This window comes from Paramacrobiotus metropolitanus, unplaced genomic scaffold (assembly GCF_019649055.1).
Source record: "Paramacrobiotus metropolitanus isolate TYO unplaced genomic scaffold, Prichtersi_v1.0 Parri_scaffold0000191, whole genome shotgun sequence".
NCBI lineage: Eukaryota > Metazoa > Tardigrada > Eutardigrada > Parachela > Macrobiotidae > Paramacrobiotus > Paramacrobiotus metropolitanus.
The window spans coordinates 3,716-124,060 of record NW_026570411.1 but is presented as its reverse complement, the minus strand read 5'-3'; the positions used below and the strand labels follow the sequence as shown (position 1 = coordinate 124,060).

At 44.7% G+C, this 120,345-nt stretch overlaps 14 protein-coding genes and 1 long non-coding RNA gene across 15 annotated transcripts; 6 read left to right on the top strand and 9 right to left on the bottom strand.

Moving 5' to 3' along the window:
• Window positions 1-8,035: 8,035 nt before the first annotated feature.
• LOC129600724 (zinc metalloproteinase nas-6-like) lies at window positions 8,036-10,860 on the bottom strand. The gene is made up of 6 exons (XM_055499286.1): window positions 10,234-10,860; window positions 9,418-10,131; window positions 9,227-9,333; window positions 9,058-9,160; window positions 8,637-8,760; window positions 8,036-8,539 (listed from the first exon to the last, which is right to left on the bottom strand). Exons 2-6 carry the CDS (start codon window positions 9,497-9,499, stop codon window positions 8,317-8,319), a joined length of 639 nt encoding a protein of 212 aa, XP_055355261.1. The 5' UTR covers window positions 9,500-10,131; window positions 10,234-10,860; the 3' UTR covers window positions 8,036-8,316.
• Window positions 10,861-11,328: 468 nt separating this feature from the next.
• LOC129600725 (uncharacterized) lies at window positions 11,329-12,576 on the bottom strand. The gene is made up of 2 exons (XM_055499287.1): window positions 12,031-12,576; window positions 11,329-11,527 (listed from the first exon to the last, which is right to left on the bottom strand). The coding sequence occupies exons 1-2, from the start codon at window positions 12,358-12,360 to the stop codon at window positions 11,504-11,506; spliced, it is 354 nt and encodes a 117-aa protein (XP_055355262.1). The 5' UTR covers window positions 12,361-12,576; the 3' UTR covers window positions 11,329-11,503.
• Window positions 12,577-15,410: 2,834 nt separating this feature from the next.
• Window positions 15,411-16,909, top strand: LOC129600729 (uncharacterized). Its single transcript, XM_055499292.1, has 3 exons — window positions 15,411-15,527; window positions 15,919-16,170; window positions 16,362-16,909. Exons 1-3 carry the CDS (start codon window positions 15,488-15,490, stop codon window positions 16,409-16,411), a joined length of 342 nt encoding a protein of 113 aa, XP_055355267.1. The 5' UTR covers window positions 15,411-15,487; the 3' UTR covers window positions 16,412-16,909.
• A 1,197-nt stretch (window positions 16,910-18,106) lies between these two features.
• On the bottom strand, window positions 18,107-20,326 carry LOC129600714 (reticulon-3-A-like). The gene is given in 3 exon segments (XM_055499277.1): window positions 18,107-18,934; window positions 18,936-19,678; window positions 20,167-20,326. Coding segments are annotated over 2 exon segments (966 nt in total). The 5' UTR covers window positions 19,416-19,678; window positions 20,167-20,326; the 3' UTR covers window positions 18,107-18,448.
• A 315-nt stretch (window positions 20,327-20,641) lies between these two features.
• LOC129600715 (uncharacterized) lies at window positions 20,642-22,309 on the top strand. The gene is made up of 2 exons (XR_008692116.1): window positions 20,642-20,958; window positions 21,993-22,309. It is a non-coding gene; the product is annotated as an uncharacterized LOC129600715 (long non-coding RNA).
• Window positions 22,310-29,600: 7,291 nt separating this feature from the next.
• On the bottom strand, window positions 29,601-35,267 carry LOC129600731 (cilia- and flagella-associated protein 36-like). Its single transcript, XM_055499294.1, has 10 exons — window positions 35,126-35,267; window positions 34,608-34,703; window positions 33,136-34,520; window positions 32,873-32,937; window positions 32,356-32,466; window positions 32,215-32,265; window positions 31,709-31,998; window positions 30,376-30,862; window positions 29,917-30,025; window positions 29,601-29,845 (listed from the first exon to the last, which is right to left on the bottom strand). The coding sequence occupies exons 3-10, from the start codon at window positions 33,521-33,523 to the stop codon at window positions 29,829-29,831; spliced, it is 1,518 nt and encodes a 505-aa protein (XP_055355269.1). The 5' UTR covers window positions 33,524-34,520; window positions 34,608-34,703; window positions 35,126-35,267; the 3' UTR covers window positions 29,601-29,828.
• Window positions 35,089-44,486, bottom strand: LOC129600730 (trehalase-like). The gene is made up of 8 exons (XM_055499293.1): window positions 44,067-44,486; window positions 42,684-42,934; window positions 42,187-42,532; window positions 41,659-41,852; window positions 41,238-41,560; window positions 40,200-40,638; window positions 35,976-36,186; window positions 35,089-35,662 (listed from the first exon to the last, which is right to left on the bottom strand). The coding sequence occupies exons 2-8, from the start codon at window positions 42,866-42,868 to the stop codon at window positions 35,321-35,323; spliced, it is 2,040 nt and encodes a 679-aa protein (XP_055355268.1). The 5' UTR covers window positions 42,869-42,934; window positions 44,067-44,486; the 3' UTR covers window positions 35,089-35,320.
• A 2,089-nt stretch (window positions 44,487-46,575) lies between these two features.
• On the bottom strand, window positions 46,576-47,864 carry LOC129600734 (basic proline-rich protein-like). The gene is made up of 3 exons (XM_055499298.1): window positions 47,693-47,864; window positions 47,498-47,638; window positions 46,576-47,402 (listed from the first exon to the last, which is right to left on the bottom strand). The coding sequence occupies exons 1-3, from the start codon at window positions 47,862-47,864 to the stop codon at window positions 46,576-46,578; spliced, it is 1,140 nt and encodes a 379-aa protein (XP_055355273.1).
• A 1,312-nt stretch (window positions 47,865-49,176) lies between these two features.
• Window positions 49,177-51,081, bottom strand: LOC129600722 (shematrin-like protein 2). The gene is made up of 3 exons (XM_055499284.1): window positions 50,761-51,081; window positions 50,030-50,317; window positions 49,177-49,415 (listed from the first exon to the last, which is right to left on the bottom strand). Exons 1-3 carry the CDS (start codon window positions 50,907-50,909, stop codon window positions 49,412-49,414), a joined length of 441 nt encoding a protein of 146 aa, XP_055355259.1. The 5' UTR covers window positions 50,910-51,081; the 3' UTR covers window positions 49,177-49,411.
• On the top strand, window positions 50,151-61,014 carry LOC129600720 (ataxin-1-like). The gene is made up of 5 exons (XM_055499282.1): window positions 50,151-50,154; window positions 58,228-58,378; window positions 58,894-59,108; window positions 59,725-59,902; window positions 60,388-61,014. Exons 2-5 carry the CDS (start codon window positions 58,291-58,293, stop codon window positions 60,690-60,692), a joined length of 786 nt encoding a protein of 261 aa, XP_055355257.1. The 5' UTR covers window positions 50,151-50,154; window positions 58,228-58,290; the 3' UTR covers window positions 60,693-61,014.
• Window positions 51,807-55,269, top strand: LOC129600721 (calcium channel flower-like). The gene is made up of 7 exons (XM_055499283.1): window positions 51,807-51,968; window positions 52,367-52,460; window positions 52,679-52,764; window positions 53,617-53,662; window positions 53,730-53,814; window positions 53,890-54,126; window positions 54,705-55,269. Exons 3-7 carry the CDS (start codon window positions 52,714-52,716, stop codon window positions 54,832-54,834), a joined length of 549 nt encoding a protein of 182 aa, XP_055355258.1. The 5' UTR covers window positions 51,807-51,968; window positions 52,367-52,460; window positions 52,679-52,713; the 3' UTR covers window positions 54,835-55,269.
• On the bottom strand, window positions 55,428-56,977 carry LOC129600719 (uncharacterized). The gene is made up of 2 exons (XM_055499280.1): window positions 55,841-56,977; window positions 55,428-55,749 (listed from the first exon to the last, which is right to left on the bottom strand). The coding sequence occupies exons 1-2, from the start codon at window positions 56,720-56,722 to the stop codon at window positions 55,657-55,659; spliced, it is 975 nt and encodes a 324-aa protein (XP_055355255.1). The 5' UTR covers window positions 56,723-56,977; the 3' UTR covers window positions 55,428-55,656.
• Window positions 61,015-64,200: 3,186 nt separating the features above from the next.
• LOC129600718 (uncharacterized) lies at window positions 64,201-71,970 on the top strand. Its single transcript, XM_055499279.1, has 10 exons — window positions 64,201-64,362; window positions 64,954-65,723; window positions 66,873-67,190; window positions 67,269-67,709; window positions 67,967-68,650; window positions 68,745-68,810; window positions 68,928-68,984; window positions 69,149-69,209; window positions 69,296-70,238; window positions 71,836-71,970. Exons 1-5 carry the CDS (start codon window positions 64,289-64,291, stop codon window positions 68,641-68,643), a joined length of 2,280 nt encoding a protein of 759 aa, XP_055355254.1. The 5' UTR covers window positions 64,201-64,288; the 3' UTR covers window positions 68,644-68,650; window positions 68,745-68,810; window positions 68,928-68,984; window positions 69,149-69,209; window positions 69,296-70,238; window positions 71,836-71,970.
• Window positions 71,971-71,978: 8 nt separating this feature from the next.
• On the top strand, window positions 71,979-73,133 carry LOC129600733 (uncharacterized). The gene is made up of 3 exons (XM_055499297.1): window positions 71,979-71,983; window positions 72,060-72,773; window positions 72,843-73,133. The coding sequence occupies exons 1-3, from the start codon at window positions 71,979-71,981 to the stop codon at window positions 72,964-72,966; spliced, it is 843 nt and encodes a 280-aa protein (XP_055355272.1). The 3' UTR covers window positions 72,967-73,133.
• Window positions 73,134-75,269: 2,136 nt separating this feature from the next.
• LOC129600728 (uncharacterized) lies at window positions 75,270-79,352 on the bottom strand. Its single transcript, XM_055499291.1, has 5 exons — window positions 79,286-79,352; window positions 78,848-79,187; window positions 76,658-76,779; window positions 76,471-76,582; window positions 75,270-76,355 (listed from the first exon to the last, which is right to left on the bottom strand). The coding sequence occupies exons 2-5, from the start codon at window positions 78,976-78,978 to the stop codon at window positions 75,617-75,619; spliced, it is 1,104 nt and encodes a 367-aa protein (XP_055355266.1). The 5' UTR covers window positions 78,979-79,187; window positions 79,286-79,352; the 3' UTR covers window positions 75,270-75,616.
• Between the last annotated feature and the right edge of the window lie 40,993 nt (window positions 79,353-120,345).

The following is a 120,345-nucleotide window of genomic DNA, read 5'->3' as shown; positions in this document are numbered from 1 at the left end:
TCATCGGCATGGTCAACATTGAGGCGAAGGCGCTCTAGGAAGGTGTATGTGTTGCATAACACCTGGTTCTGTGCGATTTTAATGTCACGTTCATACGGATCTGCTGTGTCTTTGATGATGTCCGATCCATTCTCAATGGCTGTATTGATGTTTTCCATATGTGCGCGGTAGTCATGATGCGGAGTTTTAATTTTGAATCCAATGAAAGGATTTCTGCCTTGTCGTCGAACGTGGTGAGCTTCTTGGCGCGGTCCAGGGTTAACATACTGGATCTGGTCATCTGGGGGATCTTGTGGGCTTTGTTCGCGCTGTCGGCGTTGTCGAGGCATAGCGTTCTGATAATTTCCGCGACTTCCTCTTCGTGATCCACGGCCACGGTAGCCGGTATACTGAAGGCTCTGACCGGTGTACTGTAGTTCATCTGCATCTTCAGGTGTGTCCAGGAGCGGTGCACGCGGCGTCGCCAATTGAATGTCTGCCGGTTTACGTAGAGCGGCAGCATAGTCGGGCTGCACGATAATCTTGTCCGATGGTGCTGCGCTGTTTGTCGGGGCGGGTTGCTGCTGCGGACGGCTGCTGTCAGCTTGCGATGCGTTAATATCTTCCATGGGAATGTCCATTTCTGCAGTCGCATCTACAATGCGGTTAATATAGTAAATCTGCAGTGTACAGAGGCAAGCGCATCCAACGAGTATAATTTATTTGTACACTTTTGACGTAAGCAGATTACTTTGCGCTAGCATGCGCTAGATTACTAAGCGCTAGTTGCATCTAAAATGCGGTTAATGTTAAATCTGCAAGTGTACATAGGGCTAGCGCGTCCAACGAGCATAATGTATTTGTACACTTTTAACGTGAGCAGATTACTTAGCGCTAGCGTTATGAGTGTGCCGGGATCTTAATTTTTGGACGTAGTCGTTTCGACTATTCTGTACATCAGCGTCGTACTGTCTATAAGATTTTAATTTTGAAATGTGTACTGTATCCGTTGATCTTCGCTTTGACGTTGGGTGATCGTATTTAATCTGCACATTGCCGTTCTCTAATATTTGTGTGATAATGTACGGCCCTTTAAATTTATTCGTTAATTTCTCAGTACGACCAACTACTCGTACTTCATCTTTGATATACACCGAGCCAACTTTAAAGGTAATATCCACTTTCTTGTGGTCATAATTTTGGCTGTTCTTCTCATGAGTAATATCCGTTAATATTTTCGAGAATTCCAAAGCGTGTTGCCATTTTTGACGCATATCCTCTTTGTACTGTTTAATAGTAATTTCGGTAGAGGTTGCTGATGTAAAATTTTGATATACAGTATCAATTGGTAATCTCGATTCAACACCAAAGAGTAGATAATGTGGAGTTTGCTGCGTAGTTGAATGTTTAGTATTGTTGTACGCATAGGTAATATACGGTAGATAATGTGCCCAATTGTTCTGTTCGGCATTAATATACATAGTTAGTTTTTCTGCTAAGAATCTCATAAAACGCTCAGCTAAGGTATTGGACTGCGGGTGAAATGCAGTAGTGTACTGGTGGTCAATCTGCATAATTTCGTTAATTTTCCGGTTAATATTACTGGTGTATGCAACTCCTCGATCTGAAGTGATATGCAGCGGTGGCCCGTAAGGTAATATAATGTTGTTAACTAAAAATTGGGCGGTTTCGTCTTTACCGGTTGACTGTACGGTTTTTGTGACTACGAAACGTGATACGTTTTCCACTGCTACTATAATGTACTTGTAACCTTCGGGCGATGCGTGGAACGGACCTACGTGGTCGAACGACCAAGACTCTAAAAGTCCGAACTGCTTAATTTGTTGCAAATAACCACTGGGTGGAATGTTTATGCTGTGTCGCTGTTGGCACGCTGTGCACGCATCACAATAATTTTTCACGTAGTGCAACATACGGGGCCAGTAAAAACGGGATGACAGTGTATTCCATGTGCGGGCAAACCCTACATGTGCGGAAACCGGGGAGTCATGGCACTCATACAGTATCTCTGCACGCATACTGTTAGGGATACAAATCAAAAAATGCTGTCGCCCTTTGCGATATCTTAGCTTGTGCAACACACCGTGTACTATGCGGAAGTTGTCAGCTAATTTCTGCATACGCTTCGGAGCTTGACTGTACTCTGTAGTATCTGAAAGTAATGTTTTAATTTTTGAGATAAAATCGTCGGCTGATTGTTCTGACACTAATCGAGCGTGCGCCGGTTCTGACCATGTACTGTACAATGGAATGTCACAATCGTAGGTATCATCTGCTGGTTCGTGGGGATTGCGGCTAAGCAGGTCGGCGTCTTGGTGGAGACGTCCTTTACGATACTGTATCTTAAAATCATATTCTTGTAGAAGTAGTGACCATCTATTTAACCTTCCTTGAGGTTCTTTTAGGTTGAGCAAGTACTGTAGATCTGAATGGTCTGATATTACTACGAAGTGTTTGCCTGCTAAATAATGTTTGAATTTTTTAATGGCAAAAACAATGGCATATAATTCTTTTTCAGAAACTGGATAATTTGCTTGATGTTTATCTAGCATTTTAGACGCATAGGCGACGGTGTGCCAACCGTCTGGATGTTCCTGTTCTAATATAGCACCGACTCCGACGCCGGAGGCGTCCGTTTTGATTTGTGTATTTAATTTGTGGTCGAACGGCTTCAAAACTGGAGCACGGCTCAAACATTCTTTTAACTGGTCAAAAGCTTGTTGTTCTTTTGGTGTCCATATGAAAGAAACATTTTTCCGTGTAAGATGTAGAAGCGGTGCGGATAATGTAGAGAAATTGTCAATGAATTGACGATAGTAACTCAGTGCACCTATAAACGATTTAATCTCTTTCGGTGTTTTTGGTGTTTGAAATGCGGAAATAGCGCTGATTTTAGCTGGATCCGGTTGTATGCCGGTGCTACTGATAATATGCCCTAAGAACTTAATCTGTGGGAAACCGATCTCACATTTTGTAGGGGAGATTGTGAAACCTGCTGTGCTTACAGCGTCTAATACTTTTTCTAACAACTTGCAATGTTCGGTAAAAGTTGCTCCGCCTACTAAAACATCATCTATGTAACAGATGACTCCGTGCCATTTTAAATGGCTTAATATGGAGTCCATAGCTCTTTGGAATGTGGCGGGACCACCGCACAATCCAAAGGGCATTCTTAAAAACTCAAATTGACCGTCCATGGTCACAAAAGATGTTTTCGGTATGTCTTTCGGAGCCATTCTGATTTGCCAAAAACCCCATTAAAATCAAGACTTGAAAAATATTTAGAATTTCCAAAACATGATATTGCGTCATCAATTCTTGGAAGGGGCCATAAAGGTCTGCTAGTCACAGCATTTAAACCTCGCAAGTCACAACAGAATCTGGGCGGCTTCGTCGACCCTTTACGTTTTACAAGTAACACTGGGCATGCCCAAGGAGATGTGGATGGGCGAATGACGTTTTGATCTAACATTTCCTGTACTTGCGAATTGATTTGTATTCTTTGTGCATAGGACACGCGGTAAGGAAGTTTTTTCACTGGCTGATTTCTTCCTGTGTCGATCTCGTGCATAATGTTGCCACAATCACCGAGCGGCCTGTCCTTACAAGGAAACACTTTTTGATATTTCACAAATAATCTGACTAATATATTTCGCTCTTCCGTAGATAATCCTGAATGAAACTTCATTGTTTTAATGTGTTGCATCAACTCATCTTTATCTATGCCGGGAATATCTGACGATTCTAATTTTGTTATCGGCACTTCTGCTACTGCATCTACGGGTTCCATATGACCAATAAGTACACCTCGTTTGAGTTTAATATCTTTATCAGAAAAGTTAGTTATTAGTATGTTAATTTTTCCGTTCTCTGAGCGTACTACACTATTTGGAACTGCTACAAGATGACTATGTAATAGTAATTTGTTTCCCAATACGAGTACGTCTCCGTTGTAAATGTTAGGCGCTGAAAGTGTCAATATCATGCCGTGCTTTGCTGGCAACACTGTGGTAGATGCTAGTTTTATGCCGGCTCGATCCCATGTGATGTCATTCACTGGTTCTGGTGAGCAAAGCATTTCCGTGTCCAGCGGTGGCGGCCATGGTGGCACGCGAGGCAGTGCCGGTGAGTCTGACCTTTTGTGTGCGCCGGTGTGCGAGTCCGTCACAGTAGACTGCAGCGGAGCTGCATGCGACTGCGCGAACTGAGTGGTGCAAACCGCCTCCTCAGCCAACGAGCTTGAAGGAGGGTTAGGTTGCACTGGGGGCATGATGTGCGCCGGTGGCACGACAAGAGTGAGTGCCATGGGCAATGGGGAAGCGACGTGCGCCGGTGACGGCGTGGGAGAGTCTGTACTGTGTACTGTACTCGTATTATCGTCATGTTCCTCCGCAAATAACGATAATGGTGTATTGGTTGCGGTAGACATATTCGATACACATACTTCACAAGGTACTGTATGCACGACTGATTCGCTAATAATGTTTTCGGCATCGTTTTCTTTAATAGAATTAATGTGCAAGCGGTGACGGTGTGCTTTCTTGAGGTGCTGGTGATATTGTTGTACGAAGTTTGTACGCGGTATGAAAGTGTCAGCGAACATCATGTCCTGTACATCGGAAAGTACACGTTTTCGACTGAGTAATTTGTTGACCTTTTGTTTTGTATCTTCGGCTCCGAAGTATAATTTTCCGGTGTAACTGTTTATCCACAGATTGTGCTCTTTAAGGAAATCGTTACCGAGAATAATGTTCTCGTATGGCAAGTCACAAACTATGAATATATAATGTTGCAGTGTACGATGTTCGAATGTAATAGTAATTTCACTGAAGTACGTGTTCTTAGCTTGGAACTTTTCAGAAACGGTAGCAAATCGTAATTTAGGAGCATCGTTATGAAAAGGCCGAAAATCTAAATTGAGCTGCACTGCTAAAACTTCCGATATTATGCTGCAACCTGCACCTGTGTCTATTAGAACAGGTAATTTTTTATTATTAATGTTTAGTTCGACGTAGACGGGGCTTACTGTCTGTGGCATGCTGAAGTTCGCATAAGGGCTTGACTGACTAGGTAATATCTTTATTGAATCTTTATGCATTTGGACATTGTATGTATTAATTTCGGATTCCTTAAGTACAAACGGAGGATCATATTGGCGACCATACGGACCTCCTTTACCGTAAGGTCTCATTCTTTTCCCTCGTCAGTACGCCAGTACGCGTTACCTTTTTTCGCAAGATTGTACTTTATGTAATCGTCGTACTTCTCTTGTACTCGTGCTTTAATGTCTGCTGGGCACACTCGTGCGACTTTATACCGATCATCAGGATGCGAATCCTCACACTCCTTGTAAGAATGGGTAAAATCTACACACCGTGGACAAAATAATTTCCCATTCTGAAGCCGGTAGCTGTCGAAGTCTATGTACTTTCTATCTATCCGTTTGTAATCCTGACCTGAGCTGCGTTTACTATCATCTCGTGAACGGCTGCGGTCTGAGCGGTCTTTTGACCGGAAGCGGTCACTGCGATCAGTCGAGCTAAAGCGGCCGCTGCGTTCTTGCGCGCGCTGCGCCGGTGACCGGTAACGATCTGGCTTGGACTGTCTACGGAATTTGCTAGACTGCGACTGATTGCGGTAGTCTGCGCTGGTATACCGATTGCGGCTGCGAGATCGATCTTGATAATATCGGTCTTTACGGTACTCATCACGGCTGCGTGATCTATCTGTGCGCTGGTAGCTATTTGAGCGGTCACGCGACGGGCGAAATTTATTTTCGGTAATATAGTTAACCTCAATGGGGTTTGTCTCCGTACCTGCGGCCGGACGATCCGCAATTGTTAATCTGGTCAAAATCGAGCGGAACTCACTGACTGTATGTGTTTTTGATGTTGCCAAAAATCTTTTGTACTCTGGCAAGTCAGCTATTGCACGCTGAATTTCAGCTACTTTGTATGTTTCAGGCATTAGCGGATCTATCTGCTGAAATAACAGTTCCATTTCATCAAGAAACGCATTAATATCTGCACCTTTCTTATAAACCTTTTTTGACAATTCCATTCTCTTAGTCAACTCATAATCTTCAGGTAAAAATCGCTTAGTAAACTGTGCTTTCCATTCATCGTATGGTAAATGTGAGTTTTTCTGCCATAACGACTCAAACAAACGTCTAGGCATATCGCCTAAGTAGTTCGGTAGCATCTGTAATTTTCTACCTGCGTCCCAGTTAAGTGCTGCAGCGGCACGCTCAAACTGCTGGAAAAAGTCTGTGATAATATAATCGGGCTTGTTGTTAAAGATTTCAATTTTAAAGTCCTTAGCCTGTAGTCTAGCACTGTTGTTATTCATTGTTAATGTGCGTAACAAATCTGTCAGATCAGCTGGTGGTTGTGCCCTGTCAGGAATTATGTTATGTACAGGCGCATTCAATGTATAAGTACTCGTATTTCGGTGTGTACTGTTAATCTGCGTCCTATTCTCTGTGTGTGTTGCCGGTTCGTGTTTAATATCTGCCCTGTGGTCAATGCACGTGTCAGGAGATTGGGCTGTCTCTGCAGCCGGTTTGGTCTGCGCTGCACTCTGAATGCATTCAGCTGCTACGATCAGCGATAAGTTTAATAATTCGTCTGTATTGGCCCTGCCGGCCTGCCTCTGCTCAGACGTGTAGCACGTGTCGAGAGCGTGGCATATTTCTCTCATCCTCGCTGCGGCTGGGTGTGACTGGAACTTTTCCTGTATGCTCTCTGGAAGAGTATACGGAAGCGGAGACTGCAAGCGGGGAATTCTCTCTGTATTGTATCCCGGCTCAATCCATCTGAACGCTGACGGCGGGTTCTTCTCTTGCTCTGTGGCCTCTCTGGGCTGACCGACGGCCAGCTCAGGTTGCGCAGTTGAAGACAGCGCGTGAAACTGTGAATCTGAACGCGCTGTCGCGTATGAGCTGCGGGAGGGAGAATCTGTCTGTCTGACAAGGCGTGGTAGAGGTGAGGGATCTACTGTGGAGAAAGGAATTTTATGTGTTGTCATGTATTCGGCTAATGTTTTCACGAAATGGCCTTTCTTCTTAGACTGGGCAATGTTTTGGTCAAGACGCTTGCTGACTGCGAGCAGTTGAGCCTTTGTGAGAAAGCCCAACTGGTCTGTCAAAGATTCTGGATCGGATGCCATGGATCTACTGGAGCGATACTTTTAATGCTTGGGAGAGGAATCTACATTTCTCTCTTCCTTATGTTCGGTAATGTGGGAAAAGAACCATTTGACTGGCGCCAGGCTAATGTAAGCTGCTCATTCCCTAATATATACAGTACTTATACTGTGATACGCACAAAACGATATTGGGTGTGCCACGTGAGAAAGAAATAATATGTATGTATTTTACAAAAGAAATAATATTTATCATGCAAACTTATGTAATGTGTGTTTCGTTAATATCAGTGACATGAGAAAGTTAAAACAATAATGAAGTTAGTAAGTGCAAAACGACAAGATCATCGGCTTCGATAACTTTAGCCGGCTTAGGTGGAAATATAAGTAATCAAATCCGACAAAATTGTAATTATGTTTTCACCAACTGCCACATGGTAGTAACTTACCCATTGACACTCGCGGTATGCGGTAATCTTTAAGGAAAGCCGGTATTTCCGGTCCCCTATGAATGGCAAGGAAGACTTTCTGGTGGTGGGTGGAAGCGCGCGATGTGCAGGTGAGGCGCTTGACTTCCTTGGAAAGCCGTCCAGGTAATGTAGGGCGGGTAATGTTGACAGGAGAGTGAAGGAGAGTTAACTCCGGTTGGAGTTACACTGGTCCGAAACCCAGGAGCGCCATGCAACAGCAGCCGGTTAAACTGCTGTTCTAGTGGGATGGTTAATCCACCGTACCACGATGTAACGGCTGTTAAGGCTAACTGACAATCAAAAGGCTGGCACGGTCAGCAGCGATGCTGACCGGAAGCAAGGTGGCAATTACACAACTACTGTGTGGGAGATGAGACGATTCATCTCGAAGTGTTTACAAACAACAACGCAAGACATGGCAGTCACGGCAAGATTCTTATTAGCAAGTACACAGGGCAAGAAGGCAAAAAGCAAGGTTAGCTAGCTGGCAAGAAGCAAATCCAAGAATGATTCTAGTGCGCAAAAGTAAAAGTTAAGAGCATCGAGATTGTAGCGGTAAAGCGGTAAGACAATGAGATGCTGATTCACATGATCTTAATGAGGAAGACAAGGAACGAATGAACCAATAACTGATGTAGAAAAGCAATTAACAATCCAAACTGGCGGTACTAAGATTTTCTATCGTTACAATATACAGGGCCATTCATCTTACGCAGTGTGCCGCTACTTGGGACAATTTTTGCACACCTGCCGCGATGTTGTCCCAGTTGACGATGACATAATCATCACGATCGAGCCGCGACTGTTCATGGTAGAAACCCAGCGTGTGCAGCAGCTCGTGCTGGATACAGCCGTAATGACGCATGCAGTCCGACGTCAGTTCGATCATCTGCTTCTGACCCACGCGACCGATACTCGACAGGCACCTGCAATACACAGTAATTTTCAACCGACTTTCCGTTCCCTCGCAGAGAGACAAATCCGTTTCTTTTCACATTAATGGACTGCTACAGAAGCGCTTACTGGAAGCTTTTTTGAAATTTTACGTAGTCAGTTTCGTTGGTGCGTGGCACAAACTGTACACAGTTGCCGGTGTAGTGCATAATGATATCCATCGCTTCCTTAATCATTTTCTTTTCCGACAGTCCTACAACGATTCGACCACGATTTGGTGGGGGATAGGTGGATAAAAAACCGACAAAATGGAGCCATAGTTATCAATTTGATTACAATGGATGGCAAAGTTTACTTTACTGCGGACCGGTAGCCGCTGTCGGCTTACAGCGCATACGATGAATGAGCGCCGCATATCCGTCGCTATAGCCGCATATCTGAACAGTAAGCGCGGCAACCGTGTTCTCTCTGTTCTCTGTCTAAAGCCACAGCCGCAAAACCGGTTCCGAGGTTAAGTAAATTTTGTCGTCCATTGCAAATCACTACTTACTGAATGCCGCCGAACGTTGCGTGCTGAACTCATAGGGGACCGTATTGTTAGGCCACAGGAGACTGTCGTTATCGGCTGCATTGGCAGCCGTATTTCCTCGCATCTGTAGCATCAAATTCGTCGTCGGTGATTTTCGAGTGAACGGCAGAACGTCACACCATGACAGTACCTCGTCCAAGTCAATTCCAGCAATATCGCCCTCCCAGAAATCGCTGCTGTATCGCGACTGATCATCCTCGGCTGCCAACATATTATCATCAACATAGTCTCTCCAGTCTAGAAAAACATTAAAAGTCCAATGCAGCGTTGACATGGGAAAATCATTCCTTGATCAAAACTTGAAAATTTGACTTTTTCTACCGTTTGGCAGCGTTCGGGCTACAGAAGAACCATGGAGGAGCACGAGCCACGCGAATCCGCAGCGTAACAAAATCTGCAACATTTTCGCTACCCTGCTCCTGTTCAAAGGGCTACGATCGCCGTTGGAACGGTTAACACGTTAGACTGCTTAAATAGATTGCCCAGATTAATGTTTCGTCAAAGCCGTTAGGTCTTTATGTACATTCCGGCAATTTTGAAATTGATGCAGCATGAACGGGTTTACGCAGACACTAATGCATGAACGGTAACAGTTTTAAAATATTTAACTGCGTTTATATGCATTATAACCGGTTATTTCTGATTTATGCTCAAAATTATATATACAGATTATATATACAGGCGCGCATCGTTGGGCTTAAAATGTGTGCCTCAGAAGACCCCCAGGAGTCATGATTGATGGCATACATTAGATCGAAATTCAGGTTGAACCGTAGCGCTGATTCTCTTCAGAGTGTTGTTAAAATAATCCAAATTAATAACAAAACTAAGAAATCAATCCCGACTCACGAACTAACATGTTGCTGAACAAATCGCCGTTGAATGGAAAGTGTAACCGTGGATCTGGTGGAAACCACATGTGGCGCCGGCTGGAAATCACATGTGATCTAAGACGTCCGGCGGACGGTTTAATCGTTAAACTGAAGACACCGTCCGAGTGCCGAAACAAAAGTCCGCTGGAAATTGACTGAAATGCTAAGGAACACTACGTTTGTCGCTGTATTTCAATATGCTCAGATTTTCACTATATAAAGCGACGATATGTCAGAGCTATGTTAACAAAGGTACAAGAAAGACCTCATGAATGTCCGTCTTTTTCATGTGGGCATCCTCCAGGACTTTCTGCACCGGTTTCATGGTGAATCGGAAAAGATTTTCTGTCGTGCAACCAGGAGCAAATTAGGCCACTCTCCACAATGGATTACCCTCATTTTCATATGAAGAATTCGTCATCGTAGCAGATTCAGTTCTGCGAATTTAGCGCGGGACAGAGTTGCACTGAAATCAGTACCATCGAAGATAGAGAGTCAGTTTCAATGCGTCCGCCGGTTTCCAACAGAGAAGCGCTTGTGCACGCGACGTGCGTTAACACCAAGCACCTGCCAGTGCTGACATCAGCGCACCTTGGCGGTCAGACGCTTTTCGCGTTGTGGGCGTCAAAAAGGAGGATTTTGCTGGATGAGAGCTCCAAAACTCTGATTTGGTGTAAAAACCATCATTCTTTATACTGGTTTACATTCACTGATAACGCCCAACCGGATGCTGCGAGTAAGCAAAGTAATCAAAGTAAGTAAGGATGGATGGATCTGCAGCTGCTGACAGCTGAAGAGTGCTTCGTATATGTTACGTATTTAAAACTTTCTAAATGACTTCCATAAAGGAAGTCACATACATTGCGTACTCGTATATTTCTGCAGACTTCTTGGTGAACTGCGATTGCTGCATGATTGAATTACGAAGCACGTATTATTATTAAGTAGGCATTATTATGTACGAAGCACGTACTCGATTATCAAAACAATATCAATGCACATATTTGACAGATCTCATGGTTGACACGCGTATATTGGCATAATCCATTGAAATTGCCCTTCCGTCGAAATTTTGGTGGGCGAAGCTTGTACACGTGCGTACTGCAGATTAAACGGTAGCGCTACTTGTAGTCGGTGCAAGTACAGAGTACAAGATGCCGGTTTGCGACACACCGGTGTTTTTTGTCAGTAGCGATGCGCTACCGCTGCTTTTGTTATTCGCACGCGAGGACTCGAGTGAATCCTTAAACAAACGCGCGATTAATAGCCAATTAATGCAGCTGCTTTCTGCCGGAACCGTACTCCGAGTACTTCTATTGCATCCTGCCTAATTACTGGTAATAAATATTTGTCTTCCGAATTTGCCAACGGCGCATTTATTAGACATTTCTAAACAGTAAACGCACAGCCACAGTGCTGTTCATCCCCTGTACATTACTATGATAAAAGTCATAAAACGCAGTCTTTTGATTCGTAGTTGCCGTTCCCGGCGGTAGCGGTGACATCATACACATCGTCCACCAGGCCCTCTTGCATCAGACCGCTTCCTTGAGGATTTTCTGAAAGGTCACCATAAGCAGCACATCGCTCAGCCCAAAAGATACCGCAGTGTATTGTAACCGCGTGCTTTACGTATATATAATTAGGAGAGATATTAAAGCGGATGAATGTTGTCTAAGCGGTTCACCATGTGTGACTAAATTTTCTGCCCAGCTTACCATGAATGACTAGGCACATTTACCGGAAACCGCACATTCTGTTTCTAAACCTGATTTTAGCTTGCGTTCTGCCGTTCGTACGGGAAGTTCTAATAAATTAATCCTATAAACTGGCCGCACAGTGAACTGGGGTTTCTCGATTCTGGTAATCGTAATCATAGCTGATTCGTGACCTCGCATCCTTTTCCAACCTCAGCAGTCGTAAGCTTCCTCAAAGCGCTGATTAAGCAATTACAGTGGAGATGCTTTAAGAGCATCGTTTTGATACCAAAGAACGGTTATATAAGAATGAGTGAATAATGTAGTACGTATGCCCCGGTAAAATAGCGGACAACATTAATTACCTTGGCGAGCAGCAGTGCTGTGGGATCCTGCAGGGAGCCGGCGCGGCCATCCGCCTTGAGCAGCCACTGCACCGCGGCTTCCAGTTTGACCAGTCGGTTCTGCGCCTGCTGCAGGAGTTGGTGGTGTGTGTGGAGATGGCAGGCCATGTAGGCCAGCAGTCCCAGCAGCACCACGACGCAACCGGACACCATGCCCAGCATAAAGGCTAGAAATCCCTGCGTGTCCATACCTTTGACGAACTGCACAACATAAACCCAGGGACCGGCATATTCCGTGCCGTTGACGGCCGTCCAGCCGTCACCCGCCGACTGCACCGCACTGATATTCATTGAACCGAAGAAAAAGACAACAGTCTGAAGAATAAATTGAATCGGAACTGTTTATACGCGCGCGAAAGTAATTCAACAGCAGGTACAGTAAACGCTGTTTTTACGCAGTCTGCGTTAAAACTATTTTATGGGGTTTTTCACAGCAAAGCTCATGGCTTATAAACGGCAGCCGAGGGCCCGACACTGCTTGACAACATTGCCGGAAACATATTCGCTATTCTTTCCGTTTATTCTGCTTGCTCTATATGTATTCGTTGTATGCACTGCATGCATATTTCTGCACTTGATGCAGTCGGCAAAATTTTCTCCGCGAAAAACATATGATTTGTCAGCAGCATTACCTGTTTGCCGGCTGCTACGAGCCGGCGCGATTACTTGTGTGTAATTTATAATAGTCAATAACAGAACTAAAACAGCGAATTGCCAGCTTCCACGAAGTGCTATTACAAGCATTTGATTGATGTCAGGAGCTTTTAGTAATTTCCCTGCTGGCAAAGTGATATAAAACTGTATTTCCATCGAAATAAAATGTTTACGTATTTAATATGTACTACCATATGTATACTATATTATATTCCACGGATATACATCTTATGTAAGATTCCATAATTATGCCGGTTTACGGCATCCCTACCCAGTATTGTAACAATTTCATACAAATATCTTGCAGCATAATTAATAAAAATATGTTTAATATTATTATTAGCGGATTGTTGTACAAGCAATTGCTTTAAGTACAAAACCAAAAATAATAATTATTATACGTAGGTTCTGATTTACTTGAATTTGTTAGAAGAATATATTCGTGCATTTGGTACAGAAACGTAAATATTTTGTATGGGCTGTTTGTGAATCCCCAGATTGTTACTATGTGTTATTATATCGAATTGTCATTGAAATTAGCGAACTGCGCATTAGCAAAAATAACAGGTTCTGCTCACGCCTGTTTATTTTGTTCGTGCCTCCTTAATGTAATAAACATCGTGCCATTATTTAATACATATGCACTTAACCCTTTTACATGCTCGAAATCCTAAGACATTATTCATCCGTGCTGGGCTTGTATATATATATATAACTACTGCATTAGTTTTTAATGTAAAGCTGTTCAGTATTGAAAATAAATTGAAAATGTACCGGAGGCCGCTGCTTGCTTGAAACTAGCAGGAAGAGAAGGCAGCTTGCGCCAAGTTGAATGAACTCTACAATATTCCGTTCATGGATGAAGTATCACGTGGAATGGATAAAACATTATACCGTTCCTGGATTTTGTCGGTCTTCAGCTGGAAGATGACGCACTACCGGCAGCCGCGGCGCTGGTAGTGCAGTGCGTTAGCGAGGCTGCCTTCTTTTAGGCGATGTTTAATAGTCGTCCGAATGCCGTATCGGCACGTGACCCGGAGCATTCAAGATGGCGTGGATCCCAGGATTTTCCTCGCTTTTGCGATGGACTCGTATGTGGCGCTTAACTTTCGAATGGTGAAGCGCTAACCCGTTATTGCACAGTCTACAATACAGACACTGTTCGACCGATTTTGAGATTTTCAAGCACTCTGACAAGAGCATGTTGTGCTTAACATCGTAAGACGAAGAACTGGACGATTTTATACAGTTTTTTATTTAGTATTTTATTAAGCGTCTTTTATTAACTACTGCTAGCTTGATTGTTGTCTTTTTTCCCTTAGAGTAATTATTGGATGCTGGCAAAATACTATTCTGTGTATGTCATGAAACGTTGTGTTTATCAGGTAGAACATACCATGCTGTAGTTACACACGCTTGTACCGCGGACGATGCGAGTAAATGCTTACACACGCTTGTACTCGAATAATCAGGGCTGTGACTTCTGCACCCTGTACCTGCATGTTGCATTTTCACAGTCGAACAACTCGGTTCCAGAATACATAGTCAGTTCTTGCAATGGCTAAAGGCCATAGTCATGAATACAATGGTTATAAATTGCACTTGCAGCACGATCGTAATAGTCGTATATGTGACGCGGGCTCTGATCGGTAGTTTTACGTATTTTTCACTTGTGCTGACCGCTGGTCATCTTGCCGGCCGTTCGAGCTTAATATTGCAGGTGATCAAAGTCTTTCGTTTAGGCTGTGCCACAAGTTGAAGCACCATAAATAAATTTCCTTGATGCAATTTTCGGACGAGGGAATTTTTTTCCGATTTTAAAATGAATTTCAAAAATTTTAAAATTACGGGAAAGTGCTATGGATCTGAAATTGGTTCACTTTCGACTTGATGGCCATGTGTCTTTTACAGCAAAGTTTCAAGAAGATCGGGTAATAACTAATAACCAGACTTTTGGTACACAACACTGCGTCTAAACTTTTCGCCCATTTTAGTTCGCCGTATCTCGGCAAGCGGATGTTGCGCGCGCAAACGGTTTTCCGAACAATGTACACAAATCATTCAGCTTCAGAATGACGTAAAGTATTACAAAATAGTAATTCGGAGTGCGCGCAAGCGAAAGTTTTAGTGCATGTATACAATTATTGACACTATGTACCGGGCCATTTTCCTTAATCAAGGACGTATGTAACGATATGGACAATAGTTGCTAAATGCATTTCTGGCGGGAAACACAAATTAGGAAAAGTTATTTTTGGAATGTCCTTTGTATCCGCAAAGCAAAGCGCAGCTCTGATTGCACTATGCGCATTAAACGATACCTGAAACTGCGAATATTTAGCATCACATGGGAGCGTTAACATTTCCGGTATGCAAGAGCGCAGTGCAGCGCAGGAGTAGCGCCTACTTAGTAGTCTGTATGGTTACTGTGGTACGGAGAAAACGACGATTTAATCAGCGAACCAAACTGGCTGGCAAACAGCATATCAGATTATAATGTTATGCCGTACGTCCACAGTCCGCCGCGCCATGGTTATGTTAATGCGCTACAACGTACCCGCATACTCGCGCCGCACAGGTGCACTTTGCCGTTTCCCGATAAGAATGCCGAATAATCACATAGCGGACGGAAATAAGTGCCACAGGCGGCCGACTACGTCCTCGATCCGCCAGTCGCGCTGCTTTCATAAAAAGCGATCGGTTTTGGCTTTCCACGTTAATTTTGCAACCTGAAAATATATCTAGTGTAGTAAATTAAACAGCCATGTGTGTCTTATGTGCTATTCCGTCTCGCGCTAACTGGGGTAATCAATTCTTTGTAGAATTATATTTTACAAGAGCGATGCTGTTATATGTATAATACAGTATAAGCTAGCATCGCTCTTGTAAAATATGTATAAAGAGTTATTTAATATATACACATATTATAAATGCATTATACTATAATATTATAAATGTATTATACACATATTATATATAGACTATATAATATAAACATATACAGTCTGTATATGTTCATGTATATATATTATGTATGTACAAGAACATACATAATATATATCATGAACATACACGTATGTATATTATGTGCATAAATGTATATATTTGTACGTATTATGCATAACGGAAATGGAATTACTATACAGACGATCATGGTCCACGTACATTTCCCGTAACAGTTGCTGTTATTTGCAGCACTGGGTAAGGCGCTATCCAGCCGGGCCATGAACTTCAGTTTGCCGTTTCCGGGAGACGGCAGCGTTCCCGACGGCGTCGAAGATATTGTCGACGGGACATGTATGTCCTGGGAAGACATTACCCGGGTGTCGCTCGTCATCCTGCTGCTGATGGTAATGGTGGGACTGCGCGTCTACCAGCTGCAGATGGAGCTCCAGGATGCGCTTAACGGACGATCAACCGTCTCGGGCAACGCCACGCCCTTCAAAGGTATGACGCTGTTGTCGAACTACCCGGTATAGCTGGTAGCCTTGTAATGCATAGATCCCTTTTAAGAAATTTATGACCTCCTACATCCCCAGTGCCTTTGCGCAAAAACTAGACATTGAACTGTTAATGGAAGCTGTATGTAGTGTGTATCGAAGGATAAATTGTGCAATACCGATCCTGTGACCTTGCAGACGCCCCTGGACACCGAATGACGGAAGGCCGAAAGGGATTACGTGGCTGATTAAAAACGCCTATCCAGTCTGGTGTCAGCACTGTGTGCCGGCGTTACAGCGGCCGGAATCTCTAGGGTAGCCGGTGGAGGCGTTCTGTACATACTTCGTCGGCTTTCTATACACTTGGTTGTACTGCGCATGCTGCCGCCAACATTGACAGTTAACTACAGCCAGTAATTAATTATACGCATCATTTTCTTATATCTATATTATTACAACTCTATATGACCTTTAATAAGTATCACGTGAAAGTACAAACTAAGTACTAGAAACAGAAGTTTGATGATGTTTGATCAACTTTGATGATTACAACTTAATAGGTTTCTATTTTATCTTGTTATTTTGTGTTATTATTGAATATTTTTACAACCGCACCTTCACCATGGGCATTTTCATCTATTAATAGCGTTTCGACATTGATTAAGTGTACTGAAAAAGGCACCATAGAATTATTGCATACGTTGGAATTACGCACGTGTATTGTCTATATACGCTCTTATATAGATGTAGATACGGTAAGAATTTAGTGTTTGTAAGTGTTTTGCGTAAACGACTGCCAGCAGAACTACTGTATGTAGTACTGTATAATAATAAAATCGCGCGCGATTAATATGCATATTAAAATAATTCAGGAAGCAAGTCTTGCTGGACAACACTGTATCTGTAGTACAATTTCGTGCACTTAGTCCACTGTACATTAGCATAATTGGATATTATTTCTCAATATGTACAAAGCGAGCTTCGCTCAACAATTTAGAATAATTATTTGCATACATCTACTGCAACGCGCATAAGTACCGACTGTACGTGCCGTGGATGCGCACAGCATGGAGCCCACATACTCAACATACGACACCGTCGACACATATGTAACTATTCTAGAACGTATAATGTACAGTATTAATTTTTGACGTATTCGTCATGGTGACAGTGGTGTGTAATTGCATATGCCTTCCGGATCGGAAGTGTATACCAATCGCGGTGTTTTTTGTCAGCAGCGATGCTCTGCTGTTTAACGGTCCGGCTGGATATAATACCCGTGAAAATACGCAGAGAAGTTGCTGTTTCGGGGCTATGCAGACAGTACATGTATTGAATCGTTTCTTTATCTACTCGTACAGGTTTTAATGTTCGCCATTAATCTGTGTCCTGTGACGCGGCAGAAAAATTCCTGATGGTGCATTTAATAAAGATTTCGCAGAATACATAGCCACCGTGCGCATTTCACTGTATTACAGGCAGTTCACAGTACTCTTCGAATCTACGATTTATTCTGTACTATCATTGGTCGTATTTTTTATAACTGCGAAAAAAGACAGCGTCGACAATGCAATAAATGCAAAACATATTAATTTGCACATCCATTATGTTCAAGACGCCGCTGCAGTCCGCCATCGGCGTCTTCGTCTTCATGATGCTCTGCTAATGAATTATGGAAGGAATGACCAACTAACTGTGTTATCTCCTGAAAACGCGCCGCTTATAAAGCGACACCCGAGACGTCCAAAATTGCCGGCAAATATGTAGTTGTTTCGCCTGTTGTCTGTCTGCTGTATATATGCATGTACCGATCTGTACATTCCGCTAAAAAACATCACCAGCTGACTGTACATTTCCGGTTTCCCGGCAGTGAAGAGTGCGGCGCGAGCACAAAAAATGTATGTTGCAAAAACCGCTTCCTAGACTTCCGAATGACATCATAATTCATGATCGGGTAAATTTATTGCAGTTTCTCGTCAGTACATCATTTATTACAGTTCACGTCGGTTTTATAATAGCGGTTAACGTACAACGTGTTAAACCACACAAATTATAATCAAATACTTCCGTGTTTCATATTAGGTATGAATTCCAGTCTGCATACATAGTATGCCGAAAATATTAAGCATAATTATTTATAAGTAAACCAGAAGCTGCAGCTGCTATAAAACTAGCAGAAAAAATTTCCCGCTTCCGGCGGATAAATTGATCCCCACACTAATAAGATCATCGAAGAAGTATCATGCGCACATAATAAAAAATTAAAACAACTATATATAGTCCGTCTACTGGATCTTCTCGGTCTTCTCGAAGGTGACCTTTTTCTCCACGGACTGCCGGCGATCGCGTCGCTGCTGCACACGCTGTTTCTGCTGCTGGAACTTGTCGCGGATGTCCATCTGCAGACGGCGCACATTCCCGCGGACACTGCTCCACATCCGGTCCAACTGCGGGCGGAACATCATGTACAGTTTGGGCAGGGAGAACGCCAGCACCCATCCCACCATCAACAGGCTCATCAGGTTGAAGTAGCGGCCGACGTACGTCAACAAATACATGTAGAACATCATCTTCAACGTTTCGGCGAGACTGTCCGCCAAGTACAAGTTGCGCATGGCCACCAGCTTCCGGTTCAACGGCTGCAACACGGCGTCCAGCTGTTCGTGGAGGTACGCCGGGTCCAGGACGATGTCGCGCTGGAGGATGCGCTGGAAGGGATGCGCGACGCCGGGACGCTGCTGCAGCGCGTAGAAGAGCTGGCGTCCGAAGACGCTGATCCCCGGCGACGATGAGGACGCCCAGGGAGAGGTAGGCGAAGATGCTGATCAGGCTGAAGTAGGACAACGCCCCCATCAGTCCCAACCCGGCGCTGAACACCACCGCCGAGTCGCGGACGTTGCGCCACAGGCAAAGGTCACGGGCGACGTGCAGCAGCGGGCGCAGACGGAGCGGCTGGATCGCCTGGACCGGCGCTTCCGGAGAGAGGTCCAGGAGCGGCGCCACCGCGGGCGGGAGCTCCTGCGGCACCCCGCGGCTGTCCACCCACCCGGCGGGATGCTCCGCCTCCGGCGCGCGGCGACTGTCCATGGCGAACTCGGCCATCTGCGGCGGCAGTTCCGTGTTGTAGGTGCGCTGCTCCTGGACTTCCGGTTGCAGGAGCGGCGTGACCTCGGTGGGGCGCGGCTGCTGCCAGAGGCGCTCCTGTTCCTGCAGTTCCTGGTAGTCGCGCTGGTCCAGCAGGGAGTCGGCCATGGAGTCCAGGCGGTCGCGCGGCAGCAGGTCGTCGTACTGGCTGTTGACGAACTGGGGTGCCTTGGCGCCAGTCGGCCGGCGGCGCCTCCTCGCGGACGTACGTCTCTGTCGGGCTGTCGCGGCGGTTCATGTCGGAGCGCTCATCGCGCTGGAAACGCGCGTTCTCCAGACGCCGCACCGGCTCGATGGAGGTCGTCTCCTTCTTGTAGTGGAATTCCGGGGCGTTGACGTTCAGATCGCTCTGGATATTCATTGCGTCCATTCTAAAAATTAATACATCAATGAATTATACGAAAGCAAAAAGAAAAGAAATAGAATAATTAAGAAAATACGAGAAAGAATTACACGAAATAAAATTAACAGTAATGAAATTATTTTAAAAAACTCCTACGAAAATTACAAGCAGGAAAAAGGAAACCAATAGTACACATAAAAAACGAATATATACCTAATTTTTAAAACTGAACATATAGAAGGAAGATTTAATTATACGCAATAGAGAACTGGAAATAATAAATGAACATGAGAAAAAATGCGATAATAATTTAAACGAAATGGAAAATAGAATGGTACTACACAAACGAAAGAAAATAATTATAACCAATAAAAAAAATAATTTCCGATTAAAAAGTAAATGCAAACAAAATTAGATAGAATTACTTGGAAAACGGAATTTTAACACTCGCAATAAAAATCACTAGACCGTCATGAAGATTGCCGGTAAATATATTTCAAGGCAGCGAGGACTTACTTGGCAGATGAATGATAATTATTCAAGATTCCAATATAACTTCAAAAGCGTTTTCAATAAAAGTGCGAATTTCAGATTTGTATTTGCTTGACAGTGAAATGTTTGGGTTTTTCCTGGTGGCAGCGTGCGCGGCGGCTTATATAGCTTGCGTCGCGCGTGGACGGGCCTGGTCTATCGAGTGGCGACTGGAATTTCCCACCGACCGTTACAGCAAGAGGGGATGGGCTGTGTTCACTATTGACTGTTTTACCGCGTATGACTCGCTCAGTGGTTGTTCATTCAAATTTCAATAGTCATCGCTGTCTACTTGAGTGCCGGTACAAATTCCACGGGGTTGAGAAGATATACAGCCAACCGGCTTGATAACCCGTACAGCTTGTCTACGCACGCTGCCGCGGCATGGCAGCTTGTCAAGTGTCAACACATGATTCGCCGTAGTGGATTTTACCATCCGGCAACTTGATGCCGGTGAGTATGTGGTTGTGGGTAAAAGACCAGTTCGGATTGTGCTGGCGTGGCGCTGCGGATTATGCAGCTGCTGCATGGATGGTTGTGAGATGCGGTTTGGGGGAAATCTGTCTGGGAGCGGGTGGTTAGCGGAACTGAGGATGTAGCGGCAATTACCCGGCGGCCCGGTCAGTTACGGAGGCCGGTTCATGATGTCATCGGGCCCGGACATCGCTCACACCGGCAGCTCGGGCTGACCACTCAAAGGTTACCGCTAAAGTAACCGCCACGTGCTGCTTTACGAGTACTATTCGCCACTCATCCCTTTTTACTCTAAGTGCCGTGGTTAGTCGCTAGCTAGTGCTACTCAGTGTTTTTACCAACGTCGACTTCTAATACTTTATAGTATTATACGTATGTAGAAAACTTGAATACCATATTATGTATGCACGTTTTGCCCGGTACATCCTTATAAAATTATGTACATGCTTACGTTTTTTAAATGCTCATGTGATGTACATTGATTGTGAATATAGGGGGAAAAATGTGTCTAGCCGAACCAGTCCCTTGTACTTCTGATGTAAGCCAGCTGGTGGTTTACGTTGTGGCTGCACAGCGTTTTATGTAAAGCGCTGCCATTAAGATTGCAGGTACTGATAACAGTAAGCAACACTCGTACAACTGCAGGTAAACAGGCTAAAACTGTGTTATAGCCCGGACCTGCCTGGTGCAGCTAATACCACATGTACCGTCAATGCCGCACAGCCTTAATAGCAGCGCTTTACATTAAACGCTGTGCAGCCACAACGTAAACCACCAGCTGGCTTACATCAGAAGTACAAGGGACTGGTTCGGCTAGACACATTTTCCCCCCTATATACAGTCATTATGTACACGTAGGAAGTCTTGATATTATATTGTATTTCGTATGTGTTAATGTACTGTATATTCCTTTATGTACATTCGCATTTGATACAGTTCCTGAACATGCTGAATTTAACAGCGTTTTCAGTTTTTCTTATTTATTTTATGGTTTTTCCGGTGTTCGTTGTCCCGCATTTTTATGTAGTTATATTATCAATTGTGTTCCTGGATACGTTTATGTACATTCGCATAAATTTACATAAATTTGGATGTATAAACGAACTTCTATTGTATTTCATAATACAAGGTATGCCTCGCGCTCCGCGCTCGGCAAAACCCTCTTGGACGGAAACTAATATTTGACCTCCCCACGATTTTTTTTGAACCTGTGACCACAGGCTTTTTTTCACTTTTTTCATAAAATGGTCCGTGCGATTCCGATTTTTCTTTACATTATTGCAGTAATTGCTGCCTCCGTGGCAACAATTTGTTTTAATCGTGAGAATGTATTACAGTACCACACTACCACTATACCAGTATCTCTCGTTTGGTCACCGAAGTCGGGAAGATGATACAACAGGAAACAGGCGAGGTACGGGCGACGGAGTTCCTGCGCCAACGGATCAGCATCGACATCCAACGCGGGAACGCGGCCTCGGTCATGGGAACAGCACCAGCATCGGCTAACTTAGACGAAATGTTCTGCGTGATTAGGCCGCCCATTTCTGTAATCGGCTGAGCTGTGTATTCAGTACAAATCTTTCACTTTTATAAAAAATCTGCGACAAATACTCGTGTACCTTGAGTTCTGAAATAAATCACGCTGCAAGTATCTAAAGAACGTCGTTATATTAAGTACTCTATTTTCTATACTTAAGAACCAATCAAAATTTTTCTGACCAGCGCTATCAAAACAAAATCAAAATTCAGAAGGCACACCTATGGAAAATTAAAAATTTTTCGAGACTAAGCTTGACTTAAACTGACCACGTGTTGATTTATCCATAAAAACCCAGGAAAAATACGTTTTGAACGGTAAGATTGTATGAATATAGAGATATAGTAAAACGTAAATGTACAATATGCATGCACATACTGTATGTATTGTATAATATAATGAAATTATTGTATCATATGCAAAATGCAATAATGTGTTTACAAAATTAATATTGTTATCTGTACGTATGTACTGTACATAGCTTACGATTACATAGTACGTAATCGTATTGGATTAACAGCATAACAACTTCCGGAAATTGTAGGAAAATGATGCGATATACAGTACGTACATGGTACCTGAGCTTCGAAACTCGCAAAAGAAAAAATTAAAAGTCTTCAAAACAAAGCAACAAACGCCAAGCAGTAGACTCTTGACCCGAAACATTCCCCGCTAAATCGTAAGTTCAAAAAATTTGGTATGCGTGTTTTTAGGTAGTGTACTGTGTAAACAAGATAGTATAACGTATAGATAAGCACTGAACGGTTAAATCGCTCTGATAATGATTTGTGTATCCGTTGCTGTTGTGCTCGTACCAAATGTATTATGTACTTAAATAAACTCTGGAAACAAAAATCGTAACTAGGCGAAGAGAAAGAGCAGACAGTAGTAGCTAGGAAGAAACGGAACAAAGAAACAGGAGAAACTGATTGCAGCAGAACAGTGCAGAACAAGACAATACTAGTTCGGTATCGCACCGTGCGTCAAGGCGCGAAATGCGTAGACGATAGCGCAGTACTGGTAATGAACAGGAATTAAAGCCAATAAAAATTTGTCACCGCGGAAGCTGCATCGTTATAAAAATTCAGCCGGATGCAGGATAATCGTTATTACTAGTCAGTATAAAAACAGCCGGCATACCCAGCTATCAGTGCATTAATAAGTCGCGACGCGCGTGACAATAATGTAAGTAATTATATACACGAGTATCCGTGGTAGTAACGCGCATGACTGGCTGGCACATTGAGGGCGCAACTAAGCTGCCGCCGTCCGGTTAGGGCTCAGGCCCGGACAGCCGGGGCCGGCGTAGCCCTCGCGTCTGTCCCAGAAAAACAGCAGCGCCATCACGACCAATCCCACAACCAGCTGCAATGTGTATTACGACTTTTGTGATGCCGGCTGTGACAACAACCGTAAATGTCGATCCAGACTGCCCGAGTACCTTCAGAAGCATGGCTCGTCGGACGGGCAGTAGACCGAACGCGGAGAAATCGCGGCGGTGGAAGAGCTGGGAAGCCAACACCATCCGCTGAATGATGCCGGCCATATTGCGCTGCTTCCGCGAATTCACCGGAGATCCGTTGGCGATACTGCCGGCCGTTGTGCTGACCTACGATAGCGACACCGGTATTATGACTTGCAAGAAACAGGCGCTGCGACTAGGCCCCCGGGTTTCTGGCGATCTACAGGCGGTGTGAACGAGCTATTTCCTTGCGTCCATCGGCTACTGGTAAGGCGTTAATGGCATTAGCAGTTACGGTACAATTTCCTCAATCAGCGCTCCAGTACTACAAACCGACGCCCGCGCTATCAAGGCCACCATGCACACTGGGTGGAATTGTTGGCGGTATCGTGCCGGCGCGAAGATGCTCGGGTGTATTTAAAAACCAGCCATGTTTAGCGCAGTCTTTCACGCCGTCCATCTGGCTGTGGTGGCAGGTTGTCGTCAGCGGTTTCGGTTAGACAGCCGTGCGGATTGTGGGTAGGCCGCATGTATTAGTGACCTGCTTCTTAATAATTATCTTTCCAGGATTGTGCAGATATGGCTGCTTACCGTTGTCGGCGTTGAGTCCGTTGACGCACGCTCATCCACGTCACACGGATCAGTATAGTCTAACTCGATGCAGTCTTCCCACAGCTCACGGCAAGCGTCCACGATGTGTTGGTTCTGCGCAAGAGGAACGAAAAGCAGAACAATTAGACACTCGGACCGTCACGTCGGATGGTCGTACCGATTGAATTAATCTTATGTACTGTATTATTATCCAAGCTAATGTGCGGTTTATAAATAACTGTAAGTACTCTGTACAGTACATAATAATAATAATTATGTACATACATATGTACCAGTATGCTCATTGAACACGTGCAATGACTACTGCAAAAGACAATTTGGACAATTGTCTAGTCTGCTGAGACGCTTTCTGTAAGCACTCACATATCATTTTATATTAAGTATTCTCTGAAAATTCAAAAAAATTATTAAAAAAATTAAAACCAAAAATAAAAAATTTAATTATATTAAAACAAAAATTATATATTAAAATATATATAAAAATATATTAAAATTATTTTATATTAAGTATTCTCTAAACTACTCAATGAAAAATGCACGTTGGCGTGTATTTGGCAGCCCGGAGCGTAGGATCGAGGGAGCGTTTAGCTCGTGCGAGTGATATTTACTAATGTTTAACGTCCTACCAGTCGCACTACCAATTTCCTAACATAATTAACATTTAACTTGGCAGCATAACAGCCAACAACATTTTCCTAAGGACCTTCCGTAGCGGACAGAAATCTACGAAAGCACTGGTCTTGAATATGACCTTCGCTACGCTGCGGTCGATAAAATCGAATACGTTTAGTCAGTGGTAGTTTTGTTATAAATGGCATAAATCGCTTTATAATGAAAGGTTTATTTGCTTACTTATAGTGAGACCTTATATTCACTGTAGAATAATATAATCAACTGTAGCGAGCAATAATCAACTGAACGCCAAATAAAAATCGGTTTACTCAGTGTACTGCCACATGGAAAAAATTGTGACTATTTTATTTGGCTGTTGGCAACAGCCAGATAAAATGATCACATTTTAACCTGGCAACAGCCTGTTGCCAGGTTAAAAGCTAATGTTGATTTTACAGAATCTATACTGTACAAATAAACTCACCGTAAATGGCAAAGTACGAAGTGTTTGTTATGCCATGCAGGTAGTACTTATTCTACTGGTTAGTATGTTTCTGCGGACCAGCGTTGTAGCGGCTCTGGTGGCGCTGCTTTGCGTCGGCAGTGGTGTGGCGTATGGGGACCGCTACAGCACGGCGGACTCGGAGTGGCCGTACGACCAGCCACGCCCCGCCCAGATGTACGCCCCCCATACGGACTACGCCCGCCAAATGGCCTACGACTACTACGCACCGTCCTATGGCTACCAGCGGGGCAAGCGAATGGGGGCCCACCACGGATGAAGAAATGTGGCCTGATGCGATTAGTATGAATTTCGGTAGATTATTATTATAGATTACCTATTATGCAGTGTACATGTATGCATTATTTATATTCAGGAATAAATAATAATTATGCATTAATGCTCACTGACGCTTCGATGTGCTGCGTGAACTGCACGAGAGAGAATCTACTCTTATGTACATGTAAACAGGAAGCAAAATGATCAATAAAATGCGAGAAGTAGATCATCGGAGCGGACTGCTGCCAGACGTGCCTGTTCATTGCTCTAGTCAAGTCATATCAAACAATTAATCAAAGTTACGTAATGGTCACGGCCGTGCTAACCAAGCAGGCTGCTACGGTATTCCCAGTCCCGGCTGGAAATGTAAAAAAATCCCACCTTTTGCAAACAGGTACAATACTATCCTGGTATGCTTGGACGGTTGGACACTGGACAGTACCGTATTAAAATTTCATTTGCCAGCATCCCGTCAGTACGGTGTGGCTCAACAAAAAGGATACGATAAATTTTAAATACTGTAGCCGCGCGATGAGTTTGCACCACTATCAGATCCGGCCGCAGTCTACCCCCTGCCAATGCTATGCAGAGTGTGCTGCAGCGTGTGCGATGATTCCCGTATACCAGACTCTGTGGTGCAAACTCATCGCGCGGCTACAGTACGCATCACTATTGTATATTATTACTTAATGTGCGTAAGTGCTGTACGTAAATAATACTGTCTAGAGTTCGTGTGTACAGAGTATGCAGCAAGTACAAGGCTACGGGTGTTTATACAGCGCAGCACGGCCTACTAGGGTAGGTTTATTATTGTAAAGGCTTTTGCAGGCATTGCATGGTGCATACGATACAAATTATCCGTATCAGTCGTATGATCAGTCGTGCCAAAAATGGAATACATGCACTAAAACTTTCACTTTCGTGCACTCCAAATTAGCCATTCCAAAGCTATAATTATGATTTGTATACGTTGTTCCATAATACTACTAAATACTAGGGTATGTTTAGTAATAGTATGGTTATTCTGAAAACCGTTTGCGCGCGCAACATCCGGTTGCCGAGATATGGTGTATTAAAATGGGCGAAAAGTTTAAATGCATTATTGTGTACCAAAAGTCTGGTTATTACCCGATCTTCTTGAAACTTTGCTATAAAAGACACATGGCCGTAAAGTCGAAAGTGAACCAATATCAGATCCATAGCATTTTTTTCCGATTTTAAAAGAAGATTTAAAAATGTTAAAATTCATTTTAAAGGTAAAAGTGCTATGAACCTGAAATTGGTTCACTTCCCAGTTTATGGCCACGTGTCTTTATAGCAAAAGTTTCAAGAAGATCGGGTAATAACCAGACTTTTGGTACACAACAATGCTTTTAAACTTTTCGCCCATTTTAATACGCCATATCTCGGCAACCGGATGTTGTGCGCGCAAAACGGTTTTCAGGACGATGTATACAAATTATTTAGCTTAAGAATGACATCAAGTATTACAAAAACGTGATCTGGAGTGCGCGAAAGCGAAAGTTTTCTTGTATGAACCCCATATTTGACGCTATGTACCGGGCCATTTTCCTTACAAGCACAACTGCATAGGAAACAGTTTAGCGAATACTTCAGTACGAGATCTAAACAAACACACAAGCTTTCTCAATGTTAAAAAACCAGCACAGTGTACACACATACCTAATGATTTGGGTAAACTGCTTGTCGGTTCGGTCCCAAGCAGCAACAACACGGCAATATTTCGATCAGAATTAATATTAGAAGCGATAAAACTATAACGCGGGCTAGCCCCAGTACAAGACGTAACGGTATAGCACACTGCACCCAACAGGAAACTTGAGGCTAACCGTAAAAACATAAAATGCAAAATTATTCTTCGTATCGGCAGCCAAATAAAACGACGGAATGAGCAGCATAAATTTTCAATAAGTATTACTGGTTGTGCTGCTACCGAAAGCAAGGTCATTCACGCATACCTTTTTGCCGGATGTTTCCGCGAGGTGAATCGTAGCCAGCGATATCCAGACGTGCATGACATTATGCGCACCCAGGACAACCGGCAACTGGGGATTCTTGAAAGCGTCGGCGTCCAGCAGAATTTGAGCGATCGTCTGCGCAAACGAGCCGAAACTGGCCACGGTGATCAGCAGCAGCGGGACGCCCAGACACGATTCCATTTTCTGGTATATCCGGGTGAGTTTTTTAAAGGCCGGGGAATAGCGACGTACGACCAGGAGGAGCTGCTGGCCGGACATGCCGTTCAGCCGTTGCGTCAACATGGTCAGTCCGTCTAATACGCGGCTGACGGCCTGATTGTAGCCGTGAAAGACCAGACAGATGCCGGCAAACGTCCCGTAGACAACGAGGCCGTTGACGGTGGCCATGACGGCCGCCCAGGACTCCAGGACGACGGTGGGCAGTGGGAAGACGGCGTAATGAACGGTGGTGGTGTTGGTGATGTTGTCCAGAATCGGCTTCGTGGCCGCCAGACACACTGTGGCCAGCAGGACGGCCGTCGGCCCCAGCGCCGCAATTAGAACGCGCTTGCGTGGGCGACGGGTCTTGGGCGCGGGAGGAGGGGAGGCGGGATCGTCCACCGCGAAATCACGTAGGATTCGGTAGGTTTTACGCTGTTGGTGATGGAACCATAGCGATGCGGTTAGGATGCCGAACGCCGTGACGGCCGACAGCTGCGAGTAGGCATTGGTTACGAAGGATAACACCGGGTTGTACTTGAGCTGCGAGCAACCGCGCTGGTAATCCACTGTTCCATTGACAGCCAGGTCCAACCAGTCCACCGTGACTAGCGCAGCGTGGGCCGTTAGCAGGAATAAGCTCACCACCAAACGGCGTAGAAAGGCAAAGAGACCAGACATCGTACTGTATTCGCCGCAACGGCAAACGCCAATACCAGCGGCTGACCAAATAAATAAAGGTCACGGTCAACAGCAAATATGGTATTACGCAATTAAAGCCGACCGGCAACAATGCTGAATCAACGGAGTGCGGAACCTTATTGTCCGGTTGTCGTCCTTTTTATGTATTCTCGCTTTCATTCAGTCCACAGGAAGGGAGGCGCACCTGCTGGATGCAGGGAATTTATCGTCCAAGTCGCCAGTGAGACTGCATTACACTTGCAAATGCCGGCATTAAACGCTAGCCTGCGCAGTTTGTGCACTACGTGTTTGTGATTTTAAGAAGCCTAGCGTGTCGGTCGTATAATCATGTTGCGCGTTAACAAGAATACTCTGTACAGTCAGATTCAGGTTGGTTCTATAACTTCTATTTGCATCCAGGTATTATTATTATCGGTCGTATTGTTGTGATGCAACATTATGTGATCCACTTTCTAAATCAAGTCATGCCGCTTCCTGAAGGTAGGGCTACGGTAAAGTTCCGTTACTAGTGCCCGAAGAGAAGCATACTGTAAGCGGAAATGTGGATATATAAAAGGTATTAATAATATTGTAGTCACGTTTGGAAAATATATAGCAAGATATACGGCAATGGAGAAACAGGCAGCAGAAAATTGAGGAGGATACATGGAAGATGCAGGGTAGCTAAATCACACGATATGTCGCGATATGACGGGATGAAGACCCGCCGTGAAAAAAAAACTTCATAGAAGACGTCGTGACCTTAGTCAGGTAAAAATCGTATATCAAGGAGCAAGATCTGTATGTTAGTTGGCCACTGCCTGAATAAACCGGTGAGTTCCTATGTTTACTTAGGAATGCGCTGCACAAACATGTCCGTCGAAGATTAATAATTTTAATAACACAATAGTTAGTAGTATATATACAGGCGCGTAGCGTAGTAGTCAAGTCTGCGCTTGTGGCTTTCCGATTTGTCACAGTCCCTACTGTGCCCCACTCTGTCAGAATTTGTAATATAGCGGTAAGAAAAATAACGATTAACCTGGAAATTAAACCAGCTTAATTCGTTGTTTATTGGAAATGATTACAGAGTGTTAACCGCTTCGCTTCCATCATTGCGAACTACCGACTACAGATACGTCATGCTTTCTGCAAGAAAGACGCCACTGCCAGGACGGACGGTCAAGCTAACAATTTAAGCAGCCAATGAGCGTGATGCCCGGCAAATCGGCTTCCGCGCTCTGTATAACCGTGGAGCGTAATCTTCTGCGACGCTATGCCAACCGCCTACGTCGAGGGATGCTCTGTAACAGCATACAACCGGTTATTACTAGCATTACACGCAACTGCCAGGGGCGGCTAGATAAGCTCCTACCTGCTACTTCCGCCTTCAGCTTTTCGGCCAGAACTTTGCGGCTGCTCTTCTGCGCCGTGGCTTCGCCTCCAGCCTGACCTTGCAGCATCCGCTTCCGCTCGGCATCCGCCTGCAAATGTTCTTAAGTAACTCATGCGAATAAAAAAATTGTCATCGCCTAGGGTAGTCAGTCTGTCGTTCGCATTTTCAAACATTGACTGATTGCATTTCTTAGGTTTTCTTAGGTTTTTTCTGATTATATTATTCAATTTTCTTACTTCGAAAATTTATGAATAAAATCAAATAACATTGTGCAACAGGGAACACAGCCAATATTACTGCGGATAAGTCGCCAGCACTGGGTGCGAAGTGCGAACAGAGGAGCGCCGGTTTGCGCATGATGCTTTAAAACGAAGCGTCTACATTGTAGTTCTATCTGGTCAGCTGGCGGCAAAATTTGAGGCTAGAATGACGATTTACCTGCATTTCGCTGGCCGCGCGCAGCTGGTCCTTCTTGGTCTGCAGGCGCTGGCGTTGCGCGCGCAGGAACTCCTGGCGGCGGTGCAGCTCCTCGGCGCTGATGAACTGCTTGGCGCTGACGAAGCTGTCGGCGTCTTGCTCGGCCAGCGCCGCCTTGGCGATGGACGTCACGCTCCCGCTGGCGCTCTTCACCGGCACCGCCTCCGCGCGCCGGACCCCGGGCGGGGAGGGGACCCGGGCGGTCCCGGCATCCCCTTCCGACGGCGGAGGCGCCCCGACCGCCACCAACTCGGCCTCCGACTCCTCGTGGACCACCTCCAGCGCCTCCACCTGCTCCAGCATCCCGCGCAGGTCGTGGACGGACACCCGGGCCTGGCTGTCGGCCAGCAGCGCCGCCAGCCGCTCCGACTCGCGGAGGGCCCGCTCGATGGCCGCTTCCTCGTCGCGGATGCGCCGCTGGATCTCCTCGTACTCCTCCGCCGACTCCCTGTACAACAGCACAACACTGGAATCACTTACGCGTGACCTTTATACGGCCGCGCAAACATCGTGTCGCCTTTCGTTGGCGCACGTCAGCCGCCAACGTTGTACACGGAAATTAATCAGGATGAGTGTGTGCCGGGGTAACAAAGACAGCACCGGCAGGCACGTTCTGCCAGACGCCGATGTGATGCAATTAATTAAGGGATTATAAATAGCTCGCGGTTGGTAAGCGGATATACGTGTTTGCCGGTTTGTCTGTCTAACGGCGTTGTCGCTTACCATTTACGACGAAGAGGCAGCCAGAAAGGTCACCCACAAGATGAGGAATATTTATTAAATAATTAATAATTATATATTTAATAAAAGTCATCTTTAATCAACAGTAGAAAATAATAAACATTTATTTGTCATAAAATAATATTAAACCAGTTTTAAATTCTAATGTTATTCGAAACGGATTCGAAACTTTCGGAAGCCGGGGTTCATCAGCCAAAAAGCTGGTCAAACAAGTCGGAAAGAGGGTTGAGCTACAGACAGGCGAGATTCGCTCCATGACTTTTTAAGGCAGAATATTTCTTTAGCAATTCAAAGAGGTAACGCAGCTTCTGTTATTGGTACTGTGTAAAGTGGAACTGACTCTTGATAATGTTATCGCTTTATGGGACATAAATTCCATCACATTTTAAATAATAACTCTTGACTACGCATTCATATTAATTAAATTCTTACTTATTCAAATAATAAATATATTTATTTATTATCTGTAGCTTAATATAAATTAATTCATTTTATAAAACTGAATATAAATTAATTAAATCGTGTAAAAGAAGTTGAGAAAATTACGATTTACCGGAGGACTTGCTGCAGTAGCGCGTCATCGTCGTCCTGCTGCTGCCACTGGCGCAGGAGCGCGTACAGCTGCTGTTTCAGCTGCGCCGCGCCGTCCTCGTGCGGTGTTGACGGCGGCAGTGCCGCGCCGGAAGGGGGGTCACCCGGGTTGGGAGGCTGTCCCGCGACAGGCGTCCCGCTGGCGCCGGCCGACCGCGATGGCAGGGTGCCCTGGAAGGGCGACAGACCGGTCTGGCGCTGGATGGACTCCAGCGCGTACAGCTGCATCTGGATGTTCTGGCTCACCATCGCCTGTGCACGTAAGAAAACATAAGAAAGCATAAGAAAACCTAAGAAAGCATAAGAAAATCCGTGCACGTCAACACTTGAGCCTAAAGGTACGCGCATTGTTAGTCACGTAGCAAGCTAGCCGGAAGAGTTTGTATAACCGGTATTGGTACTTCAAGGACTTGATTACGCTCATACAGCCGGCTTTCAGGCTGCTTAATTACACGGCACATGACGTACCTGCTTGAAGATTTGGTAGTTTTCATAGAAAACCAACGGCTGCAGCAATTCCTGAAATAATTAACATTATTATACAATTAATATGTAACTGGAAATATTGGATTGGTTTTTATTATTATTATAAGTGCCGACGATACATGCCTTAGTAACGGCGTTAGTGTGCGTGTCGGTCATGGCCAGGTGCACGGCGTCCCATAGCACTTCCGGCGGCGTCTTCATCGACATACGGTACTCCAGCAGCAGCTTGTCAATCTGTATTAATGCGGCGCTATACAGTATATTATATGAAATATTATACTATATATATATATATATAATATACTATATTTTAAAATTAATTTAAAATTATTCATGATCAATTTAATTTTATTTTACGGTGTTACCTGCTTGTATTATATGTACATGTGTACTGATAGAATTACATGTACAGTATTGTTATCGATAGACTATAATATTGTTACTCCATAGTCCATACTTGGTATTATTTATTATTCTGGCATAATTGTTTTTATTATTGTTGTATTTGTTTTGTTTACTAAGTTTGTTGGTGCATACGAGCAGTGGTGCATATTTAATATATGTATGTTTGCCGCTGATACGTTTGCTTTTTTTGTTGGTGGAAAAATACTTATAAACTGCGTATAATTTAATAGTTTACCATTGATTTGTAGTTGTGGAACACTTGCCGGTACAGCTCGTGCTCCGCCACGTCCGCCTCAAAAACTGCAACAACACAGTTAATAATTTAGCCTACAGAAACATCTATTTATTCCATATGTTCTTATTTCTATTTATTTATTTATTCCATATGTATTTATTTAATCCATATTATTTATCTATTTATTTATTCCACATGTTCTTATTTCTGTTTATTTTTTTACACAGCCGTTTTAATAAAACAGCTTCCGCTGTAGTTCGTACCGATGCACTCGTTCTCCATGAACTCGTCGATACAGCTGATCCAGTGCGGCGACTGCAGGAGATGCATCAGTCGCGGCATAAACTCGGCGACAGCGCCCGAATGGCTGACCGCCTCCCGCAGCGCCGCGGCGGTCCCGCTGCTGCCGGCACCGCCGGCCGGGAGACTGCTGGCCGGCGCCGTGACGACAGTGGGCATCGCTCCGGGGTCCTGATCGCGGGAGCGGCGCCGTCCCGGGCCTGGGCGGGACGCCGGCAGGAGGTTCTCCCGGCTGCCACTGCCGCTGCCGGCCACCTGCTCGCTGCTGCCGTCGGACGAGGACGGCGCACTGGCCTGGACGGTCGCCGGCGGCGCGGCGGGCTTCTTCCCGAAACCGAGGTGGAAGGGCATAATTAAATCGCGTCGAATGCTGTGCGTGAAGAACTGGAACTGATCGGCAGTGAATGGTTTACACGAAGCAAAATTCAGTCCTTGTATAAGCGTCCGGGACAGAATTAATTTAGGATGACAACGAGGGGAATAAAACACTAACGATGTACAACGAATACTGGACGTGAAGAACTGGAATTGATCGGCAGTGAAACGGTTTGAAGCGAATTTCAGCCGTTGTTAGGTTCGAGACAGAATTATTTAGGATGACGATGAAGAAAATACAACACTAAGGATGTACGGTAGAGTGAGAGATAATTATATTGTAACGTGTCGCGTTGAATGCGCAGTACAGTTATTAACAGGTGCCTGTGCGTGATGGCGGTGATTAGGAGGAATAACGAGCGACACAACAGCGATCCTGTCGCGCAGACAATCAATACCATCAGCAGCTCTTTACCGAACGACGCGCACGGGTTAATGGGTGTTTATACTGGCTGGACGACCAGGTAACCGGGATGATAGAAGACGAGTGTTTATGCTGCAGGTGCCGCGCTTTATATAACAGGACTATAGCTTCGTTTGAGGCAGTTGTAAGCAGGGATTTGTACTAGGTACGCGGTGGGGACGTATTTGTATACACACCAGGTAAGACGCATGCCGATCGATGTACTTGCTCCCATCCGGATCATCCCATCGACCATCCTGTTGCTGCCTGTTTGGGCCTTAATTTGCCAAACAGATCGCGCGCAACCGCGTGCTCACAATTTCTCAAAGCAGTTTGCACAGTGCACTGTGCATGTATGTACTGTACGTGTAGTATATGTATTGTACAGATTAATGGGTTACGCGAAACTCCATACCACGACCCGCTACGCCCCACTCTTTACGCGTTACGTGCATTTGGCATAGTTGCTGCTTTGCAAGCGCCAAAAGCGACTACCTGTACTACCTGTACCTGTACCTTTACACTACCTGTACCGTTGCGCAAGAAATCAATCACCCGGCTTGAACACGTCTGCAATACGTAATTGTTATACAGTACATACCGGCAATAAATGTACTGTTCATGTATGATTACACTTTATAAATTATTTGCACTCACCGTTAATATATGTAATCGTCAAGAAATTGGTAGATTTTACGGTTACTCTTCTTTGGAGTTAAAACAAGGTGAGTACTGTGCAGTGCGCAGTCGTATCTGTACACGAAAAATGCGTTAAGAAACTTTGATCTTTTATTATCGTGTAGATTATCCTTATGGTTTTTATTTAGTTGCTTTTCATGTATTGTGCTAATAATTCGATCAATTTATTATATTATACGAAAGTCTGTATGTGGAGATGCTCGGATAATGTACAGATGGTGCGCACACTAGTGACATGATCACATTATGTATACGAGTACTCGTACTTCTACTGGGAGCTGATTACAGTACAGTAATTGTGAAACTTTGTAGAATTTATTGATTCGATGGTCTTAGTAATGGTCAGTTATTTTTTGATCAGTAATTAACTGTATTTTTTAAGGTCACTTTAAACTTGCGGTTCTACCATGCAGTACGACTGTACCGGCTATACTTGTGGCAGGTTAGGTATTTTCTTTTTTCAGACTTTCACTTACACAACATAACAGGTGACGCACTTTTTTCTGAAACGAGACATGTATCCAAAAAGATTATACGGTAACTGAATTGCGGGTCACCGGTAATTCTACACCGTCCTTCTTCAAAAGAGACTGCGAGTGCCAACAACAGGGGAAGACAACCAAGGGAAGATCCAGGTAGAAAGGTCAACGACGGGTGTATCGCGTCGAGCATTAGAAGCAGCGCAGTAGCCGCCACCCGGAGGGCGAATAGACGCCGCTCAGGAGCTCCGCAGCCAGGCCGTAGACCACCAGTGCCGGGAGCACGCACTGCACACCCATCCGCCGCATCCACGTCCAGATGCACGGGGAAGCGCGGCTGTCCAGCGACGCCCGCGAAGTTTGAGCGGCCGCCTCGCCGGAGAGTGCGCGGAGGCTGGCGTTGGCGGGACGGACGCGCAGCTCGGTGGGGAACATCTCCAGGAGGCGCAGCAGGCCGCCGTTGGTCCAGCCGAAGCCCTCCTGCACCACGTACTCCCCGCCGAACCCGAACTCCCCCGGTTCCCGCACGTCGTACTGTACATGAAGAAAATCGCTCGTTATTTTTACCGTTAATTAAATACAACGTTTAACGAATTTTATCCTACTGGGAAATTTAAATACAACGTTTTATGATCAACGACATTTAGTTTTTTTTATATATAGTTAGACATGCCGGTGGTCTTTCCGTATTTTACTCTGCACACACAATCGCGTGCTATTTAAATTCTTTGGGATAAGTTAATAAAATTGATAAATTTTAATAGTGTATCGCAAATAACGCAATTATAAGAAAAATTAATTTAGTAAAAATTTAATTTAGCTATGTTACAGTTTTAGTGGTGGTGACCTTTTCGTAGAAGTGTCCGTGGCCGGCGTGGCCGTCGTAGAGCGCCTTCACCCAGATCTGCGCCCAGGCCAGCGCTTGCGAGCGCATCTCGGGGTTGTGCGCGAAGCCCTCGATGAGCATGAGCTGCAGCGGCGCCCAGGCGTTGGGGAAGTCCCACTGGCAACAGTTGGTCGCCGAGAAGTAGCTCGACGTGGGAAAACCGCCGGGATACCTGTACAATATCGCATGATTTTAGTTATTTCAACAAGGGTCTTTAGTTTATGGCAAAATGAAATTAACGTACAGTACTTACGCATGTAGCGTAGTTGGATAAAGGAGTCCCTATTTCCTTACATTCTATTAGAACTAGGAGACAGAAACACCAGAAATCCCGACTACGGGTCAGATTCTCTTTAATTCAAGACCGAAATCTCAGAAAGCCAGAGAATGACATCATCACATTAGTCGTCGCTGCGCTTAAATAGCCTAAACTGGGCAATCTGTACTACCCGTACGTCTCATACAACTGCACTCGTACATACGTAAGCGGCACCGCCGCTACACTACCCCTTTCTCCGGGATAGGAAAACAGGAATGCCGTTAACACAGAGAGACAACAACCATGGGCGGAAGACCCCTTTCTCCGTAAATTAATAATAAAAGATCTTAACTGTATATTCCACACAAACATCGTAATTCTTCAGAAAAACATCGTCACAAATAAACTCTCACAATATAGAATAACAACCATTAAATCATCACATACATCATCATTATAACACCATCTGCTCCCTTAATAATCATAATTAAACTCATCTGCTTCCTCCTCGGTAACACCCGGGATTCCAGAAGGTACTTCACATCACATCGCCATCATCACCGCCTCACCAGTGAACTCAGGCTTCATTCCTTCCCAAGCAAACAGCGCATGATCCATAGCATGTGGAAAATCATCAGGTCATCATCCGTACGGCAATCCATCCGGTGACGTCATCTTTCCATTCGAACACGAGCGCTTCACGTGGCATCCAATGACGGCTTCCGTCCAGGCTCGTGTTAAGCAAGGCATGGACAATGCGGCATGACACGAGGCAGATAAGATCGCATCCGGGTTGGAAATCCCCATACAGCCAGACAGGCCGACGCACTCGCTCAGACATTAAGCAGCGATTACTTCCTTGTCAGGAAATTATGAATGAATTATTTCTGAACGCAGAATATTCATTTCTTTATAAAATCGAATTCTTATTTTCATTATCTCCTAATCAGGATATTTCCACAATTAAACCAGATAATAACAGTAGAATTTCAAGATTAAAAGAGCAGTATCACCTTTTAATTCCTCTTGAAGGAAACGCTTTATGACAAAATCTCAATCTTCAGAAAATCCAACATTTAAAGGGCAACATAACCCTCTAATTCCCACTGTAGGAAAACCAATTTTTTATCAGCACAAAACATTTTCAAAACAATCCTGAATGAAGGAACCAATAGTCGCAGCAAATTTCAGACTATCAGTAAATTGAATTTCCTTTCAATAAACAACATTAAAATAAAATCTTTGAAAATTCTCGCATTCCTGTCCCATAACTGGATTCACTAATAACTAGAAATTCTAAACAGAAGTAAATCAATTACAATTAAATTTAAAATTAAAATCTACGGTGAATTCACAAATGTCAGGAAACAGCCGGAATTAACTGCGAGACTTATTCATTAATATTTCTGTTAAGAAAATTTTCAGCGATTTTAGACACACTCCTGATTAAAAGGAAATCATTAATTTTCAAGAAGATTTATCTCACTGTATCTCCTGAGAATAGGAAAATCAGCAGCACAGAAACTTCTCTCCATCCATCCATCCTTCATGCTCTTGCTTCGGCTGAAAATTCACGGTCACGGAAGGATATCCACTGCGGATTCGCCTCCTCCACGGCGAGGTTGCGCGGTCCTTGCCAGGCAGATACAGGATCCACGATGGAAAACGTCCATGCCGTCGAAAAGTCGGCTACCGCCGTAGCACCCAGGAGCGCCAATTGTAGCGTAGTTGGATAAAGGAGTCCCTATTTCCTTACATTCTATTAGAACTAGGAGACAGAAACACCAGAAATCCCGACTACGGGTCAGATTCTCTTTAATTCAAGACCGAAATCTCAGAAAGCCAGAGAATGACATCATCACATTAGTCGTCGCTGCGCTTAAATAGCCTAAACTGGGCAATCTGTACTACCCGTACGTCTCATACAACTGCACTCGTACATACGTAAGCGGCACCGCCGCTACACTACCCCTTTCTCCGGGATAGGAAAACAGGAATGCCGTTAACACAGAGAGACAACAACCATGGGCGGAAGACCCCTTTCTCCGTAAATTAATAATAAAAGATCTTAACTGTATATTCCACACAAACATCGTAATTCTTCAGAAAAACATCGTCACAAATAAACTCTCACAATATAGAATAACAACCATTAAATCATCACATACATCATCATTATAACACCATCTGCTCCCTTAATAATCATAATTAAACTCATCTGCTTCCTCCTCGGTAACACCCGGGATTCCAGAAGGTACTTCACATCACATCGCCATCATCACCGCCTCACCAGTGAACTCAGGCTTCATTCCCTTCCCAAGCAAACAGCGCATGATCCATAGCATGTGGAAAATCATCAGGTCATCATCCGTACGGCAATCCATCCGGTGACGTCATCTTTCCATTCGAACACGAGCGCTTCACGTGGCATCCAATGACGGCTTCCGTCCAGGCTCGTGTTAAGCAAGGCATGGACAATGCGGCATGACACGAGGCAGATAAGATCGCATCCGGGTTGGAAATCCCCATACAGCCAGACAGGCCGACGCACTCGCTCAGACATTAAGCAGCGATTACTTCCTTGTCAGGAAATTATGAATGAATTATTTCTGAACGCAGAATATTCATTTCTTTATAAAATCGAATTCTTATTTTCATTATCTCCTAATCAGGATATTTCCACAATTAAACCAGATAATAACAGTAGAATTTCAAGATTAAAAGAGCAGTATCACCTTTTAATTCCTCTTGAAGGAAACGCTTTATGACAAAATCTCAATCTTCAGAAAATCCAACATTTAAAGGGCAACATAACCCTCTAATTCCCACTGTAGGAAAACCAATTTTTTATCAGCACAAAACATTTTCAAAACAATCCTGAATGAAGGAACCAATAGTCGCAGCAAATTTCAGACTATCAGTAAATTGAATTTCCTTTCAATAAACAACATTAAAATAAAATCTTTGAAAATTCTCGCATTCCTGTCCCATAACTGGATTCACTAATAACTAGAAATTCTAAACAGAAGTAAATCAATTACAATTAAATTTAAAATTAAAATCTACGGTGAATTCACAAATGTCAGGAAACAGCCGGAATTAACTGCGAGACTTATTCATTAATATTTCTGTTAAGAAAATTTTCAGCGATTTTAGACACACTCCTGATTAAAAGGAAATCATTAATTTTCAAGAAGATTTATCTCACTGTATCTCCTGAGAATAGGAAAATCAGCAGCACAGAAACTTCTCTCCATCCATCCATCCTTCATGCTCTTGCTTCGGCTGAAAATTCACGGTCACGGAAGGATATCCACTGCGGATTCGCCTCCTCCACGGCGAGGTTGCGCGGTCCTTGCCAGGCAGATACAGGATCCACGATGGAAAACGTCCATGCCGTCGAAAAGTCGGCTACCGCCGTAGCACCCAGGAGCGCCAATTGTAGCGTAGTTGGATAAAGGAGTCCCTATTTCCTTACATTCTATTAGAACTAGGGGACAGAAACACCAGAAATCCCGACTACGGGTCAGATTCTCTTTAATTCAAGACCGAAATCTCAGAAAGCCAGAGAATGACATCATCACATTAGTCGTCGCTGCGCTTAAATAGCCTAAACTGGGCAATCTGTACTACCCGTACGTCTCATACAACTGCACTCGTACATACGTAAGCGGCACCGCCGCTACACGCATTTTCTCTTGCATACGATTTAAGTTCATTAAAAATTGTACCATTTATTACAGTAATCAAATTTAATTCATTGCAAAACTGGTAGTCGATTCATTTTAAATTGAAGTTTATTTTGGTATACAGTAAATTATGTACGTAATAATAAAAACTGCATATAAAAGAAAGATTTGTAATAAAAATATTTTTTTGCAGCGCGTGACCTTTTGCTGTTTCATTTCTAATTGCGTTGTACGCACCGTGTGATGTTGCGCAGATCGAACGAGTTGAGAACCTGCCGCATACGGGCGGTGGACGTGACGTCGACGGTGCGGCCGCTGCATTTGTGGAAAATGGGTTGGACGCCGCTCAAGTAGAACTCCTCGCGTTGGCGCCCCAGACGACTGTCGTAATCCAGCCAGACGCCGCGCGTCTCGTTCCAGAAGAGGGCCTCCAGGGCGTCGCCGCGGTCCAGCGCCCGCTGCCGGAACTGCTCGGCGGTGTCGGGGTCGCCGGTTAATTCGTAGAAAATGGCCAGCCGCTGCTCCACGGCACACAGGACGGCGTTGAGGTCCACCGGCACGATGGTCTCCGTGCGGATGGTGTGGAAGGGGGCCTCACGGCGCTCCAGCCAGCGCGTGCTGAAATCCCAGCCGCTCTCGGCCGCCGCGGCGATGTTCGTGAAGAGGAAGGCTGCGTCTGCACACAGCAATATTCATCCGTTTTTATGCTTTATTTATCGTTTCTATTTCTAGCACTTAATTTTTAATTAAATTATTTACTGTTTTTAATTTTTCCATCTATCAACATTCAATTTTGATTGCTTATTTATATTTCTAATTTATACTTTTTTCATCTTTCATTTCCAGTTTTCGTTTTTCGTTTTTGACTATTCATGCGTGTGTGCATTTTATTCAAAATGTAAGCGTGGATTTTTAATCAAAAATGTACGCGTGAATTTTGGTCCAAAGTTAACGCGTAAATTTTATTCAAAAATGTATGCGTGAAATTTTTTCAAAAATATACGCGTGAATTTTGGTCCAACGTTAACGCGTAAATTTTATTCAAAAATGTATGCGTGAATGTTATTCAAAAATTTAGGCGTGAAAATTTATTCAAAAATATAAGCGTGAATTTCTATTTAAAAATTTAAGGTTTCATTCGGTTTAAAAGGCGCAGACATAAATTCAGTTTTCATTTCTGATTTTTCTTTTTTTTATTTTTTTGCTTTCGTATTTACTTTTCATTACAGTGTTTGCCGGCTGTTACCTTGTTAGAAATAATGCGGCCGCCCATACCTGTCTGATTATAGGCTTCCTTGTAGCGTTCGCCCGTCTCCCGGTCCTCCAGATAAGACTCCGGACGCGGATGTTTAATGTCGCCGCGATAAACGTTGAGGAGATATGTCTTGCCGTTGTGCGACACTTCAATACGCCGTTTATTCATCCAGAAATCGTGCTCTTTCTGCAATGCCGGCAGCATCTCCTTGATGAGCAGCAGCGTGTCGGTCTGGTTGGGCACATTGTAGTGCAGGCGGTACAGGTCCAGCATCAGCGCCAGGAAGGGCGGCTGTGACCTTTTCAGGTAGTAGATGCGATTACCGTTCGGGCAGTGCCCGAACCTAAAAAAATAATTTTCTTATACAATAATAATAATCAAATTTTTTGTTTAATACAAGCGTTGTATTTCCTTGCCCGGAAGAGTGACCTTTTGGCTTACTTGTGGATGAGGTAGGCAAAGTTGCGGAGCATGCCCTGCACGGTGTGGGGCATGTTGGAGGCCAGGAGGCCCTGCATGAGCCAGTAGGAGTCCCAGTAGTAGATCTCGTCGAACCGGCCGCCCGGCACGATGAAGGCGTGCGGCACCCAGATCAGCGTGTGCTGCTCGGGGAAATCACGGGCGTGCAGCGAGATCTGCGTAATAAAAGGTCATCATTAGCGCGCGCATTCACGCCAACAGATTTTTAACTGATTATCTCAACTAAAACATCATATTAACATTACTAATTAATTCCGCATACCTATTATGGAAATTAGTATTAAATTAATTTGTTGATAAATTACGTTGAATATTAGCTATTTATTTTGATATTAATTTTAATTTACCATCGACGCAAAAACTAATTTGTAAATCAATAAATTAATTTTTCTCATTTATTTTTATTATAAAACTAGCTGGATAATGGCTGTCATCGGAACCGGAAAATAAAGGTCACCCGCTGTTTGCTGTAATTACAGGTAGACGTACATTGCGCCCGAGGTCGCGCCACTTGTTATGGATGCGGAGGGCCATCTCGAAGAGCTTGCGGTCGGCGATCTTCTCGGCGAAGGGCACGCCGCCCTGGCCGAAGCGGCGGTAGTCCAGCGGGGGGTGGACGGCGATGTCGTTGTCCAGCGGGTCGTAGTTGGCCGCCAGATAGCTGAAGACCATGCCGGGCGTCACGGCGCTGAGGTTGCCCTGCGTCAGGTTCTGCCAGGCCGCCAGCGTGACGTTGACCGGGTGGCGCAGCGGCAGGTCCACGTAGGTCTTGGAGTCGCTGTGCAGGCGCATGCCCTGCACCGTGTCCAGGATTTCTCCATAACAGTACACCGGGCTGTCAAAGAATTTGCAACAAAATTCAGACGGAACTGTATTCTGAACAACGAGCCGAAGAAAGTATAAGAAAGCATACGAAAACATGAGAAAACATAAGAAAACATAAGAAAACAGCAAAGTTTGACCGGCTTTTTTTCCTGATGCCTTACTTGGAACACGGCAGTCCCGCGTCGTCGGGCTGTGAATCGGCTTCGGTGAGCTGTTCAACGGCGGCAGTTAGTCGTAGCAGGAGTGGCATTAGCAAAATAATAATCCTCCGTTGACCGGCGTTGAAGAGTGCCGTATTAAACGGTAGGAACGCCCACCGACGCAACGACGATCCCGGCGCCGGCATAGTGCCGTGCCGCCGCCGCGGAGGGGGCAGTTGGGATTGTAGGTAGTGGGGCGAGGCAGGGCCGGTCTAATCGATGAATTACAGCAACATTAGTATAAAATTTACCGTGTTTCCCACGATAGACTGCACCGTGGGAACACGTTCTCGCTGCTTTGAATTTTCGTGGCGCAAACGCGGTACCGCTCTTAAAATACTTTGGAAAAATTTCAAAGACGTACAAAAAGATAAAAAATTTAATTTCTGAGCGGATGATGTAGTGCACAAAGGGACGAAGAAATGCCGGTGTCGAGCGGAAGACAGGATGCCTTGTCCGGCCTATTTTGGTATGCTTTTATACAAGGGCAGACGTTTGTGCAGCGTTTTTGTTTGCCGCCGGTTAGGCTACGGTTGGGATTGATCCTGGCAGGCGGGAATCTTCCCGGCGCGCCGATCTCTTGAAAGGCACTCAAGACCCTCAAGTCGCCGTCTATCTGATTTATGCGGGAAATGACAGCGCAGAGGAGAGTGCCGCCCCAGGCTACATGTTATGCTGTTCAGCGCCAATGCGTTATCATTCGACAGCCAACACTAAACGGCGATAGTGTTGTCTCGCGACTGCCTGTGTGGTCGGCCCGGCGTTTCCGGCGCGCCGGAAGTGATCATTCTATGCGTCTCGTCATCCAGCGATGGAAGAAGCAGACTAGCCGGTTTGTAATATTTGTTCAGTGAGTGAAGGGATGCACTAAGCGCGGCCGCGGTCGCTGCACGTGTGCGTTGAGCCGGCGCAGTGCGAGCGCCGCCGGCCGAACTTACAATCCATTTCCTAGTTTTTGGTTTAGAGGGGAAAACAAGGGGTATGGCTTATACACAGCCTTACAGAGAATGAGAATGCAGCGGCTCTGTGGGTTACGTAAATCCGTGCAGATTAAAAATCAGTGTGCAGCGGGATTACAGCAAGCACAGTGCGAATACAACCACATTCACTACAGTAAGTCTGAACCAAAAATTAGAAATGCACTGCAGTCTGTTACAGGCAGGATCAGTACGTACATCGGTCGAGGTTTATGCAGGGTCGGAAGCCCGCCGCGTCCGCCGTGTATGCAAATAATCGAAAGGTCACGCTAACCCATGTCATAATTAATCGTCTGCCGTCGTTTACAAATAAAAGCCAGAACATCTCATTAATCGTCTATGCGCCCGCCCTGCGGAAGGGGCTTACCTGTAGCGGTCAGGGGAGAGGACGCAGGGCACACTAGTGTCCATCAGCGGCAGACGCAGTCGGGGGGCGGCCGCATAGGCGGGGGCGTGGCCAGCGGCCGGCCGACTGCCGCCTCAGTGCGTCGACGGATGGAGCAATACGTTAGCGCTTGTGGCGTTGGCGCAATCCGCAGTATTGTATATAAAGAACTACAGTATAAGATGGCTTAGAACATCCTCAACGCAGCAGGAAAGCGCGGGAGTAACATACGATTACTGCATCTTCATCCGGAATTCGCCCTTCTATAAACTACCTCGCTATAGTCGTCGAGCGCCTGGCCCGGAAAAACACGGAAAAACACGGAAAAACGCGGAAAAACCCGAAACACTGACCTGACAAGCACCCAAATTAAAAAGCGTAGTTACTGCGTTGATACCATTAATATAAAAATTAATAATTTTTATTTCACTGAGCGCATAATCTGTGTGCCAAAAACCAGGCAGACAGGCACATGCGACATGCGTGTATGTCTAGTTTCACGTGCCAGCTGTCGTTCGATCAATGACGTAGTAAATGCGCAACACCAACGTCGCCGACGAGCGACGCATTGGTGAACAATCGATTTCGCCATTCATAAAAATACTGTGGTATTGGTGAGTGTTTTGTACAGGTCTGCGTACGCTAAAGCAGGAGTATCTGTCTATTTATTCACTTTATTAAGTATAGCTGTAATTTTTAGTCGTTTGTTGACTATTTTTATTTATGTACGTTATTAAGTAGTACAGCATTTATTTTGTATACGAGAGTAGGTATTTTACGTGTTTGCTAGATTTTAGAATTACATCAGCTGTGAAAATAATTAAGGTACTGTAACGCATGTAGAGTAGTTATTTAATAATCATAACGTTGTTTGATTATCCCGTTGGACTCGGCATCGCGGAATGCGTGGACGAAAGAAATCTAAGTGAACAGTAAAAAATCGCTCCAGTCACCCATTTACTGTAATAACAATTAAGGGATTTGGCCCGGTACATAGCGCTAAAATCGTGTACATTGACGGGAATATTGGCTTTCGCGCACCTTCAAACACTTTTTTGGGTTGCTTTTTGACATTGTGTAGCCAAATGATTGGCGTAAATAGACGTGAAATCCGTTTTCGCCCGCAACATCCGGTTGCGGAGTTATGAGGGTAACAAAATTCCAAAAAGTTTAAATGCATTCAGGTGTACCAAAAGTCTCATTATGGACCGATCCCTTTCAAACTTTGCACGTAAATGCACATATCCATGAAGATCGTTTTGACACGGATCCACTGTTCTAGCATGTTTTTCAAATTTTAAAATGAATTTCAAAAATTTTAAAATCCATTTTAAAATTTGAAAAAAATCGTAGAAGTCTGGATCCGTGTCAAAACGATCTTCATGGTTATGAGCATTTACGCGCAAAATTTGAAAGGGGTCGGTCCAAAATGAGACTTTTGGTACACCTGAATGCATTTAAACTTTTTGGAATTTCGATACCCTCATAACTTTGCAACCGGATGTTGCGCGCGCAAACGGTTTTTTTCACCTAGGTATACAATTCTTCTGGCTACAAAATACCATAAAGCAATGCAAAAAAGTGTTTTGGAGCGCGCACCAGCGAAAGTTCCAATGGATGTACACGAACTTGGTGCTATGTACCGGGCCAAATCCCTTAACTCAATAATATTGCAGGATATTATGCGTAACATATTATGCGTTGTGTGCGTAACGCTTTGCTATGCTGTATATACGAGAACTGTTAGAACACTACAATTAATTATACATAGGTATGCTACAGAATTTACAGTATCTAAGGTACAGTAGACGTAAAGAAGTCAGTTAATGAAGACTTCTTTTCGAGCCAGTTAAGACTTAATCGAATAAGTCAGTAAATGCTGATGTGTTGTTAGTTAAAATGATGAATCATGTTGTTTGTAAACTCCACGTAATGCAGCGCTGTTGTGTGATTTTGTTTGTATTACGTAGACCGGATGTTGCTATGGTAATCGTATGTCTGGCTGGAACGATCCGGTAACTGCGGGTGGGCGCCGTGAATAATACTGTCGGCATTCGCATCGACGGTTAGGTATATACCTCATAAACATAAACATAAACATAAAAAACATAAACATAAAGCTTACCCACATAAACATAAAGCTTAAACTCTCTTAAAAACTTTATGTTTATGCGAAAAAGCCTTATGTTTATGTTTATGAGGTATATACCTAACCCGCATCGACTGCGTTTCTCCTGCGTTAAAGTACTCAATCGTATTACTTCGGATGTCTGCGTAATTTTATGCGCGGCTGCACATTCGTGTATCTGCAGAGGGTGAGTGACCTTAATCGCTGGCCTATAGCATTCTGCCGAACAGCTTCTAAATAAATTATGCCGGCTTTTTAACCAAGGCAAAAAAAAGCGAATAACCAATTTTTAGTAACACGCCGGCAGAGTTCAACGTGAAATATTTGAGTTAACAACAATAAAAACAATTTATTTGCCGGTGGCTATCGACCGTTGCGGTAGTAATTATACGGCGCGTTGCTGACCTTTCCCGTGGCAACGGCCGAGGCGCTGGACGGCGCCGGCGCCCACTGGTCGTCGTCCCCGGGCGGCAGGTAGCTGCCGCCCAGGGCGTCAAACTGATCACTCCCCGCCGAGCCGTCATTGTAGCCCCCCGCGGGCGGCCGACCGCGGTAGCCGGGCGCACCCGGATACTGCGGGTAGCGGCCGCTGTCGTAGTACCCGTAGTACGGGGGATGCGGCGCCGGGGCCGGCGCCGGCACCACCACCGGGGCGGCGGGCGGCGCGGCCTGCACCGTGATCTGGATGGGCTGCGATTTGGAGGAGAGTTTGCGGCGGTAGGGCCGGCGTTGGGGCGGCGGGAGGGGCACGTAGTTGGTGGGGCGCGGCGGCGGCGGCGGCTGGTAGGCGGCCGGGTAGGTGCCGTAGGGGAAGACGCCGCGGGTGGCCGTGACGATGTCGGCGGGGTTGGCGGCCGTGACGTTGATGATGTAGCCGATGAGGACCTTGGGCCCGTCGACGACGTTGTTTGTGGTTGTGTAATTGTAGTACGGGACGGAGTAGGTGGCGTAGTCAACGGGCTGCGGGTAGTAGGCCGCCGCTGAGGACAGGTAGTTGTAGGCGGGGTCCACCGGGGTGGGCGGCGGTCCCGGCGGGTAGGGGCCGACGGGGTTGGCGGGGTAAGGCGGGGCGGGTTCCGGCGGGTACGGCCCGGCGGCGGGGTAGGGCGGGGCGTAGGAGGACGCCGCCGCCACGGGTTCCGGGGGTAGGCACCACCCGGAGGGGGCGGGCCGGCGGCAACGGGCTCCGGCTCGTACGGAGCGTCCACCGCGTCGCCGGTGTAGTCCCCGGGCGGGACCGGTGGAACGGGAGGTCCGTAGCCCAGTTGCCGAGGTCCGGGATCACCGCCAGGAGCGGCTAATGGAGGTCGAGCGCCGGCCGCCGCTTCCGGACGGGGAAAAGGTAGGAGGCCGGCGCGGTTGTCCGGGATGGCAGGGATGGTGCCTTGTGGCGGTTCCATGGGTGGCCCGGCCGCTCCCATCATTCCTGTCCGGTAAAACTTACAGTTGCGGGGAAAAAATTTTATATTCGTGGACTTACCACCGAGCTGCTGAACAAAACTGGTGCTGGGAGACGCGCCGCCCGGCCCCGGCATTCCCGGGATGGCCTGCGCCTCGATCCGCGCCGGCGTATGCAGAACGGCCAGGATGAGGCAAACATTGGTTAAAAAAACGAAGAATCTCCTTGGTCCGTGTGCTCCTAGGGTTTGCATTTTGTGTGGAATTATAGTGGCCAATTTTGCTGCAGCACTGTTAAGCAGCTAATTGCCAGGTCAATGCCGCATTTTCATGGGCAATAAACACGCGTAAGATGTTCAGCCGGAGATGTAGCACGGTCGTAAAATTATGCAACCGACCCGGCCATTACCGCTGCAATGTGGACGACCGGGGCGTGGCCGGCTTAACACGCCGCGCCGACCAGTAACCGGTATTTTGCACGTATTATCCGATGCTGTTGCCACACATTCGACCTCCATCGCTACGTCTAATCCTGCCAGGGAAATTTCCAATCAGCCAGATGTAGTGCAACATAGAAAATAGTGTGCCCGTGACCTTTACATATTGCACCTGTTTGCCGGCTGGGTGCGGCCGCGTAACATAATGACTGTCCATCCAAACAGCAACTCAACGTGGACCATGTTTACGGCTGTGGTGTGCTGGATACAAAACGGCAGCGAGCTGCTCAAATTAAAGCAGCGTTTAATATAGTCAGCAGCACTGTAATTAGGCGTGTTGCCGTTAAACTACGCTGACGCACGCCCATTGGCGAAAATATATATTTTTCGGTGCAGGATGCAGAACAATGTTGGGCCGGCAGCGCTTGCTGACTATCCTTATTAACAAACGCCGATTTTCGCAATTATTCCGATATACAGCTTTTACTTCCTCTAAATGAGCCAGTTTGGTCGTCTTTCCAACCAGCGGCAGCCGTCTTAAGCTTGCGACTGCCTCGTTGGCCAGTCGATTATTAACCTACTTCACGCAGTACTCGGATATAATAATATTATATGTTGCGAACTTGAGACAATAATAAAAAAAATATTTTGCACGGAAACGTCGCTTCGTCATGCTTCGGGCCTGTCTCGGCATATAACTGCGTACAGCGGAGCTGCATCGTACCGCGTACACTTACGTACAGACACTGCAGATACCGTGGATCAAAATCAAATTAATAGTCACAATGATTTTGATATCGTGGACAACCGCCATCGCTTGGTGCAGCAATGCCCACTGGCCAGTGTGTCGTACAACCACGACAACGGTAACTATGCAAAGAACATGTTAGCGCGCGGTGTATGCTGATTGGTTGAATCCGGTCGGTCGGCTTTACGCAGTTTTATTGCAGTACCCCAATTATTAAGTATTGTTTATACGGTGTTTTCCTCTAATTGTAAGCTGAAATGAAGGCGCGTCGGCATAGTTTTGACGGCGGTGCATGCATGATGCAGCCAACAGAACAGCCGACAACCACAATTGCCAATAATTATCATCAGAGCAACAATTTTATTGTTTCTAACGGTCAGCACTGGCTGGGTACTTATACAAATGTACTAATATTATCATCACAAAATTTCTTGGTTGTGTGCCGGTCCGGCGGCGAACGATGGAGGGCGCTGTAGCCAGCTACAGCCATGGTTTAATTTGCTATTATTCTGTGCAGATAATGCAGGGTACTTGAGCCATTTCAATCCAGCATCACTACGTGCCTAACGGGTATCCAGGTTAAGCGGCGGAAGACGGGCATTCTTTTCCGGCATTATCACCTGCAACGTGCAAAGTCATTAGGCTTTAATTTGGTGCCAGCGTTTTGCGCGTATCGTCGCTCTTGAAGACTGTGCAGTGATTCCATCGTTGTACTCTGTTTATGCCATACTTGACGATGTATAACAAATAAAAATTAACAATTTTATGTCAAGCGTTCCTTACTATCTCGTACAATGTCAATCAATCAGTAAACGCTGCACCAATACGCATCACTAGAAAATTAGTTGACAGATGTGCTGTACAATAATTTAATTTTTTATTATGGCTGTTAGAGAAAATGCAGCAGCCGTACTGTGAAAATTTAATATGCGTCCCAAGGTCACGAAAACGATTTTGGATGTTTTTTCAGTGTTTAAATGTGGATCATTTTATTTAATTAGTGTCCATTAGTCTATAATTAACCCTCTATATGTATCTCTGTCGGCTGTTGCTTAATGAAACGAGTGTATTTTATCAGTATGTGTGCCGGGGCGGCCAGTAATAGGACGGGTAGCCGGCATACTCGCCGAACCCGTCATACGGCGCCCCAGCCCCGCCCAGCCCCACACCGGGCGCGTAGGGAGCAGGCGGTGCTTCTGCCGCAGTATATGCCGGTTCTGCTTCGCTAGCGTACCCAGGAAACCCGCCCGGAAAGCCGCCTCCGTAGCCCCCGTAACCGCCGGGGAAGCCGCCGGGATAGCCGCCGCCGTATCCCGGCGGGCCGTTGGGGTAGCCGTAGTTGGGGGGCAGCGCGCCCGGGTAGTAGCCCTGGTAGAAGGTGGGCAGGTAGCCGTAGCCGTAGGTGGCGTTGTTGACGTAGGTCGGCAGGGACTGCACCTGCAGCACGTAGCCGAGCAGGTACGACGGGTTGGTCGACACGTTGTACCCGTACGGCGCCACGAAGTAGTACGGCGAGGCGTAACTGCAACATGCGCAAATTAAATCACCGTCATACCATATCGTAGCGGTAAGAGGCTGGATGAAGGGTATTATGTGTTGAAATGATGTACTGCGGGGTTTAGCGCTTCAACCAGTGTTCATTTGTACAACCCAGTAAAGTGACCTTTTCAATTACAGTAATTACAATTAAAATTAAAATTACATTAAAGAAAATTATGTGACATTAAATAAGCACATTAATTTAGTTAATATATACGAATTAAATATGTAATAATATATGTTTTATTATTTTCACAGAACGCATTTTTGAATGTTCTAAATTTTTATTAATTTAATTAGTGTAATTCTGCACCGGCGCATTCATAAACGTCTGTACAGATATATAGTATACTGGTGCCGGTTTAAATTAAATTTATTTTTTAATATTAAGCGCGCAATTATCTGTACATAACATGCTGTACGTACCCGTAGCCGCCTCCGTAGCCACCGGCATAGCCACCGTACTGACCACTGACGGTGTGCCGCGACACCAGCGCCACCAACAACACCGCTACGCCGCTCAGCACAGCGTATGCGAAACTACGGGATCCGCATCCCGTCCAGCGTGTATGCATGGTCCACGCTCACTTCTCCCAGTCCGCCCCGCAAATCCACTAACGGCCGGTCACGTGTTCACACTATTCGCAATAATCCCGCTTGATACAAATATATTCACAAAATAGTCCGAAATCGAATAATTAATGCCGGTAAATAAGGAGAATCACCCATTAAGCGATGTACGGTGCGCTTTTCGACTAACCGTCTAATTGTAGCGAGGATGTTTTTCAGTGCAGTTCAAACTTAAGAAACGGTGCCATTAATTTTTTTAATTAGCGCACTCCCCGGCCACGCTGTACGCGGTGTCGTTCGTCAGCCGTATTAAACTTCAACGGACTTTATGCGTTTTGTAGGTAGTTATTGTCCGGGCCATCGCTGGACTGGATCGTTTGACTTTCTAGTGCACTTGTGCGCTGCGGTACATGTATGACATTTTATTAATAACAGGAGTCCAATTAACTTATATCTTACGCAACAATTCCACAATAATTTATGAACATCCAACAATTCTCGGAAGAATTTCTTAATTTCATGTTCCTGACAGGCGCATTTAATTCTTCAGATATTCATGCAGCATCACACTGACAGTCAACGTCTCACTGCTTAGCTTGACTTCCTTCGAAAATTTGTTTACTTTTAACTTGTGCAAAGATAGAGCAGGAACAAATCAAACGACAATTTTAAATCCACGAATTCCAATCGTTTCCGGTGGGTGAAGCAATGGCAGCCTCCCGGTGTGGCAGCGCGATGTGGCTTTACTGCAGGTATTGCATTGGCAGCCGCCCGAAGCGTGTGGCACCATGGTAAGGCTTTTTACAATGCAGGCAGGTGTAACACGGGCAGCCACACACGGACGGCGGTCTGAAACTAAACACGTAGATTCCAACACGTGCAGAGAGATTTAATTTTAATAACCTGAGATTTTTGTATGATGTGTGGTTTCCATCAAAATGGAATTTATGTTGTTTTGAACGATTGATAATTATTCTCTCTGTCAAGAAGCTGGTGATTTTTAATTTGGCTTGCCAGAATCCTGCCTGTAAAGCATTGCCAGCCGTTTTTGCCTGGTGAAGGAGGTTAGTCTATCCAATGAGTATACAGTGTACTGGTATAGCCTATAACGCCAGTTCAGTCAAATCCCAAGGAGACGACTGTGCGCTCTTCCCCTCTCTTCCCGCTTGTCAGCTGGTACGGCTTTGATCGATTTTCGGTTGGACGGGTGGCTGATCGTGCTTAAGGACTCGATGAGTATGTCAGTAGCCCGGCCGATTATCGATCCACTGAGCTAGCGTTGCTTTGTGGGGCTGACGGGAGCAGTGATTAGAAATCTACACTGTGCAGTTGACAGTGGAATTTCTTCCCCAACTGCTTTCTGTACCCTACCTGCACCTTCCGTCTCGTTATCTACCAGTTTAATTTGTACGGTAATCCAGCATGTCAGTATCGCGCTAACCGTTGTCTGCGTTCCACAGAGGAGTGCTGCGTTTGGACGATTGCGGATTGCAAGGGTAGTTACTACCTGAAGACCTTACGGCTTAGTCCTGTGCTTCGGGAGCACAATCAAATAGGTATCGCTATTTCATGCGTTTTGTTTCGTAGCAGTAGTTGAGCAATGTTATACATTTAATTACTGTAGTATAACCGTAGTTCGGCGAGGTATCAGGGCTCCGGTAGGAAAATAATTTCAGCTGCGTAGCTACTTGAGCCGTTGTGGTGCTGATGTTGTGTAGAAATTATTGCGATGTGAACAGCGAGCTGGCATTGATAGTTGTTCTCCTCTTGCCAGACGCTCGGCAGGTGTATTGCGCGAAGTGGTGAGCCATGGATCAGGGAAGCGTGGGAGCTGTGCCTGCCGCTGCTCAAGGACCTTGGGTAAGTCGCAAATTCATTTCCACTTTTTCTCAACAACCGATCATTCTCGCTATGTATTTCAACCGTGCATCTGCTGTTGCCTGAAGATATCCAATTTCAGAAATAATTCTTGTACATAGTGCTCGCTTTTTTTAGATTATTTTACCAGTTGTTTCTGAAATTATCTGAACAGGTGATTTGTGAAATTGTTTAAACAGTTAATTTTTAATATGATTTATACAGTTATTTGTGAATTACAGTATTTAAACAGTTAATTTTTAATTATTTAAACAGTTATTTGGGAAATTATTTGAACACTTCATAATTTTGTGAATTATTTAAACAGGTAATTTTTAGTATTGTTTAAACAGTTAATTTCTAAAAGTATTGAAACCGTTATTAATTTTGTGGAAATTATTTGAGCATTAATTTGTTAAATGATTTAAACAGTTATTTGTGAAATCATTCAGAGAGTAAAGTTTTACAATTATTTAAACGATGATTTTCAAAATTACGTAGCCAGTTAATTTTTGAAATTATTTAAAAACAGTTACTGAAATTATTATTTAACCAGTTGTTTTTGCAATATCTGTGGCTTCCTGTTAATGGCAAGTTGGCAACCAGTTGTTGAAAATACACAGCGACAGTGAATCCGTTAATGTTAACGAGATAAATCCCCGTCGTGACTCGTGAGTGAAGACGTTCGTCCGGCTGAATAGAGCTATAATCGGTTCTCTACATAAGTATACATTGGTGAAACAGAAAATCACGCAGTAAATCACTTCAGTACGTAATACACTTCGTCCAACCTCTTACCGATGATAGTATCTAGCAATTTACTGAATTTAGGTAACCAATGATTGCATTTTGCAGTATTTAACAACGGGACAACGAATTTGCGGCACCGTCGCCGGCATCGGTAAGGCCTTCGTGATTATCCTGTGTTCCTAACCGTTAGCCGCATAGTTGTGCCGGATATGTTGCAGCGGCCGTGGTGTTTGGCGCACTGCTGATCATCTTCTCCGTCATCACCTTGAGCGTCGGCTGCGTCATCGGCGGCGTCCTGCAGATGTACGTGGTACTGCTGTTATCCGCACGTGCCGACGTTTCTAGAAACGTGCTAGTTAATTTCCCCGTATTTTACAGCGTGTTCGGCCTGACGATGCTGGCGTTCGAGGCGCCGTTCCTGGTGCGCGGCCTGACGGCCTTCGGGCGCATCGCCGCCTTCTGGGAGCACAAACCGCAGTGGTACAAGGTCATCCTGTACGCCGCCATGGGCATCCTGCCCCTCATCATCTGCGGCTTCGCCACCAACAACATCCTGGCCTCCCTCGGCATCATCATCACCGCCGTCCTCTACGGCATGGCCGCCGTCGGACGCAAGTGAGTGGCATATCTCTGGCTCGTGCTTATTGGGAATTCTTCGTTCATGAACGATAATTACAAAACTCAATCCCGATCGCGAAATGTCATCAAATACAGTACTTGCAACATTTTGATGGCCTGAAAGGCGTATAGATGCTTTAAGACGCGAAGCTTCTAACGCGCCTAAAGAGGCATTCGTAACGCACATTCGGTGAAAATCATTTTCCTGTCGAACATAATTTACGCTTCATCAGAATCTCCAAGCTGAAAATTTTTATTGAAGGAAATTTAGTGACTTCCGGCGCTTAAAACACTTGCAGCCGCTCGAGCGCCAATTTTATCTAGGATTTTTTAATAACTCCCGTTCATTTCCTTTTTTCATTTTCGTCACGAAAAAATTGTATTCTCTGCACTACTGTTGCTTTAAAAAACTTAGAATAAATTACTTAAATTTTAAATGCAACGTCAAGGAGCAGACTGCTACGTAAGATTCACAGACCAATGCGGCGTAAATCGAGCGTGAATTATTTAAGTGTTAATCGGATTCTCCAGACCTTCCGGCCAAGGTGATTAAGCACTGTTGTGTCGTCTTGCAGGGGCTCCGGCGCGCAGATGGTGCCACCCGGGCCGGCCTTCCAGGGCGAGCCCTACGCCGACAAGTCCGGGCTGGTGGAGAGCCAGTACAACACCGGGGGATACGCCGCCGGCCCCGGCGGCTTCCGTTGAGCTCAGACAAGCCCCTGCTCTGGCTTCCGACGGGGCGCTGTACTGCCCCGGGATATTCCTACACCGAACGATTGCCCGTGACTTTTATAAGTTCCTAACTGCGTCGCTGTCTCTGCTTATGATGTATTCCATGGATTCCGGTTTAATTTCTCCTATCCACAGTTTTATAACGTTTCCGTCTTGATGTTGGCCGTTGACTGTTTATGTTACTCTGATCTCCGAATGTTGTCTCGCAGTTGCATGTGCATCCGTATAATTGTTTTACACTGTTTCCATTGGACATTGATTCGTCATTCCGTAGCGCCGGTAGCGGTTTAATCATTCAAAAATTCGTGAAAGGTTACATTGGCCGTTGATTTCGTACTACTTAACGTGAATTCCTCCGCAAATTCGTTGGCTTTTAACTAAATTTAACATGTAGTAGAAAGAAATAAACTGGCAGATGTAAAACAGCGAAGTTTATCTACTTCCGGTGGGTGGAGCAATAGCAGCCTCCCGCTGTGGCAGTGTGATTTGACTTTGCTGCGAAAAATTGTGTAAAGTTTCTATTTATTTCAAATTCAATCAGCAAATCAGAAGCGACCTCTGTCTGTTTGCGCTCCTGTTAAAAAGGAAGAACAAAGACATTTGCAGAAAATATTTTACATGGATAACAAACCGGTCCACACAAACAAACAAACCGGTACCGAACCCATTGAATTAGCACAGGACATACTCCATCACTCCATGTAAGTAAACCGCAGCGCGTGCTGCATATATATCGTTGGTGCCGGTTTTGCTCCTGTTCGTACACTGTCCCGAGTGGCAGTGAAAGACAAAACACTATGCAATATTACTGTCATCCGAAAACGTTGCATTCTGCAGCATAAACAGTCGGGATGGCGAGCACGGCGTCCGGCACACTGCACAGCAACCCTGTCAAACGAACACAGGCACATTAGGCAACAGACTAAGCACCTTCGCCGGAACCCTTTATTTTCGCATGTTTTCTTAGCAAATTGCGCACCTTGGCTGCCACATAACGACACACGCAGCTCCAGCAGAAGACGTGTCCGCAGGGCGTGGCCGCTACCCCCGTGGCGGAGGCGCCCAGGACTTTGCCGCAGACGGGACACTCGACGTTGTCGCTGCTCTTGTTCATCGCTCGAAGGTTATTATTATTATTATTATTATTACTATTATTATTGCCGTTTTTCATCGCTCGCGCGGGTCCTTCGTCAACACGCTGCAGCAGCTCATCCAGTGCCACAAGCGCCACACACCCGGCATCCAGCACCGTCCGGAATCGGCCACTTCCGGTCGCCGGTACAGTGCGGCGGCGCCACGGTCGCAGCGCGTCCAGGACGGCTCGCAGCCAGCGCAACCGGTGCTGGGCCGCTGCGGACGTCGAGGGCGGGGCGTCGACGTCCCGGTGCATCTCCGCGATGGCCAAAAAGAGGCGGAAGATCCTCCACTGCGTAACACCAGCTGAAACAGAGGATTTGTCGCCAGCATTGCGTTGTTCCAGCTGTGAACGGATCCAGCGGAGAATAGCCGATAGCATCGCCATTTGTGCCGCTTTGACCAACCGCCCTAGGGCGCCGGTACCCTGGCTGTTGTGGCAATCACAGTAATCACACTGGTGGCATGTGCCTTCGGAAGGGACCACGGCTTCGAGGCCAATACTGAGAGAAGTGCTGCCGCATTGGCAACCGCACGGGCGTTGGTAGCAGCAGTTGGCGATGTGGTACAGCGCTTTCCAACAGCCGCGGGCGGGCGCTGCTGCTCCAGGAAAATCTCGCCAACTGGTCGCGAAACGCTCCACGACATCGCAGTAGTCACGCCAGTAACGAGCGTTCACGCGCTGAATTTCCAAGGATGTCGTCAGATCCTGGATGAGCGCGTCCATCGTCGCAACGTGGAAGCTTGCAACAATATTACTGGCAACTTGGCACTGGCTTCTCCATCCGATCGTCACACGTAAAATTCGTCAATCACAGAAAACACTTTCCCTCAGTCGTCGTCTTTCCCAGTCAAAGACCGATGGATTACGGAATGGCCTACTGCAAAATAACATTTACTATCCAATAAAATTAGAACAATTTGATTCTTCGGGTGGTGTTTTCGTCAAAATCGATTTTAAAAGTAAAAAAAAAAAGAAAATGAAAGCAGAAACTGAGAAACTGACTGCACAGCGTTTGATGCGTGCGCCCAGGGCGGCAGTTACGTCTGCTGATTTTTAGCCACTGATTCCGACGCACAGCTACGTAGTGGCAATTAATTTGGAATATTCAATCATTTCTCATGATTTCTGGAAGAAATAGAATTGTATGTTTTGAGGATGCCTTATTGTTTACTCTCATCTTAATCCTGAATGCGCAGTTTGCATTATTTAACATAAAGTAGTCTATCGCTTCATGGATAATCTGTGGAATCTGTAGAGTGTGTTGGCCTTGTTGTCATCAGGCTGGGAGAGTGCAGGACCTGTGTGTTGTCAGTCGGCTGCGTTTGTTCGGGGAGCCTTCGCCTTGGCGAATACTTTCTGCTGTTGCTGTTGAATCTGCAGCTAGCTGATCTACGCGGCTAGCTGCTACATTTCTTCACTGACCACCAGTGTGCTTATTGTGCCCGCTGTCGGCCAGAAAAAGGCAGATTCGGGACGGAGAAGATCGCTGCTTCAGTGACACGCTGCAGCGTTCTGTGCAACGTGACAATCTGACAGCGTACTGTAGCCCGTTGATTATCATTTGCGATTTTATAAGTGCTTATTCCTCTCCAACTGCTGGCTATCATGAACTCCAGCACCACGTACGTGTAAATACTTTATTATTAATTTTAATTAATATTTATACAACACGCACAAGTATAATTAAATGGATTCTGCGATACAGACTGTGAAACAAAATTTATAAGAATTGATTATTGAATGAAATATTAGAAAATATTTAGCCAAAAACCGTGCATAAATTGTATAATATTAGTATAACAGTATTTAAAACACTAGCAAATATTTAAAATAGCCTATTTTAAAGACCGCCTGGAATCCGTAATATTTAAATTTGAAATAATATTCCTTGTTTATTAGAATTTGAATTGTTAAAATAATTATTTCATTATCAGTGTTTGAAATTTAATTTGACTGATTAATGTAGCTGGCGGGGATAGTGGTATTATGCCCAGTCGGAAAAAGCTGCTGGCCTCCGGCATCCACTGGTCCTCCCACCCGGAGCCCCTCCACGCGGCCCCCGCCGACGCCGCCCCCCTGCTGCCCTTCCCCGGCGCCCCGGCCGGCCACCTGGGCCTGAGCGCCGCCGAGGTGGACGCCCTGACCCTGTCGACGCTGTCCGCCGATGCGCAGCCGGCCCTGGCCTTCCCCGTCGAAGCGGAAGCCGCGCCCGCGCCCACCGGGATGAGCCAAGCTCTCTCCTGCCGACCCCGTCGCCCACGCTGCAGCTGCCGGTGCCGTCCGACTGCAGCATGTCGGGAGGGTCCGGTTCGGAGATGAGCACGCCCTGCGTCAGTCCCAAGGGACCGGCTTCACCGTCGCCCAATAAATTCTGCCCAGGTATTTTTATTTTAATTTCTTATTTGAATTTATGTTTTTCCTTCTTTATTCATCAATTTTATCAATTTTCGGTTGTTATTTTCAGTTGACTTCATGTATTAATTTTTATCGATATCTTTAATAATTTTACTATTTATATTTTTTTTTTATTTATGTGCTTTACCATAGCAGGAATGAAGGCGCATATTAAGATTGCGCTTTAGGTACGCACACAGTCATAAAACAATTATCTATGTATCTTCGCGACAGGCGGCGTCGAACGCGTTGAAAGCGCAGACCGACAGACCTTCATTCCTGCTATGGTTTTAATTTTGCTTATTTTATTTTTACAAGTCTTAATTTATTCACGCACGCAGTTGTTGGCGTTCGCCTTAATAACAGCCGAACTGAAACGTTGCTTAAGAAAAGCCGGTTTTTTTTATTAGCACGTCCATCAGTATTACAGTATAATCGGCTCGTTCATGATTGTTTTCTTACTGTCGATGGGACGTTGGGAATACGTATGTTGTCGGTAGGTTCGTTGATCCAGCTGGCCAACGGGCAGCTGAAGGCCGTGGAGAACATGACGGTGGAGGATTTCGAGCTGAGCGCCGCCCTGTCCAGCAGTCTGCGCGTGGAGTACAGCATCGTGTCGCGCATCGAGAAGAGTCCCCTGGGGCATCTGCGCGCGGAGAAGAAAGAGGACGCCGACGTGGTCATCTACTTCCGTGTGGGCCATCTCAGCGCCGAGGTACGTGGAAAGCATAAGAACATTAATCGAATATGTTCAATGGTAATTGCCCTCATCCTGGTGTACGGTTGTACGTCTGATAAAGCTAAAGGATTCGTGTATGGCTATTTGATTTGTATAAAGCTAACAGTAAATGATTTGTGTACATTGTTCTGAAAACCGTTGGCGCGCGCAACACCCGGTTGCCGAGATATGGCGAACTAAAATGGGCGAAATGTTTAGACGCAGTGTTGTGTACCAAAAGTCTGGTTATGACCCGATCTTCTTGAAACTTTGCTGTAAAAGACGCACGGCCATAACATAACGTCGAAAATGAACCAATATCAGATTCGTGGCATTTTTTTCCGACTTTCTAAGGAATTTTAGAAACTTTAAAATTCATTTTAAAATTATGGGATAGTCCTATGAACTTGAAACTGGTCTACTTTATGACCGTGTGTCTTTTACCAAGTACAAAAAAGTGATTCGGAGTGCGCGAAAGCGAACGTTTTAGTGTAAGTATACAGTTTTTTGACATCATGTACCGGGCCATTTCCCTTTAGAATGTCCTATAAAGAATAACCTGAGAATTTGACGCCGGAAAGGGTAGTTATTGATGCTGGTTCGTATTGTTAAGGTGGCCGTGGAAGCGACCACCGCGCACCCCTTCTTCGTCGTCGGCAAGGGCTGGTCGTCGGCCGCGCCGGCCAGCACGCTGACGCGCTTCGGCCTGAAGGTGGCCTTGTTGGTCGCCGGGGACACCTGCATTTCGCTGGCGTGCCGCGACGCCAGCCAGTCTTCCAGAAACGTCACAGGTGAGCAAATGCAGTTTATGTACGATGTCGGACTGCGAAAGTGGACTCCGCGGGTCAAAAATTGCATAAGAAAATCAACAAACAGTGTGCAACAGGAGCACATCACCGGCAACTGCGAAGCGCGTTATTTCATCTCGATTTGACGATTTACTTCGCATTTGTATGCGTCACAGCTCGCTTGGTTTCTTATAATTAATTGTTCTAAATTCTAATAAAAACTTAATGTTTATTTTGTAGTTGTGCTTTTCTAATAAAAATAGTGCAGAAAAATTGATTTTTTGAGAAATATCGAACAGATAATAAATAAGAATTGTCTACAACTGTCGAGATCAACTGGCATTAAGCCGCCGCAGCGAGCGGTTGTTTCACGCGCCGGAAGTTTGAATTTCCTTCATTTCAAATGTTCATGTAAACCTACTGTGTCAACTGATATGCTGCTGTTTCTTGGGTTTCTTAGGTTTTCTTATGTTTGGATTGTTGTGTAGATGAAAATACTCTGGCCGCCGCTTCCGCGTCCAGCGCCGTCCGCGGCCCGGCGGGCGTGGCCAGTGCGCCGTCGCGGCCGGAAGCCACGAAGGTGGACGCGCGCACTACCTTCCCCTTCCAGTACGGGCCCGCGCCCGGCACGGGCGAGCCGCCGCCGGCGCCGGCCAGCAGCCACTCCGGCGTCCCTCCGCTGCTCTTCACCGCCACCGAGTCGGAGCTGGCCTCCTTCCGGCGCTGGTCGGCCCCGGAAGATGATCGCTTACTAGAGACGTTTCTCGCGCATCACTCCCACATCCCGAAATGACCGGATGTGTTTCTCTATTACGCACGCGGGCAGAAATGATCTCGGCGTGCGTCAGTGGTGCTGTGATGTCGACAACGGCTGTGGATAAAAAGCTGCACTAATTGCCGATATTGCGAGGATGATTGATTGCTATTTTTCTAAAAAGGACATTTACGCGATTGCTGGGAATGGTGGAGTTGCCTTGCGTAGAATAGAAAACGTGTTGATTGGAAATTGTTGTGTCTTCGCATCGTTCACAGCCGATTCACTCGTTAAGCTAAGAATATTCTTCCAGATAAATGCCTCATCTGTTTTCATTCCGACTTGTTGTTCGGGCAAAATCTAGTAGATCTGATTAGGGCGTGATAATTTGCATCGAAGCACAGCAAGATGCTACTATTTTGCACCGAGCGCGAAGCGCGAGGTGCTGCAATAAGCCTGCGTCAAGAGCATAAAATTTGCCTGACGCCACGAAGAGCGTACGTCACGCTTTTCCAATTCCACAAATCCAGTACCATTTGTCCAGTGGTACTGGCGCTCGCTCGGTGCACGGATGTGGTATAACCACCACCGCTAGTAGTTAGTACGAGTATCCCGGATAACTAGGAGGCAAACGTGACGGTGATAACTGATAAACATGCCAGTCCGGACAGCATTCCAGCGTCCCTGATTCGATCGATCGCTGGCATAGGAATGCCATGCGCTTATTACTATGCAGTGTTTTACACAAGTAGATGTAGTGCATGCGAACCCGCGTCCTAGTCACTCGCACATGCCTTGTATGAACGAGTATACGATAATAATATTAACATCACCATGTAATGATATTGATAGTGCCTGAGTGCGGACGTTGCATTCGGGTGAAAACCGGAGAAATTAGAACTAGTGGATCACCGCTTGTCTGCAGCCGCGTACCAGTCTAGCGGTGATCAAGTGAAATCACTGAAATGGCCGATTCGCAGATGATGTGCTTGTAAATAAATCCCTTGTACGAGTAAATCCATTTGATTTACGCGCGCCAGGAGAGTCTGATTACCGATTCAAGGTGAGTTCCTGCAGCTTGCTGCATAACCTGTTATGGAAGGTAGTAGCTGCGATGCAGCCATGGTCTCTGTCCCACGGATAATCGGCAAAATTTGTAGATTATCCGTGGGGCAGAGACCATGGCATATGCAACGGACACCTAAACAGATCGTTTTCGCTACATAAGTGTAGAACATTCCCTCGATCTTATTGACGGGTACTTGCCCGGTGATTCCTTTCCTGCGTAACGGTAACACGCAAAAATTAGTAGTTAACTAAGTCAGCTACTAATTTTTGGGAGTGTTTTTTATGGAGCTTAGCTTAACTGCTTAACTTAACTGCTTAACTTAACTCCTGCTGCTAAGCTCCATAAAAAACACTCGCTTTTACGGGCACTAGTACTACGTAACCGAAGCGCAGCCAATAATACTACGTCTACTACCTTAACGTAGTACCCTTCGTGCTTAAGAGCAGGCCGAAAATGATGACCGGCAATCTTAATGAGTAAGCAAAGTGCAAACAAAGCGAACAAGAGCAATAACGTGGACACATTTGCTTTTGCAGAAAACGGAGTGTGACATTAATTGTAATGTAACGTTTTGTCATGTAATGTTGTACAGTAATGTAATGTTTTGTCAGTGGCGGGTAATGTATTGAAGATACTACAGGGAAACCTGTGACTTTGAACAGTTTGAATGAACAATCGCTTAAATTGAGCACGCTCGTACACTGAACGGTTTTACTGGAACCGGTGAGTCCCATAGACTGTAAAACTTGTTCCGTACATTGAACAGGCGTCTACATTGAACGATTTTTTAGGAACCGTAGGTGTTCAGTGTACGCAGGTTTTAAGTTTTACTGTACCGCCACCTTAAGTCGTGACAACCTGCTTAAGGAAAATGGCCCGGCGCATGGGGACAAAATTGGCATACATACATGGAACCTTTCGCTTTCATTTTGAATCACTTTTTTTGTAATACTTTATGTCATTCTAAAGTGAAAATAATGATTTGCGTACGTTGTTCTGATAACCGATTCGGCGCGCAACATCCGGTTGCCGAGATATGGCGAACCAAAATGGGCGAAAAGTTTAAATGCATTTTCCCATAGTTTTAAAATTTTAGGAATTCATTTTAAAATGGGAAAAAAACTGCTATGAATCTGTTATTGGTTCATTTTCGACTTTATGGCTATGTGTCTTTTGCAGCAAAGTTTCAAGAAGATCGGGGTAGTAACCAGACTTTTTGTACGCAACCATGCATTTAACCTTTTCGCCCTTTTCAGTTCGCCATATCTCGGCAAGCGTATGTTGCGCGCGGAAACTTTTTTTAGAACAATGTATACAAATTATGTAGCTCTAAAATGAGATAAAAATTAATAATACAAAAAAGTGATCCGGAGTGCGCGAAAGCGAAAGGTTTCGTGTATGGTTCCCACTTTTGGCACCCTGTACTGGGCCAATTTTTCTTAAGGATGCATGTGCAGATACGTCTCGATCTATCCACCGCAACGTATCTCCTAGCTAGTTAAAGGTTTGCTATTTATAATGTATGCTGCTGTAACACAAAAGGGAATTTTAGATTTCACATGGTTTAGACTCCGTTCACTAGAAACTACCGCGTCAGATAAACAGTACGTTAGCAGACTAAACAGCGTTTAAAATGCTTGTACGGATGCACACTTGCAGTGACGTACAGCTGAAAAATAAATCGAATCGAGAGTGCCGAGAGCGTGACCAACCTGCTCTCGGGGAGGCGGTTAGAACACACAAAAAAGATCCACAGGCAGCATACGCTGGCTTGTCGCTCTAACATATGGCTGAGCCGTTGTACAGATCCACGTAAGGCAGACAGTTTTTACGCGTCAGCCAACGACGTTGGCTTACGGCGCCTTACGTCGCGAACGGACGTAAATCAACCCGTAACGCCAACTTCTACCCGAACGTCGAAATGGACGTAACTTGTTTTGTGAAATCTAAAATTCGCTAAAGATAAACAGCCTGGTCCGTTTGCCAACTTCGGGTGATCCTGCTACGGACGATACCAGACACCGTTCGATTTCAACTAAGTCTGCGTGACCTTTGCAATATGAGCGCAGAAATAAGTTCGCAAGACTTGCTTCTTTGTTTAGGCCAATGTCAAAACGACGGCGGAATTTTGTCAGGTCAAAAAGACGGCGGAATTTTCTGCCGGCGGAAATTTTGTGAGGTCAAAAAGACGGCGGAATTTCTCGTGGTCAAAATGCCGGCGGAATTTTTGTAACTTTTTAATTTCATTTACTGTGCATATTTAAAAACAATTTGGAAGAAAAATGTATCTTACATAGATTCGGGCGGCTCACCGGTATGTACAGCTCTCAGACGAAGAATCTCTACGCGCAGACACACAGAAACCGCGGCTAACTCAGACGCATTCTTGCGGCAGAAGCGGCTGCACCACAAATTATTCTTTCACGCGCAGCGCGGCAGCCGCTGCGGTTTGTTTTAAAAAAATTGGCATCTGAAGAATTTTGCGAAAACAGATTAATACATTATCTGGTTATTACATTATCTGGTATCTTAATACTGACATGGAGACGTGACACTTCTGTTCTAAATGGCATTAAAATCTGGCATGGAGGAAGGTTACGAAACGGACGATGCCAGCGGCAATGAAAGCGAACATCCGGCGTAAGTAACACACTTCAGTTTTATCTAACCCAGTTTTTTATTAGACAATTTTACGGTTAATATTATACTTATAATACATGTGTTAATGCGGCTGTGTCGTGCTCATTGAATATTTAGGTATTTATCGGAGACAGCTACTGTCATTTATATCTGTCTAACGTAAAAGATATCGCTATTAAACGTTAAAAGAAAGTAGGCGTTACGCACTTACTTTACGATACGCATTACCGTAAGAATACTTATTTTTTTCTGTTGGAACAAAACTGGATGCAATAACTGCAGATAAAAACGTGTAAAAAGACGAAAATTGCAGACGTTTGTTTTGTAACAAATTTTATGACTTCAGCGGCGAACTAGCAAGAAGTTGCATGGCAAACTGACTACGCGCAAAAAATGCTCGGGTGCATAAAAATGACCTTTGTGCTATTAAATCAATATTCATTCAAATTTAAATAACATTAGCGCTTGTATTGCCCATGTCAACTAGTTTAATAATAATAGTATTATTAGTATTTAGGTGATTTCTTAAGTGACTTAGAAAACGCATTTAGTGTTTAGTGATCATACATGCTAAATATAATAATTTTTTAGCTTCGGCACACTATGGTACTTCAAGCCCCACCCTACGATGAGCCAAAAGAAGCGTCGAGAGTTTTGCTTGGACCTCCTGGACCGTGACTACGAAGAGCCCAACCAGGAGTCCTTTGAACCCATAACTACGATGCCGATGGCCTTTCAAAACGCCAAAGGTGATGGAATATTTTTGGTACAAATGGGGCCGGAGGACACCCGAACCACTCTGCGGCCCGACGGCTGCGGCAGATGGAAAAATAATGGTAACACGGCGACTGAGGATGTATACACCACCTACTATCGCAATATTACTTGCCGGACATTTCATAAATACGCACATGTCAACGACACCAAACGCTTGGCAGTACTCGACTACTGGTGGGACCCCGACGCAACGCCAAAGGCATTCCCAGTACCGCCTCACGGTAATTCCAAATCTTCGGCACCATTTAATGGCACCAATAAAATCGCGCGTCGAGTGATTTCTAATACACTATCCGAAAATAAGTTTTCCCGTAATGACGAAATCATGGACATTGCCAAAAAGGTTGCGGCAAGCGGCAGCTGCAATCCTATGTTTATTCCACGGGATAAATCACAAGTAAAGCGGGTGAAGATTGCATCGAAAAAATCCGAAATGGCGGACCTGATGGGCAAACTGTGTCAGGAAGAAGACGTATACTTTCACTGCACGACAATTAATACTTCGGAGGACGAGAAAAAGAATATGATACCAGTTGTCTGCAGGCTGTCACAATCACTGCTGGTGAAGTCATTCGTCCTTCCAGGTAAATCCTGAACCTGTTACCAATACTGTCCACTGCTTAGGTAGAATATTATCGCATTATCGTAGTTTTTTATTTGTGGTCTGGTAAGGTACCGTTAATCTGTTGTCTGGTAAGGTACCGACGCACGCCCGGCACTGGGCGGAAGTCAGTGACGGCCGCGGCACCCGGCCGGCACTGGGCGGAAGTTAGTGACGGCCGCGGCACCCGGCCGGCACTGGGCGGAAGTCAGTGACGTCCGCGGCACCCGGCCGGCACTGGGCGGAAGTCAGTGACCTCCGCGGCACCCGGCACTGGGCGGAAGTCAGTGACGTCCGCGGCACCCGGCCGGCACTGGGCGGAAGTCAGTGACGTCCGCGGCACCCGGCCGGCACTGGGCGGAAGTCAGTGACGTCCGCGGCACCCGGCCGGCACTGCGCGGAAGTCAGTGACGTCCGCGGCACCCGGCCGGCACTGGGCGGAAGTCAGTGACGTCCGCGGCACCCGGCACTGGGCGGAAGTCAGTGACGTCCGCGGCACCCGGCCGGCACTGGGCGGAAGTCAGTGACGTCCGCGGCACCCGGCCGGCACTGGGCGGAAGTCAGTGACGTCCGCGGCACCCGGCCGGCACTGGGCGGAAGTCAGTGACGTCCGCGGCACCCGGCCGGCACTGGGCGGAAGTCAGTGACGTCCGCGGCACCCGGCCGGCACTGGGCGGAAGTTAGTGACGGCCGCGGCACCCGGCCGGCACTGGGCGGAAGTCAGTGACGGCCGCGGCACCCGGCCGGCACTGGGCGGAAGTCAGTGACGGCCGCGGCACCCGGCCGGCACTGGGCGGAAGTTAGTGACGTCCGCGGCACCCGGCCGGCACTGGGCGGAAGTCAGTGACGGCCGCGGCACCCGGCCGGCACTGGGCGGAAGTCAGTGACGGCCGCGGCACCCGGCCGGCACTGGGCGGAAGTCAGTGACGGCCGCGGCACCCGGCCGGCACTGGGCGGAAGTCAGTGACGGCCGCGCACTACCAGTTATACTCTAATACTCCCGTTATATGCTGTACATCTGTATAATGTAGATGGTGCTGACTGCAGACTACATCTTACTTTCTTATAATAACAGTATTACATATTGGGAAAATTATCGTTTCTGCCGATAACAAACTTGATTTCATTTTAGGATTTACGGGGCACAACGTTTTCAGTCCTCTGTACATTGATATCGTGCATAATATCGGAGAATATTATGTGATGACCTTGGCCATCCAGCACCCTTACCTGCGCAGAAAGGAAACCGCCGCTGTTTCCGCAAATATTTCAGAAACAGCAAAACTGCGTGGTTTTGGAAATGCAGTTCTTATCGTCGGAACGGCAATGCTAACTGGCCTATTCGCGGCCGAAATGCAAGCCGCATTGTATACGATCCTTGAAAGGTATCAACGTGACTGTGGTGACAGTGAAATATTTACGAAATGGACTCCGACAATTGTGGCTGATGGTGAAGCGGCGCTGCGCAAAGCAATTTTAACGCTACTTCCGAAAGCAAAGCTTCTGACCTGTTTTTTACATCTTAAAGACAATTTCAAACGTCATATGAAGCTGAAGCTGAATATGGACGAATCATCCATCAACATGGTCCTTGCGATCTTTTTCGGTGGCAAATTTACTGACGATGACGAAGAAGAAAAGGGCATCATCGACAGCGCATCCGAAAAGGAACTCGATGCTAAAGTTGCAGACCTATCTTCCGAGTTATCCAGCATCCACCCGGGAATTTTGGCATATTATCAGAAACGTAAAAGGCAAATATTTCTGGACCACGCATTGTTAGATGTACGCCAATCTGCGGCTTTCGGATCTGACCATGTGACTAATAATGTGGCCGAATCTGCCAATTATGAATTGAAAGACACGCTCAGAAATTTGCCCCAAAAGCAAATTGGCCTTATGGAAATTATCTCTCAAACGAAATCTCTCATTCGCCGTCAGGAAACTCACATCGCGGAGGCTATTATCGGTACAATACAAGTAGTTATCAAAGATTATTTGCTAAAAATATCTCACACATTTCATTGCCCGATAATCGGCGAGACATTTTAAAAATTTAAAAAAGTTATTGAAAAATTGAATTATATATAATAAAGGTCTACAATAGTAGTGAGCAACACAACCTTCGGAACTATATTAGCACAATCAGCGCTAATATGCATTCCCGCTGCATGTACAGTTTCAATTCATGCAACGCCATATAATCACGATTTTATGAATTCGCAGGTTGCGGCGAGTTCATTTTTACGGAGGCTTCCCCTTGCGTGGCACACACCGCGGATGTGCTAGACAACGAATCTGTGTACAAGAATTGTCTGCGAAAATTATTCGGCGGGACTTTAAGCCATGACCCTTTATCCGACCGCCGCTCAAAGCTCGCGTCCCATGAGACCGACTGCACCATCAAGTTTCAGGTTTCGTTTGAGAAATCCGAATTATCAATTGACTACCAACCATGCTGGAAAGCTGCGTTTCAGTTGATTAAAACGAAAAAGATTCACAGCGCTCCACCTCTGATGGGTAGCAACGTTTTCCTGGTAGACGATCCTAATGGTCATTTGAAAAAGGTCACATGGTCGGCGGAAGCAGCCGCTGAGTGTTCTTGCGCTGATTTTAAGAAAAAAGCCTTTTGTTGTGACGTTCTGGCCGTGTCTCACATGATGCAAAGAATGCCTGAGTTTCTCGAAAATTTCCGCTGTGCAGTTCCTCCTTATTCAATGCTCATAGGACCGACATCCACAGGAAAAGGCAACACAAAACGAAAAGCCGACAGGAACGAAAAACACAAACACAGTGGGCACAAAACGAAAAGCCGACAGAAAATTGTCGAAAGGAGCCACGCTCCGCTCAGTATCGTCGCAAGCCAGCAGTTTCAACAGACAACTAAAACGGTCGCATATTGAGATCACGGTACTTATTTTTAGTTTTATCCCGCTAAAAAACGTAAAATAACAGTGGTTTACTGCGTAGCGGCTTGTTTAAATAAATTGTTTCTGACGAGTAGGAGGACAATTCGGACAACGAAGTATCCATTATCGGCTGCAAAACTGCCGAACCGGAAACCCTGAAGGTCAGTCGTAGTTTTATTTACTACACTAGCTGCAGTTGTTGTAACATGTCTATTTAATGTGTGCCACTACTCCATAGATTACACAGTAGTTTATTGCTTGGGCAATTGTTTAAATAGGGCGCAATCGCTTCACGTAGGAAGAAATTCAAGGTCGAGCCGAAAGAGGAAGTCGTGGTAATTATGAAACTTTCCATTTAGTAATTAAAATGTATAAGAAATAATTCAATTGCAAATACCTATGTAAAGAGCACAAGAACATGCCTGAAACATACTAATTTTTAGTGGCTTCAATAAGGAAGCATCAATTAAATAAAGAAATTTTAAATTTATTTTTATAGCATCCACAGGTGAACGAACTGTATCAACTGGAACAAGAACTTGAGCGAGAAAAATCTCCAGGTATTATACCCTGAAACTGTTCTTCGCAAAGCCGTAACAATTAAAATTAGCCATATATATTTATTTTGTACGGTTGTTTTGCCTAGAACCGTGTCCCTGTTGCAAGGGGATTAAGCACCTTAATCCGTGGCAGAAAGGAAGCAGCCGTTTCCGCATCACAAAAGATGCCGCTGTCCATCCTAATTCGAAGTGTCCTGGCTGTGGAAAAAGATTTGTGGACAATCCGCCGGCACTGGACATCATTGTGGTCCGCGAAGAGTTTGAGTATATCAGTGGCAGCAATCGGCAAGCAGTAACTGACCGGGCTAAGCCCAGAAAGTATTGTCTGCGTGCGGCATGCATTAAGCGCCGTCACCCGCAGTTCACATCACAGTTTGCAAATCATCTGGATGACGCCGTTAAATTCAAAAAAGATGAGCTGGTTGCAATCGCAAAGTTTCGCGCTGAAATTTAGTCGAAGTAGTGTTGAGTTCAGGGCATGCATGTTCTTTTGTCATTGTGCTTTTTTTGATATTTTGATACCTTGTTTAGCGTCCCAATTAGGATTAGCTGATTGGTATACGAGTACGTACGTATGTTCTTTTGTGATTGTTTTTTGTTTGCTTGCGTTTTTTTAAATTTTTCGACCTTTTGAGTTGTAGTTTTCGTTTGTTGTTGTTAACTGTCTGTCTGCCGAACGATGAAGCATGTTTTGGAATTAGCAAAAGCAGAATGCAATACACCGATACATAATACATAGAATGTCCAGGTTGTACTTAGTACTTACTGCATGACTTAGTTTACCAATAAGTTGGTTTTGCATCAGTTCGTGATTGCCTTAAAAAAATGAATGTTCAGGAAATTCCGCCGGCATTTTGACCACGAGAAATTCCGCCGTCTTTTTGACCTGACAAAATTTCCGCCGGCCGAAAATTCCGCCGTCGTTTTGACATTGGCCTTTCAACAATGAGCCGAGCTGTTGTATTGTAAATGCCGAATGGATGTATGAACTTCAAGGAGGAAGTCATTTTTTGAATGTGGAACTGCCCGGTGAGACATCAGAGGCAACCGCCACTGATGGTTATTCTTTGACCAAAAGGCTGATTCAGGCTCTGCATAATTTAACACTTCAAAGCGCATTACCTAGCTCGCACTGTACTCCGTATTTATGTTGATTAAATAGAATTGTTTTTCCTTTTAATATGTTAGCTGTACCGCTTACTGCATTACGTACTTCATTTACTTGTGTTTTAAAACGTACAGACCATCACGTTTAGGTCCAAAACTTTTGAAAAATTTTCTTAGCGCATTATTCCTCTTGTTTTGGACCATCGGAATCTCCTGCCTTTTTGACCGCAAAAATTTCCTTCCTTTTTTTACCATCAAAATTTCTTTCCTCTTTTTGACCAAAAAACATTCCTTCATTTATTTATTCCTTCCTCTTTTTGACCAAAAAACATTCCTTCCTTTAATTATTCCTTCCTCTTTTTGACCTTGGCCTCTATGGGCCACACTGAAAATGACGGCACACCGACAACTTGCTGACGACTTTTTGCTGAACGACAAAATGATGACACGACATTTTGCTGTAACGACAAATCGCCGAACAACTTTTTGTGAACACCGACAACTTGGTGACGACATTTTGCTGACGTGAGAAACCTAAGAAACCTAAGAAAAAACAACAAAAAGTTAGAAAAGCTTAAACATTAGCGCATCGAGCCGAAAAGCAAGTTGTCGGTCAGCCAAACTGTTTGAATAAAACGTCGGCGAACGATTTAGCAGAAAAGCACATTGTCGGTCACGACGGTCAGCAAATTGTCGGGCAGCGAGTTGTAGGTCGGCAAGCTGACGTGCTACCTGATGGACATTAAGCAGATTACGTCTTGCGTGGTGTAACGAATAGCGGCCAAATTAACGACAATTTTGAAGTTATTAACCCATGAATCCGTAGACACGAAAACAAGGTTGCGTTACAGGGCACCGCGGCATTTCGCCGAGGACAGCTTACCGCAAGACATTTCGCCGCCAGGTCATTTCGACGCCGTGACATTCCGTCAAGACATAAGGACATAAGGAACCATAAGAAAATATGACGAAACGTCGGCGGCCAGATGTCTTGCGGCAAAATGTCGCCAAGCTGAAATGTCTCCGTGCAATATGTCCACGCAAAAGTGCCCCGACGTCCGTATGTCCCGCGCCAAAAAGTCGCTCGTCCAATTTGAGTGCGGCGAGATGTCAGACTCCCAAAGGTCCAGGTGCGGCGTCGCAGACTGAACCGTTCGTTATAGACCGTTCATTAATCGTACCCCGTCATTAACTCTGTTGTCATCGGGTATCTTCGTTCAAACCGGACCCTGCTTACTGTTTCAAACCGCGCATGGCAACGTTTTCGGAGTAATTTTCAGGGTTATTATCAGCCTGCAGGCTCTCGCCGCTGTCGCAAGGTCCTTTCAAAGGTTTACAATTTATTTTACGATAACCAGGAGAAAGTGAGCCGTTGCACGAAAGAAGCTAATTATGCGAATCAAATCATGCGAAGCCGACAACTGACAAGCAGCGCTTGCCAGTTGTCGAAAGTGACTTGTAAATGTCGCAAGATTTCTTCAGATTGTTGAATGGACCGGTTGTCCGCTGCATTTTTCAGGCTTGGAATGCTACATAGGAAGTACTGGAGCAAGGCTCACGGATGCCGGTACAAGTTGCCCGACTGCCTGTTTATGTCACCTGCCACTGATCCTGCTGACGGAGATCTTGCGACAGCTGGATCTGCACACACAAGCTGCCGCCATGCGGTAAATTGAATTTTGTACTTGCATTAAGTAATACGCAACAGACATTAGATTTTTACTTGGGTAATTGGTTGTACAGAGTGTGTGGCTTATGGCAAGCGATACTGAGTGATGCCCGCACAACGCAGCACCTTCTTGTCCTGACACACCATTTCACCGGAACCCAGTGCGACGACCACAACTGTCGGCGCATCGCGACGGCATTGTGCCGTAGCATCACTCCCGCTACGAAGAGCCTCACCATCACCGCCCGCGCCCACGACTGGGAGAGGAAGCAGTCAAACTGGCACAGCGCGTGCATCGTGCCGGAGTTGTTGCGGGTTATGCAGGTCAAGCTGTCTTGGATCGCCATCCAGTCCTTCTGTCTGGACATGCTTCCCGACTGCCTGCTGGCCTTCCAGTCCCGCTGTGACGCACTAGTCGTCGAGGGGCTGGAGATGAGCTGGGGAACGCTGTGCGACGAGATGCGGTGGAATGTGCAGCGCCCCCGTTTCGGCATGATTGGCTTGCCGGAGCGGGAATACCGCTTCACCAAACGACACAATTCCGCCGGCGCCCGGCGTTGGCTGCGGGATGGGATGCTGCTCGGCATCCCGCGGATAATCTATCCGTGGCGGGACGGCTGGCACTGCCAGGAGTGGGACATTGATCGGCCGTTCATGTGGTCCACCAACCGATTGCTGACCCCGGTCACGGCCGACGTGTACGCCCAGGTGGCGGCGGTGCGTGCTCGCTGGTGCGACACTCTGGCTTATCCCGATGAGTGGCGGGTCATCCGCTGCTTCTTAGACAGGCAAGTCACTGCACAGGCGTTACCGGTACCGTTGCGGCGGATGCCGGTGAAGGGTGTTATTGGCTGCAGGTTCAGCGGATTCCACGCGAATGGCAGTGCCCACACGTGGCACAATGTCGACCTGCGAACGCTGGATCTCGCGCAGCTCAGCGCACTGGCGCTGAGGGAAATCGCCGAGATTTTCGCCCTTTAAACCGATCGGCAGGCCTTAACTACCCAAGGCCTGCAAGGCTCCAACGGCTCGCAAGCTCACCTGTGGAACGTTTCGTACCAAAGAAAAAAAGTGAATCGTTTTTTCGCTCCTTGTAATCACAGTAGACATCTGTACACATGCTGTAGACACCTGTAGACCTATCGGTAGTCACCTGGTTTCTTAGGATGTATACAACGGTGTCTGCAGGATGTCTACGGATGTCTACCGCTGTATACAGGCAGCCCTTCTTAGGGTCAGCTTGATACTCTGCCTGTATACACCGGTAGTCATCTGTAGACAGCCCGTAGACACCACTGTAGACATACTGCAGTCAGCTGGTTTCTTAGCTTTTTTGGATGTTTACAGGGTTTCTACAAGTTGTCTACAGGGCGTCTACCGGTTGTCTTCAGATGTCTACCAGTGTATACAGGCAGGCCTTCTTAGGTTCAGCTGGATGTTCTGCTGTATACATCTGTAGACGCACTGTAGACAGCCCGTAAACACCCCTGTAGACATACTGTAGTCACCTGGTTTCTTAGGCTTCTTAGGAATTCTTAGGATGTATACAGGTTGTCTACAGGCTGTCTACAGGTTGTCTACAGATGTCTACCGCTGTATACAGGTAGCCCTTCTTAGGCTGAGCTCGATACTCTGCCTGTATACATCGGTAGTCACTTGTAGACATCCCGTAGACACCACTGTAGACATACTGTAGTCACCTGGTTTCTTAGGTTTCTTAGGATGTATACAGGTTGTCTACAGATGACTACAGTGACTACAAGAAGGAAAAAACGTTCCAGTTTTTTTCTTTGGTACGAAACGTTCCATATATAGCAAGTTACACAAGTAAACGATAGTACTGTACTATTGTATTAACGTTATTAAGAACCTTCATTAACAGACACATGCCAGACACGCAATTTAATGTGCAAAGGCACAGAAAAAGACAAATCGTGGGCAACGCAGTACGCTGTACCGCGGAACTCCACCCCGCACTGCGTTTACGCGCTACATGCAGCGGGATCGTGGCCTTTTCTCAGCGCGATTGTTATGTACTATGCAAGCAGGATATCATTGAAGAAGTGCTTTTGCATTAAATCTCGTTTTCTTAGTACTCAGTTTCATAGGCGAATTTAACTCGCTTGGGCGGGAGGGGCACTGAGAACCCAAGAACCCCAAAGACAGCAAGATAATTTACTACAAAACGTATAAAAAATTTTGTATAAAGTAGGAATTGAACGAAAATTGTTGGTAAAGCCAGATGTCAACAGTACATGATAAATGGAGCCAGGAGCATTTTCGCGCGAAGCGCGAAGCCGACGAACGTTTTCACTACAGAAATTATTAGAAATTCAGTAAAAAATACCAGAAATAATTTGAACAATTGTTCAATGGGTGTAAAAAGGCGATATTTTATGTACAGAGTTCAGAAAACCAGTGAACTTTCGCGCGAAGCCGGCGCACGATTTCATCGTAGAAATTGCTAGAAATTGTATAAAAATTAGTAAAAATAAGTTAACTACGGATACGTGACTGAAATTTTTCTGCGAAGCCGATGCACGCTTTTACACCTGGAACTGCTAGAAATTCGATAAAAAATAGTAGAATATTACGAGTTTGTGATAAAACTCCTTTAGGAACATGGTCTATTAACAAAAGATTAGGATGTATCCTCTGATAATGTGTGCTTCGTGGAAGACCGTGAACTGTACAGGCACTTTCGCGCGGAGCGCGAAGCTAGCAAACGGTTTGACTGAAAAAATCGCTAGAAATTCAATAAAAAATAGCAGTTTCTGCAGTTTTTTGCAAATCCGGTAAATTTTTTCAAGCAGTACTCCCCCCTTTACTTTTTTGAAGTACCCATTTTTCCAAAACTTCCGGAGGGGGCACGTGCCCCCGTGCCCCCTCCCTAAATTCGCCCCTGCTCAGTTTGTACTTACATGTGATACTCATTGAAGGCCATGCAGCCTTTGTCCAACGTAAAAAAGCATATACAAATATGTAATATGTACTTATATGTATATAAGAAACCATACACACATATGAAATATACTGTACAGTATGCGATAAAATAAGCAGGGGCTCCAAAAAGCGGTAGGCAAAGCCTTTACTAACGATCTGCTCTACGTTATTGTCAAAGCCTTTTCATTGTTATGTCAACTAAACATACATCTTTTCTAGCTAGTACTAGTCAAGCACATAGCCACTCACACGATAATTAGTAATAACTACCATCGTAGACTTCACAAAAACGAAATTAGTTTGTAAAAGCCCGGGAAATGCTGCAGAATTTAGACGACACTGCATCATTTTGTGCCGTCGTTTTGCTTTCAAAATGAAATCAGTTGAATGAAGGAACGGAAAGAGTACACCGGATTCTTATTAGACCATCCTGCACACATGGGTGACCGCCGTAACCCGCGCAACGGGATACTGCGGAAGCGGCCATTAGGCTCTCAGACGCGGAAGATTTCATTGAGGCCGTAGATGGCCATGCGGCTGAGTGTGCGTACATCCAGCCGGCGCAAGTCCACCTTGTCAAACATGTACACATTCCCGTCTGCGTCAAACCCACTAAATTTGCAACGCAAATAGATGCAGATCTAATTTTAAGCGCTACCAACGAGTAACTGCACCGTCTACAGGGCACTCACAGGATGATGTAGGTGTGGATAGACTGCCACTCCTCGGGGTACTTCAGAGTGCGCACCCAGCGCGCGTGCACTGCCGTGACCTTTGCCAGCATCTCCTCCGTGACCGGCGGGAAGTTGGCGTTCACGGCGTGCATGAAGCGCGCCGACATCTTTTCGCGGCCTTCGCTGCATTTCAGAAGCAGCCGCGGAATGGTGATTTGCAGTTTGTCAATGTCCAGCGCGTGGGACTCCTTCGTCAGGGGCTGCATGAGGTCCTTCTCGCGGGCACGCAGGAGATTGGTGGATCTCGTATGCGTAAGGACCGGATCGCACTCGAAGGCGTGAAACATCGCCCCGCCGAACAGGTCGCCGACTGCCCAGTTGATCAGCAGAATGGCGTTACACAATTGTTCATACTGCATTGCATCATGTGCTGCCGGATGCAGCGAGAACCCTGTTGAGGAACGGTGGGAAATGGTGGCAGGTCTGTTGTTAGTGCGGTCTTTGAAGACGATAAATCGCAGATGGGTTTCGGTGTCGTTCAGCCAGGGCAACACCAAAATGAAATGTTGTCGAAGGAGCATTGGAAGGAAGGTGAGAGTGAGGGTGGCGGAAGTGATGGAGCGGCTCAAGAGGACTGCCGCTTTGAAGCAGTTGTCGCTGTCCGATTGCAGGTCGCAACAGCTTTCGAAGGAGATGCGGACGTGCACCGCCATGCGGGCGTCACTCAGCAGCAGCTGCCACAACGCGCAGACCCTGTCGCAACAGTAACTACCATTAGGCGACAGTTACATGTGAGATGCCCGATTATCTCTTAGCACGTAAAATGTCCATGAAGAACGAACATTATTAGGTATATGATTAGTTTTACCGTTTGGCCCTCATTTGGGAGTGCACATCGAGATGAGTTAAGATGTCGCTCTGCAGACACGGCGGCAAAAGTGCAATTGCCGCAGATGTCCGCTCAGCATCGCTGCTCAGACCTGCAGAGACGACAGGCAACGCATACCAACTGTCACAAATAACTAAAGAAGAGCAGTTGCCGCCAGGTTACTAACCGGCATCCGGTGGGCGGGCGTCTCGCAGTCTAATCGGCGGCAGACTATCCCGGCTCTTTAAATGCGTCTGAAGCATTCCGCCCAACGTCGTCTCCGTCTGCCAGGTTTCGTGCATGTCCTGCCTGTCCGTGAAACTGACAACGATAAAAATGCAACCTTTGCATTTTTATCGTTGTCAGTTTCAAGGACGCAGATGGAACCGACAGATGGAAGCAGATTATGGAGATGCAGATGGAACTAATTACTTATTACGCAGATGGAACCGACAGCGGTCGAATGAACACAAACAACCCCCCGCGTTGTCGTCTTGCGGCCTCACGGAGATGCTTGATAATTCGGAATTTGTCGGAGGCGTCGCTGAGGACGCTCTGCGGTTCTTCAAAGGGAAATAAAGTGCTTGGTGTAGACTCTACAGTCTATACCAAGCACTTTATTTCCTTTGAACAACCTCTACACCAGACCTGGGCAGTTATGGAAATTTGACCCATAGTTAGAGTTGCGAGTTAACTGCAGCGCGCGAGTTACGCTACGAGTTACGCTATTCAAATTAACTGGAGTTATGAGTTATAACGCGAGTTTCGCTACAATAAAAAATCTTTACTTTGTCAATAATTTTCAAGTAATCTCTTACCGGTATTACTATTATCAGATTTGCAACACAGATCGTAATTAATTCTGCAAAATAGCTGATTCTTAAAATTCCCATCCGTACAGCATATGCCCCTCTACATGCCAGGAAAGCTCTTCAGTATTTTTTAAAGTGAGTGTGCGAACTGAGAAGCAAATGCACGCTCAGGTGATATGAAGAAGTTCTCGTTAGTGCATTTCACCCACGGGTGCTGCGTCAGATTTGAAAATCTTGCTTTTCGCTTCACTGTTTGCATATTTAACCGAAAGTTGTTTACTGTATTACATTATTTAAATAGCACTGAAACGTATGTGATACGTCCCTCTAGAAAGTCTTCAGTCACATTCAGTCTGTTCACACTATAGCTAAAAAGTGCAGAAAAGTTTTTCATTGTGGAAAATAGAAAGTTTGTAAATAAAAGTTTAAGGAGAAACGTGATATCAACGCTCTTACGCTTTTTCCGTTTAGCATACTCCTCTATGGGGCAGTTTGCCATAAGCTTGTATGCTAAGCGCAATCAGTTTATGAAAAGCAATTAATATCTGAGATCTCGTTTCTTCGAAATCTTTTTACTTGGAAACTTTCTGCTCTCTTCAAGATTTTGTTTTGTTTTTTTTTATGCTATAGCCTGCACAGGTTGAACGAAAGTTACAAAACGTTTTTACAAAACGAAAGTTACAAAACGGTTTTACAAAACGAAAGTTTTACAAAACGAAAGTTACAAAACGAAAGTTACAAGTTACAAAGTTACAAAACGGTTGAACGAAAGTTACAAAACAAAACGGCTTTCGAAAAATACCGAACCTGCAGGGGCTACCTAGTCCGCAGCACAGTTGATTACACATATTTTCGTAGCCGAAAGACCCGACTGGAATGCAGTGTACTGGCGGACGCCGCTAATATTCGATTAATGCACATCGCACAGACGTCAGTATAAAACCGATAAAAAACCATGGTGGCCAGTGCCTGTGGCGGTCGTCGTGTACTACAACAGCTGGAACTGTTTTATTTGTGCCTGCTAGTAGAAGTACCGAAAGTCAGTGCAACCCAAGTCGAAAATAATTTCCATTTTAATACTCGTATTTTCTATACTTTTGAGCTAATGATTTTATTAGTAACTTGAAACGACAGAGTTACGCTACAGTTACGTTGCGTTAAATTGTTTTCGAGTTACGTTAGAGTTAAGTTTTCTTTCTAGCGAGTTACGCTTCAGAGTTACGTTATAACTCGATAACTCGAAAATAACTCGCGTTAAGTTATGAGTTAAGTTATAACTGCCCAGGTCTGCTCTACACTGTAGAGCAGGCCGCTGTGCCGCTCCAGCAACGACTTTCCCGACGGCGGCCAAATCCCTGCAACCTGGCAAGAATTCGAGTTGAAAGAATTCGTTCGTTCGTACCTACGAGTTGAAAGAATTCGTTCGTATGGTGTTCGAGACAGATGTGGTGTGCCTAACAGGCGGCGCAGTTGGGAACTGCGCCGCCTGTCGAACTTTCCACATCACCACTGGGATGTGGAACATTGGACAGGCGGCGCTGCAACCACCAAGCCAACTCCTCGACCTCAAGGTGGCCAGTTGAAAGCAGAACGGTTCGCCAGCTTTGGCACGTAGCGCCACATAGCATTTGTGGTTTTCATTGACGACATTTGCGAGACTCTCCCAATAAAAGAGCAGCGTCCAGATGGAGCCCATGTGGAACCAATCGGGCAGGACCGTTGTCGAGTTGAAATCGATGTAGGCGAGGCCGTGGTTAACTTCAATTTCCTTGATATATTCTAAATTCCTAATAACCAAGTGCGTTCGTCCCTCTTCACCGCCACCGTATTCTGGTAGCTCATCGAGTTACCCTCCGCTAGCAGCAGCCGATACATTCCACGTCGCAGGTGTTTCCATTCATCGATCTGCAACAGCCAAGCGTTTTACTTGATGTTTTCTGCTTCACGGAATTATGCAAATCACGGCTTTGTACGAAATATTCTGCTAAACAGCTTCCCATTACCTCGCAGCTTCAGGATTATTTAACAATTCTGGGCGATTGCGGCCAGACTTCTCCACTGTTTTAAGGTTAACAGACAATCAAAACCGAAAACCACTTGCGCAGCAGAAGTTCCCTTCTACAAGCTAAATAAAATCAATACGGGCCTGCAACAGCAGCCTGTACAGTCATGCACATGTAATACAATCATCGCGGCGGAAGTAGGCGTGTCGCTCTGACGCTCCATTTATAAGTGTGGTAAATCTACAGCATACAGCATACGCTGTATCTACCCACATGTACACACAGGCTGTATACCGCATGTGTTGTATACGGCATGTGCATGACGGGATACCTACCTCAACCTGTCACAAGCACAATATAGGATACAATTTAGCGTAAAAAGGCGGGACATTTAGTGCGTGATAACCTTGGTGAAGCCATAGCTTCGACCAGTACCGAGTCTGAGGAAATTATTTTTCTCTGGTACCTGTATAGAGGAGGTGTCAGTTTTACGGTATCGAAACCTGTCATAAGCACAAAGCCAGATACAATTTAAAGTAAAAAAGCGGGATATTTAGTGCGTGATACCCCTAGCGAAGCAATGGTTTCAACCAGTAACTACCCAGAGAAAATTATTTTTCGCTGGTACCTGTATGGAGGAGGTGTCACTTTTGCGGTACCACAACCTGTCACCAAGCACAAGGCCGGATACAATTTCACGTAACAAGGCGGGACGTTTAGTGCGTGATACCCATAGCGAAGCCATGGCTTCGACCAGTAGCGAGTCATAGGAAATTATTTTTTGCTGGTACCTGTACAGATGAGGTGTCACTTTCACGGTATCTCAACCTGTCGCAAGTACAATGTGGGATACAATTCAGCGTAAAAACGCGGGATATTTAGTGCGTGATACCCTTAGCAAAGCCATGGTTTCAACCAGTAACGACTCAGAGAAAATTATTTTTCGGTGGTACCTGTATATAGGAGGTGTAACTTTGACGGTACCTCAACCTGTCACAAGCACAATTAGGGATACAATTAAGCGTAAAAACGCGGTATATTTAGTGCGTAATAAAATTAGCGAAGCCATAGCTTCGACCAGAACCAAGTCTGAGGAAATTATTTTTTGGTGGTACCTGTATAGAGGAGGTGTCACTTTTACGGTACCTCACCCTGTCACAAGCACAATGAAGGACACAATTGAGCGTAAAATAGCGGGACATTTAGTGCGTGATCGCCCTAACGAAGCCATTGTTTCAACCGGTAACGACTCGAAGAAAATTATTTTTTGGTGGTACCAGTATAGAGGAGGTGTCACTTTTACGGTACCTCAACCTGTCACAAGCACAATGAGGGATACTTTTAAGCGTAAAAACGCGGTATATTTAGTGCGTAATAAAATTAGCGAAGCCATAGCTTCAACCAGAACCGAGTCTGAGGAAATTATTTTTTGGTGGTAGCTGTACAGAGGAGGTGTCACTTTTACTTTATCTCAACCTGTCACAAGCACATTGTGGGACACAATTTTGCGTAAAAAGGCGGAATATTAAGTGCGTGATAACATTAGCGAAGCCATAGCTTCGACCAGTACCGAGTCTGAGGAAATTATTTTTTGGTGGTACCTGTATAGAGGAGGTGTCACTTTTACGGTACCTCACCCTTTTACAAGCACAATGAAGGACACAATTGAGCGTAAAATAGCGGGACATTTAGTGCGTGATCGCCCTAACGAAGCCATTGTTTCAACCGGTAACGACTCGAAGAAAATTATTTTTTGGTGGTACCTGTATAGAGGAGGTGTCACTTTTACGGTACCTCAACCTGTCACAAGCACAATGAAGGATACAATTTAGCGTAAAAAGGCGGGACATTTAGTGCGTGATCCCCATAGCGAAGGAATGGTTTCAACCAGTAACTGGTCAGAGAAAATAATTTTTCTCTGGTAGCTGTATAGAGGAGGTGTCACTTTTACGGTAGCTCAACCTGTCACCAGCACAAGGCCGGATACAATTTTACGTAACAAGGTGGGATATTCAGTGCGTGATAACTTCAGCGAAGCCATAGCTTCGACCAGTACCGAGTCTGAGGAAATTACTTTTTTCTGGTACCTGTATAGAGGAGGTGACACTTTTACGGTAAATCAACCTGTCAAAAGCACAATGAGGGAAACAATTTAGCGTAAAAAGGCTGGACGTTTAGTGCGTGATACCCATAGCGAAGCCATGGCTTCGACCAGTAGCGAGTCATAGGAAATTATTTTTTGCTGGTACCTGTACAGATGAGGTGTCACTTTTACGGTAGCTCAACCTCTCATCAGCACAAGGCCGGATACAATTTTAAGTAACAAGGTGGGATATTTAGTGCGTGATAACCTTAGCGAAGCCATAGCTTCAACCAGTACCGAGTCTGAGGAAATTATTTTTTTCTGGTACTTGTATAGAGGAGGTGTCCCTTTTACGGTACCTCAACCTGTCACAAGCACAATGTAGGATACAATTTAGCGTAAAAAGGCGGGACATTTAGTGCGTGATAACATTAGCGAAGCCATAACTTCGACCAGTACCCAGTCTGAGGAAATTATTTTTTTCTGGTACCTGTATAGAGGAGGTGTCAGTTTTACGGTATCGAAACCTGTCATAAGCACAAAGCCAGATACAATTTAACGTGAAAAAGCGGGATATTTAGTGCGTGATACCCTTAGCGAAGCAATGGTTTCAACCAGTAACTACTCAGAGAAAATTATTTTTCGCCGGTACCTGTATAGAGAAGGTGTCACTTTTACGGTACCACAACCTGTCACCAGCACAAGGCCGGATACAATTTTACGTAACAAGGTGGGATATTCAGTGCGTGATAACTTCAGCGAAGCCATAGCTTCGACCAGTACCGAGTCTGAGGAAATTACTTTTTTCTGGTACCTGTATAGAGGAGGTGACACTTTTACGGTAAATCAACCTGTCACAAGCACAATGAGGGAAACAATTTAGCGTAAAAAGGCTGGACGTTTAGTGCGTGATACCCATAGCGAAGCCATGGCTTCGACCAGTAGCGAGTCATAGGAAATTATTTTTTGCTGGTACCTGTACAGATGAGGTGTCACTTTTACGGTAGCTCAACCTCTCATCAGCACAAGGCCGGATACAATTTTAAGTAACAAGGTGGGATATTTAGTGCGTGATAACCTTGGCGAAGACATCGCTTCAACCAGTACCGAGTCTGAGGAAATTATTTTTTTCTGGTACTTGTATAGAGGAGGTGTCCCTTTTACGTTACCTCAACCTGTCACAAGCACAATGTAGGATACAATTTAGCGTAAAAAGGCGGGACATTTAGTGCGTGAGAACATTAGCGAAGCCATAACTTCGACCAGTACCCAGTCAGAGGAAATTATTTTTTTCTGGTACCTGTATAGAGGAGGTGTCACTTTTACGGTACCTCAACCTGTCACAAGCACAATGAAGGATACAATTTAGCGTAAAAAGGCGGGACATTTAGTGCGTGATCCCCATAGCGAAGGAATAGTTTCAACCAGTAACTGGTCAGAGAAAATTATTTTTCTCTGGTACCTGTATAGAGGAGGTGTCACTTTTACGGTAGCTCAACCTGTCACCAGCACAAGGCCGGATACAATTTTACGTAACAAGGTGGGATATTCAGTGCGTGATAACTTCAGCGAAGCCATAGCTTGGACCAGTACCGAGTCTGAGGAAATTACTTTTTCTGGTACCTGTATAGAGGAGGTGACACTTTTACGGTACCTCAACCTGTCACAAGCACAATGAGGGATACAATTTAGCGTAAAAAGGCGGGACGTTTGGTGGTACCTGTATAGAGGAGGTGTCACTTTTACGGTACCTCACCCTGTCACAAGCACAATGAAGGACACAATTGAGCGTAAAATAGCGGGACATGGCTTCGACCAGTAGCGAGTCATAGGAAATTATTTTTTGCTGGTAACTGTACAGATGAGGTGTCACTTTTACGGTAGCTCAACCTGTCATTTGCACAAGGCCGGATACAATTTTACGTAACAAGGTGGGATATTTAATGCGTGATAACCTTAGCAAAGCCATAGCTTCGACCAGTAGCGAGTCAGAGAAAATTATTTTTCGGTGGTACCTGCATAGAGGAGGTGTCAGTTTTACGGTACCTCAACCTGTCACAAGCACAATGTAGGATACAATTTAGCGTAAAAAGGCGGGACATTTAGTGCGTGAGAACATTAGCGAAGCCATAACTTCGACCAGTACCCAGTCAGAGGAAATTATTTTTTTCTGGTACCTGTATAGAGGAGGTGTCACTTTTACGGTACCTCAACCTGTCACAAGCACAATGAAGGATACAATTTAGCGTAAAAAGGCGGGACATTTAGTGCGTGATCCCATAGCGAAGGAATAGTTTCAACCAGTAACTGGTCAGAGAAAAAATTATTTTCTCTGGTACCTGTATAGAGGAGGTGTCACTTTACGGTAGCTCAACCTGTCACCAGCACAAGGCCGGATACAATTTACGTAACAAGGTGGGATATTCAGTGCGTGATAACTTCAGAAGCCATAGCTTGGACCAGTACCGAGTCTGAGGAAATTACTTTTTTCGGTACCTGTATAGAGGAGGTGACACTTTACGGTACCTCAACCTGTCACAAGCACAATGAGGGATACAATTTAGCGTAAAAGGCGGGACGTTTGGTGGTACCTGTATAGAGGAGGTGTCGCTTTTGGTACCCCTCACCCTGTCACAAGCACAATGAAGGACACAATTGAGCGTAAAATAGCGGGACATGGCTTCGACCAGTAGCGAGTCATAGGAAATGATTTTTTGCTGGTAACTGTACAGATGAGGTGTCACTTTTACGGTAGCTCAACCTGTCATTTGCACAAGGCCGGATACAATTTTACGTAACAAGGTGGGATATTTAATGCGTGATAACCTTAGCAAAGCCATAGCTTCGACCAGTAGCGAGTCAGAGAAAATTATTTTTCGGTGGTACCTGCATAGAGGAGGTGTCAGTTTTACGGTTTCGCAACCTGTCTCAAGCACAATGAGGGATACAGTTTAGCGTAAAAAGGCGGGATATTTAGTGCGTAATAATATTAGCGCAGCCATAGCTTCGACCAGTACCGAGTCTGAGGAAATTATTTTTTGCTGGTAGGTGTACAGAGGAGGTGTCACTTTTACGGTATCGAAACCTGTCACAAGCACAAAGCCGGATACAATTTAACGTAAAAAAGCGGGACGTTTAGTGCGTACCCATAGCGAAGCCATGGCTTCGACCAGTAGCGAGTCATAGGAAATTATTTTTTGCTGGTACCTGTATAGAGGAGATGTCACTTTTACGGTACCTCACCCTGTCACAAGCACAATGAAGGACACAATTAAGCGTAAAATAACGGGACATTTAGTGCGTGATAACCTTGGCGAAGCCAAAGCTTCGACCATCACCGAGTCTGAGGAAATTATTTTTTTCTGGTACCTGTATAGAGGAGGTGTCAGTTTTACGGTATCGAAACCTGTCATAAGCACAAAGCCAGATACAATTTAACGTGAAAAAGCGGGATATTTAGTGCGTGATACCCTTAGCGAAGCAATGGTTTCAACCAGTAACTACTCAGAGAAAATTATTTTTCGCCGGTACCTGTATAGAGAAGGTGTCACTTTTACGGTACCACAACCTGTCACCAGCACAAGGCCGGATACAATTTCACGTAACAAGGCGGGACGTTTAGTGCGTGATACCCATAGCGAAGCCATGGTTCGACCAGTAGCGAGTCATAGGAAATAATTTTTTGCTGGTACCTGTACAGATGAGGCGTCACTTTCACGGTATCTCAACCTGTCGCAAGTACAATGTGGGATACAATTCAGCGTAAAAAGGCGGGATATTTAGTGCGTGATACCCTTAGCAAAGCCATTTTTTCAACCAGTAACGACTCAGAGAAAATTATTTTTCGGTGGTACCTGTATAGAGGAGGTGTAACTTTGACGGTACCTCAAACTGTCACAAGCACAATGAGGGATAATTTTAAGCGTAAAAACGCGGTATATTTAGTGCGTAATAAAATTAGCGAAGCCATAGCTTCAACCAGAACCGAGTCTGAGGAAATTATTTTTTGCTGGTAGCTGTACAGAGGAGGTGTCACTTTTACTTTATCTCAACCTGTCACAAGCACATTGTGGGACACAATTTTGCGTAAAAAGGCGGAATATTAAGTGCGTGATAACATTAGCGAAGCCATAGCTTCGACCAGTACCGAGTCTGAGGAAATTATTTTTTGGTGGTACCTGTATAGAGGAGGTGTCACTTTTACGGTACCTCACCCTGTCACAAGCACAATGAAGGACACAATTGAGCGTAAAATAGCGGGACATTTAGTGCGTGATCGCCCTAACGAAGCCATTGTTTCAACCGCTAACGACTCGAAGAAAATTATTTTTTGGTGGTACCAGTATAGAGGAGGTGTCACTTTTACGGTACCTCAACCTGTCACAAGCACAATGAAGGATACAATTTAGCGTAAAAAGGCGGGACATTTAGTGCGTGATCCCCATAGCGAAGGAATGGTTTCAACCAGTAACTGGTCAGAGAAAATAATTTTTCTCTGGTACCTGTATAGAGGAGGTGTCACTTTTACGGTAGCTCAACCTGTCACCAGCACAAGGCCGGATACAATTTTACGTAACAAGGTGGGATATTCAGTGCGTGATACCTTCAGCGAAGCCATAGCTTCGACCAGTACCGAGTCTGAGGAAATTACTTTTTTCTGGTACCTGTATAGAGGAGGTGACACTTTTACGGTAAATCAACCTGTCACAAGCACAATGAGGGAAACAATTTAGCGTAAAAAGGCTGGACGTTTAGTGCGTGATACCCATAGCGAAGCCATGGCTTCGACCAGTAGCGAGTCATAGGAAATTATTTTTGCTGGTACCTGTACAGATGAGGTGTCACTTTACGGTAGCTCAACCTCTCATCAGCACAAGGCCGGATACAATTTTAAGTAACAAGGTGGTATATTTAGTGCGTGATAACCTTGGCGAAGACATCGCTTCAACCAGTACCGAGTCTGAGGAAATTATTTTTTTCTGGTACTTGTATAGAGGAGGTGTCCCTTTTACGGTACCTCAACCTGTCACAAGCACAATGTAGGATAAAATTTAGCGTAAAAAGGCGGGACATTTAGTGCGTGATAACATTAGCGAAGCCATAACTTCGACCAGTACCCAGTCAGAGGAAATTATTTTTTTCTGGTACCTGTATAGAGGAGGTGTCACTTTTACGGTACCTCAACCTGTCACAAGCACAATGAAGGATACAATTTAGCGTAAAAAGGCGGGACATTTAGTGCTTGATCCCCATAGCGAAGGAATAGTTTCAACCAGTAACTGGTCAGAGAAAATTATTTTTCTCTGGTACCTGTATAGAGGAAGTGTCACTTTTACGGTAGCTCAACCTGTCACCAGCACAAGGCCGGATACAATTTTACGTAACAAGGTGGGATATTCAGTGCGTGATAACTTCAGCGAAGCCATCGCTTCGACCAGTACCGAGTCTGAGGAAATTACTTTTTTCTCGTACCTGTATAAAGGAGGTGACACTTTTACGGTACCTCAACCTGTCACAAGCACAATGAGGGATACAATTTAGGGTAAAAAAGCGGGACGTTTAGTGCGTGATACCCATAGCGAAGCCATGGCTTCGACCAGTAGCGAGTCATAGGAAATTATTTTTTGCTGGTACCTGTACAGATGAGGTGTCACTTTTACGGTAGCTCAACCTGTCATCAGCACAAGGCCAGATACAATTTTACGTAACAAGGTGGGATATTTAATGCGTGATAACCTTAGCAAAGCATAGCTTCGACCAGTGCAGAGTCTGAGGAAACTTTTTTTTTCTGGTACCTGTATAGAGGAGGTGTCAGTTTTACGGTATCGCAACCTGTCTCAAGCACAATGAGGGATACAATTTAGCGTAAAAAGGCGGGACGTTTAGTGCGTGATACCCATAGCGAAGCCATGGCTTCGACATGGAACGAGTCATGGGAAATTATTTTTTGCTGGTACCTGCACAGATGAGGTGTCACTTTTACGGTAGCTCAACCTGTCATCAGCACAAGGCCGGATACAATTTTAAGTAACAAGGTGGGATATTTAGTGCGTGATGACCTTGGCGAAGACATCGCTTCAACCAGTACCGAGTCTGAGGAAATTATTTTTTTCTGGTACCTGTATAGAGGAGGTGTCACTTTTACGGTACCTCAACCTGTCACAAGCACAATGTGGGATACAATTTAGCGTAAAAAAGCGGGATATTTAGTGCGTGATACACTTAGCGAAGCCATGGTTTCAACCAGTAACGACTCAGAGAAAATTATTTTTTGGTGGTACCTGTATAGAGGACTTGTCACTCTTACGGTACCTCAGCCTGTCACAAGCACAATGAGGGATATAATTTAGCGTAAAAAGGCGGGACGTTTGGTGGTACCTGTATAGAGGAGGTGTCACTTTTACGGTACCTCACCCTGTCACAAGCACAATGAAGGACACAATTGAGCGTAAAATAGCGGGACATGGCTTCGACCAGTAGCGAGTCATAGGAAATTATTTTTTGCTGGTAACTGTACAGATGAGGTGTCACTTTTACGGTTGCTCAACCTGTCATTTGCACAAGGCCGGATACAATTTTACGTAACAAGGTGGGATATTTAATGCGTGATAACCTTAGCAAAGCCATAGCTTCGACCAGTAGCGAGTCAGAGAAAATTATTTTTCGGTGGTACCTGTATAGAGGAGGTGTCAGTTTTACGGTATCGCAACCTGTCTCAAGCACAATGAGGGATACAATTAAGCGTAAAATAGCGGGACATTTAGTGCGTGATAACCTTGGCGAAGCCAAAGCTTCGACCATCACCGAGTCTGAGGAAATTATTTTTTTCTGGTACCTGTATAGAGGAGGTGTCAGTTTTACGGTATCGAAACCTGTCATAAGCACAAAGCCAGATACAATTTAACGTGAAAAAGCGGGATATTTAGTGCGTGATACCCTTAGCGAAGCAATGGTTTCAACCAGTAACTACTCAGAGAAAATTATTTTTCGCCGGTACCTGTATAGAGAAGGTGTCACTTTTACGGTACCACAACCTGTCACCAGCACAAGGCCGGATACAATTTCACGTAACAAGGCGGGACGTTTAGTGCGTGATACCCATAGCGAAGCCATGGCTTCGACCAGTAGCGAGTCATAGGAAATAATTTTTTGCTGGTACCTGTACAGATGAGGCGTCACTTTCACGGTATCTCAACCTGTCGCAAGTACAATGTGGGATACAATTCAGCGTAAAAAGGCGGGATATTTAGTGCGTGATACTTTTAGCAAAGCCATGGTTTCAACCAGTAACGACTCAGAGAAAATTATTTTTCGGTGGTACCTGTATAGAGGAGGTGTAACTTTGACGGTACCTCAAACTGTCACAAGCACAATGAGGGATACAATTAAGCGTAAAAACGCGGTATATTTAGTGCGTAATAAAATTAGCGAAGCCATAGCTTCAACCAGAACCGAGTCTGAGGAAATTATTTTTTGCTGGTAGCTGTACAGAAGAGGTGTCACTTTTACTTTATCTCAACCTGTCACAAGCACATTGTGGGACACAATTTTGCGTAAAAAGGCGGAATATTAAGTGCGTGATAACATTAGCGAAGCCATAGCTTCGACCAGTACCGAGTCTGAGGAAATTATTTTTTGGTGGTACCTGTATAGAGGAGGTGTCACTTTTACGGTACCTCACCCTGTCACAAGCACAATGAAGGACACAATTGAGCGTAAAATAGCGGGACATTTAGTGCGTGATCGCCCTAACGAAGCCATTGTTTCAACCGGTAACGACTCGAAGAAAATTATTTTTTGGTGGTACCAGTATAGAGGAGGTGTCACTTTTACGGTACCTCAACCTGTCACAAGCACAATGAAGGATACAATTTAGCGTAAAAGGCGGGACATTTAGTGCGTGATCCCATAGCGAAGGAATGGTTTCAACCAGTAACTGGTCAGAGAAAATAATTTTCTGGTACCTGTATAGAGGAGGTGTCACTTTACGGTAGCTCAACCTGTCACCAGCACAAGGCCGGATACAATTTTAAGTAACAAGGTGGGATATTTAGTGCGTGATAACCTTAGCGAAGCCATAGCTTCGACCAGTACCGAGTCTGAGGAAATTATTTTTTCTGGTACCTGTATAGAGGAGGTGACACTTTTACGGTAAATCAACCTGTCACAAGCACAATGAGGGAACAATTTAGCGTAAAAAGGCTGGACGTTTAGTGCGTGATATCTATAGCGAAGCCATGGCTTCGACCAGTAGCGAGTCATAGGAAATTATTTTTTGCTGGTACCTGTACAGATGAGGTGTCACTTTACGGTAGCTCAACCTCTCATCAGCACAAGGCCGGATACAATTTTAAGTAACAAGGTGGGATATTTAGTGCGTGATAACCTTGGCGAAGACATCGCTTCAACCAGTACCGAGTCTGAGGAAATTATTTTTTCTGGCACTTGTATAGAGGAGGTGTCCTTTACGGTACCTCAACCTGTCACAAGCACAATGTAGGATACAATTTAGCGTAAAAGGCGGGATATTTAGTGCGTGATAACATTAGCGAAGCCATAACTTCGACCAGTACCAGTCAGAGGAAATTATTTTTTTCTGGTACCCGTATAGCGGAGGTGTCACTTTACGGTACCTCAACCTGTCACAAGCACAATGAAGGATACAATTTAGCGTAAAAGGCGGGACATTTAGTGCGTGATCCCCATAGCGAAGGAATAGTTTCAACCAGTAACTGGTCAGAGAAAATTATTTTTCTGGTACCTGTATAGAGGAAGTGTCACTTTACGGTAGCTCAACCTGTCACCAGCACAAGGCCGGATACAATTTTACGTAACAAGGTGGGATATTCAGTGCGTGATAACTTCAGCGAAGCCATCGCTTCGACCAGTACCGAGTCTGAGAAATTACTTTTTCTCGTACCTGCATAAAGGAGGTGACACTTTTACGGTACCTCAACCTGTCACAAGCACAATGAGGGATACAATTTAGCGTAAAAAAGGACGTTTAGTGCGTGATACCCATAGCGAAGCCATGGCTTCGACCAGTAGCGAGTCATAGGAAATTATTTTTTTGCTGGTACCTGTATAGATGAGGTGTCACTTTACGGTAGCTCAACCTGTCATCAGCACAAGGCCAGATACAATTTACGTAACAAGGTGGGATATTTTTTTTTCTGGTACCTGTATAGAGGAGGTGTCAGTTTACGGTATCGCAACCTGTCTCAAGCACAATGAGGGATACAATTTAGCGTATCGCAACCTGTCTCAAGCACAATGAGGGATACAATTTAGCGTAAAAAGGCGGGACGTTTAGTGCGTGATACCTAGCAAGCCATGGCTTCGACAGGAACGAGTCATGGGAAATTATTTTTTGCTGGTACCTGTACAGATGAGGTGTCACTTTTACGGTAGCTCAACCTGTCACAGCACAAGGCCGGATACAATTTTAAGTAACAAGGTGGGATATTTAGTGCGTGATGACCTTGGCGAAGACATCTTCAACCAGTACCGAGTCTGAGGAAATTATTTTTTTCTGGTACTTGTATAGAGGAGGTGTCACTTTTACGGTACCTCAACCTGTCACAAGCACAATGTGGGATACAATTTAGCGTAAAAAAGCGGGATATTTAGTGCGTGATACACTTAGCGAAGCCATGGTTTCAACCAGTAACGACTCAGAGAAAATTATTTTTTGTGGTACCTGTATAGAGGACTTGTCACTNTGGTACCTGTATAGAGGTGTCACTTTTACGGTACCTCAACCTGTCACAAGCACAATGGGATACAATTTAGCGTAAAAAGGCGGGATATTTAGTGCGTGATAACATTAGCGAAGCCATAGCTTCGACCAGTACCGAGTCTGAGGAAATTATTTTTTTCTGGTACCTGTATAGAGGTGTCACTTTTACGGTACCTCAACCTGTCACAAGCACAATGTGGGATACAATTTAGCGTAAAAAGGCGGATATATGCGTGATACACTTAGCGAAGCCGTGGTTTCAGCCATTAACGATTCAGAGAAAATTATTTTTGGTGGTACCTGTATAGAGGAGGTGTCACTTTTACGGAACCTCAACCTGTCAAAGCACAAAGCCGGATACAATTTTGTAAGTAACAAGGTGGATATTTAGTGCGTGATACCCTTAGCGAAGCCATGGTTTCAACCAGTAACGACTCAGAGAAAATCATATTTTGGTGGTACCTGTATAGAGGAGGTGTCACTTTTACGGTAACTCAACCTGTCACAAGCACAATGTGGGATGCAATTTGGCGTAAAAAATCGGAACATTTAGTGCGTGATAACATCAGCGAAGCCATAACTTCGACCAGTACCGAGTCAGAGGAAATTATTTTTTTCTGGTACCTGTATAGAGGTGTCACTTTTACGGTATCTCAACCTGTCACAAGCACAATGTGGGATACAATTTAGCGTAAAAAGGCGGGATATTTAGTGCGTGATAACATTAGCGAAGCCATGGTTTCAACCAGTAACGACTCAGAGAAAATTATATTTTGGTGGTACCTGTATAGAGGAGGTGTCACTTTTACGGTAACTCAACCTGTCACAAGCACAATGTGGAATACAATTTAGCGTAAAAAGGCGGGATATTTAGTGCGTGATACCCTTAGCGAAGCCATGTTTTCAACCAGTACCGAGTCTGAGGAAATTTTTTTTTCTGGTACCTGTATAGAGGAGGTGTCACTTTACGGTACCTCAACCTGTCACAAGCACAATGTGGGATACAATTTAGCGTAAAAAGGCGGAACATTTAGTGCGTGATAACATTAGCGAAGCCATAGGTTCGACCAGTACCGAGTCTGAGGAAATTTTTTTTCTGGTACCTGTATAGAGGTGTCACTTTACGGTACTCAACCTGTCACAAGCACAATGTGGATACAATTTAGCGTAAAAAGGCGGAACATTTAGTGCGTGATAACATTAGCGAAGCCATAGTTTCGACCAGTACCGAGTCTGAGGAAATTATTTTTTTCTGGTACCTGTATAGAGGTGTCACTTTTACGGTACCTCAACCTGTCACAAGCACAATGTAGGATACAATTTAGCGTAAAAAATCGGAACATTTAGTGCGTGATAACATTAGCGAAGCCATAACTTCGACCAGTACCGAGTCAGAGGAAATTATTTTTTCTGGTACCTGTATAGAGGTGTCACTTTTACGGTATCTCAACCTGTCACAAGCACAATGTGGGATACAATTTAGCCGTAAAAGGTGGGATATTTATGCGTGATAACATTAGCGAAGCCATGGTTTCAACCAGTAACGACTCAGAGAAAATTATCTTTTGGTGAACCTGTATAGAGGAGGTGTCACTTTACGGTATCTCAACCTGTCACAAGGACAATGTAGGATACAAATTAGCGTAAGAAGGCGGAACATTTAGTGCGTGATAACATTAGCGAAGCCATAGCTTCGACCAGTACCGAGTCTGAGGAAATTATTTTTTTCTGGTACCTGTATAGAGGTGTCACTTTTACGGTACCTCAACCTGTCACAAGCACAATGTGGGATGCAATTTGGCGTAAAAAATCGGAACATTTAGTGCGTGATAACATCAGCGAAGCCATAACTTCGACCAGTACCGAGTCTGAGGAAATTATTTTTTCTGGTACCTGTATAGAGGTGTCACTTTACGGTACCTCAACCTGTCACAAGCACAATGTGGGATGCAATTTAGCGTAAAAAGGCGGGATATTTATTGCGTGATACACTTAGCGAAGCCGTGGTTTCAGCCATTAACGATCCAGAGAAAATTATTTTTGGTGGTACCTGTATAGAGGAGGTGTCACTTTACGGAACCTCAACCTGTCACAAGCACAAAGCCGGATACAATTTAGCGTAACAAGGTGGATATTTAGTGCGTGATACCCTTAGCGAAGCCATGGTTTCAACCAGTAACGACTCAGAGAAAATCATATTTTGGTGGTACCTGTATAGAGGAGGTGTCACTTTTACGGTAACTCAACCTGTCACAAGCACAATGTGGGATGCAATTTGGCGTAAAAAATCGGAACATTTAGTGCGTGATAACACTAGCGAAGCCATAACTTGACCAGTACCGAGTCAGAGGAAATTATTTTTTCTGGTACCTGTATAGAGGTGTCACTTTTACGGTATCCTCAACCTGTCACAAGCACAATGTGGATACAATTTAGCGTAAAAAGGCGGGATATTTAGTGCGTGATAACATTAGCGAAGCCATGGTTTCAACCAGTAACGACTCAGAGAAATTATATTTTGGTGGTACCTGTATAGAGGAGGTGTCACTTTTACGGTAACTCAACCTGTCACAAGCACAATGTGGAATACAATTTAGCGTAAAAAGGCGGGATATTTAGTGCGTGATACACTTAGCGAAGCCATGTTTTCAACCAGTACCGAGTCTGAGGAAATTTTTTTTTCTGGTACCTGTATAGAGGAGGTGTCACTTTACGGTACCTCAACCTGTCACAAGCACAATGTGGATACAATTTAGCGTAAAAGGCGGAACATTTAGTGCTGATAACACTTAGCGAAGCCATAGCTTCGACCAGTACCGAGTCTGAGGAAATTTTTTTTCTGGTACCTGTATAGAGGTGTCACTTTTACGGTACCTCAACCTGTCACAAGCACAATGTAGGATACAATTTAGCGTAAAAAGGCGGAACATTTAGTGCGTGATAACATTAGCGAAGCCATAGCTTCGACCAGTACCGAGTCTGAGGAAATTATTTTTTCTGGTACCTGTATAGAGGTGTCACTTTTACGGTACCTCAACCTGTCACAAGCACAATGTAGGATACAATTTAGCGTAAAAAATCGGAACATTTAGTGCGTGATAACATTAGCGAAGCCATAACTGACCAGTACCGAGTCAGAGGAAATTATTTTTTCTGGTACCTGTATAGAGGTGTCACTTTACGGTATCTCAACCTGTCACAAGCACAATGTGGATACAATTTAGCGTAAAAAAGGCGGGATATTTAGTGCGTGATAACATAGCGAAGCCATGGTTTCAACCAGTAACGACTCAGAGAAAATTATTTTGGTGAACCTGTATAGAGGAGGTGTCACTTTACGGTATCTCAACCTGTCACAAGCACAATGTGGGATACAATTTAGCGTAAAAGGCGGGATATTTAGTGCGTGATAACATTAGCGAAGCCATAGCTTCGACCAGTACCGAGTCTGAGGAAATTATTTTTTCTGGTACCTGTATAGAGGTGTCACTTTACGGTACCTCAACCTGTCACAAGCACAATGTGGGATGCAATTTGGCGTAAAAACGTGGAACATTTAGTGCGTGATAACATCAGCGAAGCTATACTTCGACCAGTACCGAGTCTGAGGAAATTATTTTTTCTGGTACCTGTATAGAGGTGTCACTTTACGGTACCTCAACCTGTCACAAGCACAATGTGGGATGCAATTTACGTAAAAAGGCGGGATATTTAGTGTGATACACTTAGCGAAGCCATGGTTTCAACCAGTAACGAATCAGAGAAAATTATCTTTGGTGGTACCTGTATAGAGGAGGTGTCACTTTACGGAACCTCAACCTGTCACAAGCACAATGCCGGATACAATTTAGTAACAAGGTGGGATATTTAGTGCGTGATACCCTTAGCGAAGCCATGGTTTCAACCAGTAACGACTCAGAGAAAATCATATTTTTATGGTACCTGTATAGAGGAGGTGTCACTTTTACGGTAACTCAACCTGTCACAAGCACAATGTGGATACAATTTAGCGTAAAAAAATCGCGAACATTTAGTGCGTGATAACATTAGCGAAGCCATAACTTCGACCAGTACCGAGTCAGAGGAAATTATTTTTCTGGTACCTGTATAGAGGTGTCACTTTTACGGTACCTCAACCTGTCACAAGCACAATGTGGAATACAATTTAGCGTAAAAAGGCGGATATTTAGTGCGTGATACACTTAGCGAAGCCATGGTTTCAACCAGTAACGACTCAGAGAAAATTATCTTTTGGTGGTACCTGTATAGAGGAGGTGTCACTTTTACGGTACCTCAACCTGTCACAAGCACAATGTAGGATACAATTTAGCGTAAAAAGGCGGAACATTTAGTGCGTGATAACATTAGCGAAGCCATAGCTTCGACCAGTACCGAGTCTGAGGAAATTATTTTTTTCTGGTACCTGTATAGAGGTGTCACTTTTACGGTACCTCAACCTGTCACAAGCACAATGTGGGATGCAATTTAGCGTAAAAAATCGGAACATTTAGTGCGTGATAACATCAGCGAAGCCATAGCTTCGACCAGTACCGAGTCTGAGGAAATTATTTTTTTCTGGTACCTGTATAGAGGTGTCACTTTTACGGTACCTCAACCTGTCACAAGCACAATGTGGGATGCAATTTAGCGTAAAAAGGCAGGATATTTATTGCGTGATACACTTAGCGAAGCCATGGTTTCAACCAGTAACGACTCAGAGAAAATTATTTTTGGTACCTGTATAGAGGAGGTGTCACTTTACGGAACCTCAACCTGTCACAAGCACAAAGCCGGATACAATTTTAAGTAACAAGGGGGATATTTAGTGCGTGATACCCTTAGCGAAGCCATGGTTTCAACCAGTAACGAGTTCAGAGGAAATTATTTTGGCTGGTACCTGTATAGAGGAGGTGTCACTTTTACGGTACCTCAACCTGTCACAAGCACAATGTGGATACAATTTAGCGTAAAAGGCGGGATATTTAGTGCGTGATAACTTAGCGAAGCCATGGTTTCAACCAGTACCGAGTCTGAGGAAATTATTTTTTCTGGTACCTGTATAGAGGAGGTGTCACTTTTACGGTACCCTCAACCCGTCACAAGCACAATGTGGGATACAATTTAGCGTAAAAAAGGCGGAACATTTAGTGTGTGATACCCTTAGCGAAGCCATAGCTTCGACCAGTACCGAGTCTGAGGAAATTATTTTTTCTGGTACCTGTATAGAGGAGGTGTCACTTTTACGGTACCTCAACCTGTCACAAGCACAATGTGGGATACAATTTAGCGTAAAAAACGGGATATTTAGTGTGATAACATCAGCGAAGCCATAACTTGACCAGTACCGAGTCTGAGGAAATTATTTTTTCTGGTACCTGTATAGAGGTGTCACTTTACGGTACCTCAACCTGTCACAAGCACAATGTGGGATACAATTTAGCGTAAAAAGGCGGGATATTTAGTGCGTGATAACATTAGCGAAGCCATGGTTTCAACCAGTAACGACTCAGAGAAAATTATTTTTTGGTGGTACCTGTATAGAGGAGGTGTCACTTTTACGGTAACTCAACCTGTCACAAGCACAATGTGGAATACAATTTAGCGTAAAAGGGCGGGATATTTAGTGGATATTTAGTGCGTGATAACATTAGCGAAGCCATAGCTTCGACCAGTACCGAGTCTGAGGAAATTATTTTTTTCTGGTACCTGTATAGAGGTGTCACTTTTACGGTACCTCAACCTGTCACAAGCACAATGTGGGATACAATTTAGCGTAAAAAATCGGAACATTTAGTGCGTGATAACATCAGCGAAGCCATAACTTCGACCAGTACCGAGTCTGAGGAAATTATTTTTTTCTGGTACCTGTATAGAGGTGTCACTTTTACGGTACCTCAACCTGTCACAAGCACAATGTGGAATACAATTTAGCGTAAAAAGGCGTGATATTTATTGCGTGATACACTTAGCGAAGCCGTGGTTTCAACCAGTAACGACTCAGAGAAAATTATTTTGTGGTGGTACCTGTATAGGGGAGGTGTCACTTTTACGGAACCTCAACCTGTCACAAGCACAATGTGGAATACAATTTAGCGTAAAAAGGCGGGATATTTAGTGCGTGATACCCTTAGCGAAGCCATGGTTTCAACCAGTAACGACTCAGAGAAAATTATATTTTGGTGGTACCTGTATAGAGGAGGTGTCACTTTTATGGTAACTCAACCTGTCACAAGCACAATGTGGATACAATTTAGCGTAAAAAGGCGGAACATTTAGTGCGTGATAACATTAGCGAAGCCATAGCTTCGACCAGTACCGAGTCTGAGGAAATTATTTTTCTGGTACCTGTATAGAGGAGGTGTCACTTTTACGGTACCTCAACCTGTCACAAGCACAATGTGGGATACAATTTAGCGTAAAAAGGCGGGATATTTAGTGCGTGATAACATTTAGCGAAGCCATAGCTTCGACCAGTAACGAGTCTGAGGAAATTATTTTTTTCTGGTACCTGTATAGAGGTGTCACTTTTACGGTACCTCAACCTGTCACAAGCACAATGTGGGATACAATTTAGCGTAAAAAGGCGGGATATTTAGTGCGTGATGCACTTAGCGAAGCCATGGTTTCAACCAGTAACGACTCAGAGAAAATTATTTTTGGTGGTACCTGTATAGAGGAGGTGTCACTTTTACGGTACCTCAACCTGTCACAAGCACAATGTAGGATACAATTTAGCGTAAAAGGCGGGATATTTAGTGCGTGATAACATTAGCGAAGCCATAGCTTCGACCAGTACCGAGTCTGAGGAAATTATTTTTTCTGGTACCTGTATAGAGGAGGTGTCACTTTTACGGTACCTCAACCTGTCACAAGCACAATGTGGGATACAATTTAGCGTAAAAGGCGGGATATTTAGTGCGTGATACCCTTAGCGAAGCCATAGCTTCGACCAGTACCGAGTCTGAGGAAATTATTTTTTCTGGTACCTGTATAGAGGAGGTGTCACTTTTACGGTACCTCAACCTGTCACAAGCACAATGTGGGATGCAATTTAGCGTAAAAAAGCGGGATATTTAGTGCGTGATACACTTAGCGAAGCCATGGTTTCAACCAGTAACGACTCAGAGAAAATTATTTTTGGTGGTACCTGTATAGAGGAGGTGTCACTTTTACGGAACCTCAACCTGTCACAAGCACAAAGCCGGATACAATTTAGCGTAAAAGGTGGGATATTTAGTGCGTGATACCCTTAGCGAAGCCATGGTTTCAACCAGTAACGACTCAGAGAAAATTATATTTTGGTGGTACCTGTATAGAGGAGGTGTCACTTTTACGGTAACTCAACCTGTCACAAGCACAATGTGGAATACAATTTAGCGTAAAAGGGCGGGATATTTAGTGCGTGATACACTTAGCGAAGCCATGTTTCAACCAGTACCGAGTCTGAGGAAATTATTTTTTTCTGGTACCTGTATAGAGGTGTCACTTTTACGGTACCTCAACCTGTCACAAGCACAATGTGGGATGCAATTTAGCGTAAAAAATCGGAACATTTAGTGCGTGATAACATCAGCGAAGCCATAACTTCGACCAGTACCGAGTCTGAGGAAATTATTTTTTTCTGGTACCTGTATAGAGGTGTCACTTTTACGGTACCTCAACCTGTCACAAGCACAATGTGGGATGCAATTTAGCGTAAAAAGGCGGGATATTTATTGCGTGATACACTTAGCGAAGCCGTGGTTTCAGCCATTAACGATTCAGAGAAAATTATTTTTTGGTGGTACCTGTATAGAGGAGGTGTCACTTTTACGGAACCTCAACCTGTCACAAGCACAAAGCCGGATACAATTTTAAGTAACAAGGTGGGATATTTAGTGCGTGATACCCTTAGCGAAGCCATGGTTTCAACCAGTAACGACTCAGAGAAAATTATATTTTGGTGGTACCTGTATAGAGGAGGTGTCACTTTTACGGTAACTCAACCTGTCACAAGCACAATGTGGAATACAATTTAGCGTAAAAAGGCGGGATATTTAGTGCGTGATACCCTTAGCGAAGCCATGTTTTCAACCAGTACCGAGTCTGAGGAAATTATTTTTTTCTGGTACCTGTATAGAGGAGGTGTCACTTTTACGGTACCTCAACCTGTCACAAGCACAATGTGGGATACAATTTAGCGTAAAAAGGCGGAACATTTAGTGCGTGATAACATTAGCGAAGCCATAGCTTCGACCAGTACCGAGTCTGAGGAAATTATTTTTTTCTGGTACCTGTATAGAGGAGGTGTCACTTTTACGGTACCTCAACCTGTCACAAGCACAATGTAGGATACAATTTAGCGTAAAAAATCGGAACATTTAGTGCGTGATAACATCAGCGAAGCCATAACTTCGACCAGTACCGAGTCAGAGGAAATTATTTTTTTCTGGTACCTGTATAGAGGTGTCACTTTTACGGTATCTCAACCTGTCACAAGCACAATGTGGGATACAATTTAGCGTAAAAAGGCGGGATATTTAGTGCGTGATAACATTAGCGAAGCCATGGTTTCAACCAGTAACGACTCAGAGAAAATTATCTTTTGGTGAAACCTGTATAGAGGAGGTGTCACTTTTACGGTATCTCAACCTGTCACAAGGACAATGTAGGATACAAATTAGCGTAAGAAGGCGGAACATCTAGTGCGTGATAACATTAGCGAAGCGATAGCTTCGACCAGTACCGAGTCTGAGGAAATTATTTTTTTCTGGCACCTGTATAGAGGTGTCACTTTTACGGTACCTCAACCTGTCACAAGCACAATGTGGGATGCAATTTAGCGTAAAAAGGCGGGATATTTATTGCGTGATACACTTAGCGAAGCCGTGGTTTCAACCAGTAACGACTCAGAGAAAATTATTTTTTGGTGGTACCTGTATAGAGGAGGTGTCACTTTTACGGAACCTCAACCTGTCACAAGCACAAATGTGGATACAATTTTAAGTAACAAGGTGGGGTATTTAGTGCGTGATACCCTTAGCGAAGCCATGGTTTCAACCAGTAACGACTCAGAGAAAATTATATTTTGGTGGTACCTGTATAGAGGAGGTGTCACTTTTACGGTAACTCAACCTGTCACAAGCACAATGTGGAATACAATTTAGCGTAAAAAGGCGGGATATTTAGTGCGTGATACACTTAGCGAAGCCATGTTTTCAACCAGTACCGAGTCTGAGGAAATTATTTTTTTCTGGTACCTGTATAGAGGAGGTGTCACTTTTACGGTACCTCAACCTGTCACAAGCACAATGTGGGATACAATTTAGCGTAAAAGGCGGGATATTTAGTGCGTGATAACATTAGCGAAGCCATAGCTTCAACCAGTACCGAGTCTGAGGAAATTATTTTTTTCTGGTACCTGTATAGAGGAGGTGTCACTTTTACGGTACCTCAACCTGTCACAAGCACAATGTAGGATACAATTTAGCGTAAAAATCGGAACATTTAGTGCGTGATAACATTAGCGAAGCCATAACTTCGACCAGTACCGAGTCAGAGGAAATTATTTTTTCTGGTACCTGTATAGAGGTGTCACTTTTACGGTATCTCAACCTGTCACAAGCACAATGTGGGATACAATTTAGCGTAAAAGGGCGGGATATTTAGTGCGTGATACACTTAGCGAAGCCATGTTTTCAACCAGTAACGACTCAGAGAAAATTATCTTTTGGTGAAACCTGTATAGAGGAGGTGTCACTTTTACGGTATCTCAACCTGTCACAAGCACAATGTAGGATACAAATTAGCGTAAGAAGGCGGAACATTTAGTGCGTGATAACATTAGCGAAGCGATAGCTTCGACCAGTACCGAGTCTGAGGAAATTATTTTTTTCTGGCACCTGTATAGAGGTGTCACTTTTACGGTACCTCAACCTGTCACAAGCACAATGTGGGATGCAATTTAGCGTAAAAAGGCGGGATATTTATTGCGTGATACACTTAGCGAAGCCGTGGTTTCAGCCATTAACGATTCAGAGAAAATTATTTTTTGGTGGTACCTGTATAGAGGAGGTGTCACTTTTACGGAACCTCAACCTGTCACAAGCACAAAGCCGGATACAATTTTAGCGTAAACAAGGTGGGATATTTAGTGCGTGATACCCTTAGCGAAGCCATGGTTTCAACCAGTAACGACTCAGAGAAAATTATTTTTGGTGGTACCTGTATAGAGGAGGTGTCACTTTTACGGTAACCTCAACCTGTCACAAGCACAATGTGGGATACAATTTAGCGTAAAAAGGCGGGATATTTAGTGCGTGATACCCTTAGCGAAGCCGATGGTTTCAACCAGTAACGACTCAGAGGAAATTATTTTTTCTGGCACCTGTATAGAGAAGGTGTCAGTTTTACGGTATCAAAACCTGTCACAAGCACAATGAGGGATACAATTTAGCGTAAAAAGGCGGGATATTTAGTGCGTGATACCCTTAGCGAAGCGATGGTTTCAACCAGTAACGACTCAGAGGAAATTATTTTTTTCTGGCACCTGTATAGAGAAGGTGTCAGTTTTACGGTATCAAAACCTGTAACAAGCACAAAGCCGGATACAATTTAACGTAAAAAAGCGGGATATTTAGTGCGTGATACCCTTAGCGAAGCGATGGTTTCAACCAGTAACGACTCAGAAGAAATTATTTTTTTCTGGTATCTGTATAGAGGAGGTGTCACTTTTACGGTACCTCAACCTGTCGCAAGCACATTGAAGGATACGATTTAGTGTAAAAAGGCGGGATATTTAGTGCGTGATAACCTTTGCAAAGCCATGGCTTCGACCAGTAACGAGTCAGAGGAAATTATTTTTTTCTGGTATCTGCATAGAGGAGGTGTCACTTTTACGGTACCTCAACCTGTCACAAGCACAATGAAGGATACAATTTAGCGTAAAAAGGCGGGATATTTAGTGCGTGATACCCCTTAGCGAAGCCATAGCTTCGACCAGTAACGAGTCAGAGGAAATTATTTTTTCTGGTAGCTGTATAGAGGAGGTGTCACTTTTACGGTACCTCAACCTGTCACAAGCACAATGAAGGATACAATTTAGCGTAAAAAGGCGGGATATTTAGTGCGTGATCCCCTTAGCGAAGCCATAGCTTCGACCAGTAACGAGTCAGAGGAAATTATTTTTTCTGGTATCTGTATAGAGAGGTGTCACTTTACGGTATCTCAACCTGTCACAAGCACAATGTCAGATACAATTTAGCGTAAAAAAGGCGGGATATTTAGTGCGTGATACCCTTAGCGAAGCGATGGTTTGACCAGTAACGATTCAGAGAAAATTATTTTTCTGGTACCTGTATAGAGGAGGTGTCAGTTTTACGGTATCAAAACCTGTCACAAGCACAAAGCCGGATACAATTTAACGTAAAAAAGCGGGATATTTAGTGCGTGATACCCTTAGCGAAGCGATGGTTTCAACCAGTAACGACTCAGAGGAAATTATTTTTTTCTGGCACCTGTATAGAGAAGGTGTCACTTTTACGGTATCAAAACCTGTCACAAGCACAAAGCCGGATACAATTTAACGTAAAAATGCGGGATATTTAGTGCGTGATACCCTTAGCGAAGCCATGGTTTCAACCAGTAACGACTCAGAGGAAATTATTTTTTCTGGTACCTGTATAGAGGAGGTGTCACTTTTACGGTACCTCAACCTGTCGCAAGCACAATGTGGAATACAATTTAGCGTAAAAAGGCGGGATATTTAGTGCATGATCCCCCTAGCAAAGCCATAGCATCGACTAGTAACGACTCAGAGGAAATTATTTTTTCTGGTATCTGTATAAATGAGGTGTCACTTTTACGGTATCTCAACCTGTCGCAAGCACAATGTGAGATACAATTTAGCGTAAAAAGGCGGGATATTTAGTGCGTGACACCCTTAGCGAAGCGATGGTTTCGACCAGTAACGATTCAGATAAAATTATTTTTTCTGGCACCTGTATAGAGAAGGTGTCAGTTTTACGGTATCAAAACCTGTCACAAGCACAAAGCCGGATAGAATTTAACGTAAAAAGCCGGGATATTTAGTGCGTGATGCCCTTAGCGAAGCGATGGTTTCGACCAGTAACGATTCAGATAAAATTATTTTTTCTGGCACCTGTATAGAGAAGGTGTCAGTTTTACGGTATCAAAACCTGTCACAAGCACAAAGCCGGATACAATTTAACGTAAAAAAGCGGGATATTTAGTGCGTGATACCCTTAGCGAAGCCATCGTTTCAACCAGTAACGACTCAGAGGAAATTATTTTTTCTGGTATCTGTATAGAGGAGGTGTCACTTTTACGGTACCTCAACCTGTCGCAAGCATAATGAAGGATACAATTTAGCGTAAAAAGGCGGGATATTTAGTGCGTGATAACCTTTGCAAAGCCATGGCTTCGACCAGTAACGAGTCAGAGGAAATTATTTTTTTCTGGTATCTGTATAGAGGAGGTGTCACTTTTACGGTACCTCAACCTGTCACAAGCACAATGAAGGATACAATTTAGCGTAAAAAGGCGGGATATTTAGTGCGTGATCCCCTTAGCGAAGCCATAGCTTCGACCAGTAACGAGTCAGAGGAAATTATTTTTTTCTGGTATCTGTATAGATGAGGTGTCACTTTTACGGTATCTCAACCTGTCGCAAGCACAATGTGGGATACAATTTAGCGTAAAAAGGCGGGATATTTAGTGCTTGATCCCCCTAGCAAAGCCATAGCATCGACCAGTAACGACTCAGAGGAAATTATTTTTTTCTGGTATCTGTATAAATGAGGTGTCACTTTTACGGTATCTCAACCTGTCGCAAGCACAATGTGGGATACAATTTAGCGTAAAAAGGCGGGATATTTAGTGCGTGACACCCTTAGCGAAGCGATGGTTTCGACCAGTAACGATTCAGATAAAATTATTTTTTCTGGCACCTGTATAGAGAAGGTGTCAGTTTTACGGTATCAAAACCTGTCACAAGCACAAAGCCGGATACAATTTAGCGTAAAAAGGCGGGATATTTAGTGCGTGATACCCTTAGCGAAGCCATGGTTTCAACCAGTAACGACTCAGAGGAAATTATTTTTTTCTGGCACCTGTATAGAGAAGGTGTCAGTTTTACGGTATCAAAACCTGTCACAAGCACAAAGCCGGATACAATTTAACGTAAAAAGCGGGATATTTAGTGCGTGATAATTCCTTAGCGAAGCCATGGTTTCAACCAGTAACGACTCAGAGGAAATTATTTTTCTGGCACCTGTATAGAGGAGGTGTCACTTTTACGGTATCAAACCTGTCACAAGCACAAAGCCGGATACAATTTAACGTAAAAGCGGGATATTTAGTGCGTGATACCCTTAGCGAAGCGATGGTTTCAACCAGTAACGACTCAGAGGAAATTATTTTTCTGGCACCTGTATAGAGGAGGTGTCACTTTACGGTATCAAACCTGTCGCAAGCACAAAGCCGGATACAATTTAACGTAAAAAAGCGGGATATTTAGTGCGTGATACCCTTAGCGAAGCGATGGTTTCAACCAGTAACGACTCAGAGGAAATTATTTTTTCTGGCACCTGTATAGAGAAGGTGTCAGTTTTACGGTATCAAACCTGTCACAAGCACAAAGCCGGATACAATTTAACGTAAAAAGCGGGATATTTAGTGCGTGATACCCTTAGCGAAGCGATGGTTTCAACCAGTAACGACTCAGAGGAAATTATTTTTTTCTGGCACCTGTATAGAGAAGGTGTCAGTTTTACGGTATCAAAACCTGTCACAAGCACAAAGCCGGATACAATTTAACGTAAAAAAGCGGGATATTTAGTGCGTGATACCCTTAGCGAAGCGATGGTTTCAACCAGTAACGACTCAGAGGAAATTATTTTTTTCTGGCACCTGTATAGAGAAGGTGTCAGTTTTACGGTATCAAAACCTGTAACAAGCACAAAGCCGGATACAATTTAACGTAAAACAGCGGGATATTTAGTGCGTGATACCCTTAGCGAAGCGATGGTTTCAACCAGTAACGACTCAGAAGAAATTATTTTTTTCTGGTATCTGTATAGAGGAGGTGTCACTTTTACGGTACCTCAACCTGTCGCAAGCACAATGAAGGATACAATTTAGCGTAAAAAGGCGGGATATTTAGTGCGTGATAACCTTTGCAAAGCCATGGCTTCGACCAGTAACGAGTCAGAGGAAATTATTTTTTTCTGGTATCTGTATAGAGGAGGTGTCACTTTTACGGTACCTCAACCTGTCGCAAGCACAATGAAGGATACAATTTAGCGTAAAAAGGCGGGATATTTAGTGCGTGATCCCCTTAGCGAAGCCATAGCTTCGACCAGTAACGAGTCAGAGGAAATTATTTTTTTCTGGTACCTGTATAGAGGAGGTGTCACTTTTACGGTATCTCAACCTGTCGCAAGCACAATGTGGAATACAATTTAGCGTAAAAAGGCGGGATATTTAGTGCTTGATTCCCCTAGCAAAGCCATAGCATCGATTAGTAACGACTCAGAGGAAATTATTTTTTCTGGTATCTGTATAAATGAGGTGTCACTTTTACGGTATCTCAACCTGTCGCAAACACAATGTGAGATACAATTTAGCGTAAAAAGGCGGGATATTTAGTGCGTGACACCCTTAGCGAAGCGATGGTTTCGACCAGTAACGATTCAGATAAAATTATTTTTTTCTGGCACCTGTATAGAGAAGGTGTCAGTTTTACGGTATCAAAACCTGTCACAAGCACAAAGCCGGATACAATTTAACGTAAAAAAGCGGGATATTTAGTGCGTGATACCCTTAGCGAAGCGATGGTTTCAACCAGTAACGACTCAGAGGAAATTATTTTTTTCTGGCACCTGTATAGAGAAGGTGTCAGTTTTACGGTATCAAAACCTGTCACAAGCACAAAGCCGGATACAATTTAACGTAAAAAAGCGGGATATTTAGTGCGTGATACCCTTAGCGAAGCGATGGTTTCAACCAGTAACGACTCAGAGGAAATTATTTTTTCTGGTATCTGTATAGAGGAGGTGTCACTTTTACGGTACCTCAAACCTGTCGCAAGCACAAAGCCGGATACAATTTAGCGTAAAAAGGCGGGATATTTAGTGCGTGATACCCTTAGCGAAGCCATGGTTTCGACCAGTAACGACTCAGAGGAAATTATTTTTTCTGGTATCTGTATAGAGGAGGTGTCACTTTTACGGTATCAAAACCTGTCGCAAGCACAAAGCCGGATACAATTTAGCGTAAAAAGGCGGGATGTTTAGTGCGTGATACCCTTAGCGAAGCGATGGTTTCGACCAGTAACGACTCAGAGGAAATTATTTTTTCTGGCACCTGTATAGAGAAGGTGTCAGTTTTACGGTATCAAAACCTGTCACAAGCACAAAGCCGGATACAATTTAGCGTAAAAGAGCGGGATATTTAGTGCGTGATACCCTTAGCGAAGCTATCGTTTCAACCAGTAACGACTCAGAGGAAATTATTTTTTCTGGCACCTGTATAGAGAAGGTGTCAGTTTTTACGGTATCAAACCTGTCGCAAGCACAAAGCCGGATACAATTTAACGTAAAAGAGCGGGATATTTAGTGCGTGATACCCTTAGCGAAGCCATCGTTTCAACCAGTAACGACTCAGAGGAAATTATTTTTTCTGGTATCTGTATAGAGGAGGTGTCACTTTTACGGTACCTCAACCTGTCGCAAGCACAATGAAGGATACAATTTAGCGTAAAAAGGCGGGATATTTAGTGCGTGATAACCTTTGCAAAGCCATGGCTTCGACCAGTAACGAGTCAGAGGAAATTATTTTTTTCTGGTATCTGTATAGAGGAGGTGTCACTTTTACGGTACCTCAACCTGTCACAAGCACAATGAAGGATACAATTTAGCGTAAAAAGGCGGGATATTTAGTGCGTGATCCCCTTAGCGAAGCCATAGCTTCGACCAGTAACGAGTCAGAGGAAATTATTTTTTTCTGGTACCTGTATAGAGGAGGTGTCACTTTTACGGTACCTCAACCTGTCACAAGCACAATGAAGGATACAATTTAGCGTAAAAAGGCGGGATATTTAGTGCGTGATCCCCTTAGCGAAGCCATAGCTTCGACCAGTAACGACTCAGAGGAAATTATTTTTTTCTGGTATCTGTATAAATGAGGTGTCACTTTTACGGTATCTCAACCTGTCGCAAGCACAATGTGGGATACAATTTAGCGTAAAAGGCGGGATATTTAGTGCGTGACACCCTTAGCGAAGCGATGGTTTCGACCAGTAACGATTCAGATAAAATTATTTTTTTCTGGCACCTGTATAGAGAAGGTGTCAGTTTTACGGTATCAAAACCTGTCACAAGCACAAAGCCGGATACAATTTAACGTAAAAAGCGGGATATTTAGTGCGTGATACCCTTAGCGAAGCCATCGTTTCAACCAGTAACGACTCAGAGGAAATTATTTTTTCTGGTATCTGTATAGAGAAGGTGTCAGTTTTACGGTATCAAACCTGTCACAAGCACAAAGCCGGATACAATTTAACGTAAAAGAGCGGGATATTTAGTGCGTGATACCCTTAGCGAAGCTATCGTTTCAACCAGTAACGACTCAGAGGAAATTTTTTTTTTCTGGTATCTGTTTAGAGGAGGTGTCACTTTTACGGTACCTCAACCTGTCGCAAGCACAAAGAAGGATACAATTTAGCGTAAAAAGCGGGATATTTAGTGCGTGATACCCTTAGCGAAGCCATGGTTTCAACCAGTAACGACTCAGAGAAAATTATTTTTTGTGGTATCTGTATAGAGGAGGTGTCACTTTTACGGTACCTCAACCTGTCACAAGCACAATGAAGGATACAATTTAGCGTAAAAAGGCGGGATATTTAGTGCGTGATCCCCTTAGCAAAGCCATAGCTTCGACCAGTAACGACTCAGAGGAAATTATTTTTTTCTGGTAGCTGTATAGAGGAGGTGTCACTTTTACGGTATCTCAACCTGTCACAAGCACAATGAAGGATACAATTTAGCGTAAAAAGGCGGGATATTTAGTGCGTGATACCCCTAGCAAAGCCATAGCATCGACCAGTAACGACTCAGAGGAAATTTTTTTTTCTGGTATCTGTATAGATGAGGTGTCACTTTTACGGTATCTCAACCTGTCGCAAGCACAATGTGGGATACAATTTAGCGTAAAAAGGCGGGATATTTAGTGCGTGATCCCCTTAGCAAAGCCATAGCTTCGACCAGTAACGACTCAGAGGAAATTATTTTTTCTGGTATCTGTATAGAGGAGGTGTCAGTTTTACGGTATCTCAAACCTGTCGCAAAGCACAATGTGGATACAATTTAGCGTAAAAAGGCGGGATATTTAGTGCGTGATACCCTTAGCGAAGCGATGGTTTCAACCAGTAACGACTCAGATAGAAATTATTTTTTCTGGCATCTGTATAGAGGAGGTGTCACTTTTACGGTATCAAACCTGTCGCAAGCACAAAGCCGGATACAATTTAACGTAAAAATGCGGGATATTTATTGCGTGATACCCTTGGCGAAGCCATCGTTTCAACCAGTAACGACTCAGAGGAAATTATTTTTTTCTGGTATCTGTATAGAGGAGGTGTCACTTTTACGGTACCTCAACCTGTCGCAAGCACAAAGCCGGATACAATTTAGCGTAAAAAGGCGGGATATTTAGTGCGTGATACCCTTAGCGAAGCCATGGTTTCAACCAGTAACGAGTCAGAGGAAATTATTTTTTCTGGTACCTGTATAGAGGAGGTGTCACTTTTACGGTACCTCAACCTGTCACAAGCACAATGAAGGATACAATTTAGCGTAAAAAGGCGGGATATTTAGTGCGTGATACCCTTAGCGAAGCCATGGCTTCGACCAGTAACGAGTCAGAGGAAATTATTTTTTCTGGTAGCTGTATAGAGGAGGTGTCACTTTTACGGTACCTCAACCTGTCACAAGCACAATGAAGGATACAATTTAGCGTAAAAAGGCGGGATATTTAGTGCGTGACACCCTTAGCGAAGCGATGGTTTCGACCAGTGACGATTCAGATAAAATTATTTTTTTCTGGCGCCTGTATAGAGAAGGTGCCAGTTTTACGGTATCAAAACCTATCACAAGCACAAAGCCGGATACAATTTAACGTAAAAAAGCGGGATATTTATTGCGTGATACCTTTGGCGAAGCCATCGTTTCAAACAGTAACGACTCAGAGGAAATTATTTTTTTCTGGTATCTGTATAGAGGAGGTGTCACTTTTACGGAACCTCAACCTGTCGCAAGCACAAAGCCGGATACAATTTAACGTAAAAAAGCGGGATATTTAGTGCGTGATACCCTTAGCGAAGCCATCGTTTCAACCAGTAACGACTCAGAGGAAATTATTTTTTTCTGGTATCTGTATAGAGGAGGTGTCACTTTTACGGTACCTCAACCTGTCGCAAGCACATTGAAGGATACAATTTAGCGTAAAAAGGCGGGATATTTAGTGCGTGATAACCTTTGCAAAGCCATGGCTTCGACCAGTAACGAGTCAGAGGAAATTATTTTTTTCTGGTATCTGTATAGAGGAGGTGTCACTTTTACGGTACCTCAACCTGTCACAAGCACAATGAAGGATACAATTTAGCGTAAAAAGGCGGATATTTAGTGCGTGATCCCCTTAGCGAAGCCATCGTTTCAACCAGTAACGACTCAGAGGAAATTATTTTTTTCTGGTATCTGTATAGAGGAGGTGTCACTTTTACGGTACCTCAACCTGTCGCAAGCACATTGAAGGATACAATTTAGCGTAAAAAGGCGGGATATTTAGTGCGTGATAACCTTTGCAAAGCCATGGCTTCGACCAGTAACGAGTCAGAGGAAATTATTTTTTTCTGGTATCTGTATAGAGGAGGTGTCACTTTTACGGTACCTCAACCTGTCACAAGCACAATGAAGGATACAATTTAGCGTAAAAAAGCGGGATATTTATTGCGTGATACCCTTGGCGAAGCCATCGTTTCAACCAGTAACGACTCAGAGGAAATTATTTTTTTCTGGTATCTGTATAGAGGAGGTGTCACTTTTACGGTATCTCAACCTGTCGCAAGCACAATGAAGGATACAATTTAGCGTAAAAAGGCGGGATATTTAGTGCGTGATCCCCTTAGCGAAGCCATAGCTTCGACCAGTAACGAGTCAGAGGAAATTATTTTTTTTTGGTATCTGTATAGATGAGGTGCCACTTTTACGGTATGTCAACCTGTCGCAAGCACAATGTGGAGTAGAATTTAGCGTAAAAAGGCGGGATATTTAGTGCTTGATCCCCCTAGCAAAGCCATAGCATCGATTAGTAACGAGTCAGAGGAAATTATTTTTTTCTGGTATCTGTATAAATGAGGTGTCACTTTTACGGTATCTCAACCTGTCGCAAGCACAATGTGAGATACAATTTAGCGTAAAAAGGCGGGATATTTAGTGCGTGACACCTTTAGCGAAGCGATGGTTTCGACCAGTGACGATTCAGATAAAATTATTTTTTTCTGGCGCCTGTATAGAGAAGGTGCCAGTTTTACGGTATCAAAACCTATCACAAGCACAAAGCCGGATACAATTTAACGTAAAAAAGCGGGATATTTATTGCGTGATACCCTTGGCGAAGCCATCGTTTCAACCAGTAACGACTCAGAGGAAATTATTTTTTTCTGGTATCTGTATAGAGGAGGTGTCACTTTTACGGTACCTCAACCTGTCAAAAGCACATTGAAGGATACGATTTAGCGTAAGAAGGCGGGATATTTAGTGCGTGATAACCTTTGCAAAGCCATGGCTTCGACCAGTAACGAGTCAGACGAAATTATTTTTTTCTGGTATCTGCATAGAGGAGGTGTCATTTTACGGTACCTCAACCTGTCACAAGCACAATGAAGGATACAATTTAGCGTAAAAAGGCGGGATATTTAGTGCGTGATCCCCTTAGCGAAGCCATAGCTTCGACCAGTAACGAGTCAGAGGAAATTATTTTTTTCTGGTATCTGTATAGATGAGGTGTCACTTTTACGGTATCTCAACTTGTCGCAAGCACAATGTGGAATACAATTTAGCGTAAAAAGGCGGGATATTTAGTGCTTGATTCCCCTAGCAAAGCCATAGCATCGATTAGTAACGACTCAGAGGAAATTATTTTTTTCTGGTATCTGTATAAATGAGGTGTCACTTTTACGGTATCTCAACCTGTCGCAAACACAATGAGGGATACAATTTAGCGTAAAAAGGCGGGATATTTAGTGCGTGATACCCTTAGCGAAGCCATGGTTTCAACCAGTAACGATTCAGAAAAAATTATTTTTTGGTGGTATCTGTATAGAGGTGGTGTTACTTTTACGGTACCGCAACCTGTCACAAGCACAAAGCCGGATAGAATTTAACGTAAAAAAGTCGGATATTTAGTGCATGATAACCTTAGCAAAGCCATAGCTTCGAGCAGTAACGAGTCAGAGGAAATTATTTTTTGCTGGTTCCTGTACAGATGAGGTGTCACTTTTACGGTATCTCAACCTGTCGCAAACACAATGTGAGATACAATTTAGCGTAAAAAGGCGGGATATTTAGTGCGTGACACCCTTAGCGAAGCGATGGTTTCGACCAGTAACGATTCAGATAAAATTATTTTTTTCTGGCACCTGTATAGAGAAGGTGTCAGTTTTACGGTATCAAAACCTGTCACAAGCACAAAGCCGGATACAATTCAACGTAAAAAAGCGGGATATTTAGTGCGCGATACCCTTAGCGAAGCGATGGTTTCGACCAGTAACGATTCAGATAAAATTATTTTTTTCTGGCACCTGTATAGAGAAGGTGCCAGTTTTACGGTATCAAAACCTGTCACAAGCACAAAGCCGGATACAATTTAACGTAAAAAAGCGGGATATTTATTGCGCGATACCCTTGGCGAAGCCATCGTTTCAACCAGTAACGACTCAGAGGAAATTATTTTTTTCTGGTATCTGTATAGAGGAGGTGTCACTTTTACGGTATCTCAACCTGTCGCAAGCACAATGAAGGATACAATTTAGCGTAAAAAGGCGGGATATTTAGTGCGTGATAACCTTAGCAAAGCCATGGCTTCGACCAGTAACGGGTCAGAGGAAATTATTTTTTTCTGGTATCTGTATAGAGGAGGTGTCATTTTTACGGTACCTCAACCTGTCACAAGCACAATGAGGGATACAATTTAGCGTAAAAAGGCGGGATATTTAGTGCGTGATACCCTTAGCGAAGCCATGGTTTGAACCAGTAACGATTCAGAAAAAATTATTTTTTGGTGGTATCTGTATAGAGGAGGTGTTACTTTTACGGTACCGCAACCTGTCACAAGCACAAAGCCGGATAGAATTTAACGTAAAAAAGTCGGATATTTAGTGCATGATAACCTTAGCAAAGCCATAGCTTCGACCAGTAACGATTCAGATAAAATTATTTTTTTCTGGCACCTGTATAGAGAAGGTGTCAGTTTTACGGTATCAAAACCTGTCACAAGCACAAAGCCGGATACAATTTAACGTAAAAAAGCGGGAAATTTAGTGCGTGATAATGTAGCGTGTGGCTACTGTCTGTGTGTGAATGCGTACGCTAAGCAAACCGGCAAACTGTACGTTTTGTAACTTTATTCATCAACTGGCAGAAAGGAAAAGGAAAAAGTGAAGTGTTGAGGAATGACCATCGGTCAGCATGCGATGAGATGGCTGTATGTAAAGTGCCTGGAGGCAAGTAGGAGGAACAGATACATGTATAACGAATGGGCGAACAGGAGTGACCGTTAGGCATACATACAGTACACGCAAATACAGGTAACGGGCGTTACATTGCCCCCATGCAAGTCTGAAGATGTCCTCATCGAAGCCACAAGGGAGATAACATTAATACGCACTGGAAGCGTGTACATTGTACAATGGCTGAAGATGAAAAGAGTAATTAACGATCCGTCCATACACGGCCAGTGAGTGGCTATGAAGGAATCCACTAACGGGATCCGATAAGGTGCGATAATAGTTGAGCCATTAGGCGACGAGCACGAGATCCATTAGGAACGGAATATATAGCCATCAGCCGGTCCAATGAGGACAATGTCCGGTCGTCTGCGCGGTGTTTAATGCGGATAGCGCAGAATAACCCGGCGGGGCTGCGGTTGTTTTGGTGGCGGAGTAGGCAGAGGGATGATGACATCGTCCGGTTCGGTTGCATAGGTTACCGCCGGGACGCGCGTTGGTAAATGCGGAGGTGCGTTCTGAAGTCTGGCAGAGGTACTGAAAAACTTGAAACAACATGATGATACACACGCCCGCATGCAGGCGAAAAAACACTGCAAGCAGCCTGTACGGATTCCAAGATACAGGAATCCGGCCAGGAGGCCAAAGACGAGTAATAGTACAGACGCTGTCTTTATGCGCTCAATAAGTGACATATGTACAGTACTTGTTTCTATCTGATTAGTATTTAACATTAAATCATTAAAAACTGTAGATTTAGAATTGTTTGCAGTAAGGCAGACAATTCAGCAATCATATTAAGAGTGGAAGATTCTTTATTAGTAATATCAGACAGAGAGTGAAAAATATGGTCTACCGGTGTAACGAAAAAGGAACGGAAGTGGATTTTCTTCGAGAATTTGGTAAAGTTCAGAGGTACCCAGGAAATATTATTATAAATATACGAGTATCCATTAAAGTTGGTGATGCCGTTTGACCAGAAACATGTGGAAAATGGATGCAGAGTGAAACCATCTTTACCAATTGTGAAATTAGAATTATGTATAGATGTAATAGGTTCAGGACCGCACTTAGTGAATACAGCATGAAAAGTGGTATTTAAGGAAGTACAAGTACGGAGAATGGCAGTATTACCATGTACATCAAGGTGGTTACAGAGAGGAAGATTAAAAGCGTGTGCTGCACGAACTGGAGAGAGTTTCGAAAGGAGGAAAAGATCGTGCTTTTTATTTTGACGGAGTTTACAAAAAATATTGTTACTATCGGCAATTAGATTATTAATCTGGTCCGACATGGTATCTAGTAACCACTGGTTATGTTGATGGATAGCCGACGTATAAAAGACTTGTAAACGCACAGTAAGCTTAGAAATATCTACATGTTGAGAAATTGTGGTCTGAGAGGTTAAATTAAGCGGTAATTGTGTTGAGCGATTAAAAATTTGTAGCAGAAGGGATTGGTCGTCAAAGAGGGGATAATTTGTCGCATTTGCCATGGGGCAGTCGGAGACGACAGTTAAGTTAAAATACAAATCAGTTTGACGAATTTTATCGCGGACGTAAATGGTACTATCAGTCTTAATCAAAACACCTAAACCGGAATGAAGCTCGTGAAATTTAGAACAATGTTGTGTTTCGGTGAATCGATTATTTACCTGCCATACGGAAGCTGTATGACCGTGAACTGCATAACCCGAAGGGTACTGTCCAGTTAGGTTACCCTGAACGGAGACCACGGCACAATTGTCGCAGTCTCGCTCCAGGGTAACTTCCTCGAAGACGCAGTTAGTAGTACGAAACTGATTACTATGCAGCCAGCTGGCCGAGCCTGTAGGATCGGCTTCATAACGAAATGCGTGACCGTCGTGTACCATAACATTGCCTGAACAATCTAACGTTTGGACCATATGCCAACAATCTACGGCACTTACTACAACAGGATATGATTTTTGGTAAGTGTCCGTCGAACCCCAGAAAATTCACTAATGTACAGTACGTTTACCCAGCTTCTACAGGCATAGCCTTTAAAGTTGAACGACGTACTTACAGCGGAGAAAAGTTTATAAAAAACCGGTACCTGTAAGTCGGAGGCGCGGTTAGGCTGATGGCAAGAGTCGTAGTCGGAGAGGTCCAGTGCGCCGACAAAGCGTGGGTGCTGACAGTCGCACACCTGGACAATGTGTCCGGATGTGCCGGTAGCGCCGGCATGGCGGAGGAGGAGTGCGGCCATGAGGAAAAAGGCCAAATGTGTGGCCACGGCCGGCACCCGTGGTGTTAAGCGAATAGTGTACTCTGCAGCCGGTGGTGGTGACGGTGGGGTCGGCGGCGACTGCGGTCGTGGAATGCGAGGGAGTGGTGGCAGCGGGGGCACCCGTGGCACTTTGGGCGCCCAAAGGAAAGGAACAGCCCAATCCCTGCTGTAAAAGCAGGTGTGATATGGCGTGACCGTCAGTTCGAACGAATTGACGGTCTGGAGGATGGTGGCCTCAGTGGCGTGGTAAAGCGGGCGGTAGTTATCAAGTATATACAAGCGCGCTTCGAGTTCCGTACGCGCGTACTTGGCAACAAAATACTGGCCCGGCTGGGGGAAGTACGTGCCTGGCGGTTGTTCTCCCGGCATCATAAGTGTGTATGGATGATAAAGTGGATGGTCGAGCGGTTCACCGGCTGTGACTGGTATGTGCGTTTCGCCATCAAGAAAATCCTCGTAGCCCGGGATGACGCCGGCACAGATTTGATGTGCCTGGTCGGTGATCAGGTTTTCCGATTCGCGGGGACCGTAGAACGGGATTGACAGACCCTTAATGTGGCGTTCCGACAGCATGACAGCCTGAAATGTATTAAGCTGTTGTAATAAACGATGCGGCTGCTTCACCGCACGGCCGCTGCGGCGCGGGGCAGGAGGCGTGGGGCCACCGGCGGTGGCCGGTGCCGGCGATGTTGATCTGCTCGGGGTTTCAACGGCGGTAGACACAGCCGGAGGGTGTGTGTCGTTAAGCGAATACAAAATGTCGTCGTCAGAGTCGGAGACGTCGCTGATATCGGAAACTGACCGATCGCGGTCCGAAATATCGGAATCGGAGATAAACGCTGCACGATCGTGAAACGGACGAAGACGAGAAATATGAGCAACCTCGGTCTTTTGGTTACCACGCAAATTAGTGAGTAAGTATGTAACTGGACCAAGCTGTTTAGTAATCGTGTAGGGACCACGAAACATATGGGTAAGCTTTTTTGACGTCCTGAGCTTAAAGGTAGGTTTATGAAGAAGGACCAGGTCGCCGATAGCAAACTGAGCGTCCTTTAAGAACTGGTTATGATAGCTGAGATTAGTGTTTTGAGAAGCTTCCACGTTAGCAACAACGATTTCTGAAATTTCGGAGAAGCGGTCGATGAGATTGCGAGATAACTGCGTAGGCTCGGTGGGCAACATAAGATCCACCGGCATTGTAGCCTCTCTACCAAAGATGAGGAAAAATGGAGAAAACTTCGTCGTAGTATGAACGGAAGTGTTGTAGGCGTATACCGCATATGGTAAGACTAGTGACCAGTCTTTGTGATAAAGGTCAACGTATTTGGAAATGATTTCGAGTAAAGAGCGATTTACGCGTTCGACGGGCGCATTTCCTTGGCTATGGTAAGGCGATGAGTGCAAATGCTTAATGTTCAAAATATTTAACACCTGATCGAAAACTTGATTACAAAATTCTAAGCCGTTGTCTGATACAATTTTTTGCGGAAGAGAGAAAGTTAGCAAAACACAGTTGACAAGAAAGTTGGCTATCTCAATGGCTTCTTTAGTTTTTATTGCGCCAGCAACGGCAAACTTACTAAAGTGATCGACTACTACAACAATGTACTTCGTATCTGAGTAAGAAACCGGGAGCGGCCCCATAAGGTCGATGGATATAACGGCGAACGGATACTTTGCCACAGAGTAATTTTGAAGTAAGCCTAACTGAGTACTGTTATTCGGATTCCGGGTCTGGCAGGTTAAACAGGACTGCACGTAAAGGCGAACTGAGGTGACGATATTTGTCCAATAGAAGCGGGTTTTAACGCGCTCCCACGTCTTGGCAAAGCCCAAGTGGCCGGTGAGCTGGTTATCATGCGAAAACTGTAAAACCTGCCGGCGCAATGCGCGAGGAACATACAGTAAGTTGTACGACTGACCTTCACGAATAAAGTGCTTATATAAAAAATTGGCTTTAAGGATAAAGGTTCGAACAATCTTGCGGGCGTCACCTGAAAGTTCGTTAATCGGAGTTTCTAACATATTAATGATTCGGCTGATAGACTTGTCCTTGCGCTGAAGCGCAGCCACGTCCAGTGACCCGAATGTAAACAAAGGATGCAACGACGTTTCAATGGCGTCCTCGGGAAGGGGGCAACGACTTAAACAGTCGACGTCGCCGTGAGTTTTACCGCTTTTGTAAACTATAGTTAAATGATATTCAGATAAGAATAAAGCCCATTTAGTTAGTTTATTATTATTAAAAGATTTAGATAAAAGATAACACAGCGCGTGGTAGTCCGTGACAACCGTAACATGTCCCGGAATAAGGTAAGGCCGAAACTTGCAAAAGGTCCAGTAGAGGGCAAAACATTCGCGCTCGGTGGCGCACCAGCGCTGTTCTGTGGAGGAAAGAGTACGGCTCGCGTATGCAATCGGATGTAAAAGGTCATCAGCGCCGTGGGGCTGGAGAAGCACAATGCCAATACCATAACCGGATGCGTCGGTATGGACCGTAACTGGAAGAGTTGGGTTATAATGACGAAGTATCGGGGACGATACTAAAGAAGCCTTGAAATAATCTAAAGCAGCCTGTTGCTCCGCGCCCCATTCGAAGGCTACCCCGACGCGGTCCAGTTTTGTAAGCGGTGTCGCAATACTGGAAAAATTTTTAATATGTTTTCTAAAATAATTTAATTTACCAAGGACCGTTTTAAGTTCTTTTAAATTTTTAGGAGTAGGTAGTTTACAGATGGCCCGGACATTGTCTGGGTCCGGTTGAGTGCCGGTGGGCGTAACGATAAATCCTAAAAGTTTTACTTCTTGGCTAGCAAATAAGCATTTATCTGGATTTAACAACAGATTTGCGTCTTGAAGGCGTCCTAATACAAGATTAACGTGTGCGAGATGTTCGGTAAAACTTTTACTATAGATGATAATATCATCAATGTATGCTAAGCAAAACTGCCACAAGAAATCCGATAATACGGTATTGACTATACACTGGAAAATCGAAGGTGCGTTCGTAAGGCCAAAGGGAACAACTTTGTAATGGTAGTGTTTACCATTAACGACAAAACCGGTCTTTTCGCGAGCTGACAAGGCAAGGGGCACCTGGTGGTATCCTGCCTTCATATCGAGCGTGGTAAAATAGAGACATCCGCTTAGGGAATCAAGAATATCGTCGATCCGAGGCAAGGGATATGCCATTTTCTTAGTAATTGCGTTGAGTTTAGAGTAATTTATAACAAACCGCATCTGTTTATTCTTTTTCGGAACAAGAAAGGCAGGGGACGCCCAGGGGCCAAAAGAGGGTTCAATAAGATCAAGCCTAAGGGGCTCATCCAGCTGAGCCTGAATATGAGAACGCTCAAGGAGGTTTGTGCGATAAGGAGGACAGTTAATTGGCAAATGCGTGCCGGTATCGATGTGCATTTCGAAGCTATACGCGCAGCCAAGTGGGCGCGTCGGTGTAGGAAAAACGTTTTTATGAAAGCGTAATAACGTAAGAACACTGGATAGTTGATTACCATCGAGGGTAGTGCCGAGAGATAAGCAAGAAAATTGAAATTATTATCGGCATCAAAATGCGACGGCTGGACAAAATCAGAGGAGGGCTCTATGGGAGCGATTGACACCGGTGAGGGCCGGGCGCACTGAGGCGGCGACGGAGGCGTTGTGGTCCCGACCGGCGGTGCAGGCTGTACTGCGCAACATACGACAGGGCGCACGGAGAAGACTGTACGATTGGCCGTATCGATGACGGCACCAAAAAGACCAAGCGTTTCGTAACCGAGAATAAGATCTTTGTCGGAACCGAGCGTCGGCAAAATGTTGAAGACAACTGTTTCGGTGTACCCTAGTGCCGTAAGCGGTACACGTACTGTACCAAGCAGCGGAATAACGGAACCATCAATTAGCAAGACCTTTTGAAGCGGCTCCGCTACCGGAAAACCGGAAGAAGATGCAAAATCAGAGCTACAGACGTTAGTTGCTGCGCCAGTATCTAAAAGCATATTATACGGCTGCCCATTAACAGTAGCCGGTATTATAGGAAGGGCATGCGGAATAGGGATAGAGATAGAATTGAGTTGCATAACCGATAACGTATTCAGCGGGCGAGGCGTGTAAGTACCAGTGTTAGCGCCCGGTCCCGCGTTAGGAGTATTATTGGAAATATTAGACGTTAAAGCTTGAAAATTATTACCGGTAGACGGATTAGTGCGGAAGTTAGTATTTGTAGTAATATGTGTACGCTGATTATTATTAGTACGAGTATAAGGCGCGCCAGGAGGCTGCGAGCCGGCAGCACGAGCACGACACATTTCAGTGGAATGTCCATATTTATGGTGAAACTCACAATATGGTCTGTTCCCTACTGACCGCTGAAATGGCTTATTTTGAAAATGCCGATTGGGTATGTTATGCGCATTGGATGATTGGCTGGAAAGATGATTGCTTTGTGGGTAGACTGTTTGCGTTGCGTTGACCTGCGCATCGTCAAAAACGCGTGCCTTTGTGCGGCACTCGGCTTCACTGTGACCAGTCCGAAAACAGAAACTGCACTGGCGGTCTGGGGCTGGGCGACGGCGGGCTTGCCATGACCGGCATTCGTAAACTGAATGACCCGTGCGCTGACAGAACGAACACGATGCGCGAGACTGGTGGTACGGCGGGCGCCGCCGACAAGCTTCCGTTACATGACCTGTACGTTTACAAAACGAACAATAACGGGAATCGCGGTTAAAAGTATGACGAAATTTATTCTGACAATAGTTGCGGTCGAAAAAACGATTTTCTACGTCCGGTATGTTAACTGAATCACATTCCCTTGTTTCCGTATCGTTGATTTTGCGGCGCATAAGCCGCTGCAAATCAAATACGGTGTTGCAGTCGGCCAAAAACTCCTCCGGTGTCTTTGGTTTCATGGGCACAAGACGTTCAAGTAAATCGCCATGAAGTCCACGAATTAAATAATCAACCTTTTCGGAGTCGGACATTGTGGGTGAGACCGTACTACACATATATAACACGTCATTGACGTAATCCGTCAATGATTCGTTTTCCCTAATCTTACGATTGCGCAACTGGCGCTTAACGTTATCGACAAAATCCGGCGGCCGGAAGTGGGTAAGCAGCGCGGCCTCTAAAAGGTTCCAGTTGTCAACTGTGAGGGGTTCCGTTTCGCGTAGCTGTATATACCAGGTACGCGCGAATGCGTCGAT

Bases quoted from the DNA above. Each gene is read 5' to 3' on its own strand.
- LOC129600719 (XM_055499280.1), bottom strand. From the start codon at position 56,722: ATGGACGCGCTCATCCAGGATCTGACGACATCCTTGGAAATTCAGCGC. The intron at 55,750-55,840 runs GTGCGCAATTTG...TTCGTTTGACAG, and splicing joins GTCGTTATGTGGCAGCCAAG to GGTTGCTGTGCAGTGTGCCG.
- LOC129600729 (XM_055499292.1), top strand. From the start codon at position 15,488: ATGTGTGTCTTATGTGCTATTCCGTCTCGCGCTAACTGGG. The intron at 15,528-15,918 runs GTAATCAATTCT...TGTTATTTGCAG, and splicing joins TCCGTCTCGCGCTAACTGGG to CACTGGGTAAGGCGCTATCC. The intron at 16,171-16,361 runs GTATGACGCTGT...GTGACCTTGCAG, and splicing joins CAACGCCACGCCCTTCAAAG to ACGCCCCTGGACACCGAATG.
- LOC129600722 (XM_055499284.1), bottom strand. From the start codon at position 50,909: ATGCATACACGCTGGACGGGATGCGGATCCCGTAGTTTCGCATACGCT. The intron at 50,318-50,760 runs GTACGTACAGCA...CGCATGTTGCAG, and splicing joins GGCTACGGAGGCGGCTACGG to TTACGCCTCGCCGTACTACT.
- LOC129600724 (XM_055499286.1), bottom strand. From the start codon at position 9,499: ATGTTGCAGATTTTGTTACGCTGCGGATTCGCGTGGCTCGTGCTCCTC. The intron at 9,334-9,417 runs GTAGAAAAAGTC...ATGTTTTTCTAG, and splicing joins AGCCCGAACGCTGCCAAACG to ACTGGAGAGACTATGTTGAT. The intron at 9,161-9,226 runs GTACTGTCATGG...TTGATGCTACAG, and splicing joins CTGGAATTGACTTGGACGAG to ATGCGAGGAAATACGGCTGC.
- LOC129600718 (XM_055499279.1), top strand. From the start codon at position 64,289: ATGGCATTAAAATCTGGCATGGAGGAAGGTTACGAAACGGACGATGCC. The intron at 65,724-66,872 runs GTAAATCCTGAA...ATTTCATTTTAG, and splicing joins GAAGTCATTCGTCCTTCCAG to GATTTACGGGGCACAACGTT. The intron at 67,710-67,966 runs GTACAATACAAG...ATGAATTCGCAG, and splicing joins CATCGCGGAGGCTATTATCG to GTTGCGGCGAGTTCATTTTT.
- LOC129600730 (XM_055499293.1), bottom strand. From the start codon at position 42,868: ATGCCGGCGCCGGGATCGTCGTTGCGTCGGTGGGCGTTCCTACCGTTT. The intron at 41,853-42,186 runs GTACGTCTACCT...TTTATTACGCAG, and splicing joins GGCGCGACCTCGGGCGCAAT to ATCTCGCTGCACGCCCGTGA. The intron at 41,561-41,658 runs GTAAGCCAAAAG...TTATTTTTTTAG, and splicing joins TTTGCCTACCTCATCCACAA to GTTCGGGCACTGCCCGAACG.
- LOC129600720 (XM_055499282.1), top strand. From the start codon at position 58,291: ATGTCGGGAGGGTCCGGTTCGGAGATGAGCACGCCCTGCGTCAGTCCC. The intron at 58,379-58,893 runs GTATTTTTATTT...TGTTGTCGGTAG, and splicing joins GCCCAATAAATTCTGCCCAG to GTTCGTTGATCCAGCTGGCC. The intron at 59,109-59,724 runs GTACGTGGAAAG...CGTATTGTTAAG, and splicing joins TGGGCCATCTCAGCGCCGAG to GTGGCCGTGGAAGCGACCAC.
- LOC129600731 (XM_055499294.1), bottom strand. From the start codon at position 33,523: ATGCCCTTCCACCTCGGTTTCGGGAAGAAGCCCGCCGCGCCGCCGGCG. The intron at 32,467-32,872 runs GTAAACTATTAA...GCATTAATACAG, and splicing joins TCCACAACTACAAATCAATG to ATTGACAAGCTGCTGCTGGA. The intron at 31,999-32,214 runs GTACGTCATGTG...TTACGTGCACAG, and splicing joins ACTACCAAATCTTCAAGCAG to GCGATGGTGAGCCAGAACAT.
- LOC129600733 (XM_055499297.1), top strand. The intron at 72,774-72,842 runs GCAAGTCACTGC...TATTGGCTGCAG, and splicing joins ATCCGCTGCTTCTTAGACAG to GTTCAGCGGATTCCACGCGA.
- LOC129600721 (XM_055499283.1), top strand. From the start codon at position 52,714: ATGGATCAGGGAAGCGTGGGAGCTGTGCCTGCCGCTGCTCAAGGACCT. The intron at 53,815-53,889 runs GTACGTGGTACT...CGTATTTTACAG, and splicing joins ATCGGCGGCGTCCTGCAGAT to CGTGTTCGGCCTGACGATGC. The intron at 54,127-54,704 runs GTGAGTGGCATA...GTCGTCTTGCAG, and splicing joins ATGGCCGCCGTCGGACGCAA to GGGCTCCGGCGCGCAGATGG.
- LOC129600734 (XM_055499298.1), bottom strand. From the start codon at position 47,864: ATGCAAACCCTAGGAGCACACGGACCAAGGAGATTCTTCGTTTTTTTA. The intron at 47,639-47,692 runs GTAAGTCCACGA...TTTACCGGACAG, and splicing joins TTTTGTTCAGCAGCTCGGTG to GAATGATGGGAGCGGCCGGG. The intron at 47,403-47,497 runs GTGATCCCGGAC...GCTCCGTACGAG, and splicing joins TCCATTAGCCGCTCCTGGCG to CCGGAGCCCGTTGCCGCCGG.
- LOC129600728 (XM_055499291.1), bottom strand. From the start codon at position 78,978: ATGGGCTCCATCTGGACGCTGCTCTTTTATTGGGAGAGTCTCGCAAAT. The intron at 76,583-76,657 runs GTTAGTAACCTG...TCGTCTCTGCAG, and splicing joins CGCCCGCCCACCGGATGCCG to GTCTGAGCAGCGATGCTGAG. The intron at 76,356-76,470 runs GTAAAACTAATC...CTGTTGCGACAG, and splicing joins TCCCAAATGAGGGCCAAACG to GGTCTGCGCGTTGTGGCAGC.
- LOC129600725 (XM_055499287.1), bottom strand. From the start codon at position 12,360: ATGAATATCAGTGCGGTGCAGTCGGCGGGTGACGGCTGGACGGCCGTC. The intron at 11,528-12,030 runs GTAATTAATGTT...GTGACCTTTCAG, and splicing joins CAGCACTGCTGCTCGCCAAG to AAAATCCTCAAGGAAGCGGT.